Source organism: Argentina anserina, chromosome 3 (genome assembly GCF_933775445.1).
Source record: "Argentina anserina chromosome 3, drPotAnse1.1, whole genome shotgun sequence".
NCBI lineage: Eukaryota > Viridiplantae > Streptophyta > Magnoliopsida > Rosales > Rosaceae > Argentina > Argentina anserina.
Window position 1 is genome coordinate 6,796,551 of NC_065874.1, and position 124,778 is coordinate 6,921,328.

General features: G+C 38.5%; 16 protein-coding genes, 1 long non-coding RNA gene and 2 pseudogenes across 21 annotated transcripts; 7 read left to right on the top strand and 12 right to left on the bottom strand.

Annotated features, from left to right (window-relative positions):
• Window positions 1–7,422: 7,422 nt before the first annotated feature.
• Window positions 7,423–9,887, top strand: LOC126788106 (uncharacterized). The gene is made up of 2 exons (XR_007671334.1): window positions 7,423–8,395; window positions 9,374–9,887. It is a non-coding gene; the product is annotated as an uncharacterized LOC126788106 (long non-coding RNA).
• A 1,998-nt stretch (window positions 9,888–11,885) lies between these two features.
• LOC126786503 (protein NARROW LEAF 1-like) lies at window positions 11,886–16,934 on the bottom strand. Its single transcript, XM_050512344.1, has 6 exons — window positions 16,735–16,934; window positions 15,230–15,736; window positions 14,746–14,889; window positions 13,894–14,134; window positions 13,073–13,573; window positions 11,886–12,765 (listed from the first exon to the last, which is right to left on the bottom strand). The coding sequence occupies exons 2-6, from the start codon at window positions 15,722–15,724 to the stop codon at window positions 12,332–12,334; spliced, it is 1,815 nt and encodes a 604-aa protein (XP_050368301.1). The 5' UTR covers window positions 15,725–15,736; window positions 16,735–16,934; the 3' UTR covers window positions 11,886–12,331.
• A 2,541-nt stretch (window positions 16,935–19,475) lies between these two features.
• Window positions 19,476–20,001, top strand: LOC126786505 (uncharacterized). Its single transcript, XM_050512346.1, has one exon. It carries the CDS (start codon window positions 19,602–19,604, stop codon window positions 19,872–19,874), a length of 273 nt encoding a protein of 90 aa, XP_050368303.1. The 5' UTR covers window positions 19,476–19,601; the 3' UTR covers window positions 19,875–20,001.
• An 81-nt stretch (window positions 20,002–20,082) lies between these two features.
• Window positions 20,083–22,749, bottom strand: LOC126786504 (protein NARROW LEAF 1-like). The gene is made up of 3 exons (XM_050512345.1): window positions 21,767–22,749; window positions 21,131–21,307; window positions 20,083–20,660 (listed from the first exon to the last, which is right to left on the bottom strand). The coding sequence occupies exons 1-3, from the start codon at window positions 21,870–21,872 to the stop codon at window positions 20,530–20,532; spliced, it is 414 nt and encodes a 137-aa protein (XP_050368302.1). The 5' UTR covers window positions 21,873–22,749; the 3' UTR covers window positions 20,083–20,529.
• A 2,173-nt stretch (window positions 22,750–24,922) lies between these two features.
• LOC126787648 (uncharacterized) lies at window positions 24,923–26,518 on the bottom strand. The gene is made up of 5 exons (XM_050513535.1): window positions 26,291–26,518; window positions 26,020–26,196; window positions 25,673–25,897; window positions 25,466–25,594; window positions 24,923–25,372 (listed from the first exon to the last, which is right to left on the bottom strand). The coding sequence occupies exons 1-5, from the start codon at window positions 26,501–26,503 to the stop codon at window positions 25,139–25,141; spliced, it is 978 nt and encodes a 325-aa protein (XP_050369492.1). The 5' UTR covers window positions 26,504–26,518; the 3' UTR covers window positions 24,923–25,138.
• Window positions 26,519–27,097: 579 nt separating this feature from the next.
• Window positions 27,098–29,710, bottom strand: LOC126786918 (pentatricopeptide repeat-containing protein At4g19890). The gene has a single exon (XM_050512876.1). The coding sequence runs from the start codon at window positions 29,708–29,710 to the stop codon at window positions 27,614–27,616; it is 2,097 nt and encodes a 698-aa protein (XP_050368833.1). The 3' UTR covers window positions 27,098–27,613.
• Window positions 29,711–29,899: 189 nt separating this feature from the next.
• On the top strand, window positions 29,900–37,780 carry LOC126786518 (protein TIC 20-IV, chloroplastic-like). The gene is made up of 2 exons (XM_050512364.1): window positions 29,900–29,960; window positions 36,984–37,780. The coding sequence occupies exons 1-2, from the start codon at window positions 29,900–29,902 to the stop codon at window positions 37,778–37,780; spliced, it is 858 nt and encodes a 285-aa protein (XP_050368321.1).
• Window positions 37,781–40,531: 2,751 nt separating this feature from the next.
• Window positions 40,532–41,736, top strand: LOC126786517 (protein EXORDIUM-like 7). The gene has a single exon (XM_050512363.1). It carries the CDS (start codon window positions 40,568–40,570, stop codon window positions 41,585–41,587), a length of 1,020 nt encoding a protein of 339 aa, XP_050368320.1. The 5' UTR covers window positions 40,532–40,567; the 3' UTR covers window positions 41,588–41,736.
• Window positions 41,737–41,926: 190 nt separating this feature from the next.
• On the bottom strand, window positions 41,927–45,872 carry LOC126786516 (uncharacterized protein At4g19900). Its single transcript, XM_050512362.1, has 5 exons — window positions 44,449–45,872; window positions 44,205–44,354; window positions 43,838–43,972; window positions 43,131–43,325; window positions 41,927–42,474 (listed from the first exon to the last, which is right to left on the bottom strand). Exons 1-5 carry the CDS (start codon window positions 45,714–45,716, stop codon window positions 42,288–42,290), a joined length of 1,935 nt encoding a protein of 644 aa, XP_050368319.1. The 5' UTR covers window positions 45,717–45,872; the 3' UTR covers window positions 41,927–42,287.
• A 7,765-nt stretch (window positions 45,873–53,637) lies between these two features.
• LOC126785675 (proteasome subunit alpha type-5) lies at window positions 53,638–86,868 on the top strand. Of its 2 annotated transcripts, none has more exons than XM_050511301.1 (10): window positions 53,638–53,641; window positions 83,497–83,544; window positions 83,639–83,720; window positions 83,850–83,930; window positions 84,351–84,464; window positions 84,551–84,652; window positions 85,188–85,246; window positions 86,096–86,198; window positions 86,376–86,441; window positions 86,527–86,868. In XM_050511301.1, exons 2-10 carry the CDS (start codon window positions 83,531–83,533, stop codon window positions 86,617–86,619), a joined length of 714 nt encoding a protein of 237 aa, XP_050367258.1. In that variant the 5' UTR covers window positions 53,638–53,641; window positions 83,497–83,530; the 3' UTR covers window positions 86,620–86,868. The 2 variants fall into 2 exon arrangements, with proteins under 2 accessions (XP_050367258.1, XP_050367257.1); XM_050511300.1 differs by lacking the exon at window positions 53,638–53,641 and adding an exon at window positions 83,211–83,269 and having other exon boundaries at window positions 83,501–83,544.
• LOC126785661 (peroxisome biogenesis protein 1) lies at window positions 54,084–61,124 on the top strand. Of its 3 annotated transcripts, XM_050511277.1 has the most exons (17): window positions 54,084–54,351; window positions 54,424–54,597; window positions 54,678–54,777; window positions 54,953–55,426; window positions 55,657–56,382; window positions 56,685–56,776; window positions 56,951–57,024; window positions 57,213–57,435; window positions 57,518–57,611; window positions 57,747–57,901; window positions 58,313–58,543; window positions 58,719–58,919; window positions 59,108–59,233; window positions 59,327–59,388; window positions 59,607–59,724; window positions 60,117–60,401; window positions 60,493–61,124. In XM_050511277.1, exons 1-17 carry the CDS (start codon window positions 54,157–54,159, stop codon window positions 60,529–60,531), a joined length of 3,369 nt encoding a protein of 1,122 aa, XP_050367234.1. In that variant the 5' UTR covers window positions 54,084–54,156; the 3' UTR covers window positions 60,532–61,124. The 3 variants fall into 3 exon arrangements, with proteins under 3 accessions (XP_050367234.1, XP_050367236.1, XP_050367235.1); XM_050511278.1 differs by lacking the exon at window positions 54,084–54,351 and having other exon boundaries at window positions 54,548–54,597; window positions 54,678–54,773; XM_050511279.1 differs by lacking the exons at window positions 59,327–59,388; window positions 59,607–59,724; window positions 60,117–60,401; window positions 60,493–61,124 and having other exon boundaries at window positions 59,081–59,221.
• On the bottom strand, window positions 61,378–62,326 carry LOC126785678 (histone H1-like). The gene is made up of 2 exons (XM_050511303.1): window positions 62,192–62,326; window positions 61,378–62,098 (listed from the first exon to the last, which is right to left on the bottom strand). The coding sequence occupies exons 1-2, from the start codon at window positions 62,261–62,263 to the stop codon at window positions 61,523–61,525; spliced, it is 648 nt and encodes a 215-aa protein (XP_050367260.1). The 5' UTR covers window positions 62,264–62,326; the 3' UTR covers window positions 61,378–61,522.
• On the bottom strand, window positions 69,852–71,798 carry LOC126785680 (glycine cleavage system H protein 2, mitochondrial). The gene is made up of 3 exons (XM_050511305.1): window positions 71,634–71,798; window positions 70,626–70,885; window positions 69,852–70,238 (listed from the first exon to the last, which is right to left on the bottom strand). Exons 1-3 carry the CDS (start codon window positions 71,704–71,706, stop codon window positions 70,113–70,115), a joined length of 459 nt encoding a protein of 152 aa, XP_050367262.1. The 5' UTR covers window positions 71,707–71,798; the 3' UTR covers window positions 69,852–70,112.
• Window positions 72,377–75,576, bottom strand: LOC126785667 (pentatricopeptide repeat-containing protein At2g35130). The gene is made up of 8 exons (XM_050511287.1): window positions 75,509–75,576; window positions 74,863–75,053; window positions 74,536–74,768; window positions 74,195–74,444; window positions 73,785–73,930; window positions 73,428–73,633; window positions 73,069–73,193; window positions 72,377–72,996 (listed from the first exon to the last, which is right to left on the bottom strand). Coding segments are annotated over exons 1-8 (1,737 nt in total). The 5' UTR covers window positions 75,511–75,576; the 3' UTR covers window positions 72,377–72,412.
• LOC126785676 (proteasome subunit alpha type-2-A) lies at window positions 75,860–79,785 on the bottom strand. The gene is made up of 11 exons (XM_050511302.1): window positions 79,664–79,785; window positions 79,510–79,586; window positions 78,940–79,004; window positions 78,797–78,843; window positions 78,548–78,623; window positions 78,328–78,395; window positions 78,004–78,073; window positions 77,820–77,905; window positions 77,537–77,599; window positions 77,085–77,150; window positions 75,860–76,209 (listed from the first exon to the last, which is right to left on the bottom strand). Exons 1-11 carry the CDS (start codon window positions 79,702–79,704, stop codon window positions 76,161–76,163), a joined length of 708 nt encoding a protein of 235 aa, XP_050367259.1. The 5' UTR covers window positions 79,705–79,785; the 3' UTR covers window positions 75,860–76,160.
• Window positions 86,869–96,006: 9,138 nt separating the features above from the next.
• LOC126785666 (chaperonin 60 subunit alpha 2, chloroplastic) lies at window positions 96,007–100,303 on the top strand. Its single transcript, XM_050511286.1, has 9 exons — window positions 96,007–96,071; window positions 96,150–96,330; window positions 96,655–96,776; window positions 96,868–97,075; window positions 97,187–97,332; window positions 97,711–98,017; window positions 98,451–98,701; window positions 98,945–99,145; window positions 99,620–100,303. Exons 1-9 carry the CDS (start codon window positions 96,018–96,020, stop codon window positions 99,905–99,907), a joined length of 1,758 nt encoding a protein of 585 aa, XP_050367243.1. The 5' UTR covers window positions 96,007–96,017; the 3' UTR covers window positions 99,908–100,303.
• Window positions 100,304–101,961: 1,658 nt separating this feature from the next.
• Window positions 101,962–103,181, bottom strand: LOC126786919 (protein HYPER-SENSITIVITY-RELATED 4-like; annotated as a pseudogene).
• Window positions 103,182–103,794: 613 nt separating this feature from the next.
• On the bottom strand, window positions 103,795–106,471 carry LOC126785670 (AAA-ATPase At5g17760-like). Of its 2 annotated transcripts, none has more exons than XM_050511291.1 (3): window positions 106,382–106,471; window positions 105,272–106,234; window positions 103,795–105,119 (listed from the first exon to the last, which is right to left on the bottom strand). In XM_050511291.1, exons 2-3 carry the CDS (start codon window positions 106,223–106,225, stop codon window positions 104,715–104,717), a joined length of 1,359 nt encoding a protein of 452 aa, XP_050367248.1. In that variant the 5' UTR covers window positions 106,226–106,234; window positions 106,382–106,471; the 3' UTR covers window positions 103,795–104,714. The 2 variants fall into 2 exon arrangements, with proteins under 2 accessions (XP_050367248.1, XP_050367247.1); XM_050511290.1 differs by having other exon boundaries at window positions 103,796–105,119; window positions 105,272–106,246; window positions 106,382–106,454.
• Window positions 106,472–116,827: 10,356 nt separating this feature from the next.
• On the bottom strand, window positions 116,828–117,600 carry LOC126786920 (AAA-ATPase At5g17760-like; annotated as a pseudogene).
• Between the last annotated feature and the right edge of the window lie 7,178 nt (window positions 117,601–124,778).

Consider the following 124,778-nt stretch of genomic DNA (forward strand, 5'->3'; position numbering starts at 1 on the left):
AGAAACAATCATAATAAAAAAATATATTAATAATTTTAAAAAGATACACCACGTGAGATATGTGACGGGTATATATAATAATTTCTTTTTATTGAAATCTAGTTTATTAACAAATATTTGAAAAATCAACACAAGGAGGCATCATCATCGATCATCAAAACATATATATGGTCAACAAAGTGTCAACCTGAACGTTCTTTTTCTACAAATGGACTCGTGAGATAAAATAGTCAGGGTTGACAAGTTGTCATAGACTAGCCAGTTTAGATAAAAGCAATACGTCGTGGGTGGTAATCATTGGTAAAGTAGTAGTTACACCAAGTTGAAAATAAATGCCAAATTCCAAGGAAACGAAGATTGATATAACTATTCGAAGTTTCGTGGTCATTGGTTAATACTAGCCAAGTTCTTTTCTTAAGACTTTGGCCAGTCGGTTGTTCAGATCACCCTTTTACTGAGCAAATTAAACTGCTTAAGTTGGTCAGTACTCTATCGAAGGACCTCCATCTCTCTCATACAGAAGATAGATACAAACTAGCTAGCCAGCTAGGATATGATGAACCTGCATAATCGGTATTCAGCTAGCATCAGCATATATATTAGGATGTACAGCAAGATGGATATCTATTTCCGATATAAAAAAAAAGATCAACAGAAAGGTCAAAACATTAGGGGAAGACAAATGATCGAGGAGCTAATCTTTCTCGTTTGTCATCCTTATCGTTCCCCTACGGACTTGATTGATCTTGTTTCATGGAAATGCAGGCATAAAGGTTTGGAATAGCTAGCATGCAGAGGAAAGCATCTATGTAATTTTGTTCTCGAGGATTTCAAAATCACAATTCTTAAACCCAAATTCTAGTGAAGACAGGACTCAACTTAAAAACATAAAAACATGCATGCATGTGAGATCTTTTTTTTTTTAAATGGTGCATGTGAGATCTTACATACGGAATTAGACTCAATACCAACTAAAGAACATTGACCATGCATCAACTTATGTTCTAATCAGAATGCTCAGTTATGATAACAAAAATGTGGATTAGAGATTATGCAATCTACAAAATGATTCTACACCACACTCCTAAATAGGAGATCAAAAACTATAACAACAAACACTTCACCTTCATGCTAAGAGCATCTGCACCCATAAAATAGGTTTGCTCAAGTAAATAGTGGGTCCGGAAGCAAATTGATTTCAAAATTTGCTCAAGTAAATCGATTTTTCCATATACTCATTTACAATTTACTTGAGCAATTCAATTTTGTCTTGTTGTGAATGATAAAAAAAATTACCAGATACACTTACAACCAATAATAATGTGCCACATGCCGTTATCGACTTGATATTATACAAGATTTCCAATAAATTTTCGATTAATAGAGAATTGACACGTGTCATTGTCGGCAAAATAATTGGACCAGATTTCCGGTGAAATTTTCGACCAATTAGCTATAAATTATCTAATATCACTCATTTTTATACTCACACCATTGTGAAGAATCAAAACAGATTTAGGATCATTCAATCTAAACACTTAGCAACATTTCCTTGTTCATGCACCAATGAATCTTTTCAGCTTTCACAATTTTTTCAGGTGGAGACAACATCAACAAGAAGAGGATGACCATATGGAGCAATCATTCGTCAATCAGGTGGTCATGGCGGAAGCACAACACGATGATGAACCAACACGGCCAAGCGGTTCATGTCGCGGTAAAAAACCAAATAAGCCACGTCATAGGTTATTTAGGGGACACAATCTCATGGAAGATTATTTCATCGAACATCCAATCTTTGACGCGCAAAACTTTCGCCGGAGGTACAGGATGAGCAGAGACCGATTCAACATTATCATGACGGACTTCTGCAACCACAACCAATCTTGGCACCAAAGAAAAGACGTCACTAGTTTGCTAGGGCTACTTCACCAACAAAAGATAATCAAGGCTCTACGAATGCTGGTGTACGGGTCAGTCGCAGATTAATGTACTGAAATTACAAGGATGGGGAAATCGACTACCCTCTATTGTATGAAGGAGTTTTGCAGGCAAGTGGTTCACCTCTATGGTCCAAGATACATTCGTAGTCCAACACCGGCAGACCTCACGCGACTACTAGCTAAAGGCGAACGTTGAGGCTTTTCAGGTAAGATTAGAAGCATCGACTACATGCAATAGGAGTGGAAAAAATGCCCAACTGCCTATCAAGGGGCATATTCGGGTCGAAAGGGTCGCAACGGTTATCCTAGAGGCCGTGGTCTCCTATGATACGTGGATATGACACAGTTTCTTTAGGTGTCTTAGAGCTAAAAATGACATTAACGTGTTCCATCTATCGAATGTGTTCTCAGAGATCCTTGCCGGAAGAGGCCCAACTGCCGTCTATGAAGTCCACTGACAAAGGTACTAGACAACTTATTATCTGGCTGACGGAATATATCCAAGGTACTCTACATTTTTCAAAGCAATTCTCAATCCCCAAACGCTTCAAGATAAGCTCGTTGCAAAGAAACAAGAGGCGTACCAGAAAGATGTGGAGATGGCCTTTGGCATCTTACAATCTCGATGGGCAATTATACGTTATAGTTGTACAATGCACCACAAATCGGTAATGACTACCATCATGTTAGCTTGCATTATATTGCATTACATAATTGTTGAGGAAGAGTACGTGGAGGATGATGAAGAATAGGATAAAGAAGAAGAAGACTTGCAAAACCCATCGAGGGCTTTCCGGGTTTATGATGGGCCAGTGAATGTACAAGAGAATCGAATTCATTTTGAGCCAATCAGTAGAGATGGAGCCAATATACAACGGTTTTATGACCGTGTTGCCGATCTCGAATCCGTTTACATCCATAGAGAGTTCTAGACAGATTTGGTGAAACACATTTGAAGGGTTAACTTGTTTTATTATGTATTTTCATTCCGTTTGTATTTAATTATTAAGTTTGTGTGTAGTTTAAGTATGTGTGTTAATTTTTAGTGTATTTCAATTTTCATCTTAATAAATAAATTGCATTTTTATTTCTTTAAAATTTAAATTATATGTAATTTAAATTTAGTTCAATACTATGATTATCATAGAAATAGCACGCGATTTGAGAGATAACAATCCGAATATGTTTCATCAGTAGGTTGATCTTGACTAGCTCCTCTTTCATTAAGGATTTCTAGTTTCCTCTTGGTGAAATACCTTTTCGAGATTGGGGTCATAGTCTCCAAATTCATTGTCATGATTCTTGTGTCATTCTCTTGTTTTTTCAATCGTAACACTTCTTCTGCCCTTGCTTCCTTCCGCTTTTGAATGTCTATGTACTCTGCGTAATAATTAAGCTTACTTTCATTATATGCTAGCCTCTTGGCATTCCATGATGCTCGGTCACTTGCAATTGTATGCAAAACCTCAACTCGTTGCTCAATAGGAGTTTTTACCCTGTTTCTTTTGGCGCCTTGCTTCCTTTGCCGCCTGAGTTCCCATTAGTTTAGGTGGACTCAAGGAAGCTGCCGTGTTACTTTGAGGTGTCTCATTCATTTGGTCGTCATCCAAATCGATGGTTGGAAATAATTCGGTTGCGGAATGAGTAGCATCGTAACTACTTGCATATGGAGATGGAGTAGTAGGTAACATTGCAACAAAAGATGGATGATCCTTAACCACTTCCCAACATTCAAAGTGTGTAAACTTTTTCTTCTTGGCATTATAGTAACATGATTGAGCTTGTCGTTCCTAATGAAAAACTTATATTAGGTACATATTTAATTACATAACTTAAACAAATTGGATAAAACAAATAATGTAACCAAATTAGATATATAAAAATAAATAATGTAAACAATGCTACATATTTAAAAAATTTAGATATATAAATTACATAATTTAATTGTATATATAATTGAATAAAAATTATAATATATGATAAAATAATGTAAACTTACTTCATCGATTAATGAAGTGCCGCTAGCTACACGTTGCCGCGCTGCCACCAAACATTCGCCCCATTTTTACAAGAGTAGCTTGAACTTGTTGTAGTGAGAAGCGAGCGCGATTCGGGTCCTCGGTTCATTCAGGGGTTTCTCACCCGGTGCTAGCACCCAATTTTGCATATAATCGGCAAAAATTGTCTCCCACAATTTGTCTTTATTTTATTTGTTACCGTCGTATTCATCAACACAATGACGGACAAAAGAGATACACATTTATAAATCTTCGGAAGGAAGCCAATGGGAGCCCATTGTTTTGGAAAAAAATGAGGGAGGAGAAGGAGGAAGATGTGAAATTTGTTATGCACAAATTGATGTGAGTTGATCAACAACTGAAGTATTATTTATAGGCAAATGTTTTGGAGAGGTGGGAATTTTTTTGGATTGTTAAACTATTTTTTGGGATTTATTTCCGTTCTGATAAAATAGTAGCTGTTGATTATGAATTCTGACTATTGGATCAAATTTTCTGATTCAAATGGAAGACCCAGATCTATTTAACAATTGGAGTTTGATGGTCATCCGGTAAGCCATGTGTCAGCCATTCCGTGATTTTTTTTAAAACCCCGTGCCTAACATAAAAAAAAATTTCAACGTGCCTGATGTCACCCATGTGCCGTGGGCTCCGCCAGGTGGACGAGCAAAGGTCGGAGAAAATTATGCTCGAGCAATCGATCGAGCAAAGCCTTTCGGTTGACTGGGCAAGCACCAACAGCTCTGGTGAGAGCTCAGATCTGGGTTTGCTCAAGCAAACCGTTGCGGTCCTACCTCCTGCTCGAGCAGCTTGCCTCCTCTTCTTCGCCGGTGCAGATGCTTAAGAACTAGAGAGGAAACAAGATATGATCAATATATAGGATCGACACATAAATACAAGTGGGACCGAAACGAAACATAGATTAGGAGAGGGAGCTGCAAATGGCAATTGGCAACTGATTTTCACAATCAAGCCCTAAATCTGGCAAATTTGGATTATTCACAACCACCACTATGGCACTACTGCACCTACCTTAATGATTTTTTAAGGGGGCCTGATGATCATATACCTTAGCTTAATAAAATGAAGATGAACCAACTGTTGGAGAGGTAGAGCCGTATTATGAACAAATTAATACCATGTGACCCTATGCATGATAAACCCTATTTTAAAAGCCAGTGGTCCTTTCGATCCATCCCATTAGGTCTTGTCTGCATGTCATTGTAATTGTCAACCAGATACGTACACCAGAACCACCCAAAGCTATAGACAAATGGAGGGCACCCTCAACTGAATCCAACAACCTGTAGCTATTTGATCAATTTCTTGCTCTAAATCCATAAAAACAATGAAACATTACGTACTATTTGTCGGATTTGTTCTGCTGTAGGGACTGGACGGCCGATAAGCACATGCATACTTACTAGCTAGCCAGCTGCTAATACAAAGAATATGGTAACCCCCATTAAAGTCTTAAATATTCTGCCGATACTAACTTTCAAGGAAACTTGCTTAATTGATGCATACTCGATATAATTAGACTAGTTTTTGGTTGTTACCTGTCAGTTCAGTTGTATTACCCTTATATCAAAATGATTTGTCGGCGAAACTATTAGTTTGATATATATTATTGATTCATTCACATATTAGCTTGATATATATTGTTAATTCATTTCACATATTGTGTTGTTAGTTTTATATGAATAATAACCGCCCGATATAATGTTTGATTGCAATTGAAAGAGTTATCTAGTAGCTAGGATAAGGTTTATGTGATTCAATGAACCCATTAACACCATTAAACTTACTTTTTATTAGAATTTGACATATTAGGGTCGTATCTTTTTACAAGTCATTTATTCTGAGTGTTTGACGGCTTCTGTAAAGTGGTTGACTCTCCCAGCGCATGTTGCTGCATCCACAAGATTTCGAACTCGAGACCTTATTTAAGCCACATAAGTCCGTTAACACCATCAATTTATATACCATCTTGTGTCCACAATAGTAGGTCAATCAATTTGTCACATCGCTATGTATGCATGACTAAATGATCTCAGTTCCTAGTAATTAGAACCACGCATGATTTGAGGACAAGACACGCAGATAAAAAAAAAATCAAGCTTGTTCAAAGCCTCTACTTTTCTCATAGTTCTACTTTTGGCCTAATCAGTTGGACCCTAACAACGCATGCGGACACTAACAGTCAGGGGCGGAACTACCTTCAGACCCTCACATTTTTACATCTTTCCATAATCACTTCATATATCTCACAAAAATGCTGAAAATGTGTGCTAATTAAACAACCGAACCCCCCCCCCCCCCCCCAATCAAGGACAACAACAAGTGAAGGACAATCAAAGAGATTGAAGGACAATCAAAGAGATTAATTTACATTTAGTAGTACTTAATGTGTGCTAATTGCACCCAATTTGAAGAGAAATTTTTATATGTTAACGTAGTACCAAGTGACGATGTTTAGTGATCATTTTTACCTGTTATATTTCGACACGTGGATTTATTACACTAAAATTATAATTTAACATATTTTTATTATTTTGAAATGACCTTCAGGTTATTGATGATTTTGAACTATGATTTAAGGTTTAGGGTGTATAGTGTATGGTTTTAGGGTTTAGAGTTTAGGGTATTAGAGTGTATGGTGTAGGGTTTTCGAAAGAAATCCAAAATAGTCTTTAACAAAATAGCTTAAATATTATATTTATAATTTTACATGTCAAATTGTGATTGAAATGGTAAACCATTAGTCATTGCCACATAGTGCTACGATAGCACTGAAAAGTTTCTCTAATTTGAATATAGAAGTACGTAAAATTTTCTTAAATTAATAATATTTTGTAATTGATTATCCTTAATGTCTAATTTATTTAGTTGTTTTATTTAATGAGATACGATCATTATCCTCTATACTTATTTATACGTCGACCACCTCAAGATTTAAATTCTGGTTCCGCCCCTGCTAAGAGTTCACCTTAGCATAGTAAAGCTTGCTCATTGACTCTAATACCTTGTTTAACAACTATACACACAATATGATCAAATTACTAGAACGAAATTATGATTAAATTAACAATATGTATGAAATTAGAGTTTGAAAGTAAATATGAAACCTGGCCATAGGTTTGTAGCTGGTAAAAAGCTCCATTAAAGCAACTACTACGGTACTACCCACGAAAATGACCAATATATATCAAATTAAGTAACATTTTCGTTCAAAAACGACGACATTGTATCAATATCAGCGCCAATGTGTGTGTGTGTGTGTTTTGTTTATATCTTTTAGAATAATCACCCGGACATGATCGATAACTTGATATTTCTTTGATGAGAATATAGAAGAACATGGTGGTCCATGTTTCTTGCATTTATAAGTTCAATTAGTTTTAGAAAGATAGCAACAGGTCATGTCAATTTTATAGCTGTAACAAGGACAAAAACAAAAACCCAAAAATTAAATACTCTCCAATGTTCTGCTACAGTACAGTGAAGAAAGAAGAAGAAGAAAGAATAGAGAGAGATCAGAGAGCTAGAGGTGCATAAAAGCTTAGCATTTATGTCTAGATCGGGATGCAGGATTTCGAGTCACGAGTCCTCTCTTTACCTAAAGCATGCATGCCTCGTGTCTGAAGCTTCTGGTCGTTCCTTGCTAGCTTCTTATACTAAGGTCTTTTCCAACAAAGGCCAAACCTTATTCTGCTTATCAGGAGTGGCTTGGTTCATCTTTCCTCTTCTTTCTGGTTTGTTTGGTTTGAGAGCTTGAAGCTGCCAGCATGATCTTGGTAACACTAGAGACTAAACCTAGCTAGCTAGCTATATGTATATATAGATCGAGAGAAGGCCGGTTGAGTGTTCAAATTTGTGCTTATATTCATATATGTCCGTTTTGGGGTTTAGATGTAAGAATTGCACCAGATCCAGGTTGATATATATAGCTTATATATAGCTATTATTCTCGCCACATCCAGTTAACATAATAGGATCATGTTATCTTCTAAAAAAAGAATAGGATCAGGTTAGTGTTGATTTTGTGCTTATTTCCGGTGGTCTCAGGTTCAGATCGATCGAGCTTATCGAACGCTGAATATATTAGCAGAAGATCTAGCTTCATGTCAATTGGTCCAGAGTCCAGACTCTTGATGAGTGTCTTTTCTGTTTTGATAGATCTTGGTTTAATTAAATCATGTTCTCGAAATTCTGGAGATCGAAACTGGTTTGAAGTCGATCAATTTGTTAGGTCAGTTAATTACTAGATAATTATTATAAGTTAGGTTACTCTAGCTACACCAGGTCATCTTGCAGCTTCAAACACTCACTCACCAACAGTATGAAACTTGATGTCTCAACTGAAATGAAGGTCTTATGGTGATTTCCTCTGCCCGTCCCAAGGAGAGAACTAGCCAGGCTTGGTTTTCGCAGGTAATCCTGGTATTGTGTATTCTTTTCGCACATGAAGAACTATGCGTACATCTTATTATCTGCTCTAGTTAATTCAAAGTTAATCTCTCTCTCTCTCTCTCTCTCTCTGAATTTCGATTGTAGCTACATGAGACAAATTTTTCAGACGTACACTGATAAGGAAAGAGCTTAGATTGAGACAATTCATGACTCTCTGAATCTGCAGAGATCGATCACTAATGTCTGGTCCATCAGTTTTTGGCTGCAGTTTGCCTACCTGGTCATGTGCTTATATAATTTTTAGATTAAACAAAAATTAATCGAATAACGGTGAAAAGAATCCAAGATTCTTTGATATCATGCTATATACAAAAATTAATTCAGCTGCTAGCTATAGCTTTTAGTTGTTGAATACTTATGCATGTATATCCGACTAATTAATCTAATCAGTCAAGCCATTTTAATCACCAAAGAGGATAGAAATTTTAGTACTCGATCTGCTAATTTTAGTGCAATCAAGATTCAATTTTAGCTAGTTAGGTTTGCATATATATGAAAAGCCATATGACATTGTCCTTATACATTAGTATATATGTACAATCTGCATTACCTAGATTAGTAGATGCATGCCTAATGATGTCAAAACATCCCGGCCGTGTATTGTGGTTTAATTGATCAGCGTGTGTTTGATTACTAGTTAATACTTGATAGTTAGTTGTTCCCAATCCTTTTGTCCAATCCTTGCCCCTCTCTCCGGCCAGTTCTCTTGTACGTGTTTCATAAATATTGCATAGTTTGCATTTGATGCATGTCATCCAACTCATGTTTGGCTTGATCAGCTATAGCTTAAGGCATTAGTTAATTTCATACAGGCCCTTCTATATTGATAATTGCTCTACTTTCACTAATCATTTGTATTGACTTGTGCATGCACTAGTCATCTAGGTAAAGATCAATTTTTCAGATCTTCTCCATTTCTTCTAATTTGTTTTGCTGCAGGGTTCCCGTCCTATATATGATAGCTTTACTGGTGCTCGTACAGTCGTACTGGTTTATTGAGAAGATAGTGAAAAATCGATGTACGTAGTCATATGCAGAGCCAGTGGTCACTCAGTTTCTGAGATAATTAACACCTCTGAGAAACCAGCTTCCGCCTGCATAGTAACTGGCAAACCCAGAAAACATATAACTAATAAACCAGCTGGGCCTTCGTCTCTGAAAAAGAAAAGTTGGTGCTGCACGTACTGCTGCATGCTAATAATTTTCACCGGTTGTTTATAGCTAGGGTACGTACGTATAAGTGCGGTAATTTCTTCTCTAAATGTTATTTCATCATCAGAATTAACTTGTAATTCAACTAGTTAACAATAACTAGCTCGATAGACTTCGGTTGTACTTCCAAGTTGATCGATCTTTTCCTCAACAACGTACTACAGCTAGTCTTGATATGCCCCGATCAAACTGCACGTGTAATGCTGTCATGCAATTATTAATTAACCTTGCTTTTGGAGTATTTTTTTCTACGAGCTAGGTGTTTAACTTTCGTTTGTTATTTAATTTTAGTAGTAATTTGCAAGTAGGCATGACCCATTTACTTTCTGATTCAGAGTTTCGTTTTATAAGATGAAGCTCTCATGATCACATCATTAGTTTACATATAATCAACATCTATCTACTTTTGGTTATAGGTACTTGTCAAAGGACAATTCAAGGTCATGTTTTGAACTAAAACATGTCACATGCATATACGATATCCAATAATTCAATAATAGTTACTTCAGCTTCTATGAGGTTTCATGGGTTGCTAAGTTGCTTCAGGACTTTAAGGAAAATACACTTGATGATAGGAATAATAAGATTCATAGCTCAGAAACATGTTCTCTTAATCGAAGGCATCTTTGAGAGATGTAAGGTAAAAACAATTAGTAGGATGGTTGTCCCTTGATATGCATTCTTTATATTAATGAGAATGTGAGATTGCTAGGCCTAGCTAGAACCCTTATGCAGAAGCTAATGCCTAAATTGGCCAAGTTTTCCTTGGCCTTCATCCTCGATTACACCAAGAAAATGTAACAAAAAGAGAAAAAGAGAGATCAATTAGATCATGCACAAGAACACCAAGGCACAAAAGCATGCATGCTCAAACCAAAAAAAAAGAAGAAGAAGATAATCATGGTTGAAGAAGTCTGAACTGAAGCCGCATTTACAAATATAGCTACAAAGTGAGTTCACATATTCGACTCGAGAAGATACAAATGGCTCCCCACCCCATATTACTCGTTCCTTTTTCCTATCATAAAAAAAGAGGGGGTTTTGACCTAATGCACAAAATCAGCACAAAAAAAAAAAAGCCCAGTTCAGCTTGATATGCCCATTTCAATGTTTTTCCGGACAATTACATTACTTACATTACTAACCTGCTCTTTTCTTTTCAATCCTCTCGCTTAACTTTCACGGCCTCGCACTATCGTTGCTTTGGTAATATCATTCATATTCATTCAGTGGCGGAACCAGAAGCTTAGATGAGTGGGGCCAAAGTTACTCTAATTTATATGCCGGAATCACAATTTTGTTTACTATACGTCTATAGTATCTTTAAATTAAGTGTCGCTATTTTTTATTAAAATGAAGCTCTTTTAAATTAATCTCTACATGGCTTTATTTTGATCTTTCATTTTATATAATAGAAGATGATATATGTCTCGTCTTATGTTCATTTATAAAATCTCTTAATTGTTTTATCTCACAACTGAAAATTTAAATAAAAAAAACAAATTTATCTAATAAACAAATCATGAATCTAAAAACTAAAATAGTAAACACTATAACAAAAGGAATCCAACATACAAAAGAGGAGAAAAGTTTCTTATAAAATAAGTGGAAATATTTGATAAAAATTGGATTTTTTAGGTTATAGGGAAAAGAAAAACAATAACAAGATTACTGGGGTCAGTAATTTAATATTGAGGGTTACTTGGTGTCAGTAATTTGTTATTGAGGTTACTGGGTGTTAGTAATTTGTTATTTAGGGGGTTATTAGGTGTCAATAATTTTGTTATTGGGAGGGTTATTAGGTGTTAGTAATTTGCTATTAGAGGTTACTAGGTGTCAGTAACTCTAAACGTTAAACATTGTTATGCACTGCTTTTTAGGGGGTTATTGCGTGTTAGTAATTTGTTATTAGGGTTACTGGTGTCAGTAATTTGTGATTAGAGGTTACTGGGTATCAATAATTTGTCATTTGGAGGAACGAGTGTCAATAATTTGTTATTGAAGCTTACGGTGTTAGAAATTTTTTCTGGCGACTGGAGTCCGGCAATGTTCTGATAAAGTAATATCTCTCATCAACTTTCTCTCTCTATGATGTTTAGATATATGAGGGTAAAATTGTCTTACAATTATATTTTTTGTACTAATTGGGCAAATGTTAGTATATTTTGTGTTGAAATGGTCACATTTTGAATTGTCATTCAAATAGACAATGATAGGGAAAATTTGTATGAAATGATCATTTTTCCAAAAAAGAGATAGGGACCTTCTACTAGGCTAGGCTCTGACCAAAAACTATTGTACATTCTGCTGGATTGGATTTCAACAGCTGCTTATACTCCTCAATTCAAGAGTAGTGCTTATGCTATAACGACTCCAACCAAAGTGATACATCTGAAGATCAATGGATACGCTACGCATCACCTAAACGTCTCTATGAAAACCTAAAATGCCCCACATATATATAACCTGTATATATTATTTCTACCTTTACCAATCTATCCATAAAAGAATATAGCAACTCATGCAACAGGAAATGTGACCTGAACCCGTTCATTGTGAAATCACACTTTGATATGAAGTGTAAGCCGGAACTTGTAGTCTGGGCCTTGAGGGGAAATGAAGCATTCCCACTGGGTATTGCAATTACTTCAAGACCAAGATAGTTCACTATTACTTGTTCCTGCTTCATTTGGGTCCTTTAGTGTTTAAGAAAGAGTAGTTGCAGTTTCTTCTTTTTGGTTCAGGCTCTCCTAACTGTAACGAAACAGAAATCTCTTCATCGGAGCCACTCCGCAATGCCAAAACGTTTTTTGATACTGGATTTTCCTCTTTATTTCTATGAATTACTGGAGATCTGCTGGCAAAACTTGGAATGAACTGAAGCTCAACACTGGGAGCTGTTTCAACACCATTTTCAATGTGAAAGTCACCATGGATCAATGGCCGACTTGGTCCTAGACAGGATTCACCTTCAAATGGTACTTGCTGAAAGATTAGACCCGGAGGTCTACAGTTATCTTGTAGCTTATGTTTATATGGAGCACAGCCGGCAGAGGATGACTCTGCAACAGTGGAACCGATCCCACCTGCTGAAACATTTCTTTGCTCTTGAATTGCAGCTAAGTTAACAATAAATACAAGTCAGGAAATATGCCAAACAAAACTATGTGTTGACAAAAAAAAAAACAAGTTTGAAGAGAGAAAGAAAGAAAAAAAAAGAAAGAAAGATCCCATGAACCATTTTGATATATATATATATATATATATATATATATATATATATATATATATATATATATATATGAAAGCTAAAGATTACCAAAATGAAGATAGATGCACTAGAAGTAACATTGAAAGAGTGATAGGCCTTAGAGAGCAAGAAGAATTGGATGGGAACAAAGAGTTGGATGGTTCAAGAGCACAAACCTCGAAGCCCTTCTTTGGTTGTTATCAGATCAAGCTCCAGAAGTTCAATAAGGCGCCCAAGATCAACTCCACTAGTCCAATTTTCAGGAGGTTGACCTATTTTAAGTTTCAAGCGACCACGGTTAGCTGTCCCACCCCAAATGATCCCAACAGGTCGCGGCTTCTCTCCATTTTGACCAGTTAATAGAATGAGGCTTCCACTATCACCTTCAAGATCAAAAGTCTGCTGATTCTCTCCAACAACAAAAAAATCAGTGAAGAAACAGATCCCTTTTTCATCATTGTACTCGAGGGCATATGCCATGATGGTCCCAGTAGTCAAACCTGAACTTCTCCCAACTTTTATCACTTGCCTACCAATGAGACTGCTGATTGGGGACTGCAAATCTATACTGTTAACATCACCAATCTCACCTACACCTCGCACAATTGTAATTACATTCTCCATATTGAAATCTTCAGCAAAAGGAATGAAGGCACCATCAGCTCGCACAAATGTTTCTGCAGGGCACCAAATTGTAAAGGGAAGACATAGAGGTCCGAAAACAAAATTATTTTAAGTTATGTGTTTCCTAAGATTAGATGTTCTTCAGTGTCTATCAAAGCCAATATTGTAAAAATCATAATTTTAAATTTTGATTTAAGTCATACCCCACACTAGTTTTTCAACGGAGATGGTACATAAAGTCATGCAAATTAACACTCATTTATACAAGACAACCGTCGTAGGCCAAGTAACACTATCAGCTTAAAAAGTAACTGCTAACAATTGTCACCATAGATGCACAAATGATTTATGGAATTAGCTTCAAAAATCATACCTGGGTTTGTTCCAGCAAATATTCCATACCATTGTTCATCTGTGATAAAAGATGTTGCCCTCTCTACAGCACCAAGATACACGCCAGGTCCAAGGCTTGGTGGCATAGGGTGAAACATTTTCTGGTTTGGATAGTCCAAATCAACTGCCACATGCCTATTTGTGAGGAAACCAACTTGTCTATTTCCTGTTCGACTTCTGACAATAGCACCCATAGTTCCATACGTCTCCTGGCTTGCAACCTAACCAAGAAAAAATGACTTAGCAATTAGGTGACTTTAGGAACCAGTTAGACTCAACCCAGAGTATACAGTAGACAGATTCCATCAATAGATTTGAACATAAGGGGACCATACGATCACTTAGTTTACCACTATGCTTAAAAGCTTTGACTGTTGAAATTCAAGACAACTATTGTTCTTATATCTTAGCACTCCCCCACAAATTGAGTTCTCCCTAGCACTGAAGAGTCCAACATGTAAATGCCAACATAAAATGAGAGGTTCCAATCACGAAATACTTTTCATCCCACCTTGATACCCTGTTATGATTTGTCAGTTTATCAGTGTTCCTAAATTTTTAAGTTTACTCAAAGAGGGGATAATGCAAAGAAATTTGAAAAAAAACAAAACATAAGTATAAAAGCCGATTCACACATATCTTTTTACGTTATCATTCACCAGGTAAACATCTATACTCATGACTTATAGTACGGAATTAATTTTTATGGCTCATCACCTATTCAGCAGCCTAAAAAAAAGTAATTACTTAACACTATCTAAACTTACAAGTCAAAACCTGATTACAACTGCCACAGAAAACAAGTAGATCGCAGCAATTTCTTGATAAATACCTGAGAACCAGATCCAACAAATGGATCACTTCCCCTCAAGCCATCTGCAAGCTCTGTGTAAAGCTGTTCCTTGGGAGTTGGAGCTGGAGATCCAAAATAAGAAAATTCCACAACATCCACATCACACCATACACCTCCTGGCCCCTGGACCATTTTTCAAAAGCAGTCACCGAATTAAAGAAGAACCTGGTCAAAGTTCAAGATAAATAAACAGCATAACAAACAATTTAAATACAAACACCTGTTATATTTCTGAATGTTCATAAGTTTGTAACAAGTGATAGTCTTCATATTCCCCACCCACATACAAAACTGTTATTTTTACTTTTTTTAACAAGATTTATTACACAAGCTTTCATCATTTCGACTAGTATCAAGATGATTTGAAAAAAGGAAAGACATTTAAATAATACATAACTAACTAAAGAATGGATGAAAGGTAAAGAAAGTAACAAAGTCCCACAAAAACAAACAAAATTTCCACCTCAAGTGCAGTAGGTAGACACTGTAAATGACTGAGCCAATGCCTGTGAGCTTTACGAGCAACAAAGACAAGAATAGCTGGAATTTCTGTCAAGACACCATTTCGAATCCGAAACCCAATGGCAGTGCCAAGACTAAATCGACGCAATATTTTGCTATGGAATGCCCTAATGGTCATCAGTTCAAGCAAGGTTGTAGCCTGCTGTCCTGATGGCAACCGCCCCAAAGTTTCAGGAAGAACACCCTTCTGTAGGTTTCTGAAATAGTTTGCTCTATCTTCTGCTGCATCATTAATCCGAGTCAAAGTAGGCCACGAGAAGTAGGCAGCATTGCTCTCAGTGTGCTGACCACTAGATGCAAATGGCTGGAGCGAAAATGGACTTGAAGAAGGGAGTTTAGGATGACAGCAGTAGTTCCTTTCCAAGTCTAGAGCAGACTCCTCGGACTGTGTTGATCCAGAGTGATAAAATCTTAAATCTAGTCTGGATCTGTCCATAATTTAGCTCTCCTACATGATATAAATTCAACACTTCTGAGAATGTCCATGTCTATAGTTAAGAAGCACCAAAAATAACCATATAACCTATATACATTTTTCTAGCTTGAGTCTTTATACTTGAGAGGTTTACACCTCAAAATATGAAAATGTGCCATTATTTTCGGAATTACATAGTAATTCTGAACCTTTCTGGACAATCGAAAAAGGAAGGCAGAGATAAAGAAGAGATTTAAGATTATAATAGCTTTAGAGGATATAAAAATGACACTACTGCAGATGCATAAGGAACAAAAAATAGACAAAAAAGGAATGCATTCTGAATTCTAACAAGGGGGACAGTGGTACAGCTCTGAAACTGAGTAAATGGAGAGATCATTCAACCTCTGAACTCTCAACGAGATCATTAAACCTTACTGAACTCTCATCTCCCAGTAAGTACTCATTTTTATAAATTTGCAAACGTCATACACATCAAATCCACTTCCATCTTTAAAAAAAAAAAATATCCACTTCCATATTGCGGAACGAATAAACTAAGATAGGAACACACACCCGCACACCTACATTTAATCAACAATAATAATCACATAGCTCTTACAAAATCAAAAAAAGGTTTGTAAATTCGTTGAAGGGTATCTGAAGAGATGACCCCCCCCCCCCCCCCCCCCCAAAATCAAGAGACAAGAACTTTCAATATAAACACGATGAAAAAACCAAAACGATCCCAGTTCTCATGCAGAAATAGCATACAAGATTAAACTAAAGCAAAAGGAGGGCAAATGGGGTTAGCTTTGTCAAAAGCACGAGACAGATAGCATTGAAACAGAGCAAACTAACAAACACATGTTATCAAACAGTCTGATATAAATGAACAACAGAAGAAAGATTGTTGATAGTGAAGGAATGGATTGAACCCAGAAAAACAGAAACCCCAAAATCAAACCTTTATGCAAAACCCAGATTGAATATAAGAAACAAGGTAAAGAGCATATTGAGAGAGAACTCACTAGTGATCAGCAATGGTGGAGCTGAGATGGAGGGCTCAAAGCAATGCCCTTTGAAGATTTTCATGCCCTAGGGAAGATTTTCCAACACACCCATCATCAAGAACATCAAGATTATAGCACACAATCACTCCACCACAGAATTTATACACACAAAAAAGATTTGAGTACTGTTAAATGTGTGAAAAGAGAAAAAGTGAGAGAGAGAGCTATATTTAGAAAGACTTTTCTTGTTGATTTAGAATCAACTTTAAAGAATAAGAAGCGCTATACTTATTCTAGTTTCTCTATACTGTTGAATTTGGACACTATCTGGTATTTGATTTATTAATAATACAAAGAACCATAGAGGATGTATTTGTGTAAACTACCCTTTTCTCCTTTTTTTTCTTTTGTATTCTTTCTCTTTTTTCCTTTCCTTTTTGCACTCTCATAAGTCTCATCACATTTTTTTGGTGGAGGATTTTAATGGAGGGAGAGATGGGCAGAGAGGAAATTTTTTTTTCTTGAATCCAAATTATATTTTATTTTGATCGTAGGGAATGGGGGCCCATCCTTATTTGCTCCCCAAAAGTAGCACACTCCTCATCTTAATAATTAATTTCCAATCTAGCTATAGTGAAGTTTTCTCTCTAGTGAGTTCCTTCCTTCTGTTGATGATTCCAACAGATGATAGAGTGATTAGCTCCTTGCTTAATTCATTGGGTGTTTTTCTAGTACATTTTGTGCATATAATGTGGTTAAGTTATAATTAATTATATACCACATTATGAGAATGATTAGAAGTAGGTTCAGGAGGGATAAAGTTGGAGACAAACCCTTATGTACCCTAATTTAATTATGATTTATCTGCTTTTATTTAGGTTCATTTCAATTAGCTGAAGTTTCAAACCTTTCTCTCACACATGTCATGTGCTTCATCCATTATATTTCTTCACAAAGCTATCTCAAGTCTACATAGTAGACCTTACTAAAGAGAATTGTCTTTCCAGAATCAAATACTCTCTCTCTACATCCAATCAGATATCCTTTGCATTATCTTCAACTTTTATCACCCACATTATCTTCTCCATCTTTCAATTACCATATAATGATAACAAGCAGTGAACTTATAATAATTTAGTCTAGTAGAAATTATGATTACTACTAAGATGTCAATACTATCTTGGTGATACAATCTACTGTATACTAGTTCTGTATTCCAATATAGATGAAGATCACCCTCCATCTAGCAGTCACTTTAGACTATTATTATTTAGGGCCCCTTTCCAGTTGGAAGATTGTAGCAATGGATAGGTAAGCTCTTTGTCACGTATATATTTGTAGTACTACATGACAATGATAAAATTTGCTGATCTCAAGCATTATGACTTATGAGAGAGAAAGAAGAGAGAGGAGTTATTCCCCCCAATGAAAATTTCCACAATGCAATTATTGGATCTGCCCCAGAGGCCCCATAGCACAGTGATCCCTTGTATCTTTTTCAAAAAGGAATTGTGATTTTGTAGGAGCACTTACTCAGTGTCCCCTTTTATTTCCCCCTTTAATATTTTTGGGACCTTTAATGGTACACAAGTGTCCTTCAATCCTCACCCCTTACAATTATCTTCCCTCAATTTTTTTTGTCTTCTGGCTTAAAATTCATAGAAGGTCCCCAGTCCTGCTTCAAATAGTGATTCAGCCATAGAAAAAAGGCCAGTCTTGATTATCATCAAAAACACAAGGGACAACGAAAAATACAGAGGGACTTGTGGCCTATATACCATTTCAGAGAGAATGGTGCAGCTGTATATTTTGCTCTATGAGACATGGAGACCTTGAGTGATTGAGTGGATTGAAGCATATTCCCTACAAGACATAATAGAAGGTGCTCTACCCAACTGTATCACTCTAATCTTCCCTTAGCCTTGGGCAGTTGGGCCCTTTATTGCCACTATTCATCATCTCATAGTAACTTAAGGATAACCAATCATTTCTGACCACTTGTCTATAAGATAAGAGCCCTTTGCACTACTCCCATTCATAATTCAACACTAAATTGCGAGAAAGCTAGTTTAGTTTGACTAAAGAATAGGTATAATCTGACGTGAAAGAATCAGGAAACCTATTTTGTGGGTGCCCCTGTATCGAATTTCTCCAAAAAGACCCGAGTACTGAATTTTGGATCAATTCTTCTGAGAAAAGTTTCCATTAGCATAACAAGTGACTGAAGGGTGGGCATAAAAAACGGAAATTCCGATCCCGTTCCGATGGGACGAGACGTGAGACGAATAATTTATATCCCGCTTCGTCTCGTCTCGTCCCATTTTTAATGAAAACTTAAAAATTCTTATATATTTGTATCAAAATGAAACTAATTTATGTTCTTAATAACTCCAAAATTATATCAACTCAAATAGTAATAATAAATTATAATTTTTTGAACATAATATGTATTTTTTTGTTAAAATTTCATTATTGAATGTTACTTTGTTAATGAAAAAGTAAAAATATAGGTTTTTATTTAACTTTATAGGAATATGGTATTTGTCCCGTCCCGATCTCGTACCGTTCCAACCGGGATTAATCCCGAGTGTGATGCATTCTTAAACCCTCGTCCTGTCTCAATCTCATCCAGATTCAAAAGAGTGGGATGAGACGTGGGATTGGCCCCGTCCCGTGCCCACCCTTAAGTGACTCCGAATTGATTTAAGAGCAGCTAGGCCGACTGAGGCCCAAATTCCCTGGCCCATTACGTACTCGTATACATACACCAGCTTCACATTTTCAAAGCGATGACGTGGCACAATCGTCTTCGAAACCCGAGTCGAAGCTCCGGTAACCACCTTGATCAGAAAGAGAAGAGGACGTGACGGCAGAGGAACGAAACGATGTCGGAAGCGACGACGGGATTTGCGGAGTGCGATCGGCTGCAGCGGGCGCTGGCGGAGTGTCACCGTCGGATCCCGGCGGGTCGGGCGCGGGAATCGGGTTGCCGCCACCTGAACCGCGGACTTGCCGAGTGCTTGGTGTCGGTGGTGTGCCCTGACGAGGTCGAAGCAGTTCGGAGCCTCTGCGGTAGCGGCGGCACGGGTCTGAAGCGGAGACAGTGCCAGCAGGCTCAGCTCTCCCTCTCTGTCTGCCTCTCCTCTCATCAACACTAACTTTTCAATCTGTTTTTTATTTTATTTTTTTGGTAATTTTATTGTGAAGTAAGATGTATCAATGTGAGAAATATTTGTTCGATTTCATTACAAATCGAGCACAAAGATCACTCTGATGTAACTCTTTTTAGCACGATCGAATGAGAAAATTGAACATCATATACATGAACAAACCAGCGACGAAGTAGAAAGAAACAATGCAGCAAGCTAATTAAGTAGCTTGTTTATATAACAGTTTTGAGTTACAGTAGTATATATACAGCAACAAAGATTATCAAACCACTTGAAGCTTTGTTTCTCTGATAAGAATCATAAGATGCAAAATTCCCAGCTTTGCAATGCCCATAATCAAGAGTATTCATGTTAGGAACTCATGTTCCTTCACTCTGCTGAACAACATCTCCGCACGGCTCATCTTTCCTCCTTGAAATATCCACCGATCATCGCAGTATACATGCACACATTTGGCATATTACTATCACCCGGAACAAGCTTCAAAAACAGCCTAAACGCCCCCTCAGCCCAACCTTCCTTGCAGCGCCCATCAATCAACACCTTATGTGTATACACATTCGGCTTCCAACTTATCATAACCATCTTTCCAACATCTCAAAACGCTTGCTTAACACTCCTCCACATCTATGTTTCAGCCATTTTAACAGTGAAAACAGAGGTCCACAGTTATCTTGTAGCTTATGTTTATATGGAGCACAACCAGCAGATGATGCTTGGCATCTGTGGAACCAAATTCAGCTGCTGAAGCATTCCATTGGTCTCGGACTGCAGCTATGTTAACAATAAACACAAGTCAGGAAATGCAGCAAAGAAAGCATATGTTGACACATAATCATTTATCTATATATCATTCATTCTTCTTTTAAAGGAAGAACACAACTCACAGTTACTAACTTCCCCGCCCAAAAAAATATATATTAAATAACAGTTAATAAAGTGGCATTTTTCATTGCTGTAGTACAACCTAGAAATCATCAATCATCATCTACATGATATCATTATAAAATGAGTACAAGAACATTTTTGAAATTAAGACATAAAAACAAGTTTGAAGAGAGAAAGAAATGATCCCATGAGCCAACTCATAATATAGATGCTAACCAATAATCAAATGAAGATAGATGCACCATAGAACGCAGCGGAAGCAATATTGAAAGAGTGATAGGACATAAGGACATGAAAGAACAAGAGCAATCAGACGGGGAGAATTCGAAACAACTGGATGGTTCAGAAGCACAAACCTGAACTTCTCCCAACTTTTATCACCTGCCTACCAATGAGACTGCTGATTGGGGACTGTAAATCTATACTGTTAACATCACCAATCTCACCTACACGTCGCACAGTTGTAATTACATTCTCCATATTGAAATCTTCAGCAAAAGGAATGAAGGCACCAGCGACGCGCACAAATGTTTCTGCAGGGCACCAAATTGTAATGAGAATGTGCTAGGGGTCCGAAAACTATGTTCTTTCAGGTGCCACTTTTAGTTCAATCTACATTCTACAGTAACTCAGGTAATAACATGCGAGAACTATTTCTTCTTTAAAAAAAGGAAAAAAAAGGACTAATGACTACTAGGTTATGATTCTCAAGATTTAGATGTTCTTTCATGGGTCATTTGTATCAAACCCAACATTTTATATCTTGATTTAGGTCATAACAACTAATTTTTCCAACAAATATGGTACATAAATCATGCATAAGTAAAACTTAAGTTTTAATCTTGATTATACAACACTGTTGGACTAGGCCAAGTATCAAGCTTTCCCCCCATATTCAAGAAACACTATGAAGCTCAATAAATAACTGCTGACTATTGCCACCATGGATGCACATATGATTTATTGAGAACCATAGCTTCGAAAATTATTACCTGGAACTGTTCCAGCAAATATTCCATACCAGAGGTCATCTGTGAGAAAAGATGTTGTCCTCTCTACAGTACCAAGATACACCCCTGGTCCAAGGCTTGGTGGCATGGGATGAACATTTTCTGGGTTGGATACTCCATATCAACTGCTACATGCCTATTTGTGAGGAAACCAACTTGTCTATTACCTGTTCGACTTCTGACAATAGCACCCACAGTTCCATATATCTCTTGGCTTGCAACCTAAACAAGTAAAAAGGACTTGGCAATTCGATGACTTAAGGAATTAGGACACAACCCATGGTGTACAGTAGATAGGTTCAATCAATAAATTTGAGGTTCAGGGAGCCACAAGATCTCTTAGCTTACCACTATCCTTAAACTCATTAAACTTGAGCTGACCCTAGCACTAAGAGTCAAACATGTAAAACTCAACATAAATTGAGAGGTATGTTTTTTTGGTCAATAAATTGATAGGTTCCAATAATAGGATACTTTCCGTTTCACCTTGATAGTTTGATATGGCTTTGTCAGTTAACCAGTGTTCTTTAAACTGAAGTTTAAACCGAGGGGATGCAAAGAACAAAAATCATAAGAATACCGTAGTAGGACATATAGCTTTATAAATTGTACTGAGCAAAACTGCTGGGTAAATTTCCTCTATACTCATGAGTTATAGCATGTAATTAACTTTTGGGTCATCACCTATTCAGAAGCCTCAAAATACAGTAGTGGACATTTACTGTCATCACTACCCACCCAAAACAAGAATATAATTACTTAAAACCATTTAAATTACAGTTCAAAAAACAGATCATTACTGCAACAGAAAACAAGATGGCAGCAATTTCTCATACCTGGGAACCAGAACCAACAGTCCAACACATGGGTCACTTCCCCTCAAGCCATCTGCAAGTTCTGTGTATAGCTGTTCCTCGGGAGTTGAAGCCGGAGAACCATAATAGGAAAACTCCACAACATCCACATCACAGTGTCACACCATACACTTCCTGGCCCCTGGACCATTTTCCAAAAGCAAATACGAATTAAAGAAAGATTTGTGAACGCTTATAAGTTTGTAACATGTAGGTTTAGGCTTCTCACATACAGCACTGCTTATTATATTTTTTTACAAGAGAATGTTACATAATTTTTCATCATTTTGACTGGCATCAAGATTGATTTGGAAAAAGAAAAGACATTATTTTATGACTAAATAATAGATCTAACCACATAGCAGATAAAAGGAAAACAAAGTATCACAATTCACAAGTGGACAGAAAATTACACCGTAAGAGTAGCAGGTAGACACTGTGAATGACTATGCCATTGCCTGTGAGCTTTATGGGCAACAAAGACAAGAGCAGCTGGAATATCTGTCAAGATATATACCATTTCGAATCCGAAACCCAATGGCAGTCCCAAGACTAATGTGACGCAATGTCTTGCTATGGAATGCCCTAATATTCATCAGCTCAAGAAAGGTTGTCGCCTGCTTTCCTGATGGCACCCACCCCAAGGTTTCAGGAAAAGAAAAACAGTTCTGAAGGCTGTTGAAATAGTTTGCTCTATCTTCTGCTGCCTCAATAATCTGGGGAAAAGTAAGCCATGAGAAGTACGCGGCATTGCTCTCTGAGTGCTGACCACCAGATGCAAATGGCTGGAGGGGAAATGGACTTGAAGATGGGAGATAAGGATGACAGCAGTTGTTCATTTCCATGTGTAGATTAGACTCCATGGACTGTGTTGACCCAGAGTGAAAAAAAAAAATTCTTATTCAATCTGAAAAAATATAAATTTACACTTCTGAGAATATCATCTTAGCCGAGTTGAAATGTAAAATGTTGTAGCAACATACAGAACAAAAATCAATAGATGAAAAAAAAAAGTTGTTTTCCGAATTTCAACAAGGGAAATAGATGGTACAGCTCTGCGACTCATAGAGAGATTATTATAGATTTCTGAATTATCGAGATTATTAAACTCCTCTGAACTCTCATCTCACAATATGTACCATTTTGACTGCATTTCTTAATTGTCTAACTTCATGCATTTAACTCTGTCCGGCACATAGTATTGAAATCAAGTTCTTCCCACTAATCCACCATTATATTGCAGAATGCATCAACAAAATTAGGAGCACACCCAAACACCTAAATTTAATGAAGTATTATTGAATCTCTCTTCCGATTTTAAAAGGTTTGCAAATTCGTTAAGACTTTCAAGATAATTCCCGAATTCAACACGTACATGATTAGGAATAAATTTTTTTTTTAAATCCCATTTCTCATGCAGAAACAGCATACAAGATAAAAGAAAGCAAGAAGAGGGCAAATGGGTGTGACTTTATAATGCTATCAGAGCAACTAACATACCCATGTTATCAAATAGATAGACATAAATGAACAACATAAGAAAAATTGTTGATAGTTGACTCCAGAGAGCAGTGACCCCAAATTCAAATCTTCATGCAAAACCCAGAAAACATACATGCCAGAATATAAGAAGCAAGTAGAGAGAACTATCAAGTGATCAGCGATGGTTGAGCTGTGATTTGATGAAGGGATCAAAGCAGTACCCTTTGAAGATTATATCATTATGAGAAAGATAGAGAAAGAGAGTGATGACTCATCTCCCCCCCCCCCCCCCCCCCCCCCCCAATGAAATATTTCACAATGCAATTATTAGCTTACTGCTCACAATGAAGCTATCTCTTTTTCAAAAAGGATAGAACTATTACAGGCACTCACCTCAGGATTCCTTTTATTTTCTTTTTCAATTGTACATCCTTCAGTCCTTCATTCCTCAACTCTTACAAGTTACAATTATCATTTCCAGTTTGATAAGTGACTCAACCCTAGAAAATACCATAAAAAAAAATAGGGCAAGGACAATGATACTCTACTGTACGAGACCATTGACACTAAGTGATTGAATGGATGAAAGCATTTCACCATGAGAGAATCAACTGTATTACTCTCAACCTCCCTTAGCCTTGGCCCTTTTCATGCCATTATGTTGTAGAACTAGGATAAACATTTCTCAGATGAATAAAAGCTTAGCCTTTGTCAAAAACTTCACTACAATATTCATATGCTAACACTACAATGATAAGAAATGTTTGACTGTTCAATGAGTGAAAATTCTTCAAAGATTGGGAGCAAGTAAAAACTATCTGTTTGTTTTCATTGCTAATTCAGTACAAAAGGTCACTCATGTATAGCGTACTCGACTTAAAAAGATCATTTGACAGATAAACAACATAAACATGCAAACAAACCAGCCGCGAAATAAGAGCATTACAAACAGAAACACGGGAAAGATACAAGTATGTGGCTTTGGTGACTGCACTCTGCAGTACCAAGGGTTGTACAGTTAAGCAGAAAACTTGTTTCGGTCATGAGGAGAAGAGTAGTTGATGTTTGGGCCCGAAGGAACTATGCCGAATGGATTGATGGAAGGATGGCTACCGTAGTAGTGCTGTTTGATGTGATCCATTTGGACTGTGCTGCTCATTCCAGGAACTTGGAAGATGTCCTTGGTGTAGTTGAACAGATTCGGGTACTCACGCAGAAGTTTCTTGTTGCACTTGAAATGGACTGCATAAACCTGTCGGGGTGGCAACAACTTGAATTGGTTAGAACATGGCAACATTTGACTTAAATGCAGAGAATCAGTTGAGTGAGCAACAAATATCGGTACCTCATCAAATCTTATGAGAGTTACGAACAAGCGAACATCTGCTTCAGATAATGTATTACCACACATGTATCGTTGCTTGCTAAGTATCTCCTCACATCTGTCCAGAGCTTCATACAGTTGTCTCACAGCCTGAGGGAAGAAAGATCAAACAATGTAAACTACATAACTTCAAGAACTGAAACAAGTTACAGCAGTCGAATTTATTACCTCCTCATAAGGCTCCTGCTTCTTGGCAAACCCACATTTATAGACACCATTGTTTATCTTGTCATATATCCATTCATTAGTCTGATTGATTTGGGATTGCAAGTGAGTGGGATACAAGTCCAAAGCCGGGTTCTCTGCTATACTGTTCAATTCAGAATTAAACATGCGAATGATCTCTGAACTCTCGTTACTAACAATTGTTCCAAGTTTTTTATCCCATAGAACCTATCAAATAATGAAGTGTTGATCATTTGGTGGTAAATAGATAGAAAGCAAAAGATAACAAAACAAAACAAAACAAAACAAAAAACAAAAAAATTTTACTAGCACTTAATGTGAGATCATACCGGAACTGTGTACTTTCCAGTGTATTTTGTACTGGCAATCTCATAAAGTTCTCGTACACTTTTTGCTCCATTCAGAGGGTCAGGTTCTGCTCCCACCAGCTCCTTAACTGAAGCAGGAAAAACCCATCCCATATGCTCATCACCTTCTTTTGTTCTTTCCCATATAGGTTTGACCGACTACACAGAACAACAAACAATTAGACAAGAAAATAAACTCTAACAGTGTGAATCTACAAATTACAACTTACAAGCTTAATCAGCAATGCATTACCGTGAAGCTGATGGCTTTCTGAAGTCCCTTCATATTTAAGTATGCAAGGCACCTTGACGCCCACGGGCAAGCATAGGAGATATACAGATGATATCTCCCAGCTTCTGCTGGAAATTGAGAATCCGGGTCTCGTGAAATGAAGTTACGGAATTCAGAAGCACTCCTCACAAACGCTCCAGATTGTGAGACCTCATCCAGTGCAGAACGAGCCATGTTATGATAAGTGTGCTGAAGAAAAAATACGCGCAGAAAATACTTTTACTTACTGTAATCTAGTGACTAAAGTGTACATAAAGACCAAAATATTTATATATCCAAAAATCTATTCATGTAAATATACAAGAAATTAAACCTTAAATGTAACAGTATAAAAACTCACAGTTTGAAATCTTGCTACAAGACAGTTAGATGAAACTGAGGCTATTCTTTTGTTCTTAATTAACTATGAATCTATTGAGCACTAAGTTTCTTACCCAGTGGATTGTTTTTGCTCAAAAATCTTGAACCGAGTCTAATCAGTCTATTCATTCTTTTCAATAGTTAGAAATTCCACTGTAATCAACAATTCGTGATCACCGAATGAATCATTTCAATAAAAACTCAAAACCCAGATACTATAATCAATCATCATTTCAATAAATACAGCTCTGATCATATGTTTAACTGATAAGGATTGTATCCTCCCGTTTTCGTTTCAAGTAAGAGAAAGAAAAATAGCAAAAGCAGACGACTAGTTTTCTCGCAAACCCAGAAAAGAAAATTTCAGTAACACTAACAGGTGAACAAGAATGTTGAACTTACCTGAAGGGAGGAGATCTGAGCCTGAAGTTGAGCTTAGTTTGAGGCAGAGAGTAAAGATCAAGTTGTTGGTGCCAAGTGCTTAACAAAGACCAAACATCATGATCATGTCTCGTCAATATAGCACTCTCTGCCTTTAATTCAATTACATTTTATTTCTTGCATCAAATTTCGTTTTTCGCCACTAACAAGGAAACAAAATTTTAGTCAACATGTTTGGGTCGAAAATGAAATGTTGACCTCTGGAACCACACGTGCAACGCACGTGGGACTCTTATGACTGGGATTTCAAGAGACACGCTTGTTCTAGTGTTCTACAGTTATAAGTTACAGTACAAACCTTCTCAGTTCTCATATCACATGAACAATTACTGGCTTAGCCGGCTGGTTGCTCCTCCTAGCTTACCCTGGAGAAATATGGAACTCTTTGGAGAATGATCCAGCCGACTGCATCAATTGTCCAACTTTTGAAGGCTATCCAAGTTTGAGAGCCAAACAGCCATTTCTTTGATTGGATTTGAGCTGCTAGCCAATCCCTTTAGAAATTCTCTCCGTCAAATCCGAAAGAAGAGCATACTTGTTGCTCTCATAACATGCAGTCATAAACGCTTGCAATGTCACACGATCCACATTCTGATCCTTGTCAACTAATTGGTGGAAGAACAATGCTGCTATTCCCACTTTTTTCTCACAACAAAGCTTTCTGATTAATGTATTAACCGTGCGGATCCAGAACTTCTTTTCTAGCCTGTCTAAGATGACCATAGCAGTGGCATAGTCATCTTTTTGGCAATACTTGTGAGCTAATGTCAACCTAGTAACTTCACAGGGGGCCAGCCCCTTGTCCATCATGGTGTCATATAGCTTGCGAGCCTCATCAAGTTTCTCCTCCTTGCAGAGCCCACTTATTAGAGCACCATAAGTAAAACTATCCGGGGAACAACCATGATCACTCATTCTGTTGAAGAACTTCACTGCCAAAACAATGTTTCCATCCCTACAGTATCCACATATCATAGATGTATAGGTCTCCTTGGTTGGAGTCAAGCCAAGCCTTACCGCCACCTCGAAAAGTTTCTCACTTTCTGTCATTTTCTTTAGCCTGCAGAAGGCAGCAATCAAAGTGGTATATGAATGCATGTCCGGCTCCAATCCAGCCTTGACCATCTTATTGAAAAAAGCTAGTGCTCCATTAGTATCACCCCGTTTGCAGTGCTCATATATGAATACGGTATACGTGACTCTATCCGCCTCCAATCCTTGGCGAAACGCCTTCTTAATCAGTTTATAAGCTTCTTGGACCCTCCCCTTCTTACAGAGACTGTCCATAACTGAATTATATGTGCATATATTCGGAGCAAATCCTTCTTCCCTCATTACATCCATCAACTCATACGCTCTTTCAAAATTCCCAGCTTTACAATGCCCAGAAACGAGAGCAGTATATGTATTGGTGTTAGGAACTAAATCTTGTTCCTTCATCCTGCTCAACAACATCTCCGCACGACTCATCTTCTCCTCCTTGCAATATCCACTAATCATCGCAGTATAAGTATGCACATTCGGCTTATAACTCTCACTCCGAACCAGCTTCAAAAACAGCCTAAATGCCCTCTCCGTCCACCCTTTCTTACACAACCCATCAATCAACGCCGTATGCGTATACACATTCGGCCTCCAACCCCTCCTCACCATCTCCTCCAACATCTCAAACGCTTGCTTCACACTCCCCCTCCTACACAACCCATTTATCAGCGCCGTAAAGTTAACCACATTCGGCCTCACCCCCATCTTACTCATCTTATCAAAACACCATGACGCCCTACTCACAAACCCCTTGTCACAAAACACATTCACAATCAAAGTAACACTAGCATTGTCCAAAACAAACCCCCTCTCAATCATCCTCCCCAACCACCTATCCGCTTCCAACACTGCGCCGTTCCGACAGTACCCCACAACCATACACTTAAAACTCAACCCATCAGGACACACACCCCTCACAGACATTTCGTCGAACACGTTCTCTGCATACTCCATCATCCCCATTACGCAAGCAATGCCGATAACACAGTTCAAAGTCCGAGTACTCAACACAAGCCCCTGGTTCTGCATCTCAAAAACCATATCGGCGGCGTCTTTAAATCTCCCAATCTCACTGAAACTCCTGACCATACACTCCACCACCTCATGGGTCCTCTCCAAGTTGCCATTGCCGAAAATCGACACGGCGCAGAAGATGTAGAGCCTCATGAAGTATCGGAACTTGGGCGATCCTATCGCCCAGTAGAAGAAGCTGAGAGCCGCCATGGACCCGGCCTCGTCGGCGAGCGCAGCCACGACGGAGATGGCGTGTTCGTGGGTTAGGGTTTCGGGGTTCAGGTCGAGATTGAGTGACGGAGGTGAGGATATGTAGTGGGTTTGATGGGAGTAGGATTTGTTGACCATGGAGCAGATTGTGCTGACCAGAGAGTTTGAATCGCCGGCGGCGGTTGTGGAGGCGGCGGCGGAGGAGTGTGGTGAATCGGAGGAGAGGGGTCGGAGAAGGATGAGGGTGTAGAGATGAGAAATGTGGGTGGATTGAGGGGATCCATGGTTTCTCAAGATTCGAAGAGAGAGCATATCAGGGTTTTAGGAGGGTTTTTGCTCCTCCCAGTTCGAATAGGCGAGTTGAAATACTCCATTTTTCTGATTGGGCCGGGTCGGACTATCTTGGCCCAACATTTTGTGGTTTTTACAAGGCGAGGATGAAAGCTTTGCCGTCATAAGGTAAAAAGTAAAGTTTGTTTACGTCGGTGGTTTGAGAAAGTAATGGCGACGGCCTTGAGCTGCGGCCAGTCCATCCGCCTCTGCCCTTCTTCTTCTTCTTCTTCTTCTTCTTCTTCTTCTTCTTCTTCTCCCTTGAGTTCTCGGTACCCTTCTTCTCTCCTTAAACCTACCTTTGTTTTGTTCACACCAGTTCTTTCTTCTTCTGTTTTTTCCTAAAAGAAAAGGGAAAATGATAAGAAGGAAAATATTTAAGCTTTTGGTGATGAAATTCTGTAGGGAATGTTGGGTTGTGCTCAGAATAGGCTCTTTGTGATTGTGTTGTATCTGGAGTTGGAAGCTTTGTTTTTGTTGGGATTGTCAATAGGGTTTGTGTTGATGTTATTCATTTAATTGATGTTTACATCTGGATCAATTATTTACTGTTGATACGTGTTTAGAGCTTGGGAAAATAAAGTAGGTCTGTGTTAGGAGCTCTAAGTTACCCTAGTATTTTAGATGTAATTATCAGTAGCTATCTTTAGCTTAAAACGTAGTCGTTTTGTCTAAATCGTGCTCGTGCCTCGCACGTGAGTAGTAGCAGCTGATATGGTTGTGGACTCTTAGCAGCCACGTGATCAGTTATGGATCGCCAGTATGGGCTATAAATGTAACGATAGAAACCCTAGTGGGGCAGCCGTTTATCAAATATCAGTATTTTCCTTGTGTTCTTTCCTTTTTCAGCTTTTACTTTCGGTTTGTTCTTCCTTTTATTTAAATTTACACCCAGATCCTAAGATCTGGTATCAGAGCCTTCTCGAAGGGGCATGGCGAACAAGCGTGGGGCTGCGGGTCAGCAGCAACCTCCGAGCGGGAGTACTCAACACTCTGAGGAACTCGCTGCAGTGGAGTCGGAGCTGCAAACTCTCAAAACCAACACCATGGCACAAATCTCTGGCCTCCAAGCCTCTCTAACCGACCAGCAAGCTGCTTTGAGTTCGTTTCGCGACGAGATTCTAGCGGAGTTGCATGCTATGCGCACTGCAACCCCGGTTCTGAGCTTGGTGAAGTTTGGGACACTCCCACCTATTATTGAAACACCTGGTCTCGTGTCGCTGCTTGATTCTACTTCAGATCAAGTTCTGCCTTCATCAACTACCACGACTAGTACCTCTTCCCAACCCATCTATGAGTTTGACCAGCTATATCAGTTCGCCACTACGCAACCCATTGTCAAGAATTCCGCTGGTGCTGTGCTGAATACTATCACTGTGAGCAAGGTTAGTCCTAAACCGTCCACAGAGAAGCGCAATTTTGAGAAAGGAGAAACCAGTAGAGGAAAAGGTACTGGATCTGGGAGTGAAAAACCCTATACAACCCAGTTTTTCCAACACACACCTAACCCACAAGTTAGCCAACAGTTTTCACCACACTACAATTTTGCCAACACTAATATACCTCCTGGCAGTTTTGGCAACACCAGTTTCGTCCCAGCCAATTTTGTTTACCCACACTCTGGACCAGGACACTTTACTCATCAACCAGGGCCATCCAACACCCCCTGCAGCTCGAATACTCAACTACAGTCACATAGATTCAGCCCTCAATACACTGCAGCTATCATTACCTCACACATACCACCCCATGCTTATACAAGACCTTATCCATACTGTGGTTACCAACCCAATTGTCAACAGCAGTTCATGTCCAACAACTGGGACCCCAATTTACCCACCATGAAACAGATGAAACTGGAGATGCCCACCTTTGGCGGAAATGACCCTATTGAGTGGGTGAGCAAGGTCGAGCAATACTTTGAATTTTATCAGGTTCCTGAGGATAGAAACTTGCAATAGCCACCATGCATTTGGTAGACCGAGCATCAGATCGATGGTTCATGTTCAAACATGAATTTCCCCAAACATGGTCTGGTCTTTGTGATTTGTTACTACGAGAATTCAGTGAACACAACCTCGGTGACTATCAGGCTGCTTTGGCTAGGATGAGCCAAACAGGGTCAGTAGAGCAGTTCATGGAACAATTCACGAAACTCTCTCGTCGAGCACCTGGCTTTACACCTGAGAATCTATTGTTCTTCTTCATTGGAGGTTTGAAGAGTTCTATCCGTTCTGATGTGAGAGCTCAAAACCCTAAGACATTGTATGCAGCTTGTGCTTTGGCCAAAATCTTTGAGGAAAAGGAGTTAATTCAGCGTCAGGCGGGCCGCAATACCTTTGTCCCTAGACCTACCCCAGCAGTGGCCCCAACCATACCTAGGGTTGCCCCTGCACCAGTCCAGCTTGCTCAACTCCGACCTGCTCCTATTGTGCGTGCACCACAAGCAGGGAATCAAGGTGGTAATCGGAGAATGACTCGTGCCGAGTACTTAGAACGGAGAGCTCGTGGTCTGTGCCTCTTTTGTGATGAGCAATATCGGCCAGGCCATAATTGCAGGCATGGCAACACTCTCATGGCTATCGAAATTATACAAGACGAGATGGAATTACAGGGTCCAGAAGTTAATGAGGGTGATGTTGAAATTCACCATGCAGACAATCCAGATAAGGAGTGTGACTTGCAACTCCATTCTGTTGAGGATGGGGATAATGTAAGAACCATGCAGTTGAAAGGGGAGTTTCAAGGGAAGGAAGCTCATGTACTCATAGATTCTGGAGCATTTCGTAACTTTATCCATCCCTCTGTACTACGCAAATCTGGCGTCACAATGCAGGAGATCAAACCACTCCGAGTACGAGTGGCAAGTGGTCAAATTATGGTCACTAGCACAATGGTTGAGGTACCTATCACATTACAACATTATAGTTTGTCACATCCTATTATGTATTACCCATTTCAGGTTGTGAGATTGTTTTGGGGGCGGCCTGGTTGAGGACGTTGGGTGATATTGTGTGGAATTTTGAGCGTATGACTATGAAGTTTTGGGATCAAGGCCGAGAACAGTCTTTGCAGGGTAACACTGAGGTGGACTCTAGTGTTGTGAGTTGTAAGGCAATGACCAGAACACTAAGGAAAGAGAAAGAAGCTTTGCTTGTTCAGTTGAATTCTATTGTTAGCCTTCCCAAGCCTGACACACATACACCAACAAACTCTCACATCCAAAACCTCATACACAAGTATTCTGATGTTTTTGAAACCCCCACACAATTACCACCACCAAGGCCACGGGACCATAAAATTGAGCTACTACCAAACACTTGCCCTATTAATGTGAGACCCTATCGTTACCCTCAATTTTAAAAAAATGAGATAGAGAAGATCATTCAAGAGTTGTTAACAAATGGAGTGATTCGACCTAGTGTGAGTCCGTATTCATCACCAGTGATCTTAGTGAAGAAAAAGGATGGATCATGGAGGTTGTGCATTGACTATAGAGCTTTAAACGCTGCTACTGTAAAGGATAAGTATCCGATACCCGTAGTGGATGAGCTCATTGATGAGGTTCATGGTGCTACCTTGTTCACCAAGTTGGATCTCCGGGCTGGATACCATCAGATAAGAATGCATGAGAGAGACATTGAGAAAACTGCTTTTCGCACACATTCAGGCCATTATGAATTTCTAGTCATGCCATTTGGCTTAACCAATGCACCATCTACCTTTCAAGCAGTGCTGAATGATGCTCTCCGAGAGTTGCTACGCAAAGGAGTTTTAGTCTTCTTCGACGACATCCTAATTTATAGTTCTAATCTAGAACAACACTTACAGCAGTTGGAGCACGTGTTCAAGATCCTGCGACATCACTCGTTAAAGGTGAAAGAGAGCAAATGTAGTTTTGGAGTAAGCCAAGTAGAGTATTTGGGGCATGTTGTTAGTGGAGAAGGAGTATCTGTCGACCCTGTTAAGATACAAGCTATTAGTCAGTGGCCTAGACCTTTGACTCTGAAGCAATTACGAGGTTTTCTTGGTTTAGCCGGGTACTATCGAAAGTATGTGAGGAATTTTGGAATTATAGCCAAGCCTTTAACTGATTTGCTTAAGAAAGATGCTTTTTGTTGGAACCCTAAGGCAGAATTGGCATTTGAGGAGTTGAAGCATGCACTCACACACACACACCAGTGCTGGCTTATCCGGATTTTTCACAGGAATTCGTTGTTGAATGTGATGCCTCTGATGCAGGCATTGGTGCAGTTTTATCACAAAATGGTCATCCCATTGCGTTCATGAGCAAAGCACTCGCTCAACGCCATTTAGCACTATCTGTGTATGATAAAGAAATGCTTGCTATAGTTTCAGCAGTCCAATATTGGAGACCATACCTTCTCGGACATCACTTTCGAATTGTTACTGACCATAGGACTCTTGAACATTTCCTCAAGCAAAAGATTACTACTCCAGCTCAGCAGAAATGGCTAATTAAACTCCTTGGCTATGACTACTCCATCTCTTACAAGGCAGGACAGAACAATGTTGTTCCGGATGCGCTATCTAGGGTCCCTGCCCTTGTTTCTCTCATGGGAATTTCAAGTCCAGTGCAAGGCTACATTCATGACCTTCAACAATCTTGTTTGATTGATTCCGAGGCTGCAGCCATCATAACACAGTTGCAACAAGGTAATGAGAAGAAATACTATCAATGGACAGATTCCCACTTGTTTTACAAGGACAGAATATTTGTGCCTCGCATTGATGGATGGCGACACAAGATCATCTCTGAGTTCCATGATGGAAAGGTGGGAGGTCATGCAGGTTGTAGCAGAACACAAAAGAGAATTGGAAGAAGTTTTGCCTGGCCAGGTTTGAAAAAAGATGTGAAACAATTCATAGCTCAGTGTGACACTTGTCAGAGACATCACTATGAAGCCATGAAACCACCAGGTCTACTCCAACCTATTGCCATACCAGAACAAGCGTGGCAAGTCATTTCCATGGACTTCATTGATGCATTGCCAAAATCTGAGGGTAAGACCACTATTTGGGTTATCATTGACAAGTTCATTAAGTATGCACATTTTATCCCCATTTCACACCCCTACACTGCTGCATCTCTGGCCAAACTCTTTGTGCATGAAGTAGCAAGATTACATGGTATGCCTACACAAATCATCTCGGATAGAGATCCCATTTTCATGAGTTTGTTTTGGGAGGAGTTCTTCAAGCTGCAGGGCACGAAGTTGAGTAAGTCATCGGCATACCACCCACAAAGTGATGGCCAAACTGAGAATTTAAATCGCACTTTGGAGCAATACTTGCGATGTGTCGTAGACACTAAGCCTAAGGAGTGGGTTGCAGCACTGCCATGGGCAGAATGGTGGTATAACACCTCACACCACTCGGCCATTGACATGTCACCTTTCAAAGCTTTGTATGGATATGAGGCTACCTCAGTAAGGACCTACTTGCCTGGCTCAACTGCAGTAGCTCAAGTGGATAAAGAGTTGATTGCAAGGGATGACCTTTTGAAGGTTTTGAAAATGAACTTGGAGGTGGCACAGTCACGTATGAAGAAGTATTATGACCTGAGGCACACTGAGAGAGTTTTTGAGATAGGAGATTTTGTGTACCTAAAGTTGCAACCATACAAGCAAAAATCTGTGCACAAGAGAGCATGTCACAAGTTGTCTGCAAAATTCTATGGCCCCTATGAAGTGATTGAAAAAATTGGAGCTGTTGCTTACAGGTTGAAGTTACCTGACACAGCCAGGATCCATAATGTGTTCCATGTCTCATTGTTGAAGAAGAAGTTGGGAACTCATGTTGTAGTGGAAACAGAACTCCCCCCACTGTTCAATACCAGCACTGACACTTGGGAGCCTGAGGAGGTGCTACAGATCAAAATTGTGAAAAGAAACAATGTGGCAGATGCACAGTGGCTGATTAAATGGCGTGGCAAACCAGTTGAAGAGGCCACTTGGGAATTTTATAATGATCTTAAGGAAAGGTTTCCAGAATTTTTGCTCCAAAAGGCAGCTACTCTCCAAACTTGAGGTCAAGTTTGTTTTGAAGCAGGATGAGATGTTAGGAGCTCTAAGTTACCCTAGTATTTTAGATGTAATTATCAGTAACTATCTTTAGCTTAAAACGTAGTCGTTTTGTCTAAATCGTGCTCGTGCCTCGCACGTGAGTAGTAGCAGCTGATAGATTATGGTTGTGGACTCTTAGCAGCCACGTGATCAGTTATGGATCGCCAGTATGGGCTATAAATGTAACGATAGAAACCCTAGTGGGGCAGCCGTTTATCAAATATCAGTATTTTCCTTGTGTTCTTTCCTTTCTCAGCTTTTACTTTCGGTTTGTTCTTCCTTTTATTTAAATTTACACCCAGATCCTAAGAGTCTGATGCAATGATATATGATTTTTGGCTTATTGGGTAGCATATAAAGTAAAATTTTTCGACATGTAGTTTGTGTTTGGTCTCATTCCTTTGCATTATGATTTATTAGGTGATCACAGTAAAAAGTTTAAACAAATTGATTGGTTTGCGCATAGTTTTTTTATATTTAAATTAGGGTAGCATTAGGAAAGTAGGCACTTGGACTTGAAGATTGTAACCTGTGGGAGGGTTTGACAGTTAAGAATTATGAGGTGTTCTGCAGTTCATACACAAAGTGTGTGCGTGTTCTAAATGAATTTGCTTAGCAGAATCTAGTAGATTGGACAAACAGCAACTGTGTTGTGGTAATCATATCCATAACCAATGAATTATTACGACTCAGACAAATATTTTTCTATCGAAACATGATACAAAAGGCGTGTACTAAGATAGATGCAGATGGTTTTTTGATGAGAGTGTTGCCACTTTTACTTCTCAACCAATAGAACCCGCTTCCTTGAGTCTAATTACCACCTGGATAATGGAGATAGATATATTAGGGTATTAGTGAATTGTGATACTATAGCCATTTGTGAAGAGCTGCCTTGAGCCTTCGAAGATATATCAAGTGCGTTTTGAAAATTTCATATTCTTCAGTAAGAAAATAATAAATTGCATTGGGAGTTCATAGAGTAGAAAATTAATGGGCAGTTTTTTTATCACTAGATCAGGATAAAATACTTCTTCTTTGCAAATTAGTACATGCTCCCACAGGCCTAGCTCATGATAATTTTTTTTTTTTTTGGAATTAGTTCATGATAAACTTCCTATTTGCTAATGTTTTTTTTTTGTTTGTAAAGATTTGCTAATGGTTTTTAACTACGTACAAGCATGTAAATTTTAGAGGACCCGCCAAGCTCAACAGGGTTGCATGCAAGTTCAATCTAAAACCACTGCCTATATTATCACCCGGAACACCACTCAATACAATTATGCCTGTACTGCCCAGAGGATTGCCAAGCTTGGACCTTTCTGCTGCATCATCCACAGTACCAAGGGGGAGTGAAGCTGGCCGGTCACAGAAAACATCCATTCTACTCAGACAGCGCAAATCTTCAGCATTGGTACAAGTAAAGAAGAAGGATCATAGTTCAATCACTATACCTTTCCCGAAAATGACGGAGAAGCTAGAGTGGTGGTGTAGAACTTTGGCATGTCTTCCTTTTTTGGCATCTGTGCTGATGTCCGAACATGGATTTCATATTATTCCGTTTGCAGAACACTATCACCTCTTTGGAGATTTGATTTATTATGTCCCCGGAGCAATCAAGAGGTTACCGTGGTGGTTCCCAAGTGCTTATTGCATATTGGCATATTTCTTCATTGTGAAGAAGAAAGAGTGGTCTCACTTCTTCAGGTACCATGTGGTTATGGCCATGTTACTAGACACAATGCTGCAAGTGGTTGGGAAGGCGAGCGAATTCTTTCCGCTCATACACTCCTGTGGCACATTTGGCATAGAATATTGCGCGGCCGTGGGATTCTTGTATATTCTGATCTTGCTGGAGTGCATGAGGTGTGCTCTTGCTGGCAAGTATGCTAAGCTCCCATTTTTCAGTACTCCTGCTCTAGCTCACACTCTCTTTACCGTAGAAGGCAGGCTAAGACCTTTCTAAGAGTGGGTACAGATCTTGTTTGGGTCATATAACAAGTCTATGCTCTTTAGAGTATTATGTTCTATGTTCTTTAGAGTTGGCCAATGTTGTACATTAATATTCACATAATTATTGGATTGTTGGATTTGGATCCATAAAAGTTTCTTTACATCAGAACTTTGTTTCCTCTTGTTCAAAATGCTAGCATCCATAAGAATCATACTGAAAACCATCACATGTTCATATGAATTAGTGATTGGCATATGAAATCGTGTTTAACTTGTGTTAGAGTTAATCCCAAAACTCAAGAGTGTGATTAAATGTAAAATTAGTGATCAGTTATTGGTTAGGTGACTATTACCGACTCTGATACTCTCTTTTCTTTTCCATAAAAGAACATAATATATACTCAAATTTTGAGTCGACCAACACATAGAACACGACATGTTCATCATAACAAGAAAATCCTCATATAACGTCGTCGTTAGTCACAGACAAGAACAAACACTGATAAGATCAACACATACAGCCGACATCTTATTGTTGCCATGTATAACCGACAAGTATAAATTAGAAGTCTTAGGGAAATTGACATGGTCTCAAAACATGAAGTCATATAAATTTATGACACAACAACAAGTTAGTGGTTCAGCTAGATATTTATTACTTATTCTGAAAAAATCCATTCTAACATACTTAAAGCCACTTAAGCCATAACTGGTTCAGATGAATGTGCATGTGAACTTCAAAACTTCTATGTACTCTGCATCTCTAGACTCTAGTTATCAATGAACAGAGATACATTGATGAATCACCTAATAGGTAAATAGGTGTTGGGATGAATTAGAAAAAACTAATAGATCTTCCAAGATTCCTCCAACTAACATTTCCAGATATACTGAAAAAGACAAAGTAATTGAGCATATATGTCCACTGGAATGATTCTCAATTGGGTGAACTGGACAGCCTCAGATACAAGCCTTCGTAATTATGTGTTATTTTTGTGTTCTTGATCTGCTCCATTAATTCTCTATGGTACACGGTTGTTTGTGTTATTTTTGTGCAAAATGGGATTACAATTTTGGCACAGGAAGATAGAAGTAAGGGAGAATGCGCCTTGCTGAGTTGCTTTGTATACATAGCTAGTTTGAATGTATCATGTATGGTATGTAACCGCTCTATATACATTTTCGGTTCATGTCTTAACATTTTAAGCTTTTGAGATCTATAATTGTTTAATATGATGCAACGAACTTTTCAAATATTAATACTTTTCATAATATTTTATCTTTCGTTTCACGTAAGAAATAGTGTTAAGTGTTAACTTGATATATATTATTGACTCATTTCGTGATCGCTTAAATTTTTAAAGTCAGCAGTTTTTTTAGCATTAAAAAAAAACTGTGTAGCATAATAGCATAGAGCAATACTGCTAATGCAATGGGAAATGCAAGGGAAAACCAACACAACCAATTGAGTACCTCAACAGTGGAGTACCTGAAAAGCATTGGCATTTCACTCTCAATGAAGAGTCTTTATGATGATTAGGTGGCTGCAAGCGAAGGGCACACAGTCCTTTCTTTTAAGCTTTTCCACGAGGAATCCAATTCATCTCTGTTTTTAAGGGCCAAAGAGTTGAATATGATCCAATCCCCCATCACATGGAGCTCCCACCTTTACATAATTGCAAGATATTTCAACAGGAAGGAAAACAACAATGGCCAACACTGAGATCAACATCTGATATTTTCAGAGATCATGTCAACCAAATCACATATATTAGTGAAAGAGAACGGTCCACATCTTTGCGAGTCTTAGACTACACAATCCCATAGGTTGCCCTTACCTCAAGTTACCTATATATTTTACTGATATCACATGTTGTGTTTGTCTGTTTGATCCCCTTTCCATGGAAATTTTTATCAGAAAACTTCCCCAGGCATATGGTACATTAGTAATTAGTTAATAGTTTATTACTTAAACAAACCCAGATAGTCAATGATCTTGAAAAGAGTATGAAGAGACTGCAGTGTAAAAGGGAGAAAAGAATGGAAAGGCATCACATGCTTGCTTTTTACCACAGTGTAAACCAAATGATTCATTTTAATTTTGACCCTCATCATTTTTCTCCTTCGTCCTCTTCCTTCTTATAATCAATCACCTGTATCTAATCACAGTTTGGTGAGTGCTTTAACTTTTAATTAAAGGAGTAAATATTGATCTCAACCCTAATAAGAGCAAACCGTGTGGGACTCTTTAATCAGATAATTTGCAGTCTATAATTTTAAATACTGACACAGCTCTAAGAAAAATAACTAATCTGTTCACATCACAATGTATTATATAGCATTTCATGGGTATCAAGGCATTTTAAACTTGAGCAATCAAAGGTAGGTGGCAGAAGAAAAGAAAAATCTAAGAGACTGAGAATCAGATATGATAAACTGTGCTGCTAGAACTGATTTTGGAATATAGAACTATCAAGCAACTGTATGATACCAAGTTTCTACTCCTAATTGGAGGATGGATCAATCATTACATTTAAAGGGTTGGTTAGCATATATGTAAAACCTTTATTCTTATATGAGAACAAGAATATTAAAGATTTAAAAGGAAGTTGGGGGGAGCAACATAGTTATCATTAAAAACTAGAGAAGGACTTGGAATTATTGAAACATGTAAATCAGTGTCCACCACAAAGCCAATTATAAAGAAGAAACTCAACCCACTCCCCCTTTACCTCCATTGTTTTCTATCTCTATAAAACAAAGTTCCATTTTCACCAAGGAGCACTGAAAAACCTTCAAGATGATGCAAAACCTGCATTGCAGTTTATTCTTCTTCCTTTCCTGCATTCTTTTCTGTACTACTTTGGCTCTTCCATGGAGCAAAAGTAGAGAGTTCAACGAAGCTAAAAATTATGAGGGCTCTTCTGAATATGTGGATCTTCAGTACCACATGGGTCCTGTCCTTTCTTCTTCTCCAATCAACCTCTACATTATCTGGTATGGAAATTGGAACCCAACTCATCAATCCACCATTAGAGATTTCATCTTCTCACTCTCTTCACCAGCCCCCTACCCATCTGTTTCTGATTGGTGGAAGACTGTGAGGCTCTACACTGATCAGACTGGCTCAAACATCACTGGGACCATTGCTCTTTCTGGTGAGTTCTATGACTCTAAGTACTCTCATGGTGCTTCTCTTAGCAGATTGTCAATGCAGTCCATCATCAAGCATGCTGTCACTTCATCGTATCCGAGAGCATTACCTCTCAATCCAAACAATGGTCTCTACTTAGTTCTATCGTCTCCTGATGTTAGAGTTCAAGACTTCTGCAGAGCAGTGTGTGGTTTTCACTACTTCACATTCCCAACCATTGTTGGTGTCACTGTGCCTTATGCTTGGATTGGTAACAGTGGGAAACAATGTCCTGGCATCTGTGCATACCCTTTTGCCTGGCCTAAGAACTCAGGCAGACCACCACCTAGCACAAATGGAGGTAACAACATAATGAGAGCACCGAATGGCGACCCCGGTGTTGATGGGATGATCAGTGTGCTTGCTCATGAGCTAGCAGAAGTGTCAAGCAATCCACTTGTGAATGCTTGGTATGCAGGTGATGATCCAACTGCACCAACTGAAATAGCAGATTTGTGTATGGGGGTTTATGGGAGTGGTGGGGGCGGTGGCTATGTCGGGGTTGTGTCTAAGGACAGATGGGGAAATGGGTATAATGTCAATGGGGTGAGAGGAAGAAAGTTCATGGTGCAGTGGGTATGGAACCCTGTGAAAAGAAGATGTTTTGGTCCCAATGCAATGGATTAGGGTTGAACTGTGGGTTACAGCTTAGAGCTGGTTATGCATCAATGTAAATGATCCTTCCATGTCCCACAAAGAATTGACAGATGGGGTCAGACTGGAAGGAAAGGCATGTGTTGAAGGGATGGCCTGCTTGATTTGCTTGGGGACATCATGTTTTGCTATTCAATCTTGATAGCTTCTTTTTTCTTTGTACGCTTATGGTTGTAGAATACAGTACCATGTAAAGGCACTATTTTGCAATTACAGCAGCAGAATAAACAAGTTTCTGTAGGTCAACTAAAGATTCAACTCCGTCAATATATCACATTTCCAAAATTTGAGTCAGTTTATGAGAAAATTACATGAGAAATAAGATATCTTTCTATATTTCATACTGTGTCATAATCAAATATTGTATATAAAACTTCTAGCCAGACTATTCTAGGAAGAAAGGCATAGACTCAAAAACAAATACCTAAGCCACTTACTTCCAAAGTTACAACAGGTTGCTGTAGTTCCTAAAACTGATTTTTGCATCAGCAATGAGCATACAAAGAGGAGACATGACCTTCTATTGGAACAGACTTGTGCTTTCATGTTCCAAATTTACAGTCAGATCAACAAAAAGGTCACTAGCTGAGAGAAGGGAACAAATACTTGATACACTTGGATTTTTCAAGACCATGCAGACAACCCAACAGAGGAATTGTACAGGTTCTGAGGTTCACAACACATCAGAGCACCGGATACAAGAGTGGTCAATAAGCCTGGTAGCAAGGCTCTCTAACTCTGGAATCAGAGAAGATGTAAGGCTATTCCAAAAATGGAATGTGAAGGACTCGTTCAGAATCTTTCTGAACAGAACATCTTGTTGAGCTTTTTCAGTCTCAGTTGCCGGTGCAGTGAAATATCTGTTTGCAAATCAATCAGGTTAGTGATAGGAAAGTGCATGTGAGATTTGTCAAACAAAATTGACGACTTTATAGAAGCACAACAAAATTCAATACATGATTTTCCCAGACTCCTTAACTAGTAGCCAACATGGCATGTAATGATATAAAGAAGTCTGAATAAAACAAGTTTCTAGTCTCAGTAGCCCTGGTACAGATAGGCATACTAGATGACATCGGTGAGTAAAAGGACAATCAAGCACTATGTTTTGGTCAAGGCCAATTGTAGCATAATCTCAACATATGCTACCTACGATCCTATATGAAACGTGATTGAGCTCTAGACCAGTTGCAATCCTAATCACTCACCTGCCTAGAATGAGCAATCAACTAGGAAAGTGCAGTTAACTGAAAAACTACAGGTGGAAACTGGAAAACATGCATTCTGTCACTAGTTTTAGTTCTGTTGATCTTCTTTAAGAGCACCCATCAACTGAACCACTATCATCCTTGCACAATCCACTTATGCACCCAAGCATGTTTCAGAACAGTCAAGAGGTACAAACACAAAGACATAAGAAGAGAAGGAATAGATAACACATGGCACAGATAATATCTCCAACACACCCACCAGAACAATCCTAAAATATATAATGAGAAAGAAATTAGAAGAATACCTTGATATATTCTGAGGAGCAATTGGGAAAAACATGAAAGGAGGTAGCATGTTCAGCTCCATCTGTCTAAAGGCTTTATTACGAATGCTCAAAAACCTCCGTGCAACTCTTGTCAAAAGATCAGCTCCATTCCATCTTATATGAGTATCGTCATATGTCATATAAAACTCTTTCAAGCACTCCATCATAAAGAGGCTGCAATAAAAAGAGAATGAAATTTTCAAAGGTTTCACACTATTCAACATATTGGATTTTCTGCATCATGCCACTCAGATTTTGCAAGTTAGAGAAATTTGAGAGGATTATGAGAAATAAGGACCACACACAAACTACCTATAAATAAATTTTTCAAACCCTACTGGTGGGTCACTAAACCTGTGATTTCCCTAATATAGATGGAAAATATTGTAGCAGTGCAGTGTCCTTTTTTATTTTTGGTCGAATTGCAGTGTTATGTCAGGGAAGAAACTACATAATAATAATATTTCCTGTTTATGAAATCCTAAATCAGTTATAGAGATCGGCTGTCAAAGGACTGAAATATTATCAAGCACTTTTCACTATTTCGGATTTTATCTATGTAAAGAGGCGGGAACAAAGACGTTCTGCAATCGATAAAAAAAAAAGGTGATTTGAAAATCACGTAAGATACTGTAAAAATAAAAGGCCTAATATATAAGATTAGAAAAAGGAATTCAGTTCATTACCTGTTCTTTTTAAATGCCATAACAGCACCATTCAAAGAACCTCCTGCTAGTCTATCCTCTTTACCAACAGAATTGCTGAGTGATGATAGTGATTTCAGAACTATGATATCAGAATCAAGATATATTCCCCCATATCTGGAAAGGCAACAGAAAACAACAACCTAAGTTAGATAGACATCTAGATAAATATACAAAATCAATAAAAAATTTGTTAAAGACATGCATCAGCATCTGGAATCCAATACAAATCAGATAGGGTTTACCAATATCAACCAAATCAAAACGCTCGGTTTAGTTTGAAGTGAAATCAAATAACTCAGTACCCCTACCCCTTATAAACATGTCTATGCAACTGTTTAAATCTTACTTGTAAAGAGCTGCAAGGCGGACAAGCTCACTGAAATGAGTAGCATAATGCTTCGTCTTTCTCCATTCAAACCAGGCAGAAGCAAATATATGAGCCGGTGTACCCTTTAGTAACTCGTCAAGATTTGGCATAGCAACAGCAACTTTGTAACTATTTGAAAAAAAAAGATTGCCTCAGTACAACCAATCTAATTTAGCAAATCACCAAACAACTGAAGCAAATGAAGCAAAGTTAGAGAAATTACCCATCTTTTACAAAGCTATTCTTAAAGAAATCAAGCTCAATTGTCTCGGAAAACACTACGACACAGGCCTGCCGATGATGGGACAGTAAACTCTCAAGCCCCCGCTGGTGCCTCGCACTAAACATCCAAGCCGGAGAATTCCACACCATAAACACTCTCAAATCACACCCTTTGCTAAAAAACTCATCCATAAAATCCGAAAACGACAAATGTGGATGCAAACCGGGATAGAACCCCCATCTCTTGCCATCGGCATAAACAAGCCCCGAAAACTCATTCTTCACCACTTCACCAATCCCCTCACCACTCCTCCCACCTACATTCTCACTCACACTACTTACACTCGTCGAATTCCCACCACTACTCCCATTCCCACTCCCGCCAGGATTCTTCAAACCCCTCCCTCCATTCTCATCCAACGCCTTCCTCTTGGCTCTCTCAACCTCACTCAACTCCCTACTCCCATTCACACTCTCCTCCTTCTTCCTACTCCGAAACGGCACCTTCTTAAAGTAGCTCAGCCACCATTTCTGCACAGCCTTGTCCCCTCTAGTCAGCCCCGAAACTCCGACGGCGTCGGGGTCCTGAAGCATTGTGTTGTGCAGAGGATTCAACAGCTCCAAATTGGACTTGAACATCTTATCCCTCCTCAGAAAATCACTCTTCTTATCAAACCACTCCCCCCACCCTTCTCTCAACGGCGAGACTCTCTTCCCCACCTTCAGCATCAGCGCGTCCTCCACACCCGCCACCTCCGTCATCCTCCGCCGCACCTCCATATCCACCGGCACGTCGTCCGATCCGAACGCCACCACGCTCCCATCCACCGCGGCCATCCCTACGCTAAATCCGCCGTAGTCCTCATCCCAATCTTCAATCTTGCGCTTATTCAAGCGCCGCCGGATGACTCCGGCGACGTGATCGAAGAAGAACCCGGCGGATCCTCGAGAGTTGTCCGGCTGCGGATCGTCGTCGTCCTCCACCTCGTCGTCCCTGGGGGAGTCGTCGACGACGACCTCGTCGAGCTCGTCGATCTTGTCGTCGGTGGTGGTGGCGGTGGCGGCGGCGTCGTCGGAGATGAGGGGGTTGGAGAGGGAGACGTCGTTGTTGAGCGGGGTGGGGTGGTTGAAGTGGTGGGACTGGGAGTGGGAGAGGCGGGTGTAGAGGAGAGAGACGGAGACGAGGAGGAGGAGGGCGGAGATGACGGCGCAGATGTAGACGCCGTAGCGGGGGCGGTGGGGCCGCCGCGAGCGGATGCTTCTCAGCATTTCGGGTTGGATTTCATGTCAAATGGGAAGTAGCTGGGAGTAAAAAAGAGAATGATTATGAATACATTCACAGAGCCAGATGGAGTAACTTACAGCTGATATTCAGGTGGGTCTCACCGGAATCCAGTCGAGCTTTTGATCATGTATATATGTGTTGTCATCATTTCTCCCTCGCAAAATGGACAACTATGATCCCCGAGAAATACACAAGACATGCTTAGCAGTATTTGGTACACGTACCATTTTCTCTTGAAGTCGGAATACGTATTCATGGTGTATTCGGGCACAATTCATATTGTTTTCGAGTCCGTCAATAGTGACTAGATTTGACGTAGATTATCGTAGGAGCGCACGTGTTGTGAATTATAAATATTAATTACCGAGATGTTTGGATCCGACAGAACTCACAAGATCTTTATATCACTCGGCCAATTTGGTGACCAAATTTTTTGTCATAAATCTAATATTTTTTCCATATGTTATTAATATATAGTTGTATTTAAAGCACGTGTTTTAATTCCAAGAAGAAAGAATGTAAAATTCCATTACCATTCTTTTTTTTGTTTTTTAAGAAGAATTGATACGTCGTCCTTAAGTCTTGATTAATGAAACTATAAAATCAGTGTCGGATTCAAGATTGCATCATTGGGGATGCTTGGACTTAATTATAAAAATATACTAAAAGTAATGAGGCTTACTCTTCTAATGTATATGTGCAAATAACATAATTAACCAATCAAATATTCATATAGTATGTACATCGTAATCCATAATCATTTACAAAAAATTATATTAGTTGTTCGAAAGGTTAAGAACTGGCCAACAAAAACTTAATTAAAAATCGTGATTTATCAATAATGTTTCGGAAAGATAAAAATGAAAATAATTCAGATCTGGACTTGTAGACTAGACTTTTGTTTTTAGAAATGTAGACTGGACATTTCTTTGAAACCATTAAGATTTTTTTTTTCAAACGCTTCAGTTTGACTCAAATATATCAGTTTAGTCTAATTGACACCCATATAGTGCCCACCCCATGCCAACCTCACAAAAAAAATGCTAAGTACCATTTTTCTCAATAAATTTATAACTATGGTTATTATAAAAGACATTTGTAATTTATTTGTGAGGTGGGCATGTGGTAGACACGGTAGGGGTAGGCAACAAATTTATTTCCAGTAATATATATCAACAAAATGATGTATATTGTTAAAATCTAACACAATTAATACACAACTGAATACATTAACGACATAATAGCTAGTAACCTAGCTAGCATTTTAGAATAATATATATTTGGCTAAAGACACGCTATTAAGAAGGAGAATAGTAAAGTATAGAAGGGAAACAAATGATTAGAGTTGGTTATTTGGTGATGCTTTCGCTTAGGAGAATCTCAAAATCAAAAGATTTAAAACCTAGTTTTTTTCCTTGTCTTGACCAATGGGGATGCTTGAGTCACCCCTAAATAAGCCTAGATCCGCCCTTGTATAAAATACAAAGTGAGACATATAACATTAAACCCAAATTACAAAAAGTAACGTATTCTAAAATAAATTAGTTAGCAAAAGTGTTATATTGACTATTCCATTTGTTTTGACAAAGTGGTGACATAATACTGTCACCATTCTTAGTACTATCTTATTTTACTGTAATAACATTTTTTATTTATGCTTTAAGGCTTCTAAATTTTGACCAAGAAAGCGAATTAGAATACCAAAAACATAGGAAGAAAAGAGACTGAGCCGGGTGCAAACATTTTATCCCGATGAAAGAACGAAAATTCTTTCATCTATATCCTTAACGGCTTGATCCAAAGAGGACATATGCTGACAGAAGTCAACTGACAATTTCATCAAGCAACCAGAATCAAGTAAAACCAAACACTAACAATGTCATCAAGTAAAATCAGATACACATGATACCTTTTGCCAAAGGCCCAAAACTAATTACCAGTGCATCCTATTATAGCAAATGACTACAAATCTATGAACAGAAGCTCCAGAAATAAGCTTCCAAAGCATAAAACCTGACAAGAAAATCGTGATTACTACACAAAAGACAACAATCATGCTTCATGCTTCTCCAAACCCACACAAAAGTGCCGAAGAAATTTAGAAGTTCAGGCCAAAGCTTAACAAAAAAGTGAAAAAGTTGTCACCATACCAAGAGGACAACAACATACATGCTTCAATCCGCTGACTTGATCAAATGCAATGACTCAATTCACAAAGAGTCAGGTACTCGTCATTAAAGCTTTGGTTCTAAGGCCATGTACTCTTATTTCTAGTGAAAATCAGTTTGTCATTCTAGCTCAGGAGGATATTGTGGGGCTGCTAATGAATTAATTGAGCAATTGACAGACCAAGTGTTCCAGGGGCAAATGCTCAGACCTTTGATGTAGAGAACTCAATGGTGGTTACTAATGAGGTTTTAGATGATGTTGAGGGCTCATTCCCCACCCCCTCAATGAGGACAGAAGACAATGCAACTGTGGTTCGTGAGCCGGAGGAATGTATGACTGTTGTTCTTTCTAGATCCCAGCAAAAGAAGCAAAAAAAGAAAATGCGTGACAATTTACTACAAGAACAAGCTTTGGACCATTACCCTGCTCGTAGTAGGGTTCCCACCTCATGTCTCAACCTATGAAGATCATTTTTTGGAATACTCGGGGTATGGGCAACGCCCCCACTCGTCAAGTCTTAAGTAGGATGATTCGCAAATACAAACCTGCTATTATTGGTATTTCTGAACCTTTTATTAATTTAAGTTCACTTAAGTCTTCCTTTTGGCATTCTTTAAAGATGTTTCCAGCAGCTGTGAATGACAGGAGGGACCAACCTCCAAATATCTGGCTCTTATGTGATTAAATTATTCAACCTACTGTGTTACTAGCTACAAACCAGCAGCTCACAATTTCTTGCACTTTGGACAATGTTAATTGTATTTTGACTTGGGTTTATGCAAGAACTACGGTAACAGAGCGTTGTCGTCTTTGGAATGATCTGCATCGTGTTAAAAATGCCTTTGTTCAGGGACCCTGGATAGTGTTGGGTGACTTTAATTGTGTCATGGGTGCTCATGAAAAATGAGGTGGAATTCTTCCCAATGCCGTTTCATGTTCAGATTTTCAGGACATGTCAACTAATTGTGAGTTGGTTCATCTTCCTACTAAAGGATTGTTTTATACTTGGACGAATAGAAGGGGTGTTGGTGCAAGTGTTGAAATGAGGCTTGACCGGTGTCTTAGCAATTTCTCTTGGATGGATGTTTGGCGCAATTTGGAGTGCACTACTATCTCATTTTTCCTCAGATCATTGTCCTCTTTTAGTGTCATTTTCAAAGCTTATACCTAACCAAAGATCACTATTTCGGTTCCATCGCATGTGGCTAGATCATCTAAGTTTTCTTTCTTTGGTGAAAGAGGTTTGGCAGGGTTCTCATTTCTATGGTAATCCAATGTTTGTTTTGGCTTCTAAGCTGCGGACTCTTAAACAACGGATTCGGGTTTGAAATAAAGCTGAGTTTGGGGATGTAAACATAATGGTGGAGAAGTCATTTGATGATTTGCATATAATTCAGCGGGAAATTACTAGCTCGGGTCCTTCTAATGACTTCCTTTCCAAAGAGAGTGTTGCCAGTGCTCAAGTTCATGAGGCTCTTTTGCTTCAAGATAAATTTTTTATGTGATAAATCAAGGATAAAATGGTTTACTGAATGTGACCAAAACTCTTCTTTCTTCCATGCAATAGTTAAAGTTCGGCATCTTAAACAGTCATTATCAACTATGAGAGATGGAAACAATATTATTGATGACCCAAAAGAGATTAGTGATCATATGATAAATTATTTCAATTGTCTCTTCACAGCAAATTCTTTTGTAAGAGACAATGGTCTAGTTTCTCAGGTAATTCCTAATCTCGTGACTACTGAGGATAATTCTATGTTAACAGCCATTCCCACATCTGAGGAAATATTTCAGACTATATGTTCCATGGATCATAATAGTTCTCCTGGTCGAGATGGTTTTGGTGGAATTTTTTTTATGAAGTGTTGGTCAGTTGTTGGTGCAGAGGTAGTCCAAGTTGTTCAGAGTTTTTTCAATACTGGATACATTCTCTCCTAATTCAATTCCAATTTAATGATCTTGTTTCCTAAAATCCCTGGAGCTGACACCGTAACGCAGTTGCGTCCTATTGCTATGACGAATTTTATTTTCAAGCTTATCACAAAGATTTTAGCTGACCGTTTGGGTAGTATTGCTACTCAGATTATTTCACCCAACCAAAGTGCTTTTCTTAGAGGCCGCACTATTGCAAACCCCATTATATTGACTTTAGAATGCATTAACCTCCTGGATTGTAATTGTAAGGGCGGTAACATTGCAATTAAGTTTGATGTGCAAAAGGCATTTGACACGCTTGATTGAGGTTTCTTACTTCGGGTTTTGAAGGCTTTTGGTTTTTCATATCTTTTTTGTGACTGGATTAAAGCAATTTTGGGGTCAGCACACTTATCAATTTTAGTTAATGGTGAGACGGAAGGGTTTTTTCCTTGTTCTCGTGGTGTTCGTCAAGGAGATCCTTTCTCACCTATTCTCTTTTGCCTTGCGGAAGAGGTTTTAAGTAGAGGTCTTACTAAGCTGGCTGAGGATGGACTTATTGATTTACTGTCAGCTCCTTTTGGTATTACTCCACCCTCGCATGTTCTATTTGCATATTACATTATGATTTTTATGCGGGGTACCAAGAGATCTTTGAAGAATATAATGAAGTTTATGGAGGAATATGGCTTGAATTCAGGGCAAAGAGTCAATAAATCTAAATCGCTTGTGTTCCTTAGGAAATATGCTCACCGTAGACGCTTTGTTATCCGGAAAATTTTGGGTGTCAAGCACGGGTCTCTTCCATTCACATATCTTGGGGTTCCGAATTTCCAGGGACGTCCCAAGAGGGTGTATTTTCAGGCCATTGCAGATAGAGTGAGATGCAAGTTGTCCTCTTAGAAAGGTTCTCTGTTGTCGCAAGCGGGTAGACTACAACTTATTCAGTCAGTGATTCAAGACATTTTGGTTTATAGTTTTCAGATTTATGAGTGGCCGGCTGGTTTACTACATGACCTTCAATCTTGGATCAGGAATTTTTTTTGGACTGGAGACCCTTTGAAAATATGCATGCCTCTTGTTACTTGGCGTCACTGTTGTAAACTCAAAGAGGAATGAGACTTGGGTTACGTGATCTATTTGAGGCTAATCGTACTCTTCTAATAAAGAGATGTTGGGAGATGCTCTCCTCTTCCTCTCCAGCTTCTATTTTGCTTAGAGCTCGTTTTTTAAAAGATGATTTCCAACTTATAAAGTCTTACAAGAGATCTTCAGTCTGGTTGGGTCTCAAAAAAGTTTGGCCAATGTTTTTAAATTCTTTGCATTGAAATGTTGGTGATGGTAAGCGAATATCTTTTTGGCAAGATAATTGGTTGGGTGAGTCTCTTGCTACTAGTGTTGGAGTAAGTGTCTCTATTCCACTTCATGCTAAGATGAATGATGTTATTGTTGATTCTCATTGGGTTCTCCCAGTAGATTTTATTTCCTCATTCCCTCAAGTAGCAGAAAAAATTGAGCGTATTGCTCTGCCTAATGCAGACACATCTGACTCTCTTTTATGGCCGCACTCCTCCTCAAGAATTCTGACAGCAAAATAAGTTTTTATTTTCTTCTCAAATCATGGATATGGAGTAAAGCAATTCAACCTCGCAAAACTCTTGTTGTTTGGAAGGCACTTCATGGGCGTTTACTAACTGATGAGGTTTTACAACGGCGAGGTTTTTCACTTCCATCTCGTTGCTCCTTTTGTGGAAGTTATGCGGATCGGGTACACATTTTCTTTTGCATTGTTCTGAAAATTTGGTTTTATGGAAATGAGTTTGTCTTCTATTTTCTCATTCATTCTCGTCTTGGGGTACCCTTGATGAAGTGTTTAATGGTGTTGGTGTTTCAGCGTTCCCAAAACCTAAATGTCAACTTTGGTTTATTTGGATCATTAGGAATCTGATGCGTTTCGAATGTAAGATTTTTAATGTGTTGGAAGCCCAACGTCATCTTTTGAAATTATTCAGAGAGTCTCTCTGCATTCTTTTCATCCTTACATGAATCATCATGATATGTCTATTTTCTCTATTGTTGGTATCTCACAACTATCTGCCAATGCTACCAGCTTCATCTCGTCTTTTAATTAAGTGTTTCTTGGCTGAGAGTTTGTTATTTGCTAGAGGTTTTTATATCTATGGTTTTGCATGTGTGGGTGTACACATGCCGGATTTAGCTTTTATTTATCCTCTTTGTTAGAGTTTACCTGTAATACCCCGATTTTTCGGGTTTGTATTGTAAAAATTCTTGTAAGTCATTTAACTTGAGAATTGAATAATAATAAATAAATAAAAAAGGTACTCGTCATTGTTGTTCTCCATTCCTAAGATTCTTCAATCTAGCAATTAAAGTAGTCCACAGCCTCCGGTTTTCTCTGACTGCGTCATCATGTTCTCCACCACATTATCCATGGATCCATGCTCTTGATATGATCCGTGATTGTTGGAGTTGCAGGAAGCCTCCAACTGCTCAGAATTGACTCTTTGCTGGTTATGTACAATACTTTGATCTGCACAACTAGAGGCAATTATGTTTGGACAAAATTCAGCCATCGGAAGCAACTCTGGTTCACTGCATGTGTCACGTTCAATTACAGAATATCCACTACTAGTTCCAGAATTGGTCTTGAGTTGTGTAGCCGGCTCTACCGCAGTTATCTGATCAATCTCGGAAAAGTGTTCAGACAGCCTGGTAAGTAGAGAGTCTTCCAGAGCACCAAGGATAACTGTACCAACAACCTGCACACTCTCAATTTCATATTCATCTCCATTGTTGACAGAATCCACAAAGCTTTCTGGTTTATCGTTTATTTTTCGATCTCTAAGATTTTCATGACTTGCATCAGTATCACCAAAGTGCATAGCCTCCCGCACATTATTCTTGGATCCTTCCTGTTTTACATACATCTTCAACTAGCTTCTTCTCGCAATCAGTTTCTTCACAGAAAGAAGATTCATCAACTAATGCTCGTAAGTTCAGGCAAGAATTTACAGGATAGGCATCCAAACACGCGTTTTCACTCTCATCTCGAATTTTAGAGAACCTCCGAAACTTCCTTCTACAGTTTCTCTTTCATGATTTAAAAAACATTCAGTATTGATCTTCTCATTGTCGCCTGAAGATTCTGCACCTTGTAATGTCAACTTAGCTTGGCTTCCTACAAAAGACGAGTCATTATTCCGAAAAGAGTTTAAAGGATAGGCAAGACACTCCTTTTCGCTGAAATTTGGCCTTATTAATTTCCTTCTCTTGCACTGCCCAGTTTATCAGTCCCTCACTTCTGGCACTTTCACCACTACTATCACTTTCCACTGTTCGCAACTCATTCCGCCGCTTGAAGTCCAAAACCAGTGTGTTTCAAGGGGGGAGAGAGAGAGAGAGAGAGAGAGAGAGAGAGAGAGGAGCGACGAAGAGGAATCGGAATGGGCTTTTACGGTGGTGGAGCCACGGAGGATCTTATATATAGTGACATGCCCGTAGCGACGTGGCGCACCCTCGACATAAATCTGTGTAAGTTTCTGGTCTTTTTTTAAAGTATGTGTGGCGCACCTATACTAAATAGAGAATGATTGAAAGTAAATATGAGTGTGCGTATGAAAACGAAAAAGCATAGGAGCTTGAACATTGTACCGTAGATACTTTGACTTGAATCAGTGTCGTTATACTATGTTCATGACATGAGATATATAGGTGATTACATGATTATTCTATAATCAGTTGATTTTTTTTGTTTTCAAATTAAAATGAGACTATTATCACTATGTGATATGCATCCAAATCATCGTAAAAACACAAAATATTATGTCGATCGAGAATTTATGTTCGTTTATCATCCAAGTATAGAAGAAGATCAAATTATGATATATCATTTTTAGTAAATGATTGAATTCAATGATTTGTTTAAGAAAAATTCAAATTCAATGATCAAATAGCCTATTAGAAAAAAGAATATAACCATTATACGTTGTCGAGTTGGTAAGAGCATGGTGTCGAATTGGTAAGAGCATGCTAGTAAACACCCATAACTAGGTTTGTACCCCGTCGACTAATGATTTCTAGTTAAGTTCCATAACTTTCTTAATGGTGAGGTGAAGAAACACTTCGATAGAATCTCTCCGTCACATAAATATTTATAGTGAGAGTTTAAAGAAAATAAATAAATAAATTAAAAAAAAGCAAACCATTTATTGGGATTGAGAGTGACGACGCTATACGCAGCCGCGCTATCCTTTAAAATCCTCGTCAGATTCTTCTTCTTCTTCCAGCTTCCAACCTCCCCGACTCAAATCGGCAGCAATGGAATTCGAGGTTAAACTAGTCGGCGCCATAGAGGACTGCTACGTCTCTCTCCCTCTCACCCTAATCCAAACTCTCCACTCCTCCTCCCCATCCCTCCCTCCCGTCCTCGCTCTCCACCTCCGCTCCTCCTCCACCGGCCACCACTGGACCGTCGCTTGGTCCGGCGCCACCTCCTCCTCTCCGGCAATCGAGGTCAGTCAAATTTCTCTATTTCATTTCCTCTTCCACATTGAATCACTGAGAAAATTCCGATTCCGATGATAGGTAGCTCAGCAATTCGGAGAGTGCATATCGCTGCCGGACCGTGCTAGGGTTCAGGTGCGAGCTCTGTCGAGTGTGGACAAGGCGACTCTGGTGACGATCGAGCCGTCTACTGAGGATGACTGGGAGGTTATGGAGCTCAACTCTGAGCTTGCTGAGGCCGCTATATTGAACCAGGTAGTGAAATGTAGCCGATTCGAGGTTTGTGTTTTTGTCTAGTCTCTACGGTTTTGCTTATGATGATGTTGTTTATGCAGGTGAGGATTGTTCATGAAGGAATGAAGTTTCCTCTGTGGCTGCACGGCCGCACTACCGTTACGTTTGTTGTTGTTTCAACATTTCCGAAGAAATCGGTGGGTAAGACGCTATATTTTCGTCCGAAATCAGTGAATTTATTGCAATTGATGCGTCTGTTACGACTTGTTGGTAATATAAATGAAAGAGCTGCAATTTACTTGTTTGTGTAGTTATCTGTAGTGTGTTAGACTGTTAGTTTAGTGGAATTAGGTACTGATATGTGAGATACTGCCAGTGCAACTGGTGGCAGGGACTGAAGTAGCGGTTGCTCCAAAGAGACGTAAGAATGTTAACTCGAATGGGGACGAAATGCTCTCATCACAGCGGGTTACTAAAGCACTACTACGCGTTCAAGATGCTGACAGGAGATTAGTACACCAAAGTAATGTGAAAGGTGTTGAGCTTGGGGTTGTTCTCACCTCTGTTGCTATTATTCATTCAGAAACGGCTAAAAGGTTCTCGTTGCAGTCTCTTGAGTTGGTTGCTATTGTGCCGAGATTGGTACCGAAAGAAAATGCAAAAGATTCTGATTCGGATGGGTTGAGAATGAGAAGTTCAACGACAAAGGAATCTAGTGCGAAAGTTCCAAATGAGAAAAAGGACAATTGTCAAGCAGTAGTTCGGCTGTTGATTTCAGACTCAGTTGCTAAAGGGCATCTAATGATTGCCCAGTCTCTTCGCCTCTACCTGAGAGCTGATTTACATTCATGTGAGTAAATCCTACTCAGTGTTTGATGTGGTTATCAATATTTGGTGTATGCTGGAACAACCTTAATGCAATTTATGTCTAAGGTGATATGAAAATGCTAATTTGATCTTCTTAATCTACATTTATAATATTTTATTGACACTATTACAAAGGACATTTTTTACATGGTTTCCCACTGCAAGTGCTTCTGTGTGTCTGGTCATTGAATGAGATCGTTCTCATGCCTGCAGGGGTATATTTAAAGGGATGTGCTGGTATTTTGAAGAATAACATGCCAATGTGTTCACTCTCACCCTGCCACTTCAAGATGTCTCCCAAAGAGAAAGCTGTTGAAAGGACTGGTCTACAAGTTCTTGACAGGCATAAAACTCGTAAGAAGAATGACATGCTTCTAACACCGGGCTCAAGCACCTATATAGATGTTGTTGATTGGTCATCCCATGACAAAGTTGTTACCGAATTTGCTTGCAAAGAGGATGAAGAACATGCCCATCAGTCTGACAAGGGAAACGGAGTAGAACGTCTTCTTAAAGCTTGGATCCTCGCGCAGTTTGATGGTATTACTTCCAAATCAGGAGAGGAAGTTAATTCATTGATTTTGGGAAATGAAACTTTGCTTCATCTTGAAGTGAAAGGAAACCTGTCTGGGATTGAGGATATGGTTCAGGAATCATCAAATGGTGTCCTGGCCAACAATAGTATGAATCATGAAGTTCCAGTTGAAATCTTGTATGTATTGACAATCTCCAAGGAATCTCAACGTGGCGGAAATGTGTATGAGCTTGTATTTGATGAAATAAACAAAGGCAACAACAATTATCTTGAATCACTTGAAAAGCATATGGGTGAACCTGTGTCCTTTCATTCAGTAAGAGAGAGAATGTCTGACAAAAACATCACTTCTGATATATCTTCCTTGAGCTGGATGGGCACAACTGCTTCTGAAGTTTTAAATAGTAGGTATTTGTATTTCTTTGTGAAGCCCTTTTCTCTCCTTAACTTCATAGACCCTCAGTAAGTCAGTATCTGTGGCTTACAAAACCTTTCAATGATCAATGACATTGAATACTTTGTGTAGGAATTTAGAAACTTGCAATTTTTTCTTTTAAGTAGTTTCAGTATCACAAGATTAATTTTCTGGTCTTTCTAGTTTTTCCATTGACATGTGGGCCCTGTATACTTTAGTTAATTATAGTCCTCCTCACACCTTAAAGGAAGCCTTGGAGTAACCTAATACCTGATGTTTCTCCAACTGTAGGAATGTTGGTGTTGCTAACTCCTGCTTATGGGCTATGGTTCAGTTCACATAATCTTCCTCTCCCTGGACATGTTCTCATTCATGGACCTCCTGTGAGTTCATCATCTCGTGAAATTCACTTTTCCCCGAGTTATGGAACTCATGAAGTGCTGATCACTTGTTTTTTTTTTTCATGAGATATCGTCATTTATGTTGCAAAATTGTTATACTAAGCTTTTTTAGTCCCTTTGATCTGATGTTGGCCAACCGTTGCTTTATCCTGTTAGGGTTCTGGAAAGACATTATTAGCACAAACTGTTGGAAAATGTCTTGAGGAACATGGAGATCTTCTAGCACACATGTAGGTCTTTATGTTTATGAAGTAAAAGATTTGTTTTCTCATTGGTCACTGTGTGATTGAAATGTTACTAGAAACAAATCTTTTTATTTTTTTTTAAAAGATGCTGAATTAGGGAATCATGAAAGGGGCAGTATTGAGGGGTGGGATGTTCTTTTATATAATGCCCTTGTCATTTTTTTCCTTTGCAGAGTTTATGTATCTTGTTCTCAACTAGCCATGGAAAAGGCCTTGACCGTTCGCCAAGCACTCTCTAGCTACATATCTGAGGCCCTCGATCATGCACCATCTCTTGTAATTCTTGATGATCTTGACAGCATTGTTTCATCCTCTTCGGACTTGGAAGGATCTCAACCTTCGACTTCTGTTGTTGCACTAGCAGAATTTCTCATTGACATTATGGATGAATATGGGGTAATTTATAGAGACTATAGTTTCAGTCTCCCAGATATGGTGTTGACCTTATGTCAGCTAAACCTATTGGTTATCTGAACAGGAAAAAAGGAAGATCTCTTGTGGAATTGGCCCTCTTGCGTTCATTGCTTCATCAAAGACACTAGAGAGTATACCACAGTCATTGGCCTCTTCAGGTTTGTTCTTTTTGACTGTGGAATGCACTGCATTATACTTGCAGTAAATGTATGAGATTTGGTCAAAGCAGAGACTTGCTTGTCTAAAGTTAATATTCTGAGTGATGTATTTTTAACTTCTATTATTATTATCAGGTAGGCTTGACTTTCATGTGCAAATGCCTGCTCCTGCTGCCTCAGAGCGCGCAGCCATTTTGAAACATGAAATTCGGAGGCGTTGCTTGCAATGTTCTGATGAAATCATACATGATGTAGCTTCCAAGTGTGATGGCTATGATGCATATGATCTGGTACCTTCTTCTTTGATGACTTCTGTGCTACTGAAAATGTTTTATGTACCATTACACATTATGGTTAAAAGAAAATGATATCCTTGCCGTTGTCGTAATTGTCATTGCCTCTTCTTTCTTCTTTTATTGCTGCAATTCTAGCGTCTCCTGTTGTGATTGGAATATATCTGCAAGTAATCATTTATGTATTTACTTGGTCAATGATGTTTTTTCATTGTAGTTAATTGTGCTTGTATAGTCTTGATTTCAATGTGTCACAAGTTGACTAGTTGTTAGAAATAAATTTGTTTTTTTTAAAACAAGTAGAGGAGCCTTAGTTAAAAAATTTCATCTCCAAATGAAAAACCTCAACTAGTTGCTAGCATCAGCATCCATGAAGCAACATAAATTTTAACAGTCTCACTGTTTCAGGAAATCTTAGTTGATAGAACTGTCCATGCCGCCATTGGTCGTTTTCTGCCTTATCAGTTTGCTTCTGATGAGCGTAAAAAACCCAATTTACTTGCGGATGATTTCTCTCGGGCAATGCATGAGTTCCTTCCAGTTGCCATGCGTGATATCACTAAGTCTGCTCCTGAAGGGGGCCGTTCTGGATGGGATGACGTTGGTGGTCTTGTTGACATTCGGAATGCAATTAAAGAGGTATGAATTGATCAACTGAGTTAAATTGTATATGCATTATTATTGAAGAGCCATCAGAATAAAAAGAGTTTGTTTTGTGACTTTGTCCTGCCATCAGATATTACTCGTCCTCTTTTTAATACATTAATTACAATACTGATTGCTCTCTCTCTCTCTCTCTCTCTCTCTCTCTCAGATGATTGAATTGCCTTCAAAATTCCCAAACATCTTTGCAAAAGCTCCTTTAAGGTTGCGGTCAAATGTATTATTGTATGGGCCACCTGGCTGTGGAAAAACACATATAGTTGGTTCTGCTGCTGCTGCCTGTTCACTACGATTTATATCGGTCAAAGGACCTGAGCTGTTGAATAAATACATTGGTGCTTCTGAGCAAGCTGTAAGTTTGAATGATATATTACAATTAGTGAACCCCTTTGAGATTTCACTGCTTAAATCATTAGAGATAATTATGTCAAAGATAGCTTGTTGATAATGGTTATTCACCATACTATATTTTAAAATAATTTCTAGAAATGAAAGGTTATATCTTCCTCAGAGATTTAATTGTATACTGCTGCTGTCTAGGTCCGTGATATTTTCTCCAAAGCAGCTGCTGCAGCACCATGCATTCTCTTTTTTGACGAATTTGATTCTATTGCCCCAAAAAGAGGACATGACAATACTGGAGTAACTGATCGTGTTGTCAATCAGGTATATATGTTGTTTTTTGGTCCAGCCTTTTTTTGTTGTTTTGTTTATCTTTGTGGCAAACCTTCTTATCATCCTAATAACATGTTGTCACAGTTTCTGACTGAATTGGATGGTGTTGAAGTTTTGACTGGTGTGTTTGTGTTTGCTGCAACAAGGTTAGTTTATCTTCATCGTAGTTTCAAATCTTAATTTCTATCACTCTAAATTTTTAATTTCGTTATTCTTGATATCAGTACTTGGACTAGAGTTTTCCTGGATACTTGCCCACGATTTATCAATTAAACCTTCCATACTATATGATTGTTTCATTATCATTACTACATGAATATTATATAATACCATTGTCTGAGACTGCAATTTTCATGCTAAGCAGTAGACCAGATTTGCTTGATGCTGCACTTCTTAGACCCGGTAGGTTGGATCGCCTTCTGTTTTGTGATTTTCCATCCCCACGTGAAAGATTGGACATTCTAACTGTTCTTTCGAAAAAGGTTAGTAATAACATTCAGATATTTTAGAAGCCATTTTCTCCTTTACTCTTTTCGTCATTTTGGCCCATATATGATATCCTGTAATTACTGTCTATTGTGAGTCGTCCAATATGTTCTTAAATGAGAATCTAGATGTTGCGGCCTATATTGTTCATATATCTGTGGGTCATTGGTCAAAACCAGTGTCTACAGTAGAAAACTACTCTAAGAAAGAGTCTTACGTACATGGTTAAAGCACTTGTATAGGATCTCTTGTTTAGATTTCTTCACTCTTTTTCACATGGCATCTCAGTTGAGCCTATAATTAGCCACTTGAGCTTTTCTTTTGTAGAACGTTTTCTCTTTTCAAATTAGTTAGAGATATAATAATTTTCTTTTGCAACCTGTTTCAGCTACCACTGGACGGTGATGTGGATTTATCTGCCATAGCTGATATGACCGAGGGATATAGTGGTGCTGACCTTCAAGCACTCCTCTCAGACGCTCAGCTTGCAGCAGTGCATGAAATTCTGGATGGTACATATACCAATGATCCAGGGAGAAAGCCAGTTATTTCTGACGCTCTCCTGAAGTCTACTGCTTCCAGGACAAGACCATCTGTTTCTGAGGCTGAGAAGAAAAGATTGTATGACATTTACAGCCAGTTCTTGGATTCAAAAAGATCTGTTGCTGCACAGGTCTGTCTCTCTCCCAAGTGTGATATGTTCTTGCACCAGGCTCGTTTAGATGAAGTATCTCCATTGTGACTAACAAATAATCTGTTTGCAGTCAAGAGGTGCAAAAGGCAAGAGAGCAACCCTAGCATGAGACACGACTGAACCAGCTGATTTGATATTTTTGAGGTAGGGCAAAACATGGCATTCGGTTGGAGGTAGGTTTGGTTTTCCATTGAGTGGCTGATGTTGCCTAGTCATCTTCAAAAAGACGCAAAGAGATGCAAGCCTACATCGTGCGCTATGGTATATGTATATAGGAGGTGCCACTAATACCACCCCAAACTCTCAGATTTTGATGCTACTGGATGGGATCTGAATCATGTGATAATGTAGGAGAAAGTAGGAAAGGGCTTTTCAATTCAAACACCCAGAAGCAATTAGTTTGAAAGAAATCTTCAATAAAGGAGAGATATACATTAGGCATAGCCCGTGTTGCTGACTCTCAGACGAATAATAGTGCTCAGAAGAGTTTAAGATGGATCGCACTGATTCATTTGTCGATCATTAGAATTACAATGTATACAAATTCAAACCTTTGTATAGAAAATTCAAACATTATGTATACATTAGGTAAGTTTATATGTAACGTAGTAGTGCTATGTTACTCCCAGTTTAGAAAATTGAATTGGTAGTGAAGTATATGATGAGTTTCTCTTTTTGAACAGAATGATGAGGATTTGCCAGCCTTTTTTAAGTTATAATCTCTGTTCTGTACAATGATGGTTGTGTATTGTTGGGGACATGTGCTTGATGCCAACCTGTGTAGAGGACCCAAGCTGCTTGTTACCTCGATTAAACCTTACATTCTCTTGAGAAAATGATTTGACTGTGATCAAAGTTTCGTGATTAGAATTCATATACCAACCTCATCATGTTAATTTTGGTATTAAAAGAGATTGTAACAAGACATTTGATTTGAAGAAGCACACGCTAGACATGAAACTAATATAGAATTCCATTACAAGTCAACAAATACCAACCGAGAAAATCCTCCTACAAACTTTTGTGACAAACTTCATTCCGAAACTACCCTCAGACCTTAACCAAATTTACACAATAATACCACCCTGAAATGCCCTCTCTCACTTCTTGCCCCTCTTTGGCTGAACCTTCTTCTTCGCCGGAGACTTGACACTCTTCGGTTTCTTCACAACCTTACTCGCCGCCGGCTTCTTCACCACCTTAGCTTTCACCTCCACCTTCTTCCCCGGCGAAGTCCTCGACGATGTTTTCGCCGCCTTCGAAGCCGGCTTAGCCACCGCCTTAGCCTTGGGCTTCTTCACCACAGCCTTGGCCGCCTTCGGTTTCGCCACCGCCCTGGGCTTCGGAGCAGCAGTTTTCGCCTTGGCCTTGGGTTTAGCAGCAGCAGTAGTAGTCTTGGTCTTGGCGGCGGATTTCTTAGGCTTGGTAGTGGCTTCCGGCTTGGTCTTCTCCTTCGCCGGAGCAGCAGCGGCGGCGGATGAGGAGCGAGGAGGGAGCTTGAAGGAGGCTTTGACCTTGACGAGCTTGCCGGCGGCGACCAGCTTCTTGAGGTTGAGGAGCAGAAGCTTCTTGAAGCTCTGAGGCAACTGCTTGTGCTTCTCCTCCACGAATTTGGTGATGGCGTACTGGCTCGAACCAGTCCTCTCCTTCAGGGCCACAATCGCCTCCGTGATCATCTGCCAAAACGCCGCCGTACTCAGTTCTCCGGTCACTTAAAAAGGCCAAGGCCAAAACGGTAAATTCAGTAATCGGAATCGAAATTTGCATACCTCGACGAAGGGAGGGTGAGCTGGCGGAGCGCGGGCCTTCTTGGCCTTGACGACGGCGGTTTCGGCGGCCATGATATCGGAGCGGTTAGAGAATTTAGAAAACGGGTCGGGTTTGGATTTTGATTTTGGAAAGAGAAGAAAATGAGGATGATGTGAATTGTGTGGGTGGAGAAGGTGGGGTTTATATTGAGTTGGATAGTGAGCGTTTATTGGTGGAGACTGGGGTCACGCGGATCGGGGTCTGGGGTAGAGGTTGTATGAGGGCCGTTGGATAAAATGGTCATCTACGGAGGGATTTGAGTGTTTGGGTGAGGTGCGGATCGAGGAAGCGCTTTTTGGGTTTTGGGGCTCTGGGAATTTGAGAGGGGCTTGTTTTTTGGGTGTGTTTCTGATTGGGATTGTAATGGGTGTAAGTTGGGATTTAGGGGGTGGATTTTGGTGAGGTTTTTATGGGTGTGGAGGTTGGAAGGTAAGGTTTGAAGGAGTGGTTTTTGAGGGGAATGGTTGTGGGGGATTGGGAGGAATTTGAGTTTGAAGATGAAGTGGTCATGGTGAGGGTTGCATTGGAGCTTGTTTGAGTTTGCATGGGTTTTGAGAGAATTCTTTGAAGGCGTTTGCTTGTTCTTGTTGTTGAATGGCTATAGGTTAACTCAGGAGCGAATCAGTTCGAGAATGATGGAATTTCGAAAGCGAGTGAACGAGGAAATATTGATTTACTAACAGCAGCTCAGAGCTAGTTGTTCATTTGCTCTAACGAATGTACATAATACAGGTAATTCAATTTTCTTCTCGCCAAAGTTCTGATCATATTACCATATTAATTTTCCCAACATGTTAAACCGTTTTTTGAGTAATTATTCTGTGTACCCGCCACACCACGTGACATTGTCATGTGGTGTACCCAGTCAATCATATTACGTTATGGTATAATTAACACGCACGCAGTCAAATGGTAAAAGTTTATTTACATATACGAATTAATCAGAAATAATCATTGTAAAAATAGACTAATAACATTAAGGAGGTACGTCACGTAGGATATGTGACGGGTATATAATAATTTCACCCGTTTTTTATGCTCTGGCTTGAAGTAAATCATATAGGAAGTATTTGTACTCTCTAATACTGAAGCATGATCACATATATGTTGATCGATTCCATCTTCTAGTTTTTTGAAGTAGCATCAAATGGATTCACAGGGGCATGCCTAACTTTCTAAGATTGGGAACAAAGGCCTCTGATAGAGAAATCTCCTGCAATTTCCAGATGAAAATAAAGCAGTCACATGCAACACCAAAACCAAATCCTTAGACAATTCCCAATCAGGAGTTGGAACTAAGACATCCCCTAAGCTATAGTATTACCAAATAAGAAAATTCTCTGATGCTCGGACTGCAACAGAAACATGTGTATCCAATGGCGGATCTTAGATCACAATATTGGAGATGCTCAAACTTCTCTACCAAAGAAAAAAAAAGATGTGGAGATTTTCGTTAGTGCTAGATAATTTTATTAATTAAAAAAATTTATACACAAAATTAATATAAATCTCTCATACATACTAAATTTTTTACACAAATTAGTCGATGAATATTTGATCTCTCTAATCGCCTCTTCATTATCTAAGATTCAACATTTTCTTTCTCAATATAAATTGACCAATGAAGACTAAATTGAAGGTTGCAGTTGGTCATGAAAATTTAGAGAAGATATATATGGAAAAATAAATCTGACTATTCTAACTTCCAAACTCTACATTTCTCAGAAAATCATGAATTAATTTAATTTAAAACGCTTTTGTTTTGGCTCAAGATTTTACATAATAGTATAATAGATATAATCTTTGAAAACATACACTGGTAGTAGTGGTAGAGCGCATCGTAGCCTAGGTGGTTGAGGAGTACGTGAGTGACTGAGGGGACACACTATTGAGGTTGTGGAAGAAGTGTGAAGTTGATGAAGGGAGGCAAATCGGAGTCTAGCGGATTTTGGGATGTTTTAGTAAACTCAAGCTAAAGAAATAAAGTTTTAAATACATATTTTTCTTTTGTCTTAGATTGGGAGATGCCTGAGTCACCCCGTGGACTATCCAACCCTGTCTCCTTCTACTTATATGGCAAATGATCATATAAGTGTATTTTGCACAACAAGCAACCGATGGTTCTACTCAATAGGAGTATCAATGGGAGTTCAATCCAACATACCTGTCTCTATTAGTAGATCAAGGATGTACTTCCTCTTACACAGATAGATACCATCACTTCTTCGGGCTACCTCAATGCCCAAGAAGTACTTGAGTGTACCTAGGTCCTTCATCTCAAACTATGTAACTAGATGTTTCTGTAATCTATCCACCTCAACAATATCATTTCCAGTAACTACCATATCATCAACATATACAATTAGGGCTGTTACATTCTCTTGTTGATGTTTGTGAAATAACGTGTGGTCTGAATTACTCTGTCTGTAGCCAATTTTCCTCATGAACTGTGAGAATCTTCCAAACCAAGCACGAGGTGACTGTTTAAGACCATACAAAGACTTTCTCAATCTGCATACAGAGGTAGTTAGAGAAGCGGCCACATATCCAGGCGGAAGATCCATGTATACTTCCTCTATTAGTTCTCCATGAAGGAATGCATTCTTAACATCAAACTGCCTAAGTGGCCAGTTCAAGTTAGCAGCGACATAGAGCAATACCCGAATAGTGTTTATTTTTGCAACAGGTGCAAATGTCTCATCATAGTTTATGTCGTATGTCTGGGTGAACCCCTTCGCTACTAGGCGTGCTTTATACCGGCTTACTGACCCATCTAGATTATGATTCACTGTAAACACCCAGCGATATCCTACAGTCTTCTTGCCATATGGTGGAGGTACAACCTCCCAAGTATTGTTCTTTTGTAATGCTTCCATCTCTTCCTCCATTGCTTTCCTCCATTTTGGATCTCCCAATGCATCATGCACTTTGTTAGGTACTGATACAATAGATATTTGATTCACAAATGACTCATATGACTTAAATAATCTTTTGGTAGATATAAAATTTGCCATAGGATACTTGGCTTTAGTATGAAGGGTAGGTTCATATTTTTTTGTTAGTTGACCCCGAGTAGACCTATTTGGCAAAACATATTGTCTATGACTAACCTCAGATGAGTGATCTTCTGTACCAGGAGAGCATTTTTCAGGGGTATAAACAGATGTACGGGAAACATGAGGGGCAGTTGTGTTGTCAGCTTCCGGTGCCTGAATCTCTCGAGTGACGACCTCCGGTGGTGCATGTGTAGCTGACACGTTGGTAATCTCAACGAAACTTGTTACCATATCGACTGGCTCACTTGTCTCCCCCTCTCCATGATACAACTCTTCAAAATTTGAATTCTCCCCCTGAAGAGCAGTATCAGAAGAGGAAAAATAACTCATGTCCTAAAAAAAGGTAACATCCATAGTGACATAGTACTTCCGGGTAGGGGGATGATAGCACCTGTACCATTTTCTGATGTCCTCTGTACCCAACAAACACACATTTAATTGTCCGGGCATCTAACTTAGAACGCTGATGTTGTGGCAGATGAACAAAAGCAACACAACCGAAAACACGGGCATGAAGATTATGAAAAAAGGGTAATGAGACATGAGATGTAAGCACCTCATAGGGAATTTTCCCCTGAAGGACACGAGATGGAAGACGATTAATGAGGTGGGCAGAAGTAATGACAACATCACCCCAAAGGTATTTAGGCATGTGGGCACTGAAAAGAATACACCGAGCCATATCAAGTAAATGACGATTTTTTCTTTCAGAAACCTCATTTTGCTCAGGTGTGTAAGGACACGTTGTCTGATGAACAATTCTGTGTGTGTTAAAGACTTAAAGAACTCCTGAAAGACATGATTCACATATTCCCCCCCCCCATTATCAGAACGAAAAACTCGAATGGTGGCATTATATTGTGTTTGGACAGAGGTATGGAAGGCACGAAAAGCTGGAAAAACCTCATCTTTATTTTTAAGAAGAACAATCCATGAAAGACGTGTCCAATCATCAATAAATGACACAAAATATCGCATTCCTGACACAATAGACTCTTTAGAGGATCCCCAAACATCAGAATGAATTAATTCAAAAGGAAGAAAACTTTTAGTAGAAGTACTAGGAGAATAAGTAGATCGATGACTCTTGCCCAAAACACATGTCTCACAACATAAACAAGACTCGGTCCACACTAATAAACAAAGTAGGCATGTATTTTTTCATAACACTAAAAGATGGATGCCCTAAGCGACGATGTCATAACCAAACTTCACTTAGTTTGTCAGAAGTAGAGAGTAAAGCGGTCCGAGACTGTCCCCCTGGTTTTTCCCCTGCGTATGTCAGATCCAGATGAAACAACCGGCCCCTCAGGTACCCCCGACCAATTACCCGTCTGGTGAGAAGATCCTGAAATATCACATACATAGGAAAAAAGGTCACAGAGCACTGAGCGTTAGCGTTCAATTGGGGAACATATATCAAATGATGAGATAACGCAGGTACATAGAGTACATTGTTAAGCTCTAAGGTGGGAGTAATACTAACGAACCATGTCTCTAACACGGGAAATGCCTCACCATTAGCATTAGTAACATATGGTATGGGTGGATGGGACAATACGGTAAAATAAGATTTGTCATAAGTCATATGATCAGACCAGAATCAATAATCCATGTATCAAAACTAACAGAGTGAGAAATATTGAAAGCCATACCAATTTGACACGGCCAACAATGGAGGTTGTAGGTGTTCCTCAAACAGTATAATGATCATGCCCAACCACACCATAGATATTTGGTTCCGGAACTAATTGAAGAGCTGCTTTCGCCGGTGGACGATAATTAGGCCTTCTAGGCCTAAGGTGTGGATACAACTTCCAACAAGTCGCACGAGCATGGTTAGTATCATGGAAATAAGAGCAAGGAGGGCGGGGCTGATTCCCGAAGCCTGGTGGTGGTCTTTGTCGATGAAGGGGAGCTGAAAGTGCTTGCGGAGATCGAGCATGAACAATGAGACTGGAAATAACAGTTGGTACCTGAAGAATACTCTCCTGCTGAGACTCATCCTTGCGGATATAGGTGAAAGCGGTGAGTAGGCTAGGTGGTTCGGTCATTCGGAGCAATTTGTCTTTCGCACTGGTATGCTTTGCATCAAGACTTTTCAGGAAATGGTGAACTCGTTCCAGCTCCTTCTCCTTTTGGTACCAAATAATATCCTCTTGATTTTTGATCATGCAAGGACGTTTCACATCAATCTCAGCCCAAATATTCTTCAGTTTGGTGAAATAGTGTGCCACCGGTTGCCCATCCTGGTGTATTGCCAAAGCTGTGCACATTAACTCATGAACCTGTATGAAATCAGAGTCATTAGTATATAAGACGACCAGTGTCTCCCATATTGCCTGCACAGTTGCACATGCCTCCACCAGATCAACTATCTCATCATTCATAGCTTTCCACAAGACAGACATGACAAGACGACCGTCGTCGTCCCATTTATTGTAGGCAACAATATCCGTAGGACTTGGAGCCTTAGTGACGCCAGTAACATGTCCCATCTTGTGCATGCCTCGAAGATGAGCAGCCATCAGTCGCTTCCATTTACGGAAATTGGTTCCGTTGAGTTTAGCGCCGCCAAATGAACCACTGTCAGAACTTTTAACAGATACTTCGAAGGTCTAAGAACCCTCCGTTTCGTGTCCAGAACTCATTGAAAAAGAAACAATGTAAAAAATCAGAGATTAGACAGCAAAAAACACAAGAAATGGAGAACAATCTGTCTCCGGTGCACTTGCACTGACGGTGAATATGCACTGACCGAATCTATCCGAACCGGGTCGGGTCGGGTCACACTGAATCTGGGCTGAGCGATATAAAAAAGCGGGTCGGGCGGTGGAGGCCGACTAGAGAAAAAGAGGGAGAGGACGGCGACTGTGGCGACTGCAGAGGGAGAGGACGGCGACGTTGGGGGCAGCAGCAGCGGCGGAGGGACAACGATGTCGGGTCGACTCTGGAGTGGGTGGCGATTGCGGGCGATGAGCGTCGGTGAGGAGCATCGGTGTGAGCAGCGGTGACGGAGCCGGAAGAACGGAGCGCGGAGGGCAGCGACTTCGGGTCCGAGTGCGGAGCGGGCGGCGACTGCGGGTCGTTAAGCGAGGAGCAGCGGAAAGTCGACGGCGACGTCGAGAGGCGCCGGAGGGCAGTGGTGAGCACGAGAGGGCGACCGGCCGGAAAAACAGAAGAAAAAAGGAAAAAAAAAAACAGAGCCTTCTGGCTCTGATACCAAGTGGAAGTAAGTTGATTATTGCTTGATGTCATTCATACAAAGATTCAACAATTATATATACCTAATTTTAACATAATTTACTCCGTGAATGACGGCCCGTGTTTTACGCCGGATTCACGCCGACAAAAACAATACAGAACTAGTCGAGCATCAAACCACAATCCTATCTCATTCAATAATACTATCACTATCTGAGTATTAGGCCCCTATCTTCAGCAGTAATGAAATGAAATTATCAGATAGTATAACCGGAAGAACTATATATTTTCTTCTTCTTTTTCCCTGAATCACGTCTGAGAAAATGATTCCTCTTTCCCAGTTTAATCTTTGCAACTGTCATACAAGTAATCCAGTACATGTTAAAATGTCTACTGAGATTCATTTTTTCAGCATACAAGTTAGTGTAATCTAGTACCAGAGATTATGTGTATTCATCTCTTGATGTCTTCCAGTCTTCTTGTTTTTCAGCATATGCTATTTCAAATACCAGTGTACCTTCATATAAAGATGGGGAAACAAGTTTCATACATTAAGACAAGGAATCTACAAAACCAGCTAGTTACTATTAAGATGAGTACACCTCAATCCGGTTACAGAACTTTGCATTGCTCGCACGCACCACCCTGTAATGCAGCGACTTGTGAGGGTCGAAAGCCAATCCGTACCTCACAAATATGTAATCATTCGACCACGACAACTTTTCGAGGCTTGGCGCAGGTAGACTCCGAAACTCGTTCGTGGTCGGATTGACGACGTGTACCTCTAGCTTATTGTCTCCGGTGAGGAGGAAGAGGCCGTTGCAGGACTGGAGGATCCTCAAGTTGGAACTGTTGAGGGTTTTGAAGGGATTGGTGGATGGGGTTCGGAGAGGGATGGAGCGTCTCGTTTGGTTTTGGGAGAGAAGAAAGCTGAGATTTTGGGGTGTGGGTTTCGGAGAGAGTGGCGGCGGCGGAAGTTGGGGTCGGAGATGAGAGAGAGGCAGTGCTTGGAGTTGGAGCCGAGACTGATGTCAGGATCTGCTGAAGGAGGCCTTCGATGCCGGCTACTGTTTCTGCTGATGAACTTGAAGAAGACATTTTTGAGAGAGAGAGAGATCAATCAAACTAGTTTTATGCTTTTATATTGTTCTCTTGTTATTTCATTCATCCAAATGCCTGCTTCAGTCTCCTTCAAGTTTAAACATTAGTTTAATTTCTTGGATGTCATTCTGTTCAAAATCCGTGTATAACAAGTAATTGACTAATGAGAAAAAGGCGAGTTGTATCTTCTAATCTAGATAGACCTCGAAAAGTTATTCACATTGCAAGGGACTAGAAACGTGCTTGCTCAGAGAAAAAAAATCGAAATTATTGCTACTTCAATTTATGGTGACATCATACTGACTTGAAAAAAAAAACAGAGAAAACACAGTTCTCAATTCCCAGCCTGCTGCGGCTGCAAAGGATGTAATAAACAAGACAATTTCCTAGTCAAGGAAAAGCAGAGACAGATAGATGCATTAGAGCAGAAGGGAATTTGCACTTTATGACCTCCTCCCCATATTGCGTTCTATGCATAATGAACAGTCTCAGGAGTTCCTGCCGCAATGGCCGCCAACAATCAGTGTGCATCTTCTTCTTCACAAAACTTGGTGTACTTATCTGAATCCATCAAGTTCTTCAGTTCTCCACTATCATTTATCTCGACTTTAATTATCCACCCCTTCTCATACGGGCTTGAATTAACCTGGTACAGATAGATCAGACCAGTTACAACAAGAAAACACTGAAGGGAAGACAAACTTTTGCTGATATGTCTATAATCAACAAATCAAGTGATTCCTAACATACACATTCATAAAAAACTGTAGAAAGACCACTAACAGTGAAGCATGTGATTCTAGATAAAACATAACTCCAAGGTTTTGGGGTTCCATATAAATATGGAAGACAATATAAGATTAGGATTTGTAGATGCAAAACTAATTTGGACTGTCTTCTATTGGTTGAGAGACTATTTGGAATTCAAAACCATTCTGATCTGATTTTAAACAAGAGTAGTAGTCAACAAACACTTGTTCATGCACTTATCATATCGGCCAATGTTATTATGACATAGGATGAAGGTACCTACCAAACCAGGGGAGCTGCTAAGCTCTTCATTGACTTCAACAACTTTCCCCGATACAGGAGAGTACACATCACTGGTTGCCTTGACACTTTCAACAGCTCCAAAACCTTCACCCTGCTTCACAGCGACCCCGACCTCTGGCAACTCAACATATACAACATCACCTAAATGATCTTGAGCATGATCAGTTATGCCTATAGTTGCAGACTTTCCGTCAACCTTCACCCACTCGTGAGAATTAGCATAGTTGAGATCCTTCACAACTGCATATAAATGGAAACTTATAAGCTGTATCATCCAGAACCTATAAATATAACAAAACAGAACCAGTTGAACATCCGACTACAATTCAATCTCATTCAATCATAAGAACCTCTTTCTGAATCAGCATGCAATCTATGTCGTGCACCAACATTTTCATTAGTATTAGGCGCCTATCTCCATTCCTAATGAATTGAATATGTATTCGATTATCACGACGGAAAATAAACATATGATTTTGTTTTTCTTCTTTTCCCAGAAGTATACCGTGTTAACTGATTAATTTTGTGAGACCAGACCAAGTCTTCATGTTCATGACACCACCTTTGCACATTTTCAATTACTTATAATGGGGAACATCGCGATTAACCACAGAAAAAATCATCCTTTACTGCTAGCATTTTGCTCATTCAAACTGTTAAAACTGACCACAGTAATACACAGCAACTAAACTCTAAACCACACAATCATACTTCCCAGACTATATCTCACTAACATCCAAATATGCATAGGACCCAGATAACCCATCAATCTCCGCAACACTATATCCAAAACCCACATCCACATCAATCCATTTGGCCAAAAACATACACAACCCATCAATAAAAATCAGATCTTTAATCGCCACACTCATAGATCAAGCGCAAAAAGAAATACCAAGCTCCAAAAAAGAGATCCACACCTTCACCATACTCAAAAGCATTCATCTTTACAGCAGAAATAGTAAAGCTGTGATCTTTATAAGCTTACCAGAAGCAAACCCTCTGTGGATCACTTGGATTCTGAGGTACGAAGCAGCCCTTGAAGCCAACCTTGAAGCCATTTGTGAGTGAATAAACCAAACACTAACGACACTCTGCTTTGCTTCTTTTCTAATGGAAATCGCACTCTCTCTGGTTTTATATGTAGTGCGGTTGGTGCTTTGTTGGGTGTGACCTTATTATTTTGTTCCTTCCCTAGTTTTTGATAATTTATAAAAGGAAATAAATCTCATTTAACAGAGGAATATTTAAAGAATTTTTTTCAAAAAAGAAAACAAAAAAGAAAAGGAAGAGATCTACAGGAGGTGGTGTGTCAACTTTGTCAACAAACCCGAACAAGCACTGAAAACCTGAAGTTGGTGAGTGGCATGGTAAGGCGGACTGTTGGATTCTAATAGAGACGTCACATGATGGTTCCAGGGTTGCATATAGTATAATCTTGTCATCAAAGAAAGGTTGCATATAATTTTCCATAACACCATGAGTCTCTTTAGCTGCACTAGTGAAGAACCAATCTTTCATATTTTCATTTTGACCCACTTGTGATAGTTCGGTTATTCTTTTACCGTTGCAAGTTTCGTAAATTGTAAATATGGATCATACGAGTGTAAGTAAATTCCAATACAAGACTAACACAAGTGTCAAGTGTGAACGCCTTCTGTATCTTTAAAGTCAGCATGATTGCAGAAACAGTAAACTGGAATGTACTATATATACAAAAGATGAGCACAACCTATATCTGTGATCAATATTGGCATAATGCCTCCATTAGATAGGTAAGACAGTCCTGACATCCTTGTGCATTGTTCTAATAACAGTACTAACCTGCTCGGTTTGATCTTCGTTTGAGCAGGAAGCAAGAAGTACTTTGGCAGTTCCGCCATCAGGATAGCAACCAGCATCAATCATTTCTTCAAAAATTTCCAAGCATCTTGTGTATAGTTTCTTCCTAGAGTATGCTCCAAGGCGAGAAGTCCATGTCACAACATCAGGTTTCAGATTTTTGATTGGAAGTGATTGAAAGAGCTCTTCCATCTTGTCGAAAAATCCTGCTCTTCCGTATATGTTGATCAAGATGTTGTATGTACTGATATCAGCTGCATATGGTCCATTTTCCAGTGCAGACAAAACTTCCTCCATTTTCTCTAGCTGACCTAGCCGGCCATACAGGTTTAGCATACTGTTAATCACATATGTGTCTAGCTCTAGCCCGGATTCTTGCATCTGGTTTACAATGTCTTCACATTTAGCTACATTGCCTGCTTTGGAGTAGGCAGATATAAGTAGCAAGTGGGATTTGATCGTAGGGGTGATTCCTAATCGCTTCATCTCTTCAAACGCAGCTTGTGCATCTGTTAAGTGAAGATAATGAAATTACTTCAAGTGAACTGAATTACAAAAATGAAGGCAAAATGTTAGTTTACCTTCATGCAGACCACCTCGACCATATGCATCTACCATGATATTATATGAAGCTCTATCTGGTTCACATCCCATGTGTTGCATCAAAGAGAAAATTTCTGCAGCTCCATAAGGATATCCTGCTCGACTGTCGAGAGAAAAATGTCATAGTAATTTGGGTCATATTCAAGCATGCATGTTGAACATATGTTTACCCTTAAAACATGCAGCGCACCCTTCATATACTCGAGAAATTTTCCTGTTTGCTAGAATATGAAATATGATGTAATTCAGGACAAATGTAGTAATCAGTATTTTACAATGATATGATTGCATTATTATATTAAAGAACCTTAAAGAACAAAGCTCATCACATATTAACCTGTAAGCTTCCATAAGGGCATTGTAAGCATACACGTCAGGCTCTAGCCCTGCCTCCTGTAGCTGCTCAAATATTTCTTCTGCTTTCTCACAATGCCCTTCCCTGGCAAATGCATTTATCAGAGCGGTATATGTGCATATGTTCGGTTTACATCTCTGACTTCTCATTTCACGAAAAAGTTTTAGGGCCATATAGGACTTTCTTGCCTGCAAAAAAATTGAACTTTAATGAGAATTTGTGCTGTTTAAGCAGGCAATAATACAACATCTGATCACATGAAATTTCCTTGCTAGTCAATAAGAGAACATACAACTTGAAGATTATATTACAGAAAACTATATTTGCAATTGTGCTAACCTTCCCATATACATTGATTAACATGGTATAAGTGTCGGCCGATGGTACGCATTGATCTCTTTTCATCCTCTGAAAGATCTCTTCTGCTTTTTTAGGGTTTCCTCCTTTTATCAACCCATTAATATAAGCATCGAACACAATTGCACCTGAGTAAATTTTAGGATCTTTCTGCATGAATTCACATTGTACTTATTCTGAAGGAAATGTGATCGGTCGTATCTGATAAACGTAGGAAAAATAAGGTACATATGAAACCAGATTTTCAAGGTATAATTTAAAGAAGAAAGAACATTAACATACATGATTATGCTGATTGCTATCTATATTTTCATTGAGTTCTCAACCTAGCTTCAGCTACGTATATGTTTACTTGAATGTCTAAGAAGCTAGTAATTGAGAAGGGCACATACTTGGAGGAAGACCATACTGTCGCATTTCACCAAAAATGGCTTCAGCCCTATCAAGCAATCCAGACCTGCAATAGGCCTTTATAAGAAGGGCATATGTGTCCTCAGTGGGAACGCATCGAGCTTCAAGAAGTTCCAAATATGTGGATTCTGCCTCTTTATGCAGTGATTTCTGCCCATAAGCGTCTAGCAGTAAATTGTAGCAGATTACGTCTGGCTTGTAGGAACTCTTGTTCAACATCCACTCACATATCTAGTCAGCATTACACTATTATTCTCAGCTGAATCATACACAGTAATGAAATTCAGCATGACATAGGCAGTACGGTGTACTAATTTCTCACCAAGATTATGGAATCCCACATTTTGTTGAGACGAAGTTGAACAGCTACATTAATGATGTCATCCCATATGATATGAGAGGCTGGAAGAGTGTCAAGAACTTCCCAAATTTTGATTCTATCTGCTTTGTTCTGTACAATGTCCAGAATCTGCTCAGCAGTGGGGCTCATCACTGGAAAAATTCCATCAACAAACCCGGATCCATACTTCCATCCTCGGCTCCTCAGCGAACCACCTATACAAAGAAGACCGTCCGCAAGTTTGAACATGATGTATGCAATAACTTCTCTACTGCTTAGACAAGAAAATGAGTGCAATGTTATGATTACATCGTTTCCTAGACACTTTCTTGTGGTTGAAGCTTCTGAATTTGCCGCGTTTGTCAATGTAGATGGTGTCAAGCTTAGGCTTGCTCTTTTCAGCAGCTCCACCATTGGAACTCCTGGCTTTCCATCTGCAATCAGTCTTGCAGCTTCTTGGTCCAACGAAAATGTAGCTAATGGCACGCTCAACGGTAAACCTACATAAGGTTATCAAATGAAATCACCATCTTTGTAGAGTAAGTAATAATTTGATCATCTGGAACACTTATGCTTGAAAATAACAAATCCTTTCATCATTTTTGTGCTGAATGGACCATGAAAGTGACAGAGATTACAAAAAGGCCACTCATATTTGGGAGCTGAGGTAGTAATTCCAGATGACAAACATAATGCAAACGGTTTTTATATAACAAGAGTCATAAACTCACTGTTTCCCATAATCTTATCAAGAAAGAAACAAGATTCGTATAACAACACAAGACTGAGTTTCGTTTTGGATTTGCCACCGGGACTGCAGTAGCAATACAGTGGTTAATACTTTCTTCTACACCCAGTTTCCATGCCATTAAATGTCATGGATATGAACAAGGACGAGCAGAATTTGAATTCTGATCAAAAGGACAATAGCCCAGAAAAGAAGACTGAGACTTACATGAATGCTTGGAGTAAAAGGGGGAGAGCTTCCAGTCATGTATTTCGTGAGTTTTGAGTGTGCAAGAATGAAGATAGTCTTGATAACATGCAATGGGTGAGGACAAAACAATGTAAGATAGATATCTCACGTTTATGGACAAATATTTATTTCCCCCTTATTTGTTAAAATCGATGGCACTTCCACACATCCCAATTCCATTTAAGATTAACAGACGGCATAATCTTTGAAAACTGAATGCCTAAAGTGAACATTTCAATCGTGTTAAATCTCAACAGTAACTAGATTAAACTGAATGCCAGAGGATGATTTATTTAACGTTAAGCAATAAAATATCATGAAACCATGAGCTACTGGGAATGAGAACGAATTCTAGATTCATCAAATGCCAATCCAACACAAGAATTTTCCACCTTAAATTCATGCAGTTGAGAGTTAATAGACATGGTACAAATTGTTCCGAATGAGTCTAAGATTATCAAGGTTTAAAAGTCCAGGGCTAGTAATGATGGCCAGATGCTGCTTTAGCCCGAAAAGTTTGTGATTTAGTTCCAAATGATCGGCATCTTTGTAACACAACAAATCACTTTAGCAATCCTATCAACCATCTTGCAACCTAAAACATTTGAGATCGTTTGTTATAACAGGAACACTACTCCACTTCAGCCAAATAATCTTCAATCTCTGCTGGACTTAGCACCCTGCAACCAAATGAGAACAAGAAGATAATTCAACTACAAATAAACGACTCACAATCAGTAATCACCAATCAAGAATAACAATGTCATGTCGAGGCTAACTGATATAAATAAAAGGGAAACTTGGATGACTGGGTTACAATATAATTTAGACATGTACCCACAGGGGGAAATGTGGGGACATTGTCAGAGGCTTGGCACACAAATATAGACATGCACCTCTGTTAACTCTAAACAGGTACTGTGGAAAACAAAGGTTTTTGGCCCAGATGCACTTAGAAGTTCTACTATAGTGGTAGGAGCTAGCAATATAACTTTATAGGGTTCATTTTCAGATATAAAGCAGATATGACTATAGAAGATAAAGACGCAACCCTCTAGCAGGTGAAGGGTTTTCTTCACCAACATAATTGCAGCACTTAGAACTTCTGCTATAGTGGAAAGTGCTAGCAACATAACTTTGTTGAGTTCATTTTACATATAAAGCAGGTAAGTCTGTAAAAGACAAAAGACGCCAACCCTCTAGATGTCCAGCGTCAGCTATGAAGGTGTAGGGTTTTCTTCACCAATGTAATTGCAACATTTATGTCATTTAATTTATACGGTACTGGTTGATTTAATCCCATTGAAATGTTTTGTCAAAGAAAAGATCTTGCAGTTAATAGAAAAGACAAATCTACAAGATAGCAAGGACAATATGAAAAGAAAAGGTCTTACAGTTCCCTTCAAAACTATAAGTATAAATGCAGCATTACCTTTGTCCAAGCTTAAGAGACAATACTATAACTAATAACATCCATCATTATATTACGCAAGAAAATCAACAACTGTAAATGGCTAAATGCAGCACCAATTTAGGAAATAAGTATGGAGCTTACCTGAATATTTTGTCTTCTCCAATTATTCCAATCTCAATGTTCTTTCCTGAGATTTGTCCTTCAAATCTGAAATAAATAGGAAGCCACTTATAAAACCATTGACATAATAACATAACCTAAAATTGACACTGATGGGTTGCAGGGTTAATGCTGCCATGAAATAGAGCAAGAGCAATGAACTGACATAACTACCTTGCAAGTATGGTATCAAATGCTTTAACTAAGATTATGATTAAAAGATGGCAACTCCATCCAGCATTTGTATTTGCTTAAGCTCCAAGCAGCAGTATCACAATATTCTTTTTACGTTCATGAACTTGAGTATTTCATCATAAAGCACAATAACCAAACTTTTTTCATTTCCAAAGTTCTTCCTTTTCTTTCTTCATCGCAAGCATTATGCATATTCTAATAAAATAAACAGTGCAGAAGCTTAATAGTAGAGTATATACCCCTCCTTAAGAGTCAAAATTGCCGTGTGCACAGCATCTTCTAGCTCAATTTCGTCAGTGTACCTAAAAAAGGAAAAAATGATACACAATGTTGGGATCATAAAAAAAAAGGCAGTGTGGCAAACCAAAGTTAAATTCTTTTATGATGCACACACACACACACACACACACACAAAAGGCTGTGTGTGTGTGTGTGTGTGTGTGTGTGTGTGTGTGTTAAGGAAGAGATGTCATTTTCAACGAGTTTTGTTTTTGCCAAAATGTCAAAAATTATGTAGAGTACCTCTTCTCCAGAAAAGTTTTTGCATTTGAGACATTCTTTCCCATTGCAGAAGCTTTCCACGAAAAATATGAACCTGAAGGATCAACCTGTAGAGAAAATCATGTTCAGTTGCAGAAACAACACATAGAAACAGTAAATGGCCAAACTAATTGGCTGCCAATAACATGTTGCAGAGTTGAAATACCTGGAACAGTTGGGGACCACTGTCATCGAATCCAGCAACCAGAAGAGATACTCCAAAAGGCCTCACACCACTACAAAGAAAGGAAAGAGTGATATTATGATACATCAATCCATCTTACATAGTTCATTCAAGTTTTTTCTATCTGGTAACTCTCATTCAGTCAAGTTCAAAATCCGGTGCATGTTTTAAAATAAGAAATCTTCTGGTTTTGAGGTAATGTAATACTCCTGTTTTTGTATTTCAGTACTTCTTAAAGCTCTTTCTATCAGTTGAGAAAAAGAATAAAATAGTTCACTATCCATATATGAAGAGTTTGGTAATCACCCAGATTGAGTAAACTCTTGCATCACAGCAGCAGTTTCCCTCACAAGTTGAGTAACAGGGATTGGTTCCTACAAATAAAAGATTAACACAAATTATAACCTTCACATTTAAACTAACATCACATCTGTTGTTGTAGTTTGTATGTAAAGAAATGATGACTGTTCACCACGTCAAATCTTGAAAACATAAAATTAAATATGGAGAGAGAACATTTGAATACCTTATATAACTGATGATACTGTACTGCCTGCTTCCTGCTTTTCCGAACCAATACTCGAAAGTCAGGACCCATACCACTGCGGAATAGAAAGTAATTGTGAGACGCGATTTCAAAGATTATAACTTGCAGAATTGTTATAAATGCTAGTATGAACAGGCTACTAGGAAGCATCCACAGTATGAAGGATCACCCCTACACTATACTAAGAGATTAATTGTCCTAACTACAGGAGGTACAGAACGAACAAACCTGTAAACAACTCCAATATTTGGTGTCAAACACTGTATCTTTTGAACCTGGTCAAAGAAATGCATCTCATTCAGAACCCAAGCAGATAAAAACTCACAACAAACTTAACCACATTACAAAGGGAAACATCAATTTTGACTTACGGATGCTTCATCAACCAAGATGGAGGGTAGCTTCTTCTCAGTGGCAATAACAACCCCATTTGAAGCTGCAGTAATCAAGTATACTCAATTAAACACCAACATCCACATCTAGAGACAAACTCAGCACTTCAAATTCCTCCTCTCGTATCACATCAGCAGGCCATAAACATCCCCTATTTTTAACACAGTTTTATTTTCGATATCCAAGTAGGGCCAATTCAGAGCAGAAGTCATATCAGACACCTAGCTAGCTCAAATGTAAAAAAGTCTCATTCTACATCAAATTTACAGATTCAAACCAAGACCAAACGACATTTCGATTCCGAATGTATTCAATCTAACTCTCATCCATGTATAAGATCAAACATTTCAATTCCAGCTCAATTCTTATTAGGTCAATTAAACACTCCACACCTCCTGACCTAAACCCTATCCCTGCTCCAATCCATCACACCAAAAACTACAAACCCAAAAACTCTGAACCCAAAAACTCTGATTCATTCGTCAAATCACAAAGACTAGAAAAACACTAGCACCCACAAAGCTTAAAGAAACAAAGAGCAACATTACCTTTGATCCCCAAAGAGGTCTGACCCGACCCGACTGCCGTCAAAGCGTGCTCGATCTGCACGAGCTTCCCTGAAGGACTGCCCAACACAAACCCTAATTTAACCAAAAACCACAAAAAACCCAACCACAAATTTCTGCACTGAAATCGGCTTACCTGAAAGTGGTGAGAGAAAACGAGTACTGGCTATCGCCCATGGTGCGCTGGAGAGAGAAAGTGAAGCTTTTTTTTGGGTAAAGATTGAAGCTTTTGCTTTGTTCTGAGGAAGAAGAGAGAGATTTGAGTGTAGTAATAGCTCTGCTTTTCTTGTTGGAGAAGAAGGGTGTTTAGTTAGTAGAGATGATTGGGCTTTGAAATTATTGGGCTTTGAGCCCAATTATCTTAGCCCACCTAGATCTCACGTTGAATAAGAAAATTCTGAAGGAAGGGGGGTATGATTGTCAATGTAACTCACCAACTTTTTTTTTTTGGTTAAAACTTACAAACCTAATAACGTACAGTATATCTGGATTTAGATTTCAAACTAAAAAGGCTAGGATCGCAACACCATATATAGCAGGTTTCTGCTGCAAAGATTTAGGTCTTCTTACGTAGTTTACGTCTTTGCAAAAACAAATTAAATGCTCATCGACCATGGTAAGAAAGATACTTGTTTCTATAGGCGAGCTAGTTTATAAGTTAAACTATGTTAATTATTAATAAAAAAACATAAGTGAAGAACATGATTTCTCCGATAATTATGATCTGATTATTGCGGCCATATATCCACAGAGCACTAATGTGAATTATCTAGCAACGGATCACATGACTTCTTCTTTCCCGGATCACTTTCATAATTTGAATCTTGGCCAACTCCTGCCAGTAAGCGATTGATAAATTTCATCAGGTATTATATATTTATAAATCGAATGAACGAAGTATTAATTCCATGTATACTACGTAGTTACTAGGTGGATTAATGGGCCCTTAAATTTGTATAGAGAGAGGAAGCTAACATGTCTATTTTATAGTACGTACCATACCATATAGTGGTACCCTAGCACCAAAATCGACACCGCGACACCAACATAGGGCAACACCGTGACACTAACATGGCCCAACACCGCGATACGGTAAATCTTAAAAATCTAGATCCCGACACGGCCTCGACACGACAATTTATATATAATTTAATATATATTAATATGTAAATATATATATATATATATATATTAATGTTCTTCTGCTATTGTTTAGAGATAGTCAGATCATCATACTCCCTTACCACGACCCGCACAAGCCCATTGTACACATCTTTCCACAGCTTCCTTTGTTCGGCAATGTTCACAAATCACATGGCATCCAACTCCATTCTCGAGTAAGTGATTTTATTGTTGTTGGCTCAAGCGCTGCCAGCTTGAATCACAAGGAGGGTGTTCTTCTCAGGTTTCAACCCATTTGCCAGCTTTTCTTCCCTTCTTTGGTTTCTTGCCTTCTTCCCATTCACTTCTTGCTTTGCTGCACTCCTCTGTAGACCAGATTGAGCATGATATAGAAAACTCATTAGCACAGTTTCAATCAAAACAGTCTCATCAATCACTCTAACTTTCAATACAGTGACCTTTTCCCCTGCCATAGCTTCAACTTGCTTCAACAATTGCTTATTCTTCACATCTAGCAAATTCTCAGCATCCAAACTTTTCTTGGGTTCTTGAATTCCAGAGAGACCCACTTCAGTTCCCACCACATAATCACAGATAATGTTTTCTTTTGCGTCGTCCTCTGCTTTGAAGCAAAACATAAAGAAAGTTGTGAGGTGAGAACTGAGTGTTAAGGCTTAGGGCTTAGGTTTAAAAAAATCAAAATGTTGATGTGGCGTGTCGGAAACAGTAAGTGGCGTGTCGGTCAACGTGTCGAGCCGTGTCAAAAAAGTCAACATTTTCCGACACACCACGTGGCGTGTCAGACACCGTGTCGGGCCGTGTCGAGTAGTGTCGGTGCTACATAAGTGGTACCTAAATTATTGTTTCGTATTATTTCAACCAATTAATTTTCCAATACATATGCACACACACACACACACATGGCATTCTTTGCTTCTAGACTACAAGTTCATTGCAAAACATTGGCTTCGAGCACGGCCGCTGCAAATTTCCTATCAGTGTATATGGGAACCTAACAAACAGATCTATCTACAAATCTATGATGAAAACTTCCATTGTCTTACAATTGCGGGTGGCTTGTTTCTGGAGAGGAGTCTTACTTCTTCAGCTTTCCGAGTCAGAAACTTTGCAACGCGCCAAGTGCTTTACTTGCCCGATGCACAAAATATTGTTGCCGGCAGCTTCATGAGCTTTGCTTTTGATTCATCTACTGGTGAGTGTAAAGTGGCATGCTTATATTCGAATGAAGAGGATAAAGAAATTATAGGAATTAAAGTATTAACAATTGGAAAGGATGATGAGTGGAGGACCTTGAAACCACCCTACCAAATTAAAAGTGATAGGGTGCTGAAGAGATCCTTTACTAGAGAATTTCCAGATGAAAGGACCGCTCATTTGGTGGAAACTATCCAACTCGGAGAAGATGATTTGAAGCTAAAAGTTCTATCTTTTGATGTATGGACCGAATGTTTCACCATTCACACTCTTCCCCAAGGAGTTTTCTCAGACTTGCGAAAAGTTTCTATTTTTCGTTGGAAAAATTCGGTTGCTGTTTCTGACATAGTAGGGGAAGACCTTGAAGTGTTGGTGTTAGAAGGCTTCAAGGAGCACAAATGGAGTAAGACCACTATTCCCTTAAAGTTTTTGAAGGACGATCCAGTTTTGAAAGATCAAATTCGACCTTTCATTGCATCTGGGGATGAACTCCTGTTCGAAAATGCAGTGAGAAAGAATGATCTTGTATATGATATGAAACGGGAGGTGATCATCGAGGCCGACACGCTGTCCACAGAGAAAAATGTATCTTCCGTCAAACCAAGCCTTATTACTCGTAAGGGAATGAAGTGGGAGTATCAGGGAGCGCGCAATATGTCATTGTAGCTAGCTAGTTTCTGTTATGTTGTGTACTGTTACTGAAATTTTCTCTTACCAACCATTGAAACAAGAGTCCTTATGAAGTCTGCTAGGGTATTTGCAACATGAATCTAGATTCATATCTCCATAACGTGCCTGATAGAAAACATGCACTGTATATGATAAAGAGAAATGCAGCACAAAATTTCATTTGCATTTGCATCAGTGAATTCAACATTTCAGCCTATATATTTAACCTCAAGTGGTGTATAGCAGCTATCCCTTAGAAGTTAGAATATAACAAGATCATACTATCATCGTATATCCCCACGTCTAAGAAAGCCTTTAAGGCACTGTGTTAATCCTATTTAAAAAAAACACTAGCTAGGATCCCCATATATGCTTCGTACATTATTTTCACTTTTCCAAAATCATGATCTAATATATACTGTATATGTACGTATGTACAAATTTTGGGGCCTCTAGAACGATTATAAAGTTCTCCTAATTGCACTGATTGTGTACATCCAAAGTATTATTCCAAACTCGGGGAATGATAAAGTTCTGCTGTGTGAAAATCAAAAACATGGATCGGGCCGTCGGGTTGCTAATGTGGATCATAACTAACTTGACCCGTACCCACCAACCCGACCCGTTTAATACTACCTGCAAAACCCTTCTTCTCCAACACGAAATCATTCTATAAATCCAGCACTACCAGAAACCCAGAGAGACTCCTCATCGCTCTCTTCATCCGAATCATCAGGTAACTCTCTCTCTCTCTCTCTATCTGTATCTATACACTCGTGTATGACTCTTTTAACTTTCTTGAATCAAACCTGTAAGCTCAAATTTGTCTCGCAAAATGCTCCGTTAGGTTTTTCCAGAAATCTCGATTCTTTTCCAGTTTCCGTAGCTTCAATTGTCACCAATTTCACACTCACGGTGATTAGGGATAGATCTGTCTCTGTTCTCAAAACCCCTTTCTTTGTTTCAGATCAATCTCCAGGGTTTCGCATCAGCCATCATGTTTCTCACAAGGTAAAATCACCTCAATTTTGAGTCTTAATCGCACTTAGTTATTGCTAATTTTATTTTATTTATTCTAATTTTGGGGGTTTTGTGTGGTGTGAAGAACTGAGTATGACAGAGGAGTGAACACTTTCTCTCCGGAAGGAAGACTGTTTCAGGTTGAATATGCCATTGAAGCCATTAAGGTAACCCAAGTTCCTAACTTTTATTCGTTTTCCGATACTATCAAGATTTTGAGCTAGAGAGTTTGTTGTTTTGTGTGGCTAAATTTGGAATGAAATTGTATTGAAAGTGGCTTTTGATGTGAATTACAGCTGGGTTCGACTGCCATTGGATTGAAGACAACAGAAGGTGTTGTGCTTGCTGTGGAGAAGCGTATCACTTCGCCCTTGCTGGTCTGTAAACTCTCTCTTTAGTTACTTGTCTTGCATTGTGTTTTTGGATGGTTAAACAGCGTTTATAAATGTGGCTGCAACCAAAGTTGCCGGCTAAGTGAAATTGTGAGGCTGTTACCATTGTATATTTTAGCATATCTGGATTTGTTAGTACTTGATGTGCACTAGTTTTGTTCCCCATGAATCATGGGTATCATGTAAATTATACTTTTGGTAGAGCAATGAAACCCTCTGGTAGATTTCATATTGAGTGAATGTATTTTGATGAACAATTCAGGCCCAAGGTCAATCAACCTGTTTTCCAAACGGTTCTTTTTTTCTTTTTCCACTTTTACTCGTGTCTTTATGGATTCATTCCTTCTTTGAATTAGACATCTGCAATGTAATATGTCGATGATACTGTGTATGATAAACTTTCAGGAACCCAGCAGTGTGGAGAAAATTATGGAAATTGATGACCATATCGGATGTGCCATGAGTGGATTGATTGCTGATGCTCGTACACTTGTTGAACATGCACGAGTGGAAACTCAGGTACTATTTGCATTGGTTTGCACAAAGATTCTTAAGCTTTTCGCTGAGACAAAAGTTTGTACTCATCTTCTATCCAATTTATCCAGAACCACAGGTTCTCCTATGGTGAACCAATGACTGTGGAGTCTACAACACAAGCTCTTTGTGATCTGGCACTACGATTTGGTGAAGGTGATGAAGAGTCCATGGTAAACACCCGTTCATTTGCCCTTTTCAATGATAATTATTTCTGACTATTATATGTAGTCAAATAGTATAGTTGCAAAGAACAAACTATGTCAGCTTTAAGTTCCTAACAATCAATATTGCTTAGAATTAGATGCTTGAAGAGCTATTCAACTCGCATTACCCATGATAAGCAAAGTTGCTTGGACTATTGAGGCTATTATGTACAAGATTAAGGTCATGGAGTCGTAATCCTCGAGTAAAATTGGTTGCATTGACATACACTAACATATATAAGTCTTATTTACTACTATATTGAACTCTGAGGCTGCAAGTTCGTAGTAATGTTGCTTCTATTAGACATTTTTGTTGTTGTAAGTATCATTGAGCTATTATACTATTTATAGCCAGTAGCTAAGTACTTAAGGAGTACACGGCCAAATTGACTAACATAACTATTTATTTTCTCAAAAAAAAAAAAAAAAAAGAGCCATGCTGTTGTTCTTTTGTTATGTATCATGAGTGATGGATGATATTTGTTTGTTTTTACCTTTGCAGTCTCGGCCATTTGGGGTTTCTCTTCTCATTGCAGGTCATGATGAGCATGGACCCAGCTTGTAAGTGATATATTGTTTAATGTGCTTGGCTTTCATGTATTTATATGTATAGAATACCATTTTATGAATTATTAGAAAGTAGTTAAGCACTCCAGAATCTTGAGTTATGACTTCACTAATATAACAAATATTATTGGGTCGCATCAGACAAAGCTGATAGTTGTGATGTTATCGTTAAGCTAGTCAATTCAGTCCGTCTGAGGAGTAGCTCAAGCCATTGGGCATACATTTTGTTTGAAAATTTTGTAGATTAGTAAACTTCAGAGGGGTCAATCTCTAATAATTTTGCACCCACGTAACCAGTAAAAGGTAAATACAATGTTTGACAAAACTGAAACTGCAAGGGTGGGAAAGTGTAATTGACAGGCCATACAACTCTACACACACACACGCATGCACGCACGCACATTTATACCAAATAAAGAAATATTAAAGAAGCAAAGCTGGTGTTTTTCAAAATTGAAGAGGCAGAGCTGATCATTTTTGCGAAGTTCCTTTTGTGAACAATTAACCTGCTTAGGGAACGGCTTAGTATGAGTATCACTTTTAAAATTTGATTTTGTCCTGAAACATAGAGGCAACTTTTCTTGGATTCCACCCAACAGTGTCAATATGCAATTTTTATCATATATTATTCACCCTGTAGATTTCATGTTTGCATCATACCATATGTGTGCACATAATGGTTCTTTTCTTTGTTTCTCTGTCAACATGAATGCCTACGCTTTTTTATCTTGATGTAAACAGGAATCCTAGTTGTTGGTCTTTGTGCAGTAGTGGATTGTAAACATTGATAGATTATGAGATGCTTCAGTTCGTTGAGCTAAGAAAGGAAACATTTTTATGCAGGTACTACACTGATCCATCTGGCACCTTTTGGCAATGCAATGCGAAAGCTATAGGATCAGGTTCAGAAGGTGCAGACAGTTCTCTGCAAGAGCAATACAGCAAGGTATCCATCCTGAACATTGTCTTATTTCTATCTCAATAAGCCAAATCTGAAGTGGCTCCTGGTCTAGTAGCATATTGCTGAAATATGCTTCCACAGTTCAATAATTGGAAACCGTTTTTCTACTCACTTGTCTTCTATACGATACAAATCAACAATTTGATTTGATTATGATTTCAGGACTTGACTCTTAAAGAAGCTGAGACGATTGCTCTCTCCATTCTTAAGCAAGTCATGGAGGAAAAGGTGAAGCTCTTGGACTTGCTATAGATTTGAGTTAAACATTGGTGTTCTTGCCATTTATTGATTGCTCAATGGTTACTATTTGCAGGTGACTCCCAATAATGTTGATATTGCAAAGGTTTCTCCCACATATCACCTATATACCCCTTCTGAGGTGGAGGAGGTCATCAGTCGCCTGTGAATCATTTCGACTTGAATCTGTACTTGTTGTTTGGAGGAGGGTCATTAATTACCCATCAGGATATTTGGATTTGTTTCCTGTTGGTGATTTCAATGCTAAACCTTATACCCTTCTCCTGTGGCCTAAATGAAATATTGGAACCTAATGAAATTTCATTTTGATTAGAGTTGCTGTGGCATGGAACCTGTCGAACTTGTGGAATTTTATCTGAACCTAATGGAACCTGTGGCATGGTTTTTTCTTTCTTCAGAGTTGCTGCCGTTATTCTAAATGCGACTGTTTTACACGATATTGATTAGCATTTGCCGGTGCACACGTGACGTGTTTTATTTTACGTACTCATCATTTGTTACTAGCAATACTTGCTAAGCCTGCTTGGCCATGGTTGGATGTATGCTTGTTGCATTTAGACGAATTGAAATGAAAACTGGTCAGTTTGCCCGTGTATGCTACATGTTCACTAAATTTGCCATCAATTGACTGATTCATGTACGCTCAAGAATACAAAAGTTCGTATGAATATTTGCACTTAAATTAGCTATAAAAGTTATTCTCGAAAACTAGCAAGTGGTGAAATTAAGGAGCTTTCAACTCTTAGCACCAAAGTTAAAAGCTCCTTAATTCTTGTTATTTGCTTCATTATGAGCATAATCAAAATGACTACTTCAATTTCTAGCATGATTTCATCATATTTAGATTTTATTTTCAGCATGCTACGAATGTTATCACATTGCATGTCATACTAACAGTCACACTAGTAGTTACAATATCGACATTGTGACTGTTGTTGTGACTGCTTTTGTGACTGGTAGTATGACTGCACTCATGACAACCATTATGACTAGTTTTGTGAGTGTTGTCAAAAGGAGAAAATGAAAAAGTAGGGATGAGTTCGATACAATATCGACTTGTTTTTGCCTATACCATCTACCAACCAAATCTAATTGATAAAGAAAAAATTGTTACCATTACCAACCACCGACCCCGTGTGCTAATTTTTCGGTATATCAAGACTTTTAGTTGGTATGGTTGGTAATGGGCATTTACCAATATATGATTTAGGCCTAATTATGTGAGAAGCACAACCAGTTTAAGTTGAAAACACATTCTTATGATTTTCAAAGTACAAACAAGTACATACAAAATTTATATAGAATGTTCATTCAAGTGACTCTAAATCTTAAATGAAAGATTACAAATCGAAAAAAAAAAAATTGCATGGATCCGGCAAAATCAAACTATTGGTATCAATGAAGGGATGAGATTACCTATTAGTATTAAATCTATAAAAATGAATGGGTAACATTGATATATGTAATAATAGTTTAAGAAAAAATTAATAAATATAAAAATGTTCAATTGGTAATGTAATACCAAACTTTGTCAAAAACATTACCATTACCATGTCAACTTCCACATATTGGCTCGGTATTATCGTATCAACACTTCGGTAGCCAACATATTAGTAACCAACGATATTTAGTTCGGTTGGTAGGTGTTTGTACGGTTTTGTTTGGCTCAATAGCCCTATGAAAAAGAAGAACAAAAGAATGACAAGAAATTACAAACATGTTTATGTTATTACGTGATTTGTATTTTTTAAGCCAACTAATACCATCCAAATATCAACATTGGCATTGTCACACATAAAACTAATCAACTACACTATCGGTCACATGATAAATTAATGAGCTACACTGCCATTCACACTACTAGATTAACACTGCCTCCAAAAGGTGAGGATCAATTACTCCAACTCTTCCTATCTCCTTCTCATATTGTCAAGGACTCAAAAATCAATGTTCATGGAAATATCGATGCTTTGAAAAATATATATTTCGACGAAAACATCGATTTTGAAAAAAAATATCATAAACATAATTGATAATATTTGATATTAATAAGCTAGGTTATATATTTTAATGTGCATAAATCTTCTATTTTTAATAAAGAAAAAAAATGAGATTTCAATGGTTAAATTTTTAAACTACCTAAAAAGCCCATAGTTTATTAACTTTCACAAAATTGAACTTAATGTATAAAAAATATTATCGTAATTTAGATATTAAACTGAAAGCAAAACCACCCCAGAAGATTGTGTGAAAGTATATAAAAAATTGAGAGTTTTTGCACACGCATAGGTGTGAGTAAGAAGACTAGTTTATGATGCGACATGCATAGGTGCAGAGTTTTGGCTTGTGTGGAAGAGAGAAGAGATCCTTTTTACGAATCTAAGTTGTGCTATATATAGAGAAAAATTCGAAGGTATATGCTTAAGAATATCTCAAGGATCTTTTGTTTCACTCAAAGTCTTTTCTTTTCTTTTCTCTGAAAATCGGCATACTAACCTCCGTGCATTGTTTTTGTCATAACTCTCGCTAGAGAATAGGTATTTAGGTGATTTCAATTGCATTGGAAACTAGACTTCCATAGCTTTCTATCCATATTTCAGACGTTATCTGACTCATTGTGAACTGTCATGGGGAGTTTGTCAAAGGTGAATAACACGCATTGGCAGATTTCTGATTCTGATAAAGATTAGACTTTAATTGCATATCTTCTTCCTCCTTAAATTATGATTTGTTTTACACAAATTTCCTCATTTATCTTCTTATTTATCTCATGGTAATTCAATTGCATTAATCCTTCCATATTATCCTCTCTATTTGTGTTGCATTATCTCCACTCTCATTAACTATCTCCTTCATTCTTTTCCTCTCTTTTCTCTTGCCGTGTATGTCTCCTCTTTGTAACTGCACAGCTCCTCTTATCTCTCTTGTAATCTTTGACTTATCTCTTCATTATTTCTTTTCTTTAATTTCGTGCTCTCTCTCTCTCTCTCTCTCTCTCTCTCTCTCTCTCTCTCTCTCTCTCCTTGCTCTTAGATGTCGTGCATTCCTCCTTCCTTTTTGTCGCAAGGACTCTTCTTTTCTCTCCTTAATTTCTAAGTCTTTATCTCTAATTTAATTATGAAAATCAGAAAAGAAAAAAAATAAATACAAGATAATTCATTAGTTGAACTTGTCCTAATCTAGAAAATTGTTGTCTTAAAAAAACATACATATAATAGATTAGTTCATTTAGATTAAGAAAGTTTCCATTTCACAACATGGAAGTTACTAGAATAAGTAAGTTACTAGAATATGAAAGTTCAATTAGGAAAGTTATGAACTAAGAGTTTCAATTCAAGTATGACTTTCCAAACTAATACATTTCCTAGTCCAACAAGGACTCCTAGAGGAAAAAGGATTCTCAACTTATCACAAATGTTACCTAAACGTCGAATAATGAATACTCCTAATCCAACTAGGTTTCCTAGTTCAACAAGGAATTCTACTCTAAATAGGACTCTTGACAATTTATGCGTTATCAGTATGTTTTAGCACAATAAAGCAACCAATGTCACCAAAGACTCCTAACTCGACTCAATGACTCGATATTACAACAATAAAGGTTAACTAGAGTACAAATGAAGGTAAAAATATGCTAAGAAGGTCGCACATAGTGCTCTTATTAGTTGAACATAGAAGCCTCCAAGCGTAGATCACATCAAACTTTGTCCAAATTTGAAAAATTTAGGGTGAGATGAAGGCTGATATCGTTAATATCTCGAGAAATTCGCTATGTGATGATATCCAAAGTCTCAAATTGCGATATTTAAGACCTTGCATGTTGTTCACCACTTTATGGGCGACGGTTCAACAATTTTACATGGGTGACTTAATTATAATTATCGAACAATTAGTGGCTCTTTTTATAATAAGTGTATAGATGAGAAGCCCCTTTTTAAATGACTTCTTTATTGTAAATGTATAGAGGAGAAATCCCTTTTTAAAATTTGGAGCATAGCTAGCATCAAATGCAAGGGAAGGCACAAAGCATGCTCTCTTTCCTTTTCTATTGCTCTGCACTATTTATTTTTCACACTCATTTCTTCTTAAACAATGGCGAAGAGAGAGAGAGAGAGAGAGAGAGAGAGAGAGAGAGACATTGAGAGAGAGAGAGAGAGAGGCAGAAAGCTTGTTACCAATAACTGATTTCGTTTATGTGGGAGCATTAAAATGCCCGTTTATCCGCCAGATGAAGTATTAATAAAAAAATCTACTCTGGTTTTGCTACGTTTTTCAGTTCAGTGTACTCATTGTTGTTTTGTATGTTTTAGAATCTAGAGTATCCGGCGCAAATGTTTCTAGACATCCTCTAGGTGAGATTATATAAAAAAATCTAAGCTCGTTTGTAAAATTCAGTTTCGATGTACTAATATTGTTGTTTTCAATGTTTTCTATGTTTCAGAATCTAGAGCCTCTGGCGCAAGTGTGTCGCGGCATCCTTGAGGTGAATTTTTAATAGAAAATCTAATCTCGTTTGCAATATTCAGTTTTAGTGTACTTATATTGTTGTTTTCAATGAATTCTATATATGTTTCAGAACCCTGAATCTCTGGTGTAAGTGTTTCTCAGCATCCTCGAGGTGAATGTTCAAAAATAATCTAATCCCGTTTGCAAGAATGTTAAACAAATAATCTAATTCGTTTTCAAAATTCAGTTCAGTGTACTTATATTGTTGTTTTCAATGTTTTGTATGTATCAGACTCCAAAGCGTCTGGCGTAAGTGTTTGGCGACATCCTTGATGTGAATGTTCCACACCAAAATGTAACCTTATTTGCAAAATCAATTTCAGTACGTGTACTTATTTTATTGTTTTCAATGTTTTGTATGTATTAGAACCCATAACCTTCAGCGCAAGTGTTTCCTGGCATCCTCATGGTGAATTTTCAACAAAAAATCTATTCTCGTTTGCAACATTTAGTATAAGTTGTTTTCAATGTTTCTTGTGTTTCATAATCCAGAACCTCTGACGCAAGTATTTCTAGACATTCTTTAGGTGATTTTTTAACAAAAAATCTAATCTCTAAATTCAATTTCGGTGTACTTATGTTGTTGTTTTCAATGTTTCAGAATCTAGAGCCTCCAGCGCAATGTTTCGCGGCATCCTCAAGGTGAATTTTTTTATAAAAAAAATCTACTTTCGCTTGCAACATTTAGTTTTAGTGTACTTATATCGTTGTTTTCATTTAATAAACATCTGGTACAAGTCTATCCTGGCGAGGCAGAACTACCACCCTCAGCCATACATAGGTGAAATGGAGTTCATTTGCTTTCTTTCTTTTGGTAATAGTTGCAATACCAATTATGATTTAGGTTCCATATAGGCTTGCTTTTGGTCTATGTCTGTTATCTCTGGGGCATGAGTTCCTTTTGGGTTTGGATGCATTATAATGGGTTTTGTGTATTGGTCTTCAATTGTGACCTCAAAATACTAGTTCCTTGCACTTTGTTTCATATTTATTGCATTCTGATTTTTAATTTAGGTTACTTATGGGTTTGACTTCTTAGTTTGTTTGCTCTGAGTCTCTGAGATAGGAGTTCATTTTGATTGATTTGGATTTTAGGCGAATTGGTGTTCATTTGTTGCTAGCAATTTGAACAAAATGAATTTTCTTGCAATGTTTGGTTCCATTCAACTATATTAGGCTTATCATGGCCACAATTGAATGTTGGTTTTATGTCATACTAGTCATCAACACATCCGATGGATGTGAATAACCTTTCACATCTTACATGGTGGCTTAGATGTTACGTACAAAATAGAAGATTTTTTATAATTTTTTTATGTTTTAGTTTTGTTATTGGGAGCTTCTATTCATATTTCCTAAATTGGCACCTACACCTTTTTTTTCATATCAACATTGAAAAAGTCACCGTATGTGAAATGACCTAAAAAGACATTATGAGTTTAAATATAAATTGAAATAAATAAAATAAAATGAGTCATTGATTCCACGACATAAGTCTTAAGGACGAGAAATTTATTTTTCCCAATACAACATGAAGAAAGTGAAGATTATGTAGTTGAGCAAAACATCTTTTTACAATCTCCATACAAGGTATGAATTTATTGTTATGTGATTCTATTATCTCCATAAATTGATATAATACATATTATGTGTTTCTAGGGTTCATAATATTCTTTTGAGTTCTAATATTTATGGTTTAGGATTTGATTACAACCAACTTGCAATCTTAAATCTCATAACATCGACAATAATTTTGAGGTGTAAATAGCATTTTATTATATTGTAAAAGCAAATTGGAGGTCCACTCATCAAGGAGGTGTAAGTTGACATTTAGGAAAAAAAATTTCAAGGCTCTCGGAGAACCACGTGGCAATATCAAATTGTCCTTCTCACCTGTTATATTTTGACACATGGATTTATTACACAAAAATTATAATTTTATATATTTTTATTTTTTATGAAATGACCTTCATGAGTATTGATAATTTTGAACTAGAATTTCAGGTTTAAAGTTTAGAGTTTAGGGTTTAGGGTATAAGGTTTTAGAGTATAGGGTTTAGGGTATATGGTTTTAGAGTTTAAGGTATGAGTGTAGGGTGTAAGGTTTTAGAAAGAAACCAAAAATAGTCTTTGATAAAATAGTTTAAATATGTTTTTTTTTTAAATTAAATCATAAGTGTTAAATGATGATCAGAATGAAGTACCACTGAAGATTGTCACGTGGTTCTCCGGGAGGAATGAAAAATTCCTCTAATTTAGGAAGTATGAATAGAAGTTCCCTTTGTTATTTACCTTCCTATCTCTTGAATATTAAATAGAATTTCATATTAACATATAATGGAAGGACTAATACATATTTCCACACCCATTTTGACTGTCAAAGTAAATTTTGGTTATAAGAGTATAGATACTTGTCGCATTGGCCGAATTGAACTGAAAACATGCCAGTTTTGGCCGTGTATGCTACTGCTACATATTCACAAAATTTTCACTTAATTGATCAGTACACATTGATTTATTCCAGCATGCTTAAGAATACAAAATTTTGTATAAACATTTGCAATTAAACTCAATGGCAGATGCAAGCCTTTAGTTTGTAGGGCTCAAGCTCAATTGAAAATTTTGGACAAAAAAAAACTAGGTATATACTAATTATAGGGATTGCCGAACTAGGATCATCTCCTTTCTCCTATTAGCCTAACAAGTCAATCTTGGCCGTCCATTACTAACCAATGGCCAAGATCACTCCTAATTTCTTAATTGGCTAGCTTGAAAGGAACAACTCTCTCAGTATCTCACTGTCTTCTCATCTCCAAAACCTCGCATCTCTCATATTGGGAAGTGGGAACCATAAGATGGCGACCCAGTCACCCAAAAGAAATTCCCAGCTCAAGTACACATGCTACGTTAATTAGGTACAAGCTAATCGTCTCTCCTCTCATTGCTATTGCCTTACGCATATAATTCATATCAAGTTATCAATCCGATCTTCGTTAATTAGCTTGAAACAAGAAGGCTATTTGAGTTTAGAATTACACTTTGGTATACGTCTATTGTTGATTGGTGATGTAGAAGAACACTATCGGTTCCATCTTTTTGTTTAATTAATTAATTAATTGAGTTTTCTTATTTGATCTGATTATGTTCTAGTTGACTAGTTTGTTTATAAGTTTGTTGGGTTTTTGCCTAGAATCCCTAGATAAAAGGCAGACATGGAGTGAGATGAATAAACAATGGTGCATTGATGTTTGGGTTGTCGGCAATTTTGACATTCAAATATTGAATTGAGAATTTGATTGTGTGTTTTTTTTGTATGAACTCTAAGCTTTGTTAGATGATTATTGTTAAATTTAGTTCATAATCTTATTGGTTTACAATAGTCTAATTTTAGCCTTTTAGGTTCTATCACAATTAACTTGATATTGATGTATTTGTATGGTTATTGCTACTGTGTTTGCGTACATTTTATTTAATACAAGCATTGTTTCTCAATCTATAACTGTTCTCTAATAAAATGTCTAATTCACTGCTGAAACCAAAGCGATTCAAACAAATCACTACATGATATTCAAAAACTAATGCCTCATCTTCAAGTTTAAATCTGATTTCTAATCCTTCCATAGTTTCTCCAAACTTTGATGATTCACCACAACATTTAGAGTCTTCAATCAGTCTAGTGGCTGATTTTGATCCTCCAATTTGTCCAGTGGATGATTCTCATCATTTAGAGCCACCAAATAGGATCAATGCTCTTGAACGTGATATGATATTATGTTGTCCTATATGGGAATATGATGTGAATGAGCGTATAAGTGTTCGGAAATCCTACATTTTTTTGGGGCCATTTCAACCTAAGTTGTCGTTTCCTTTGTCAAATCATAGGGGGTCAACAACGAAGATTCTAATATTCTTAGTTCAAGGATAATACATGGCTTGAGTATTCAATTTCTCTTGATAGAGCATATTGCTTTCCTTGTTACCTTTTTGACACTTTAGACTCTCACCATCGTACATTCACTGTGGAAGGGTTTAAAAATTAGAAGAAGGGTAGTGTGGGTGATAAGATGCTATTGAAACATGTGGGAGGCATTACATCTCCACATAATGCTGCAATGCAAAAATGAGATTTGTTAAGAAGCCGAAATAAAGGCATTGAAGCAGTTCTTGAGACAAGAGCATTGAAGGATGTGGAAGACAATCGGTTGAGGCTTACGACTTCAATAGAGTGTGAAATTGTTAGCCAAACAAGGAGCTCCTTTTAGAGGCCATGATGAATCAAAAGTCTCATTGAACAAGGATATTTTCTTGAGACACTAAAATCTTTTACAAAAATGAGTGTCGATGTTGAGAGAGTTGTGTTGAATGCTCCTGGTAATGCTAAGTATACTAGTCCAACAATTCAGAAGCAAATCTTAAATATCATTAGACATAGAGTGAGGACCAAGATACGTGATGAAGTTGAGCTTTCCAAGTAATGTATTCTTATTGATGAAGCAAAGAATGTTTCTGGTCAGGAACATATGATGATTATTCTACAATTTGTTAATTCCCAAGGCTTGATCGACATGAGAAAATGCTGATGATGATATCAATTCTCCACCACCGGCTGCAGGCGCACCTCTTTTAACAACTCTTCCCGAGATCTTTTTTGGAATAATAGTATTTTTCGGAGGGACAATTTCACATATTTCTTCCAAATTCTTACCGCTCGTGCCATTTCGATGTGTAGGCTCTAGCTCTTTAGTAGCTTTATTCAATTTATACTATAAATACTAAGAGGAGTAACAGCCTAAAATATCACTTCAATGGTATACTTCTTCTGCTTTCATTTTTGAGAGAGAGAGAGAGGTCACAATAAAGTCATAAACCCGAGGTCACAATAAACCCTTAAAAAACCCAAGTTTTATTAACCAGGCCCGTGGTAATACCCATATTAGGCCTCAATACCCATCGTTTCATTCGTTTGAAGCAAAGCAAACTAGAACTAGTTTTGTCCTTAAACCCCAAAAACCTCGTTAACTCACAACTATCCCAACAGAAATGTCTTTCTCTCTGTCTTCCTCTCAGCTCTTCCCTTACAAGCCTCTCTTCTCTGTAAGTCTCTCTGTCCCTCCCTAATTCTAGTTCTATTTGATGTTGTGAATTTTGGCTTTAATGGGTTTGTATATGCAGCTGCAGAGCTTCTCTCAGAAGCAAAGATTAGGTTGGTTTTTGAGAAAGCCACGAGCTTTGAGGAGCCTTGTGGTGAGGGCAGGGCCAAAGAAGATATCTTTTGGTAAAGAATGCAGAGAGGGACTGCAAATTGGGATAGATAAGCTTGCTGATGCTGTTTCTCTTACATTAGGACCCAAAGGTATCTGGGTTTTCCATCTTTTTGATTTGTTCATCGTCAAAGTATATTGGTTTTATGTTGTGATATGATTTCTTATGTTGTACAATTATTTGAAGATGAATCATTGATGTACGTATAACACACAAAAGTTAAAATTGTTTCAAACTGAATCACTGTGGTTGATATATCTTCAGTTGGATAATTGAATGGTTGTGCTAAACTGTTCTGCTGTAAAAAGTTCATAATTGGTTCACATGAGTGTGATCTTGGAGTTTTAAGAAGTCGTCTTTTATGGTGATGCTGTTTGTGTGAGCATTGTTGATTGATGTTGAATAAAACATGCAGGACGTAATGTTGTTCTTTCTGAGTCTGATAGAGTGAGAGTGATTAATGATGGTGTAACAATTGTTCAGTCCATAGAGCTAGCAGATACAATTGAGAACGCAGGAGCAATGCTAATCCAAGAGGTTATTCATGGTTGCTACATAATTCTGTTACTAAAGCTTGCATTGGTGCTGTTAAAGCAAATATCTTATCTGTAATGTCGTGCGCTTGTAGGTTGCGGGTAAAATGAATAATTTAGCTGGTGATGGTACAACCACTGCAATCATTTTGACACGAGAAATTATCAAAGGTGGATTATTGGCAGTGGCTTTTGGGGCTAACCCTATTTCTCTGAAGAAAGGAATGGAGAAGACTGTTAGTGAATTGGTCAAGGTCTTGAAGGAGAAAAGTCTTCCTGTGAAAGGAAGGAATGATATAAAAGGTGATTAGTCTTGTCATTCGGTCACATGAAATCAAGATTCTAGCTTTCCTTTTCTCTTTTTACTCTCGTCTTAGAATTAATTTGTAAGAGCGATATCTCTTTTTTTTGCAGCTGTGGCTTCAATATCAGCAGGAAATGATGAATTCATTGGGAACCTGATTGCAGAAGCTATAGAAAAGATTGGTCCTGATGGAGTAATTTCGATTGAGTCATCCTCATCATTTGAAACGTCAGTCTTAGTAGAAGAAGGACTAAAGGTAACGAAAACGACTTTATTGAGAGAAAAAGATGACAGTTAATTGGTTTAAGAAACAAAAATTTATCTTTCCGGTTATGGGATTTTCAGAAAAAAGAAGAAGAAGATATGTTTACAGAAGTTAGTTGCATCACTAATAACCTTATGGATTATGTAAATGTTAAGTATGACAGAGGAAATCTCATACTGAAGAATCTCTTGTTTGGTTCATAATGAAAAGAATGCATAATATTTATTTTGAATGGTAGGTTGCTCCATAAATACTATTTAAATTGAGTGAAATTTTCTAATCTATGGAACTTGCATGTATTATAACATGTGGTATCCATTCTTATGTGTGGAGACCCTGGATTTATCTATTATTTCTCATTTCGTACAGTTTGACAAGGGTTACATGTCCTCCCACTTCATTACCAATCAAGAAAAATCTGTTGTGGAGTTTGACAAGGCTAAGGTGCTGGTAACTGATCAAAAGATTTCAACTGTTAAAGATCTTGTTCCTTTGCTGGAAAAGATAACCCAATTGAGTATCCCGCTGCTAATCATTGCAGAGGATATCTCAAGGCCAGTACTGGAAACACTGGTGGTTAATAAAATGCAGGGTTTATTGAATGTTGCTGTTGTTAAGTGTCCTGGATTTGGAGAGCGGAAGAAAGCTCTTTTGCAAGATATTGCACTTATGACAGGTGAACTTAATTCATGCATGCCAACCTATCTACTTGTCATACGTCTTGAATATATTTGGCCATGCATGAACTGACAGTGTCAATATGACCGAAATTTCAATTATTCAAGTAATAATCCGATAGTTGAAAGTTGAAACACCCCTAGGCCTCAAACCTCTTCTTTAGTACTTTTTTATGGGGTGTGAGACCTGAGTCTTAAAAAACTTAACCACTTGTGAACTACATTCATCTTTCAGAAAACTGAAACCTGGAGAAATTCACTTTAACGTCCTGGATTATCTCATTTTATGGGCTATAAGACAACTCTTTTTCATGCTTTTTTTGTGAAAAACTATCACTCCTTTATGTCAGATTTTGCTAATATATCTGCCTTATGGTACAGTATTTGCTCTACTTCCTCTCATGAAATAAGAAGAATAATTGTGACTTTCAGGTGCTGATTTTCTCTCTGGAGATTTTGGTTTTACCCTTGACAGTGCAACATCAGATCAACTTGGAATTGCAAGAAAGGTGACAATAACAAGTACTTCAACAACCATAGTTTCTGATCCTTCTACCAAAGCAGAGATTCAGGCAAGAATATTGCAGATCAAGAAGGATCTAGCAGAAACTGAAAATGCAAACCTGTCGAGAAAGCTTTCTGAAAGAATTGCTAAACTCTGTGGTGGAGTTGCTGTAATTAAGGTGTGCAATATGATAGACCTACAACACATAATACAAAGTAATCAGAAAACTTCTTTCAATTTGGTATGTCTCTTAATGGTGACTATGAGCTTTTGCTACAAACTGGAAAACAATCACTGAATTCATTGGCCTTTTTGTTTTGAACTATAGCAGAATCAAACCTTTTCCATTAATGTTCGTTTTGTCAACTTTGATTTCTCTACTTTTCATTACTCTAAAAGCAACGTGCGTATGACGACTTAGGTAGGAGCACATACTGAGGTGGAACTTGAAGATCGCAAACTCAGAATTGAGGATGCAAAAAATGCCACATTTGCTGCTATGGAGGAAGGAGTGGTGCCTGGTGGTGGTGCCACTTATGTGCACCTTTCAGAACTCATTCCTGTCATAAAGAATTCTATGAAAGATTCTGATGAGCAGATTGGTGCCGACATTATAGCAAAGGTGGCTTTCCTAATAGTTTTTTTTTAACTCACATATGCAAGCAGGCACACCATACATGTCATGCACATAGAATGAAACACAGACTTCTTTACAGAGCATGAAAGATGCCAGTAGTGTCAATGTCTGTTTGTTTTCATTCTATTGTTTTGCACCATTTAACCACTAGTCAGTCTTCATTGGAAAGAATCAATGCATGTAAATATGGGCGCTTTGGAGTCCACAACCTCAAAAGTCTTGTGTATATACTAGTATCACTCACAAAAGAAGTTTTCTATCTAGTTCGCAGAAAATGGATCAGAGTTGTTGAATTTGAAAAGTCTATATTTTTTAATGTTTGTTGAGCTAAAGTCGAATGATCCAAGATGTTGATCTAAACTTTGTTATTCCTATACTGTTTACAAGGTAAAATACACAGATTTATGTATGCCTTGTTAATGATGTATAATTCATGCAAGATTTGTCAATGACTTGCAGGCTCTCCTTGCTCCTGCAAAATCCATTGCAACTAATGCTGGGGATGATGGAGAAGTTGTTGTGGAGAAGACAAAAGATTGTGATTGGAGAATTGGTTACAATGCCATGACTGGCAGTTATGAAGATCTTCCAGATGCGGGAGTTCTGGATCCTTGTCGGGTTTCAAGGTGCGCCCTTCAAATTGCAGTCTCCATTGCTGGAGTGGTTCTTACAACTCAAGCCGTATTAGTGGAGAAAACCAAGACAAAAAAGCCTGCAATTCCTTCTGTTCCTGGAATAACTCCTTGAATGCAGTCAAGAACACTAGCTAAAAGCAGAGAAACTAGCAACCTGGAAATGTTATCTCCCATGCTTTGTAAATAAGCTTTGGAGTTCACGTAAGCATTGGAGTTCAAGTACAACTTGTTCTGGAGTTTTATATGAAGATAAACAGAGGAAGCTGTAATATCGCAAAACAGGTTTTGTTCTGATCCTTCAGTTATGAATGCATCAAACATTATATGCAAATGAAGAGGTATCTACTGTGGCGGCGACTCATTGTAGTTAACTGTATTCTTAGGTGCTAACAAAAAATTTTGATTCTTTTATTACCCGTGTTTATTTGGTGAGCAAAAGACAGCTGCTTGTACAGTTGAGAATATGAGATAAACAGCAAATTTGGTCTATCAAAGCTCAGTTCTCATACAAATTCTTTCTTGAGTTTTTTTCACCAACAGTCTCTCAATTCTGGTGTACCTACCAATGTGATACCTCAACTCTTAATTGTACCAATGTGATACCCAGACTCTAGTATTGCTATCATTGAAGTACTTCCGTTAGTTTTTTTCAACTTCTCCGTCATCTTGGTGACGTGGCAAGTACGTGAGGCCCACAAAGAGGGTTAAAAGACAAAATTAACCCCATCTGAGAGGAGCAATGTTTTTCCCGCCCTTTATCTTGAGAAATACACCCAACAATTCCAATTTTGGCGCCAATTTTCCCTCCCTACTCCTTAATTTGTGTCTCTTATCTAAACTAAAGAACTACCGCCAACCAGTCGACCACAATCTGATAAAACCTAGATTAATCTCATTTTCTATTTTTACCTTAGTACTTGTTAAACTAACAGAATAAATATAGAAATTTATATGGAACATCTCATTTCCACAATCTCATAAGAATATAGAAACACATAACTTAACGAAATTCAAATACATGTTTAAGTACCATTAGTTGCCACCTTTTATGTTGATCTGCCATGATTTTTGCTTGTAAGAACTAATGGTACTTAAACATGTATTTGAATTTCGTTAAGTTATGTGTTTCTATATTCTTATGAGATTGTGGAAATGAGATGTTCCATATAAATTTCTATATTTATTATGTTAGTTTAACAAGTGATAGGGTAAAAATAGAAAATGAGATTGATCTAGGTTTTATCAGATTGTAGTCGACTGGTTGGCGGTAGTTCTTTAGTTTAGATAAGAGACACAAATTAAGGAGTATGGAGGGAAAATTGGCGCCAAAATTGGAATTGTTGGGTGTATTTCTCAAGATAAAGGGCGGGAAAAATATTGCTCCTCTCAGATGGGGTTAATTTTGTCTTTTAACCCTCTTTGTGGGCCTCACGTACTTGCCACGTCACCAAGATGACGGAGAAGTTGAAAAAAACTGACGGAAGTATTTCAATGATAGCAATACTAGAGTCTGGGTATCACATTGGTACGATTAAGAGTTGAGGTATCACATTGGTAGGTACACCAGAATTGAGGGACTGTTGGTGAAAAAAACTCTTCTTTCTTATACGACGAGTGGAAATATATTAATGGTTATAAATTCCTGTCCAATCAGTTCTGCAACTGTTTTTTCACGAATTGAAATAAATGTAAAACACTTGTGCGAATAGTTTTCATAAAGTTTCCAACAAATTAAACACTTGTGGTGGCGATTTTTTCTTTGGCAATTTTGTGTCAACAAAACACCAAGTTTCTCTAAAGTTTGTACACGTGCAGTTGTAATTCGTAAACCCTCAACTAGATCAAAATCAGATACTAAAGAGCCACAAAATTTTCCTTCCTAAAACCAATCCTAAATAGAATAAAAAGATCGGAGGGGGATAATTGCTTCTACTGATTTTGCCAAGAACCAATAATATTGCTCAGTTATATGAGTTGACACTGAAGGACGGACATCCAATTGACATTAGTGTTCGGCGGTAAGTGCTTCTATCTGATTCTTAACGGCTCAACATTTCCATAAACTACCCAACTAGCTAGTCTTAACACTCACTTCACGACTACTAAGTATAGTTACCATTAGTAACTAGTTAATTTACTACACGTACACTAATACATAAAAACTAGTCAATCTTCATCTTCTCTCACTTGGTTTTGATCTCCAACCTTTTGTTGCATGTTCTTCTCCTTCAGCATTGTGATCAAACTTTGAAGTGCAGCTTCAACATCCTTGCTCTTCATTAGCTCTTGCGCTACTTGTGTAGGAGTGATCTTTGCAGGTTGCAGCAGGCTTTCAATCTCATCAAACAAGGGATGGTATTCATGCTAGCAAAAGGGATTGAGCCGTCCTTCTATCTGATTCTTAGGATGGTACTCAACTACTCATGCTAGGTCACTGATCTAGCAAATGAAGTGAATATTTATACTTACTGCTGGCTCTTCTGCTCGGTCTTTGTCCTTGGAAGTACTGCTGGTCTTAAGGGTTCGATCTTGCAGCTCCAGACCGCAATCTATATCCTCAATCACTAGTATGGATTGGTTTGTGGTTGCAATTAGTACACTCCTCAGTTCCACATCGGATTTCAAATGTGAGAGCTGCAAGTCATAGATATTGAACTTGAGATGATTAGCAATTGCAGCTATCAGAGAGGATTTACCAGTGTCAACGGGGGGGGGGGGGGGGGAGGGGGGGGGGGGGGGGCATACAGAAGATAGCCTCTCTTCCAAGCCCTTCCCACACCTTGATAGAACTCTTTGCCCTTCACAAACCGGTCTAGATCCTCCAAAATCGATGTCTTCAGCTTGGGATCCAAAGCTAGAGTAGCAAATGTGGCAGAGTAATTGCTGAATCTGATTGATTGCCACTTGATGATACTCCCATTTTTCCTTGTCAGTGTGCACAGCTTGACAATCTTTGTTTCCTCTTCCATGGCCTTAAACATTCTCAAAATATAAGGAATGTAAGAAGCCTTGACCGCTTCCTTGTGCCTCACGTCAAACATAAGCTGGAAGCTTTGCTGATTTGAAATACAACTGTACTTCCATTTCAGCTCAATGCCCTCATACACATCTTCAAACTCTTGCTTGTCAACAAATTGGTAGGAGGAACTGGTGTCTCGCCAGGTTTCCGCTATTTTAAGGACTCGAGAATTCGGGCTGAAGTAATGCTCCACAGCATGGTAAATTTGGTTGTCACAATAGCCATAGTATTCCTCAACTAGTAAGGTCATGATAGGGTCATGAAAAAATCGTTTGGAGAACTCATGGTAGTCTGAAAGGAGAAGCCTTTGGATGAAAAGGGGTACACTTTGTTTGAAGTCAGTAGAATTAGTAGTCAGTAGAAGTAAATTAATTTTTCACCTTCTGTGGTAGATGAGTATCATTATTGTAATTTAATAATATAAGATTTTGCAATTAAATATTTGTAGAATCCAAAATAGTTAAGTTTGAACTCTGTATTTACACAAAGGCTGGCATTACTGTGGTAAAATTACTACTGCAGAAAACTGAATGGTTACAGCTGCAGGTACTAATTCAATCACTGAAGCTCAGTGTACTGAGTCAAGGTTTGAATTTCAAAGATAAGATTCTTGCGTATCTCTTAAGCTTTAACTATCTGTACTATCTCTGTATATGAGTTGTACAGCCTATAACTTTTATTTTCACAGCAGGACATGCACTTACTTATACCATTGATCAAACAAGATCCTTGTTATTATTATTTTTTCTCCATTTTCTCTGCTCTTTTATGTTTCACTTTTTTACCTTTTTCAAATTCTTTTTGGGTAATACAGAAATTTGAACAGAGATAACTATGTTAATTATGAATCATAAGAAATGCTTACACTCTTGCATGTTTAACAGATTTAAGCTTGAAAAGTTCTTCAATGAACATTGTTAGCCCATAAATGTTGAAGCCATTTGTGTTAACTCAGATATTTAACCTGGGGTTCAGGGGTTGCATTTTTGCATTTATGGTGCTTGTCAAGTCCAGTTGGATGTCCATTCGAGGGCAATTAGCTTTGGGACTGGGTAAGTTGTATACATGTATGTTAATTTTCTGCACAAACTTTTGCTGTTTTTATTTTCTGTTTGCTACTTTGGGTTTGCAGTATAGGACATCATTGAAGCTGTTTTAAATCCAAAATCCATGTGAATTGAAAAAAAAATGAAACTGGAGAGATGCAAGTAAGAAAGAGAAGGTTTTATCTAGTTTAGGCAAAGTAGGTTTATTTCTGTATCTCCCTCTGCCAGAAGATACAGAAAATTTATGAGATCACAATCAAGGCTCTCCTTTTTAGTTTCCCTCTATCTTTTCTTGTTTGACACTGAAGAATTTCTCCTCACACAATTCTACTTCCTTAATTAAAACAATATTGGCTTCTCTACACGCACAATTAAAAAACTTAAATTCTGTTTAGATAAATGATTTGTTGTTTGAGATGATTAATTTACATGCATCAAAAGGTAGTTATGAGCTGGAGACATATATCAAACCAGAGGATCATCCATAAGTTATTTTAGATTAAGATGCATATAGGTTCATGGAAATCATGGCACAGTTACTGATAGTTACTTCATTCACCTAACAATTTGATGTTTATTACTGGGGTCTAAACCTCTTAAGCTTGTAGCCTTATACCTTTTTCATAGTACTTTGTAGTTCTGATCTTCATATTTTGTCTTATGGTAACTGCTTACTTGGGTACTTGAGTTCTAATCAAGCACTATGGATTGAAAGTAATGAGGAATTAAACCCATATATATGAAGATTGTGTATACTGAAATGAAAGGGAATTCTATCTCCAAGAAATTATGTCCCCAAAATATCAATCCTTGCTTATGGTTTCATTGCAGCTTATTAATTTCCTGGATATTGTTCAAATAAAATAAGTTAAGTTCTCCACTTCACCTTCATCTCGATACTCGTCACCCTTGTATCTCTTTTCCTTTAGAACCGTAATCAGACCCTGGAGTGCAACTTCAGCATCTTCACTCTTCATTAATGCCTCAGCAACTTGTGCAGGAGTGATCTTCGTCTCCTTCAGTAGGCTTTCAATTTTCTCAAACAAAGGATGGTCAGAAATTGCAAGGTAATTTGAGGACAATGTTTTGAAGCCCTCATACGAGCAATACGACATATGAATGTGCATGTCCATTCGTCCTGATCGCAGCAATGCAGGGTCTAGCTTGCTTTTGTGATTGGTAGTGAATATGAAGATTCTTTCTTCTCCACAACTAGACCACAGGCCATCTGTGAAGTTTAGTAGTCCAGACAGCGTAATCTGTAACAAATTGATCGTGTTATAGTTTGTTACAGTCAACTTTAGTATAAAGAAATGACCTAAAAGTGTTATATGATATCAGTTACTAATGATCACTTCAAATGACAAATCAATAACAGTTTTATTTTTTTTATATCTGCAAATATGCTAACCTGCTGGCCTTCTGGCTCATTTTTCCTAGTGCCCTTACCAGAGTTTCGATCTTGCAGTTCTGCTTGACTACAATCAATATCCTCAATCACAAGTATAGATTTATTTGTTGTTGCAATCAATGCCTTTCTCAATTCCATGTCCGATTTCAAATGAGTAAGCTGCAAGTCATAGATATCAAACTTGAGGTAATTAGCCATGGCGGCTACAAGCGACGATTTGCCAGTGCCTGGAGGCCCATATAAAAGATACCCTCGCTTCCAAGCTCTTCCTACTCTTTGATAGAACTCTTTCCTCTTAACAAATTTTTCCAAATCCTCCAAAACAGACGCCTTCAGCTCCAAATCCATAGCTAAAGTTTCAAATGTTGCAGGGTGTTCGAGAGTAATTGAAACCCATCTGATTTTATAAGGATCTACTCTTACAAGAGTATGCAGCTTGACAAGCTTTCTCTCCTCCTTCATGGTCTTGAATGTCTCCAAAACATAAGGCAAGTAAGAACTCATGACCTTTTCCTTGTGTTCTAAGTCGAATGCAAGTTGGAAGTACTGCTTTCTCTTGGATGCTACAGAAGGGTGATTGGAGTCTTTAGATATGATATTGAACTTCCACTTGAGCTGAATATCTTCAAACACATCTTCAAATTCTTGATTGTCTGAAAAATGGGTGCTGAAAATACTATCTTTCCGAGTTTGCGTAATTTTGAGGAGTCTAGTGGAGGGGCTGATCTTGTTCTGCAAGTAAAGCTCCAAGGCACCGAAAAGTTGGTTACGACTATTGATTCCATGGTATTCATCAATTTGTAAAGTCATGGGATCAGATAACCAAGTCTTGAAGAAGCCGGGGAAGGCCATAAACAAAAATCTGAAGAATCTCAGAATCAAGGAAACAACCATAGAAGCCCAAGCTGATAACCTTTTTGATACCATAGCAGGTATTTGTTTCAGAGATTCCATGACACCAAACTGCAAGTTTAACTGAAGCAGGCTATAAACTACAGAGAGCAATTTTTTTTTTTTGAGGATTACATAGAACAATTACAACAACTATGGATACAAATCAAAAACACAAATGATCGCTTATAAGTAATAAGACCTATACTCAACCCTAACCTTTGATCCAAGCTTCAGCCTTCGGCAGTCCTGCAGAGCTCAAGAACTGAATTTATCGACGTACTCACCTAAGCTTATATAATAGAGAAAGTCTCGCCCACTATGGAGACTTGTAGTTGTATTTTAGTTGATTTCTTATATTCCATAATGGCTTACTCGGCCAGTCTTCGTATGTAACTTTATACATGACAGAGACATAAAACCATGGTTCTAAGAGAGAAAGACTAAAAGTAATAGAGTTTTTTTCACCAACAGTCCCTCAACTCTGGTGTACCTACCAATGTGATACCTCAACTCTTAATCGTACCAATGTGATACCCAGACTCTAGTATTGCTATCATTGAAGTACTTCCGTTAGTTTTTTTTAACTTTTCCGTTATCTTGGTGACGTGGCAGTTACGTGAGGCCCACAAAGAGGGTTAAAAGACAAAATTAACCTCATCTGAGAGGAGCAATGTTTTTCCCGCCCTTTACCTTGAGAAAGACACCCAACAATTCCAATTTTGGCGCCAATTTTCCCTCCCTACTCATTAATTTGTGTCTCTTATCTAAACTAAAGAACTACCGCCAACCAGTCGACCACAATCTGATAAAACCTAGATCAATCTCATTTTCTATTTTTACCCTAGCACTTGTTAAACTAACAGAATAAATATAGAAATTTATATGGAACATCTCATTTCCACAATCTCATAAGAATAAAAACACATAACTTAACGAAATTCAAATACATGTTTAAGTACCATTTGTTGCCACATTTATGTTGATCTGCCATGATTTTTACTTGTAAGAACTAATGGTACATGTAGTTGAATTTCGTTAAGCCAGAGGGAATAATACCAGCAGATAAAGCATTGTACTAATGGTACTTAAAAGTTCTTACAAGCAAAAATCATGGCAGATCAACATAAAATGTGGCAACTAATGGTACTTAAACATGTATTTGAATTTCGTTAAGTTATGTGTTTTTATATTCTTATGAGATTGTGGAAATGAGATGTTCCATATAAATTTTTATATTTATTCTGTTAGTTTAACAAGTGCTAGGGTAAAAATAGAAAATGAGATTGATCTAGGTTTTATCAGATTGTGGTCGACTGGTTGGCGGTAGTTCTTTAGTTTAGATAAGAGACACAAATTAAGGAGTAGGGAGGGAAAATTGGCGCCAAAATTGGAATTGTTGGGTGTCTTTCTCAAGGTAAAGGGCGGGAAAAACATTGCTCCTCTCAGATGAGGTTAATTTTGTCTTTTAACCCTCTTTGTGGGCCTCACGTAACTGCCACGTCACCAAGATAACGGAAAAGTTAAAAAAAACTAACGGAAGTACTTCAATGATAGCAATACTAGAGTCTGGGTATCACATTGGTACGATTAAGAGTTGAGGTATCACATTGGTAGGTACACCAGAGTTGAGGGACTGTTGGTGAAAAAAACTCAAAGTAATATAAGACAACGAATCCATATTGATTGGGGTAACCTCTACACTACCATTCGCTGGCACAATAATAGCCACTCCTTTGATTTGGTTAATTCCAAAAATTACAGAGGTTTGGTCTTTTGGTCAAGCAGTCATGTTAAAAGAAAATGCCATACTAAAAGCATGAGGGTCTACTTCATGGTAAAATAAAAAAACACCTTCATCAAGATTTCATGAGGCAGCGATTCTTTTCCTAATATTCATCATGATAATTTCTATTTCATGAGGAGCATACATTGCTAGCATTCACCAGCTGTTTACTATTTCATGGATACATAAAAAAACACATACTTTTTTTTTGGGTACAAATGGGACTATTAGCCCAAGCAAAAGAAAACAACGAATAAACTAGCTACAGCTACAAGCCATAAACTCCCTAGCTCTAGAAAGACCAACAATGTCATCCAACAGAGCATCAGAAACCAACATAGGAGGGTCATGTAAGATACATATTCCTCTATCATTAGAGGTACTATGCTTAGCAAGGATATCAGCTATCATATTTCTCTCTCTATGGACATGCTTCACAATAATTAAGTAAAAAAAAAACACATATCAAGCTTTTGCAGTTCATTATCAAGGTCCCAAGAGGATGTAAATCAATATTATCATGTTAAAGAAGATTGATAAACACTAAAGAATCAGACTCAATTTCCAGTCTTGAAATCTTTAAGCTACGAGCTAGGTGTAGACCATGGAACAAGCCCCAAGCCTCAGCTTGCAGGACCTCTCTAGTCCCAATGTTCACCATAAACCCACCCTGCCAACAACCAACCTCATCTCTAAGCACACCCTTGCTCCAATATTTTCATTATACATCATGGAGTCATAAACATTCAGTTTAAAATTTACAATAGCGGGTTTAATCCAATATAGCATCTCCACGTGTTTAGGCAAATTTGTACCAAGCTTAGCATTAACTTTAGCTCATTCATCAGCATAACTAAACACAACTTCAGAAAATATTAAAAGGATACTTGAAGGAGCTATCAAAAATGGAATTGCACCTCCATTTCCATATGAACCAACAACAGTTTGTAGTTTCGTAACGAATTTAATACTTTTGTAAATAAGGAATTCAGTACAGAAAAGATAGATTAAAGCAACAATAAAATGGAACTAATACAAGTTCATGAAGATCAGAAGTATGCAACCAACAACCAAGGGGCCGAAGCCAAACCCAATCCTAACACTACCAGCGCCACTTGCATTATTCGTAGGAAGCAATGGTGCAGACGCTCCTGCAGCAGCAGGTGCTGGTGGTGGTGATTGTGACCGTTTCGATTTCTTCGACTTTCCTTTTGATGATGATCCTCGATCATGAATGTCATTACTTGCCTCAGGCGCTGTCGAATTGAAATCCTCATGTTCGTGCTTTCCTAATGATGATGGGTCGGAGCTAGATCCTTGTCCGCAGGTTCCTCATCATGATCTGGAGGACTCCTAAAAGGACTAGGAGATGAAAGAGGTGACTTCATCCTACTATCATAACTACATATTTTCATATCCACCATGTCGATTGGTACCACATCCGCAGGAAAATCACACCCTCCACTAGCAACATCACCTTGACTCGAATCATTACGTAGCAAATCACACGGGCTCGGCGTCACGCCACTTGCAATACCCTCAATATCAGCACAGTTCCACGGCTGCTTCTTCGCCTTGGCAGCCAATCCAACTGTCACATTCGACACGCAAATCCCCGTAAACGGATGGCCAGCAATACCTTCCAGCTTCGCCGCCATCATAACGTTATCAGCCACCATATCCTTGTAGTGAATCCCCTTGATCTTCGGAAACGCATTCTTATCGTAATCATCATCAGCATGTGAACCATAATCTCCACTCATTTTAAACACCCACTTCATGGTGTGCATTTTCCATACTCCTCACGTACACATCTTTCACATAGGCTCCTCGCCCTGCAGCCGTCTTGATCCTGTTAGTGTGTGTTAGTGCGATCCACTTTAGCATGATTAACTCCGTAAATCACGTGAGTGATTCACGGAGGAAATCAAGGAAGCACTTGTTGTCGAAAGTAGTTAGCTTATATATAGGTCAATTTGATGTTGTATACATTCATATTGTGATTAAGGAAAACACTTACCTTGTTTCTAGTTGGTATCAGAGCATTGCTCTGTTCCTTTCTGGGTTTTCTTGTTTTTCCATTTCTTGCGTGTTTGTGCAAGCTTGATATCTACATATCTACTCTGCTTATCATCTTCTGGCGTTATTGAACTTGTTTGTCAGCTTCTCCATAGCAACGCGGGCCAGCCATCTTCTCTTCTCCCTCAACATACCGCCGCACTAAGTCGGAATACCCGACTCTCACTCAAGCTCACACACCGACGCCGCACTTCTCCCCTGCATCGCCACCATTGTCCCACCGTACGCCCTCGCCTCGACGTACTCCGGCGACGCTCCTACACTCAGTCGGAATACCCGACTCGGCTCACTCGGTATCATCGAGTTCCCTCGCCGATGATCGCTCCTGCATCGCCGAAGATCGCTCCTGCATCGCCGACGATCGCTCCTGCATCACCGAGTTCTCTCACCAATGACGCGCTCCTACCTCTCCGGCGAAGCTCCTGCATCGCCGCCTTTGCGCTCCTCGACGCGCTCTTGCCTCACCGAGCCGGCCACCGCAAAACTCCATCCTTTTGTCCGTCGCTGCAAAGCTCCACCGCTGCATCGAGCTCGTCGCCGCATCAAACACGCTGCTTCTTCCTCCCTTCCACCAGCACTGCTGCATCTTCGCTGAAATTTGTGGGATCCGATCTTATTCCACCCGACCCGGCCCATATTCCACCGGACCCGGTCCATATTCCACACGACTCGGCCCATATTCGACCCGACCAGGCCCATATCCGACCCGGACTCAACCCGACCTGGATTCGACCCGACCCGGTCTAAGATCCGACCCAAGTCCGATCCGGTTCAAGTTGGTGGTCTTTGTTGTCAGTGTAGGTTCACCGACAGTGCACGTACACCCATGACAGTTTTTTTTATCCATTTTCTACTTTTCAATGGGTTCTGGAGATGAAGTTGATATTCCGAAATTTGAAGTATCTGTCAAGAGTTCCGACAATGGGTCCGTTGGGGGAACTAAGCTCAATGAGACCAATTTCCGAAAATAGAAGCGAATTATGGCGGCTCATCTTCGAGGCATGCACAAAATGGGGCATGTAACCGGAGTAACTAAGGCGCCTAGTGCAGATGATATTGTTGCCTACACTAAGTGGGATGACGATGACGATGACGGCCTTGTGATGTCCGTCTTGTGGAAAGCTATGAATGAAGAAATAGTTGATCTGGTGGAGGCATGTGACACTGCGCAGGCTATATGGCAAACACTTGAAGATTTATACACTAATGACTCTGATTTCATACAGGTTCATGAGTTAATGTGCACCGCTTTGGCAATACAACAAGATGGGCAACTGGTTGCGCAATATTTCACTAAACTAAAGAATATCTGGGCTGAAATTGATATGAAACGTCCTTGCATGATCAAGAATCAGGAGGATATTGTTTGGTACCAACGTGAGAAGGAGCTTGAGCGAGTTCACCATTTCCTGAAAGGACTTGATGCCAAACATAACAATGCGAAAGGAGAATTACTCCGACAGACCGAACCCCCTAGCCTCATTGCAGCTTTCACATATATCCGGAAGGATGAATCTCATCAAGAGAGTCTTCATCAGACACAAGTTGAAGTTTCCAGCCTTACTATTCGTGCTCGATTTCCTGCCTCACCCCTTCAGCGGGTCCCTCCAGCTCCACTTCATCAGCAAGGACCACCACCAGGCTTCGGAAATCAGCCCCGCCCTCCTTGCTCTTATTGTCATAGTACTACACATGCTCGTGCGACCTGTTGGAAGCTGTATCCACACCTTCGGCCTAAGAAACCGAGTTATCGTCCCCCAGCAAAAGCAGTTATTCAAATCGTCCAGGATCCCGATCTCTATGGTGTGGTTAGACATGATCATCATACCGCAGGAGGGGCAGTACCTACCACATCCATAGCTGGTCGTGGCAAAATTGGTATGGCTTTAAATATTTCTACCTTTGTTGGTTTTGATACTTGGATTATTGATTTGGGTGCATCCGATCATATGACTTATGACAAATCTTATTTTACCGTTTGTCTCCTCCATCAGTACCCTATGTTACTAATGCTAATGGTGAGGCATTCCCCGTATTAGGAAAAGGGTCAGTTCGTATTACTCCCAGCATAGAGCTTCACAATGTGCTATATGTACCTGCTTTATCTCATCATTTGATATATGTCCCACAATTGAACGCTGACGCTAAGTGTTCTGTGACATTTTTTCCTATGTATGTGATATTTCAGGATCTTCTCACCGGGGAGTTCATTGGTCGGGGGTATCTGAGGGGCAGGTTGTTTCATCTGGATCAGACATATGCGGGGGAGAAACCAGGGGCACAGTCTCTGACCGCTTTAATTTCCACTTCTGACAAACTAAGTGAAGTTTGGTTATGGCATCGTGGCTTAGGGCATCCATCTTTTAGTATTATGAAAAAATCCATGCCTACTTTGTTTTTTGGTGTGGATGAGTCTTCTTTACATTGTGAGACATGTGTTTTGGGAAAGAGTCATCGGTCTACTTATTCTCCTAGTACTTCTAATAAAAGTACTTTTCCTTTTGAATTAATTCATTCTGATGTTTGGGGTCCTTTCAAAGAGTGTACTGTGTCCGGGATGCGGTATTATGTCTCATTTATTGATGATTGCACCCGTCTTTCATGAATTGTTCTCCTCAAAACTAAAAATGAGGTTTTTCCAGCTTTTCAAGCCTTCTATAACAATGTCCAAACACAATATAATACCACAGTTAAAATTCTTCGTTCTGATAATGGGGGGGGGAATATGTGAATCATGTCTTTTAGGAGTTCTTTACCACACACAGAATTGTTCATCAAACCACGTGTCCTTACACACATGAGCAAAATGGAGTTTTTGAACGAAAAAACCGTCATTTACTTGATATGGCTCGGTGTCTTCTTTTTAGTGCCCATATGCCTCCGTCCCTTTGGGGTGATGCTGTCATAACTTCTGCCCACCTTATTAATCGTCTTCCCTCTCGTGTCCTTCAGGGAAAGGTTCCATATGAGGTGATTGCATCTCATGTCTCCTTACCCTCTTTTCATAATCTTTCTGCCCGTGTTTTCGGTTGTGTTGCTTTTGTCCATCTTCCAAAACACCAGAGGTCTAAGTTGGATGCCCGGGCTGTTAAATGTGTATTTGTTGGGTATGGAGGACATCAGAAAGGATACAGGTGCTACCATCCACCTACTAGGAAGTACTATGTCTCTATGGATGTTACTTTCTTTGAGGACATGAGCTATTTTTCCTCTTCCGATACTGCTCTTCAGGAGGAGAATTCGTATTTTGAAGAGTTGTATCATGGGAAGGGGGAGACAAATACGCCAATAGGTATGGTGACAGGTTCAGGCTCAATTGAGATTATCAAAATGTCAGCTACACAAGCACCATCAGATAATTCTGGTGTCATTACTCCAGAGATTCAGGAACCAGAAGATGATAACACAACTGCCCCTCATGTCTCCGATACTACTATTACACCTGACCAATGCTCTCATGGTACGGAAGATCATTCATCTGAGGTTAGTCATTCTACTAGGACTAATACTAGTGAGGCTAATAGTCGACAATATGTCTTGCCAAATAGGTCTACTCGGGGTCAGCCAACAAAAAAATATGAACCTACCCTTCAGGCTAAAGCTAAGTATCCGGTGGCAAATTTTATGTCTACCAAAAGATTGTCTAAGTCATATGAATCATTTGCGAATCAAATATCTACTGTATTAGTGCCTAACAAAGTACAAGATGCATTGGGAGATCCAAAATGGAGGAAATCAATGGAGGAAGAAATGGAAGCATTACAAAAGAACAATACTTGGGAGCTTGTATCTCCACCACATGGCAAGAAGACTGTGGGATGTTGTTGGGTGTTTACAGTGAAGCATAATCCAGATGAGTCAGTGAGCCGGTATAAAGCACGCCTATTAGCAAAGGGGTTCACCCAGACATATGGCATAGACTATGATGAGACATTTGCACCTGTTACAAAGATAAACACTATTCGGGTATTACTCTCTTGTGATGCTAACTTAAACTGGCCACTTAGACAGTTTGATGTTAAGAATGCATTCCTCCATGGAGAACTTACATAAGAAGTGTACATGGATCTTTCGCCTGGATATGCGTCTGCTTCTCCAAGTAAATTTGTATGCAGATTGAGAAAGTCTTTGTATGGTCTTAAATAGTCACCTCGTGCTTGGTTTGGAAGATTCTCACAATTCATGAGGAAAACTGGCTACAGACAGAGTAACTCAGACCACACATTATTTCTCAGACATCAACAAGGAAAGGTAACAGCCCTAATTATATATGTTGATGATATGGTAGTTACTGGGAATGATATTGTTGAGGTGGATAGATTACAGAAACAGCTAGCCACAGAATTTGAGATGAAAAACCTAGGTACACTCAAGTACTTCTTAGGCATTGAGGTTGCCAGAGGAAGTGATGGTATCTATCTGTGTCAGAGAAAGTACATCCTTGATCTACTAACGGAGACCGGTATGCTGGATTGCACTCTCATTGATACTCCTATTGAGCAGAACCATCGGTTAGCAGAATATTCAGATCAAGTGCCTATTGAAAAACCTCATTATCAGAGACTAGTTGGACGCTTGATTTATTTATCACATACCAGACCAGATGTTGCATATGCAGTAAGTGTAGTGAGTCAGTTCATGCATAATCCCAGTGTGGACCACATGGATGCTGTTGTGAGGATTTTGAGGTACTTGAAGTCAGCACCAGGAAGAGGAGTAATGTTCTCCAATCACAGTAATATCCTTGAGGTTTGTGGCTTCACAGATACAGACTGGGTTGGAAATATTACAGATCGGAGATCCACATCAGGGTACTTTACCTTTGTTGGGGGTAATCTTGTTACATGGAAGAGTAAGAAACAAAAAGTGGTAGCTTGATCTAGTGTTGAAGCAGAATACAGAGGTATGGCTCACGGAGTGTGTGAATTATTATGACTTAGAAATTTGCTATAAGATTTGGGTATTAAGCATGAGTATGTTATGCAGCTATACTGTGATAACAAGAAAGCTATTGATATTTCACAGAATCCGGTGCAACATGATCGTACAAAACATGTGGAGGTTGATCGTCACTTTATAAAGGAGAAGCTAGACGCGAAGATCATTAGTTTTCCTTTTGTTCCTACAGAAGAGCAACTTGCCGATATGCTCACAAAAGGAGTGTCTAAAAAGGCTTTTTATGACGCACTTAGAAAGTTGGGCATGGTTGATGTATATGCGCCAACTTGAGGGGGAGTGTTAGTGCGTGTTAGTGCGATCCACTTTCCCGTGATTCACGGAGGAAATCAAGGAAGCACTTGTTGCCGAAAGTAGTTAGCTTATATATAGGTCAGTTTGATGTTGAATACATTCATATTGCGATTAAGGAAAACACTTACCTTGTTTCTAGTGATCCTTACCCCGGATTCAGTCTCAACGGCCACGATGTCTTCTGCCCTTACATCTTCAATGCCTCTAGAATATTAGAGAGGGGAGAAATTCCACAAGTCCACAACAACGTACCCAAACCAAACCACATTTTAACACAAATTAATCTATACTCGGATGTAGCGAAAGGAATAGACCAATATTGCAGTACTAAATCTGGAGGAGATTTCGACCAAAAAAAGTGGAGGCGGATGATCATAGGATATAAATAATGAAGCAATTAAAGCAGAGAGAGAGAGAGAGAGAGAGAGAGAGAGAGAGAGAGAGAGAGAGAGAGCCCCATGTTTTCATTTGTTGAGAGGCCAGTCGAGGACGTTTGAATCGGTTTGATAAAGGCTTCAATTTCAACTCCGATCTTATGTTGTTAGGGTTCGCAACGGCTATTGCCTTCAAATACAATACTCCGTATTCTCTTGGGCTCTATCACTACCATATCGTTTTACTTTTTAGCTGCGGTAACTTTCCTGAAAAACAAAAGTGAAAAGTACCACCCAATTCAATTGAGAATTTGGGGTAGGAGTGAAACAGAGCTTTCGGTATATATGTATTGACCCCGCCATGCGAAGGTGAAGCCAATATCCCTGACTGAACAGAGCTATGTAAAATGCAGGACACCCTTTTTTTATTGATCCAGTCCACTTTTACCAAGCACCAACTTACAACTCAACTGGGTTTAAAATGTTGATCTTCTATGCCAGAATATCTGACATGCTTCAAGATTTGACTGCATGGTACCTTCTTTGTATTCAAAGAGATGAAGGAGGCAGAGGAGATTCACTGTGTGACTTTGAATTCCACACAGGCTTTTCATGTGAGCTTGTTATGGACAAAAACAAAGGCCGGCTTGCAATTCTCATTAGTCATTAGGTTGCATGCATTATTAATTACAAGCTCTCAACAAAGTAATTTGGTGATGACAAGCTAATGTATATATGCTTCGTGTAGGAAATAGGAATGTAGGATCAATCATACATATAAAAGTGAGTCTGATATCTATTGGAACTGGGATCAGTGAATATATTAGTCCATGTAGTTTTGCTTTGTGGTGTTACGCGGTTGTTTCTTCACCGAGATGAGCATGATGAACACATGTACATTGCCAATAAATTTAAGAGGTGGTACTATCTCTAACCAAAAGAAAATTGAAAAATCAAAGCTAAATTTTGAGACATGAGCTACACACTACGTGAACAACTAGACCCATCTGTGAAGTTCAGCAGTCCAAATAGCGAAAGCTGTAGGCAAAAAAAAAAGAAAAAAGAAAAAAAAAGGAATGAAAGTAATTAACTGTTTAATATATTAAAAATCAGGCTTGGCAACTAGCCATCTTCTGATCACCTCAAATTCCAAATGATGATTAGAAGAATTATCCATTACGTGATTGCTTTCTGAGACATTTTTATTACTGAGATTTGATCTACTTGCAGCTTCAACTGACTATAATCCACATCCTCAATCACGAGTATAGATTTATTTGTTGTCGCCAGCAACACTCTTCTTAATTCCAAATCAGATGTAAAATGCGCGAGTTGCAAGTCATAAATATCGAACTTCAAATAATTAGCAATAGAAGCTATCAGGGATGATTTACCTGTCCGTGGAGGACCATAAAGATACCCCCTTTTCCAAGCCCTAGCCTTCCTACTCTTTGATAGAACTCTTTCCTCTTAACAAACCTGTCCAGATCCTCCAAGACCAATCTCTTTTGCTCGAAATCCATGGCTATGGTCTCGAATGTTGCAGGGTGTCTTGATTGATTGCAGTCCATCTCATCACTGTGTAAGCATCTGACCTTGTAAGTTATGCAGCTTGACAATCTGTTTTGCATCTATCATAGCCTTGAATGTCTCTACAATATAAGCCAAGTAAGCATCCATGACCATTTCCTTGTGTTTGGCATGAAAAATGAGCTCAAAGAATTGCTTTTTCGCTGCTATGCCAGAATAATTGGACTTCTTCGATTTGGAATATTTCTATTCATCTGAATTCCTTCATAAATGTCTTCAAATTATTGCTTGTTTGAGAAGTGGATTGAAAACTTGGTCTCTTTCTGAGTTTGTTCAATTTTGAGGAGTCTAGTGGAAGAACTTATCTTGCTGTGCAAGTAATGATCTGAAGCTTCGAACACCTTATTAAGAGTGCTCATGCCATCCGTTACATGGTACGTACTCTTTAATTTGTATGACCATGAGCTCATCATCAGCAGATTGGCGTTTGCAGAAGGCAGCAGGGATAATTGGATGAAAAAATCTCAGAATGGGATGGATCAAGTACATCAATGCCTTGAATAGAACAAGCAAGGAGGTAATCCTTGAGGCACAAGCTGATGATGACCCGTTTGATGTTGATGAAGTAGGTGTTTTCTTCACACAATTCATGTAAAATCTGCAAAAAGCAAAAATTTGACAACCTTAAAATTATTTTCTGTTTGATTATCAACCCCTGATTAATGTCACACTCACATACTGTCAACTTCAATAAGAAAACCACTGAACTTTACAAGATTTTTTTTTAAAATAAGAAAATTAACCACCATCTTCCATAGCAAAGTCAATAGGCTTGAACATATTAGCGAAGAGATGAGGGTTAAATTGATGAGTCAGTCCCTCCTTAATTGGAGGAAGAAATTCATGTGGTGATTTACTATATGAGATAAGCATGTGTTGCAAGAGCCTTGATGATCCATTCACTTACACAAGATTAGTTTGCTATTCATATAGCATGTGGGTGAAGCTTAATGTGAAAATGAAGAAACAAACCTATGAACATAGGTGGGAAAGTGGCAGGAATCTTTGAAGATGGAGGAAAATGGCAACAATTTTTGAAAATGGAGGAAGTATGCATTAATGAGCATGCAAAAAAAAAAAGCATGCAAACATTGAACCATGAAATGAGGAAGACATTTGACTTTGCTTCCAATTGCATGTTACTTGCATGAGTAGCATAACATGGTGCATGAAGCCATTTGCCTATATAAAGGCATGAAGATTGCAGCAAATAAATCACAACAAGGCAAAGATACAAACCTTAGAGTGTTTATGTAGTAGTGTGATCCTCAGTTAGATAGCTTGAGAGAAATAGTCTCAATTAGTGAGAAGAAAATTCTCTTGAGAGAGAGAGAGGTGTGTTACCACTTTAGTTAGTCTAGAGTGAGTTATTTCTTGTAATCCCATTATTTAGTATAGTGGAAGAAAGTACTACTGGTGCCTCGAGGACGTAGGCTTATTTGCCAAACCTCGTTAAATATCGTGTCTTCTTTTTGGTTGCTATTTCCACTAATCATATCAGGGGTAGAAAAAGTCAAATCTTAGGATAATCATTTATCCATCGGCCTTGTATTAGGCAGCCACTACTTTCCCAACAAGTGGTATCTGAGCCTGACGCTCATCATTTGTGGCATCTGGTGGTGAAGTTGGCAGCCACTACTTTCAAAATGGCAGAATCGTCGTTCTCGTCGGCAACAATGGTTAAGTTGACATCGTCAAATTACTCAATTTGGAAGCCCATAATGGAGGATATCCTTTACAACAAGGATATGTATGAGCCTCTTCAAAATGGTGGAGAGAAGCCAGCAGGTAAGACCGATGTGGAATGGAGCATCCTGAACAGAAAGTTGTTGCAGGATTCGTCAATGGATTGATGAAAGTGTTTTTCATCATGTGGCGCAAGAAACTAATGCCTACTCAATGTGGGCAAAGCTTGAGTCCATGTATGAGCGAAAGACCGCACAAAACAAAGCCTCGTTCATTCGGCGGTTGGTAAACACAAAGTACAAGGATGGTTGTAGTGTTTCAGAACACTTAAGCGAATTCCAAGGTATGGTGAATCAATTAACAAATATGAAGGTGGTGCTTGATGATGAGTTGTTAAGAAATTCTAGCCTGAGGAAAGAAGGAGAACACTCTCTACATGACATAAGAAAAAGTCTGTATTTGGTATGCAATTACACTCGGAGAAGATTCACCGGTAGAGCTATGGCATAAGCGGCTCGGTCATATCAGTGAGAAGGGACTTTCTATTCTAGCCAAAAGAGATGTATTAACTGGGTCAATGTTAAAGATATTTCTCCAAAATCATGTACACATTGTTTGGCTAGAAAAAAACACCGAGCGACATTCCATCATTTTCCTACCTGAAGGAAAACCAATGTTTTGGATGTTGTACATTCTGATGTGTGTGGTCCCATGACCACAAGTACTCTCGGAGGTGCAAGATACTTTATTACCTTCATTGATGATCATTCATGGAAGGTATGGGCTTATGCACTAAGGACTAAAGATAAAGTGCATGAAGTATTCAAGCAATTTCATGCCAGGGTTGAACGTGAAACTGGTAGAACTCTGAAATGCATACGCACCGATAACGGGGGAGAGTACATGGGGACGTTCAGACATTACTACAAAAGTAACGGAATTAGTCACAAACAATCTGTTCCGAAGACACCTTAACACAACGGAGTGGCTGAGAGGATGAACATAACTATTGTTGAAAGAATCAGTACAATGTTATCTCATGCCAAGCTGCCTACGAGCTTTTGGGGTGAAGCTCTAATGACTACGGTTGATGCGATCAACCTTTCTCCTTTAGCTCCATTGAATAGTGACGTGCCGAACAGGTTTTGGACCAGAAAGGACGTCTCATATAATCATTTGAAGGTATTTGGCTACAAAACATTTGTTCATATTCCTAGAGATGAAAGATCGGAGATTGACAACAAGACGAAAGAATGCATATTTATGGGATATGGAAATGAAGAATATGGATACAGGCTGTGGGTACCTATCAATAAGAAGATTGTCAGAAGCAGAGATGTTGGTCTTCTTTAAAGATCAGAACATCAAAATACTCAGAAAACTGAGAATCCTAAGAAATCCATAGAATATCCGATCATTTTGGATAAAGTTTCTTTGTTGATGAAGCAAGGTAGTAGGAGAGAAGCTGGAGATGTCGATGCTGCAGCAGATGATGGAATGATTGATGGTTCAGTTGATGATACAACTGATGATGAGGAAGAGGCACCATGCCCTCACAGATCAACCAGAGAACTCAAAACCTCAAAGAGATACCCTCCAAATGAGTTCGTTACTCTCACAGATGGAGGAGAACCATAGTCTTATGAAGAAGCTCTGATTGATTATCACAAGGGGGTGTGTGATAGAGCGTTAATTAAAACGTCTATAATAAACTCTGTAAAATGTCATTGTTAGTATAAAATAAGCATGGATCGTTCAGTCCGAGGAATCAAAAGGGCCTAAAAAATTATCATGTTATTGGGGGATTTGAGTTTGATTATAAAACTACTACTTAAAATAAATCATAAATTACTATTTACATGATCGACTTCTCTTTAACAACTTAAACCAAATTTACCATTTACACCACATAATTACAAGTTCGAACCTATCATGCATTCTAATTCGACCAATTACATATTTTTTTAGACACCAATACAATTAGAGCCTTAGGGGATCATTTAATCATGCAAGATTTCAATTAACATTTAGATTAACTTAAGGTCTAATCTAAATTTGCATGCAATTGAATTCATTAACACTTAGAGTAGAAATCAAACAAGATTACATTTAAGCACAAGAATGTTTGAGATAGTATTTTGCTAGAGTTTTGGCTCTTGAAATCAAAGGAGAAGTCCCCCATTTGAGAGGTGAACCGTGTATATATAGAGAGGGTAGGATGCACAGTTTGCTCTTTGATGTTGCCTATTTTTTTCTATTATAATGTCATGTTTTTAATCCCTTAAATCATGTCATGTTTATTCCCTAAATCATGCCATATTTTATTCATTTAATTATCATCTTCTAGCTTTTAGGTTGCATATGCATGACTCCATCTCTCTTCTTTTCACTTAATTAATCTTCACATTTATTTCTTCATTCTTCTTTTCTTCTTCTCACGACAGACTTCATTTCTTAATTCTCTCCACATTGGCTGCATGGTCCTCACGGCTCATGCTCCATGCGTTAATCCCTTAAATCATGTCATGCTTTATTCCCTTAATGATCTTATATTTAATTATTGCATGACTTGTTGATGATGTGACTCCATGCACGGCTTCTCCTTTATTTTCTCAATAATGATCTCTTCTATTTAATCTGAAAATAAGAAAATAAAATCATAAGTAAGAGATAATTAGTTTCGAAAATTACGTCATAATCTAGACAATTGTTGTCTTAAAAAGACACATGTAATATATGAGCTCAGCTAAATTAGGAAAGTTTCTAATTTGCAAAAAGGAAACTTACTAGAACAAGTAAGTTACTAGAACATGAAAGTTCATTTAGGAAAGTTTCGCAAAGAGAATTTCAGTTCAAGTATGACTCTCCCAAATGATATGTTTCTTAGTCTAACAAGGATTCTTAGTGTAAGAAGGACTCTCAAAATATCGCAAATACGACCAAAACATAGAAAGAAAAAGACTCCTAATCCAACTAGGTTTCCAAGTCCTATAAGAATTCCTACTCAAACTAGGACTCTAGACCAATTCTGCGTTTTAAACTCATGTAAGCACAAAAATGCATCTAATACCACCCAAGACTCTTACTACAACTCAATAGTACAACAATAAGGGCTAAGCAAAGTACAAATTGAGGTAAAAACATGTTAAGAACGTCGCACAAAGTGCTCCTATCAGAGTGGTTGGAAGCCATGCAAGAAGAGATGCAATCCTTGGATGAGAATCAGACTTATGAGTTGGTGGAGTTACCGAAAGGTAAAAGAGCACTCAGAAACAAATGGGTGTACAGACTAAAGACTGAAGAGAATAACTTACGACCTAGATACAAGGCAAGGCTGGTCATTAAAGGTTTTAGTCTGAATAAGGGAATTGACTTTGAAGAAATTTTCTCGCCCGTGGTGAAGATGACATTTATCCGGGTGGTACTTGGTTTGGCTGCAAGTTTAAAGCTGGAGATTGAACAACTTGATATAAAGACGACTTTCCTTCACGATGACCTGGAAGAGGAAATTTACATGGAGCAGCCAAAAGGATTCAAAGTCAAAATCCAATAAAATCTAGTCTGCAAACTGAAAAAGAGTTTGTATGGACTAAAGCAGGCGCCGCGACAATGGTACACGAAGTTTGATTCCTTCATGATCGAGCAAGGATATCAGAGGACAACTTTAGACCATTGTGTATTTGTGAAGAAATTCTCAAATGGTGAATTCATCATACTACTCTTGTATGTTGATGACATGTTGATCGTAAGACCAAATGCTGACAAGAATAGCAAACTGAAGAAAGAGCTCAGTAAGTCTTTTGCCATGAAATACTTGGGACCCGCAAAACAGATTCTTGGTAGGAATATTATCCGTGATCGAGAAAATGGGAAGTTGTGGTTATCACAAGAAAAATATATTGAGAAAGTATTGAAGCGGTTCAACATGGAGAAAGCAAATCAAGTTGCTACTCCACTTGCTAGTCACTTTAAGCTCAGTTTAAAGTAGAGTCCTGCAAGTGAGAAAGAGGAGGAAGAAATGGCAAACGTGCCATATGCCTCAGCGGTGGGAAGCCTGATGTATGCTATGGTGTGTACAAGACCAGACATAACACACACAGTTGGTGTAGTTAGTCGATATCTATCTAATCTAGGAAAAGAGCATTGGAATGCTGTGAAATGGATTCTCAAATATCTCAAAGGTACTTCCAAAATGAGTTTATGTTTTAGAAGTGGAGACCTTGAACTGATTGGCTACACATATGCAGATATGGCCGGAGATGTTGACTCAAGAAAGTCTACATTTGGATACATGATTACATTTTCAGGGGGAGCTGTCTCATGGAAATCAAAGCTACAAAAATGTGTCGCTTTGTCAACTGTAGAAACCGAGTTCATAGCAGCTACAAAAGCCTGCAAAGAATTTTATGGATGAAGAGATTCCCACATGAATTGGGCCATAAGCAACAAAAGTTTGTTATGCATTGTGATAGTCAAAGTGCAATTCATCTGAGTAAGAACTCGAGTTTTCACTCGAAGTCAAAGCACATTGATGTGAGGTATCACTGGATACGTGATGTGCTAGAAGCCAAGCAACTACAGCTTGAGAAGATTCACACATATGACAACAATTCAGATATGATGATCAAGTCATTACCAAACGAGAAGTTTAAGTTTTGTAGAAGCGCGTCAGGAATGACGCATCTCTCCAACTAAGTCGGGAGTGGGAGATTGATGGGTCAGTCCTCCTTAGTTGGAGGAAGAAATTCATGTGGTGATTTACTACACGAGATAAACATGTGTTGCAAGAGCCTTGATGATCCATTGACTTACACAAGACTAGTTTGCTATTCATATAGCATGGGGGTGCATTTTAGTTTGAAAATGAAGAAACAAACCTATAAACATAGGTGGGAAGGTGACAACAATTTTTGAAGATGGAGGAAAGTGGCATCAAATTTTGAAGATGGAGGAAGTAGGTATTAATGAGCATTCAAACATTGAACCATGAAATGAGGAAGACATTTGACTTTGCTTCCAATCGCATGTTACTTGCATGAGTTGCATAACATGGTGCATGAAGCCATTTGCCTATATAAAGGCATGAAGATTGTAGCAAATAAATCACAACAAGGCAAAAATACAAACCTTAGAGTGTTTGTGTAGTAGCGTGATCCTCATTAGATAGCTTGAGAGAAAGAGTGTCTCAATTAGTGAGAAGAAAATTCTTTTTGAGAGAGAGAGGTGTGTTACCACTTTAGTTAGTCTAGAGTGAGTTGTTTCTTGTAATCTCATTATTTAGTATAGTGGAAGAAAGTACTACTGCTACCCCGAAGATGTATGTTTATTTGCCGAACCTCGTTAAATATCGTGTATTCTTTTTTGTTGTTATTTCCGCTAATCACACCAGGAGTGGAAAAAGTCAGATCCTGGGATAATCATTTATCCATCGGGCCTTGTATTAGGCAGCAACTACTTTCCTAACATATATATCAAGTGTTCAATGATTTATTGAGTATATAATTAGTCTGATGGGTTTATACAATAATGAGCAATACTAGCAACTTTCTCTACCAACCTTCCCCCTCCATTCTTCTCTAAAATCTAGCTCGAAAATCAAATTTGTGGCAGAACCATACATTCTTTATATTGTCATTAATTTAGAGATGATCTCGGCAAAAATCAACGGAAGCCATTCGGTCATTGAACTAAAAGAAGTCGTTTCATATAGTTCATTAACAAAACTATCTCCAATTTAGTTGATATAGAGATCATCTCCATATGGCAATCTATTGGGGAAAACAGTACGGATCATAAAATTTACTTTGCAATTTTTGAGCTAACATTTTAGGGAAGATTAAAGGGGAAAGCT

Coding starts and splice junctions, on each gene's coding strand:
- LOC126785680 (XM_050511305.1), bottom strand. CDS start 71,706: ATGGCTTCAAGGTTGGCTTCAAGGGCTGCTTCGTACCTCAGAATCCAA. Junction 70,886..71,633: donor CCACAGAGGGTTTGCTTCTG/GTAAGCTTATAA, acceptor ATTTATATGCAG/TTGTGAAGGATCTCAACTAT. Junction 70,239..70,625: donor TTAGCAGCTCCCCTGGTTTG/GTAGGTACCTTC, acceptor TATCTGTACCAG/GTTAATTCAAGCCCGTATGA.
- LOC126786503 (XM_050512344.1), bottom strand. CDS start 15,724: ATGGACAGATCCAGACTAGATTTAAGATTTTATCACTCTGGATCAACA. Junction 14,890..15,229: donor GTCTACCTACTGCACTTGAG/GTGGAAATTTTG, acceptor AAAATGGTCCAG/GGGCCAGGAGGTGTATGGTG. Junction 12,766..13,072: donor AACCAAAGAAGGGCTTCGAG/GTTTGTGCTCTT, acceptor TTGTTAACTTAG/CTGCAATTCAAGAGCAAAGA.
- LOC126786516 (XM_050512362.1), bottom strand. CDS start 45,716: ATGCTGAGAAGCATCCGCTCGCGGCGGCCCCACCGCCCCCGCTACGGC. Junction 43,326..43,837: donor ATGGCATTTAAAAAGAACAG/GTAATGAACTGA, acceptor TTTTTATTGCAG/CCTCTTTATGATGGAGTGCT. Junction 42,475..43,130: donor GCTCCTCAGAATATATCAAG/GTATTCTTCTAA, acceptor ATTTGCAAACAG/ATATTTCACTGCACCGGCAA.
- LOC126785675 (XM_050511301.1), top strand. Junction 83,931..84,350: donor GTATCACTTCGCCCTTGCTG/GTCTGTAAACTC, acceptor ATAAACTTTCAG/GAACCCAGCAGTGTGGAGAA. Junction 86,199..86,375: donor TGCAAGAGCAATACAGCAAG/GTATCCATCCTG, acceptor TTATGATTTCAG/GACTTGACTCTTAAAGAAGC.
- LOC126786518 (XM_050512364.1), top strand. CDS start 29,900: ATGGCGACGGCCTTGAGCTGCGGCCAGTCCATCCGCCTCTGCCCTTCT. Junction 29,961..36,983: donor CCCTTCTTCTTCTTCTTCTT/CTTCTTCTTCTT, acceptor AATGGTTTTTAA/CTACGTACAAGCATGTAAAT.
- LOC126785670 (XM_050511291.1), bottom strand. CDS start 106,225: ATGGAATCTCTGAAACAAATACCTGCTATGGTATCAAAAAGGTTATCA. Junction 105,120..105,271: donor ATGAGCCAGAAGGCCAGCAG/GTTAGCATATTT, acceptor AATTTGTTACAG/ATTACGCTGTCTGGACTACT.
- LOC126786505 (XM_050512346.1), top strand. CDS start 19,602: ATGTCGGAAGCGACGACGGGATTTGCGGAGTGCGATCGGCTGCAGCGG.
- LOC126785666 (XM_050511286.1), top strand. CDS start 96,018: ATGTCTTTCTCTCTGTCTTCCTCTCAGCTCTTCCCTTACAAGCCTCTC. Junction 96,331..96,654: donor TCTTACATTAGGACCCAAAG/GTATCTGGGTTT, acceptor TAAAACATGCAG/GACGTAATGTTGTTCTTTCT. Junction 99,146..99,619: donor GTGCCGACATTATAGCAAAG/GTGGCTTTCCTA, acceptor AATGACTTGCAG/GCTCTCCTTGCTCCTGCAAA.
- LOC126785667 (XM_050511287.1), bottom strand. Junction 74,445..74,535: donor TGTGGGATTCCATAATCTTG/GTGAGAAATTAG, acceptor AATGCTGACTAG/ATATGTGAGTGGATGTTGAA. Junction 72,997..73,068: donor TCGAGGTGGTCTGCATGAAG/GTAAACTAACAT, acceptor TTCACTTAACAG/ATGCACAAGCTGCGTTTGAA.
- LOC126786517 (XM_050512363.1), top strand. CDS start 40,568: ATGATGCAAAACCTGCATTGCAGTTTATTCTTCTTCCTTTCCTGCATT.
- LOC126785678 (XM_050511303.1), bottom strand. CDS start 62,263: ATGGCCGCCGAAACCGCCGTCGTCAAGGCCAAGAAGGCCCGCGCTCCG. Junction 62,099..62,191: donor CTCACCCTCCCTTCGTCGAG/GTATGCAAATTT, acceptor GCGTTTTGGCAG/ATGATCACGGAGGCGATTGT.
- LOC126786918 (XM_050512876.1), bottom strand. CDS start 29,710: ATGCTCTCTCTTCGAATCTTGAGAAACCATGGATCCCCTCAATCCACC.
- LOC126786504 (XM_050512345.1), bottom strand. CDS start 21,872: ATGCCACCAAGCCTTGGACCAGGGGTGTATCTTGGTACTGTAGAGAGG. Junction 21,308..21,766: donor ATTTGCTGGAACAGTTCCAG/GTAATAATTTTC, acceptor GGTGCCCTGCAG/AAACATTTGTGCGCGTCGCT. Junction 20,661..21,130: donor AAAAGTTGGGAGAAGTTCAG/GTTTGTGCTTCT, acceptor TTGTTAACATAG/CTGCAGTCCGAGACCAATGG.
- LOC126785661 (XM_050511277.1), top strand. CDS start 54,157: ATGGAATTCGAGGTTAAACTAGTCGGCGCCATAGAGGACTGCTACGTC. Junction 57,902..58,312: donor GCTATGATGCATATGATCTG/GTACCTTCTTCT, acceptor TCACTGTTTCAG/GAAATCTTAGTTGATAGAAC. Junction 59,234..59,326: donor CTGATCGTGTTGTCAATCAG/GTATATATGTTG, acceptor ATGTTGTCACAG/TTTCTGACTGAATTGGATGG.
- LOC126787648 (XM_050513535.1), bottom strand. CDS start 26,503: ATGGCTCGTTCTGCACTGGATGAGGTCTCACAATCTGGAGCGTTTGTG. Junction 26,197..26,290: donor AGAAAGCCATCAGCTTCACG/GTAATGCATTGC, acceptor TGTTCTGTGTAG/TCGGTCAAACCTATATGGGA. Junction 25,595..25,672: donor AGCAGGAGCCTTATGAGGAG/GTAATAAATTCG, acceptor TTCTTCCCTCAG/GCTGTGAGACAACTGTATGA.
- LOC126785676 (XM_050511302.1), bottom strand. CDS start 79,704: ATGGGCGATAGCCAGTACTCGTTTTCTCTCACCACTTTCAG. Junction 77,906..78,003: donor GTGGTCCCCAACTGTTCCAG/GTATTTCAACTC, acceptor TTTTCTCTACAG/GTTGATCCTTCAGGTTCATA. Junction 77,151..77,536: donor ATTTTGACTCTTAAGGAGGG/GTATATACTCTA, acceptor TATTTATTTCAG/ATTTGAAGGACAAATCTCAG.